Source organism: Pseudophryne corroboree, chromosome 5, assembly GCF_028390025.1.
Source record: "Pseudophryne corroboree isolate aPseCor3 chromosome 5, aPseCor3.hap2, whole genome shotgun sequence".
NCBI lineage: Eukaryota > Metazoa > Chordata > Amphibia > Anura > Myobatrachidae > Pseudophryne > Pseudophryne corroboree.
This window is the reverse complement of record NC_086448.1, coordinates 124593935-124703618: the sequence shown is the minus strand read 5'-3', so window position 1 is coordinate 124703618 and position 109684 is coordinate 124593935. Positions and strand designations below refer to the sequence as shown.

Here is a 109684-nt window from a genome sequence, read left to right as displayed (position 1 = left end):
AGCTGTGTGAGCTGAGCAGTCAGACAGATATATAATATATATAGATGATGCAGCACACTGGCCTGAGCCTGAGCAGTGCACACAGATATGGTATGTGACTGACTGAGTCACTGTGTGTATCGCTTTTTTCAGGCAGAGAACGGATATATTAAATAAACTGCACTGTGTGTCTGGTGGTCACTCACTATATAATATATTATGTACTCCTGGCTCCTGCTATAACCTATAACTGGCACTGCAGTAGTGCTCCCCAGTCTCCCCCACAATTATAAGCTGTGTGAGCTGAGCAGTCAGACAGATATATATAATATTATATATAGATAATAGATGATGCAGCACACTGGCCTGAGCCTGAGCAGTGCACACAGATATGGTATGTGACTGAGTCACTGTGTGCTGTGTATCGCTTTTTTCAGGCAGAGAACGGATTATAAATAAAAGTGGTGGTCACTGGTCACTATCAGCAAAACTCTGCACTGTACACTACTGAGTACTCCTAATGCTCCCCAAAATTAGTAAATCAAGTGTCTCTCTAATCTATTCTAATTCTAAACGGAGAGGACGCCAGCCACGTCCTCTCCCTATCAATCTCAATGCACGTGTGAAAATGGCGGCGACGCGCGGCTCCTTATATAGAATCCGAGTCTCGCGATAGAATCCGAGCCTCGCGAGAATCCGACAGCGTCATGATGACGTTCGGGCGCGCTCGGGTTAACCGAGCAAGGCGGGAAGATCCGAGTCGCTCGGACCCGTGAAAAAAAACATGAAGTTCTGGCGGGTTCGGATTCAGAGAAACCGAACCCGCTCATCTCTAGTTTTTAATAAAACTCAAAAACTAATTCATGATGCTCATCATTTATGAGAATTTTTAATTAGGAACTAAATAAAGGTTAAGTTTTATATTTTTACCCACACTGGGTAAGAAATTATACATTTTTCATTACATATTATTCATCATTTATAAAAGAGTGCTCCCAAAAAAGGTCATTTTATCTTTTCTCCTTTTTTCTCACGTTGGCCATCTAGGCAACTCTTTCATATTATGTCATTTGCATCGAGTTCATGAGATTTATTGTACAAGATTATAATGTAATTAACACTCTCATCCTCAACCTCCTCATTAGTAATCGGAGGTAGTCCTTTCATAAAATTGTTTTGTGGCAGACAAAACAAAGCAAACACTTCAGCCACAAAAGTGTCAGTCCCTGTCACTGAAGTGCTTGGTTTTTTAAACTGTGGTGGTCCTTTTTAATATCCAACATAAGGTTGAGAGACAATTCCATCTTGCACCACTTTTCATTTCTGCACTGCTGTGTGGCAGTGTTTCATCGTTGTGCTATAATCTTCTGTGTGTTTGTGCCACTGCTGTGTCGGTTAGTAACCAGCCAGCTCACTGCATCCTTTGGCGTAAAATGGATGAAAACAATATTGTGAGCTGTGAGTTGGTCAAAATTGACTGGAAATTACTGGAAATGAATGTTATTGAGATTAATAAACTGTACGAACAAAAACAGGCCCAAATTCTGTAATTTTAGGTGTTTTTAGGATTTTTTGACAAAAATACAGATCCAAAACCAAAATACACAAGGCCGTTTTTGGCAAAACCAAATACAGATCCAAAACACGAGGGAGATACAGATCCAAAACCAAAACAAGGGGGGCGGTTCCAATCTCTAGTTCAAACCCACTTAATTTTGGCTAGTTGATTAGGTAAAAACTGAATAGAAATATGCAGACCAGCGTCCTAACTGCTTTGGGAATTACTGTAGGTCCAAACAATTGGTGGTTTTTACTGTCTTGAAAGGAAGAAACAATTCCTAAAATTCTCCAACAGAATCCAAATGCAAACAATGTCCTTTCTGGTGCATGTTCCCCCAATTAAATAGTCAGTACGACTTCTTCAAAATAAATAGTTTATTGAAGATTCATAGTATGGCATCAATACAAATATATCTTGATAATCTGGAACAAAATGTGATAAACTGCTTAAACTCACTGCCGGAAGAGAACAAAGGTTAAGAATTTAAGATAGAACCTTGTTTCTCTATAAATGGTGTGAATGGGCTAGAGCTTGTCCTTTAAGTAATGTTAAATAAACACCACTTTTAAAGCATTATTAAGGTACTGTAAATTGTTCAACACATCTGAAAAAACAGATTACATTAGGCAATAAACTGACTATATAGTCCCCGACTCTCATCAAACTTTTCAGGTAACTGTATTATTGGTTCCATAGAACACCTGCAGGCTCAGTGCCAGATGCTGCCAGAACTTTGCATTTCTTTCTACCTGTTTTGTACAGCAGTCAATTGAATTTGTAAACTTGTACAGCCTGAATTAAAGCAGCCTCTATATGCTGATTCTGACCCTCTGAGGAATCCATTTCTATGGAGGTTAGGTGATTCTGTCACATGCATACTACAGTTGTACTCTAAAACTAACAAATTGAATTCCAGTAACAGAGTGTCACAGCAATATGCCAACTGGCAGGAATCAACCAAATGCAAATATATTTCTCACCTGATTTAGATGGCTTCTGGGTAATCATCCTTGAACTTATGATAATAAGCAGTTGTTATACAACATGGTTGATGTCACCAACAGTAGGAAGTTAGATACCATTCAAAACAGACAAGTAGGTATCCAGCACATTCAGAGTTTGGTCAGTAACAGGTCAAAGGCAATCTGGGTAAGGCATCAGGTAACCAGCAAATTAAATGATTAAGCAATAAACAGTTTAGACACAAATCTAGGTCAGGCAACAGGCACCCAACAACTAAATAGCACAGGAAATAACCAAGCTGGGACAAATAAGGGTCAGGAAACAGGTATACAACAAGTAGATGGCACAGGCAACAAGCAAGTCAGAGACAAATCTGTTTCAGAGAGCGGGTTTCCAACAAAAATGAGCACTTTATCTAAGGCATGGGAGTTAGGGACCAAGGTATCTGCAATTACGATTGATCATCTAACATATGTTGTAAGATGAAGCTTCCTTAAAAAAGATGAAGTGGGAGAACTATTTTAAATGGACTGGCTAGACAAACTTATGGCTCTTGTGTTTAAGTGAACAGATGTATCATCGCTTCTGCACAACTGAGGCCAGCCCTCCAGTCACTGCGTTCTCACTAGGGATGGCCATTGTCCATCATTTTACAACCATAAAGGGTGGTGCCCTGATGCTGACGCAAATCTGCTGGGGATGACCCAATGTTTTAGGTCTGCACATGCACAGAAGTCAGCCATCGATGAACCATTGTTGGTTTTCTATCAATGGTTTAAATCCATCGACCATCAATTGTAGAGCCATCGATGGCCAACACTAGTGCCCACTAATGGCAGTATTGACACTGCTGTAGGAGCCAGGGCAGAAGCCTGCTCATGGAAAGCAGGCTGCAAGGACTGACCTAGTTTTAGCCAGGAAAAGTGACCCTATTGATAGGGCAGCTAGTGTCTTGATTAGCGCCACTTATATTGCTCTAGGTAGAAAGCTGAGTAGCCCCTTGTGAACCACAAGTAAGCAAGTCACCTAATTGGAGGATCGCCGCATCTGTCCAATTATGTACTGCCTGCAGATGATAAGCTCAGGCTGGTCCTCTGTTAGTGTAATCCTTCATTAACAAAATATTTAGAGTTTGACATAAGTGCCTTTTGCGTTGTCACTTAGTTTTGCATGAAACATTTGTGCCCATATTTAAGTTGCACTCCCAGATCCCTATACTTTGAGAAGTGATTCAGGACAATCTCAGAGGTGGATTCAGGGAGGTGGACTCATCAGTGAGACTGCACCCCCTCCCACCCAAAAAAAATCAAACACTTCTTACGTGTGCTTTCGCTGGCCACAGTTTACCAGCACAGCCACAGCAGCATATCATGCAGGGGGATAGAAGAGACTGCTAGGCTGGGGAGGGTGGCTTCTCCACTCTTCTTTCTCCCCCTGCATGATGTACCACTGCAGCTGCGCTGCTATACAGCTACCAGTGGTAGCGGACAGTCAAGAAGTGTTATGTTGGGGGATACGGAAGGGTGATTTTCCTTATTGTCTCTCCCCTTTGGATCTGCCAAATGGCATTCATATGTAAGTGCAGTATATTATTATTGTCATTACATTTTATTTATAGGGTGGCCACAAGTGTTTTGCAGCACCGTATATACAGCAAACATTAGAACAATAAAGTAAAGGAGTACATGCAGCCCCTAAACAGGGTGGCAGTGAGCCCTGTACCTGATTTAGATGCGGTCGCAACTTTGATGGTTTCACAACTGAAACACCACAGCAGTGGCAGATGATACTCTTCATGAGTAATTGGATTGATAAGTAGGTTACATAGTAACATAGTATCTAAGGTTGAAAAAAAAATTGTCCATCGAGTTCAACCTATTTGTGTTCTCCGACCTACACTGTATTATTTTCAGGATTTTTATAACTATAGTGCGTGATCTGTATATCCTTCAGTAGCAGATCTTGCTACGGGCACACTGGATTTTTGCCCACGGCGCCGCCTTCCGGAAGGCGCTGTCGCCATCCGGAGGGCGCCGCGCCATGGCAAGATCTGCTACTGTTTGTCAGTGTTCCCCGGTGCTGTGCGGCGCTGTGAAGGAAACTAGACGAGTAGACACTACCCATCTAGTTTCCCTTCATATAGAGGACCTTTGCTGTGCGGTGCGCGATGACATCATTGTGCATTGCACAGCATTGTGGGACTGGCACATAGATGCTAGGGGTCAAAATTGACCTCTAATGTCTATGCTGTGCTGTGGGAGAGACGTCATGACGTCTCTCCCATAGATCCGAGGAGCGGCGCGGCGGAGGTCAGCAGCGGCCGGGAATCAGGAGCGGGGATAGTAAGTATTATTTTTCTCTTACGTCCTAGAGGATGCTGGGGACTCCGTAAGGACCATGGGGTATAGACGGGCTCCGCAGGAGATAGGGCACCTAAAAAGAACTTTGACTATGGGTGTGCACTGGCTCCTCCCTCTATGCCCCTCCTCCAGACCTCAGTTAGATCTTGTGCCCAGAGGAGAATGGGTGCACTGCAGAGAGTTCTCCAGAGTTTTCTGTGGAAAAAGAATTTTGTTAGGTTTTTTATTTTCAGGGAGTCCTGTTGGCAACAGGCTCCCTGCATCGTGGGACCGAGGAGAGAGAAGCAGAGCTGGCTTGTCAAGTTGGGCTCTGTTTCTAAGGCTACTGGACACCATTAGCTCCAGAGGGAGTCGGAACACAGGTCTCACCTGGGGTTCGTCCCGGAGCCACGCCGCCGTCCTCCTCACAGATGCCGAAGATAGAAGCCGGGTGAGTATGAGAAGGCAGAAGACATCATAGGCGGCAGAAGACATCAGATCTTCACGAGGTAAGGCTGCGCGCCATTGCTCCCATTCACACACACAGAGCAGCACTGAAGGGTGCAGGGCGCAGGGGGGGGGGGGGGGGCGCCCTGGGCAGCAATAAACCTCACATTTGGGCACTGACAAGGTAGATTAGGCTGCTGGGCAGTAATTCTACGATCCCCCGCCATTTTCTATAAAAAAATCACCGGGACCGAAGCCCGCCGTCGGGTGGGCGGAGCTTGATCCCCAGCACTAACCAGCGCCATTTTCTCCACAGAAGCTGCATGAGGAAAACGCTGGCTCCCTGGTCTCTCCCCTGCTGAACATTTAGGCTGGAAAAAAGAGGAGGGGGGCATTTTGAGCGCAGTGAGTGGGAATCTGGTCATTTTATATATATATAAAAGCGCTATCTGGTCATATTTTTCCAGTGTTATTAAGCGCTGGGTGTGTGCTGGCATACTCTCTCTCTGTCTCTCCTAAGGGCCTGGTTGGGGTTTTGTCCCCTTATAGGTTAATCCCTGTGTGTGTGGGGTGTCGGTACGTGGTGTCGACATGTCTGAAGTAGAGATGAGCGCCTGAAATTTTTCGGGTTTTGTGTTTTGGTTTTGGGTTCGGTTCCGCGGCCGTGTTTTGGGTTCGAACGCATTTTGGCAAAACCTCACCGAATTTTTTTTGTCGGATTCGGGTGTGTTTTGGATTCGGGTGTTTTTTTCTAAAAACACTAAAAAACAGCTTAAATCATAGAATTTGGGGGTCATTTTGATCCCAAAGTATTATTAACCTCAAAAACCATAATTTACACTCATTTTCAGTCTATTCTGAATACCTCACACCTCACAATATTATTTTTAGTCCTAAAATTTGCACCGAGGTCGCTGTGTGAGTAAGATAAGCGACCCTAGTGGCCGACACAAACACCGGGCCCATCTAGGAGTGGCACTGCAGTGTCACGCAGGATGTCCCTTCCAAAAAACCCTCCCCAAACAGCACATGACGCAAAGAAAAAAAGAGGCGCAATGAGGTAGCTGTGTGAGTAAGATTAGCGACCCTAGTGGCCGACACAAACACCGGGCCCATCTAGGAGTGGCACTGCAGTGTCACGCAGGATGTCCCTTCCAAAAAACCCTCCCCAAACAGCACATGACGCAAAGAAAAAAAGAGGCGCAATGAGGTAGCTGACTGTGTGAGTAAGATTAGCGACCCTAGTGGCCGACACAAACACCGGGCCCATCTAGGAGTGGCACTGCAGTGTCACGCAGGATGTCCCTTCCAAAAAACCCTCCCCAATCAGCACATGATGCAAAGAAAAAGAAAAGAAAAAAGAGGTGCAAGATGGAATTGTCCTTGGGCCCTCCCACCCACCCTTATGTTGTATAAACAAAACAGGACATGCACACTTTAACCAACCCATCATTTCAGTGACAGGGTCTGCCACACGACTGTGACTGATATGACGGGTTGGTTTGGACCCCCCCCAAAAAAGAAGCAATTAATCTCTCCTTGCACAAACTGGCTCTACAGAGGCAAGATGTCCACCTCATCTTCACCCTCCGATATATCACCGTGTACATCCCCCTCCTCACAGATTATCAATTCGTCCCCACTGGAATCCACCATCTCAGCTCCCTGTGTACTTTGTGGAGGCAATTGCTGCTGGTCAATGTCTCCGCGGAGGAATTGATTATAATTCATTTTAATGAACATCATCTTCTCCACATTTTCTGGATGTAACCTCGTACGCCGATTGCTGACAAGGTGAGCGGCGGCACTAAACACTCTTTCGGAGTACACACTTGTGGGAGGGCAACTTAGGTAGAATAAAGCCAGTTTGTGCAAGGGCCTCCAAATTGCCTCTTTTTCCTGCCAGTATAAGTACGGACTGTGTGACGTGCCTACTTGGATGCGGTCACTCATATAATCCTCCACCATTCTATCAATGTTGAGAGAATCATATGCAGTGACAGTAGACGACATGTCCGTAATCGTTGTCAGGTCCTTCAGTCCGGACCAGATGTCAGCATCAGCAGTCGCTCCAGACTGCCCTGCATCACCGCCAGCGGGTGGGCTCGGAATTCTGAGCCTTTTCCTCGCACCCCCAGTTGCGGGAGAATGTGAAGGAGGAGATGTTGACAGGTCGCGTTCCGCTTGACTTGACAATTTTGTCACCAGCAGGTCTTTCAACCCCAGCAGACCTGTGTCTGCCGGAAAGAGAGATCCAAGGTAGGCTTTAAATCTAGGATCGAGCACGGTGGCCAAAATGTAGTGCTCTGATTTCAACAGATTGACCACCCGTGAATCCTTGTTAAGCGAATTAAGGGCTGCATCCACAAGTCCCACATGCCTAGCGGAATCGCTCCCTTTTAGCTCCTTCTTCAATGCCTCCAGCTTCTTCTGCAAAAGCCTGATGAGGGGAATGACCTGACTCAGGCTGGCAGTGTCTGAACTGACTTCACGTGTGGCAAGTTCAAAGGGCATCAGAACCTTGCACAACGTTGAAATCATTCTCCACTGCACTTGAGACAGGTGCATTCCACCTACTATATCGTGCTCAATTGTATAGGCTTGAATGGCCTTTTGCTGCTCCTCCAACCTCTGAAGCATATAGAGGGTTGAATTCCACCTCGTTACCACTTCTTGCTTCAGATGATGGCAGGGCAGGTTCAGTAGTTTTTGGTGGTGCTCCAGTCTTCTGTACGTGGTGCCTGTACGCCGAAAGTGTCCCGCAATTTTTCTGGCCACCGACAGCATCTCTTGCACGCCCCTGTCGTTTTTTAAAAAATTCTGCACCACCAAATTCAAGGTATGTGCAAAACATGGGACGTGCTGGAATTTGCCCATATTTAATGCACACACAATATTGCTGGCGTTGTCCGATGCCACAAATCCACAGGAGAGTCCAATTGGGGTAAGCCATTCCGCGATGATCTTCCTCAGTTGCCGTAAGAGGTTTTCAGCTGTGTGCGTATTCTGGAAAGCGGTGATACAAAGCGTAGCCTGCCTAGGAAAGAGTTGGCGTTTGCGAGATGCTGCTACTGGTGCCGCCGCTGCTGTTCTTGCGGCGGGAGTCCATACATCTACCCAGTGGGCTGTCACAGTCATATAGTCCTGACCCTGCCCTGCTCCACTTGTCCACATGTCCGTGGTTAAGTGGACATTGGGTACAACTGCATTTTTTAGGACACTGGTGAGTCTTTTTCTGACGTCCGTGTACATTCTCGGTATCGCCTGCCTAGAGAAGTGGAACCTAGATGGTATTTGGTAACGGGGGCACACTGCCTCAATAAATTGTCTAGTTCCCTGTGAACTAACGGCGGATACCGGACGCACGTCTAACACCAACATAGTTGTCAAGGACTCAGTTATCCGCTTTGCAGTAGGATGACTGCTGTGATATTTCATCTTCCTCGCAAAGGACTGTTGAACAGTCAATTGCTTACTGGAAGTAGTACAAGTGGGCTTACGACTTCCCCTCTGGGATGACCATCGACTCCCAGCGGCAACAACAGCAGCGCCAGCAGCAGTAGGCGTTACACGCAAGGATGCATCGGAGGAATCCCAGGCAGGAGAGGACTCGTCAGAATTGCCAGTGACATGGCCTGCAGGACTATTGGCATTCCTGGGGAAGGAGGAAATTGACACTGAGGGAGTTGGTGGGGTGGTTTGCGTGAGCTTGGTTACAAGAGGAAGGGATTTACTGGTCAGTGGACTGCTTCCGCTGTCACCCAAAGTTTTTGAACTTGTCACTGACTTATTATGAATGCGCTGCAGGTGACGTATAAGGGAGGATGTTCCGAGGTGGTTAACGTCCTTACCCCTACTTATTACAGCTTGACAAAGGGAACACACGGCTTGACACCTGTTGTCCGCATTTCTGGTGAAATACCTCCACACCGAAGAGCTGATTTTTTTGGTATTTTCACCTGGCATGTCAACGGCCATATTCCTCCCACGGACAACAGGTGTCTCCCCGGGTGCCTGACTTAAACAAACCACCTCACCATCAGAATCCTCCTGGTCAATTTCCTCCCCAGCGCCAGCAACACCCATATCCTCCTCATCCTGGTGTACTTCAACACTGACATCTTCAATCTGACTATCAGGAACTGGACTGCGGGTGCTCCTTCCAGCACTTGCAGGGGGCGTGCAAATGGTGGAAGGCGCATGCTCTTCACGTCCAGTGTTGGGAAGGTCAGGCATCGCAACCGACACAATTGGACTCTCCTTGTGGATTTGGGATTTCGAAGAATGCACAGTTCTTTGCTGTGCTGCTTTTGCCAGCTTGAGTCTTTTCATTTTTCTAGCGAGAGGCTGAGTGCTTCCATCCTCATGTGAAGCTGAACCACTAGCCATGAACATAGGCCAGGGCCTCAGCCGTTCCTTGCCACTCCGTGTGGTAAATGGCATATTGGCAAGTTTACGCTTCTCCTCCGACAATTTTATTTTAGGTTTTGGAGTCCTTTTTTTACTGATATTTGGTGTTTTGGATTTGACATGCTCTGTACTATGCCATTGGGCATCGGCCTTGGCAGACGACGTTGCTGGCATTTCATCGTCTCGGCCATGACTAGTGGCAGCAGCTTCAGCACGAGGTGGAAGTGGATCTTGATCTTTCCCTAATTTTGGAACCTCAACATTTTTGTTCTCCATATTTTAATAGGCACAACTAAAAGGCACCTCAGGTAAACAATGGAGATGGATGGATTGGATACTAGTATACAATTATGGACGGGCTGCCGAGTGCCGACACAGAGGTAGCCACAGCCGTGAACTACCGCACTGTACTGTGTCTGCTGCTAATATATAGACTGGTTGATAAAGAGATAGTATACTCGTAACTAGTATGTATGTATAAAGAAAGAAAAAAAAACCACGGTTAGGTGGTATATACAATTATGGACGGGCTGCCGAGTGCCGACACAGAGGTAGCCACAGCCGTGAACTACCGCACTGTACTGTGTCTGCTGCTAATATATAGACTGGTTGATAAAGAGATAGTATACTCGTAACTAGTATGTATGTATAAAGAAAGAAAAAAAAACCACGGTTAGGTGGTATATACAATTATGGACGGGCTGCCGAGTGCCGACACAGAGGTAGCCACAGCCGTGAACTACCGCACTGTACTGTGTCTGCTGCTAATATATAGACTGGTTGATAAAGAGATAGTATACTCGTAACTAGTATGTATGTATAAAGAAAGAAAAAAAAACCACGGTTAGGTGGTATATACAATTATGGACGGGCTGCCGAGTGCCGACACAGAGGTAGCCACAGCCGTGAACTACCGCACTGTACTGTGTCTGCTGCTAATATATAGACTGGTTGATAAAGAGATAGTATACTCGTAACTAGTATGTATGTATAAAGAAAGAAAAAAAAACCACGGTTAGGTGGTATATACAATTATGGACGGGCTGCCGAGTGCCGACACAGAGGTAGCCACAGCCGTGAACTACCGCACTGTACTGTGTCTGCTGCTAATATATAGACTGGTTGATAAAGAGATAGTATACTCGTAACTAGTATGTATGTATAAAGAAAGAAAAAAAAACCACGGTTAGGTGGTATATACAATTATGGACGGGCTGCCGAGTGCCGACACAGAGGTAGCCACAGCCGTGAACTACCGCACTGTACTGTGTCTGCTGCTAATATATAGACTGGTTGATAAAGAGATAGTATACTCGTAACTAGTATGTATGTATAAAGAAAGAAAAAAAAACCACGGTTAGGTGGTATATACAATTATGGACGGGCTGCCGAGTGCCGACACAGAGGTAGCCACAGCCGTGAACTACCGCACTGTACTGTGTCTGCTGCTAATATATAGACTGGTTGATAAAGAGATAGTATACTCGTAACTAGTATGTATGTATAAAGAAAGAAAAAAAAACCACGGTTAGGTGGTATATACAATTATGGACGGGCTGCCGAGTGCCGACACAGAGGTAGCCACAGCCGTGAACTACCGCACTGTACTGTGTCTGCTGCTAATATAGACTGGTTGATAAAGAGATAGTATACTCGTAACTAGTATGTATGTATAAAGAAAGAAAAAAAAACCACGGTTAGGTGGTATATACAATTATGGACGGGCTGCCGAGTGCCGACACAGAGGTAGCCACAGCCGTGAACTACCGCACTGTACTGTGTCTGCTGCTAATATAGACTGGTTGATAAAGAGATAGTATACTACTAATATTATATATACTGGTCTGGTGGTCAGGTCACTGGTCACTAGTCACACTGGCAGTGGCACTCCTGCAGCAAAAGTGTGCACTGTTTAATTTTAATATAATATTATGTACTCCTGGCTCCTGCTATAACCTATAACTGGCACTGCAGTAGTGCTCCCCAGTCTCCCCCACAATTATAAGCTGTGTGAGCTGAGCAGTCAGACAGATATATAATATATATAGATGATGCAGCACACTGGCCTGAGCCTGAGCAGTGCACACAGATATGGTATGTGACTGACTGAGTCACTGTGTGTATCGCTTTTTTCAGGCAGAGAACGGATATATTAAATAAACTGCACTGTGTGTCTGGTGGTCACTCACTATATAATATATTATGTACTCCTGGCTCCTGCTATAACCTATAACTGGCACTGCAGTAGTGCTCCCCAGTCTCCCCCACAATTATAAGCTGTGTGAGCTGAGCAGTCAGACAGATATATATAATATTATATATAGATAATAGATGATGCAGCACACTGGCCTGAGCCTGAGCAGTGCACACAGATATGGTATGTGACTGAGTCACTGTGTGCTGTGTATCGCTTTTTTCAGGCAGAGAACGGATTATAAATAAAACTGGTGGTCACTATCAGCAAAACTCTGCACTGTACTGAGTACTCCTAATGCTCCCCAAAATTAGTAAATCAAGTGTCTCTCTAATCTATTCTAAACGGAGAGGACGCCAGCCACGTCCTCTCCCTATCAATCTCAATGCACGTGTGAAAATGGCGGCGACGCGCGGCTCCTTATATAGAATCCGAGTCTCGCGATAGAATCCGAGCCTCGCGAGAATCCGACAGCGTCATGATGACGTTCGGGCGCGCTCGGGTTAACCGAGCAAGGCGGGAAGATCCGAGTCGCTCGGACCCGTGAAAAAAAACATGAAGTTCTGGCGGGTTCGGATTCAGAGAAACCGAACCCGCTCATCTCTAGTCTGAAGCGGAAGGCTTTTCCAAGGAGGAGGTGGAGCAAATGAGTGGTGTGTACCCGTCGGTTGTGCCGACTCCAGATTGGGTGGACATGTGGCATATGTTGAATGCAAGTGTGGCATCTTTACATAAAAAGCTTGATAAGGCTGATTTAGGGGGGACATCAGGGGGTCAATCCTCAGATTGGACCGACTCACAGGGCCCGTCGGGGTCTCAAAAGCGTCCCTTAACACAAGACACTACTACCGACACGGATTCTGATTCCAGTGTCGACTATGACGAAATAAAATTGCACCCTAGGGTGACTAAAACCATTCAGTGTATGATTGTGGCAATAAGGGATGTGTTGCATATTGTGGATGAACCCTCTGTCCCCGACACAAGGGTACACATGTTTAAGGAAAAGAAACAGATTATTAACTTTCCCACATCTCATGAATTAAATGAATTATTTGGAATAGCTTGGGAGACTCCGGATAAGAGACCGCAGATCCCCAAAAGAATTTATATGGCATACCCCTTCCCTAAGCAGGACAGGGAGATTTGGGAATCACCCCCCACTGTGGACAAGGCCCTGACGCGCTTGTCCAAGAAAGTGGCGCTACCGTCTCCTGACACAGCAGCCCTTAAGGACCCTGCAGATCGCAGGCAAGAAACTACCTTAAAGTGTATTTATTATCATACGGGTGCTATGCTAAGACCGACAATTGCGTCGGCATGGGTGTGTAGCGCAATTGCAGCTTGGACAGATGAGCTGACAGATCAATTTGATAATATGGATAAGGATACTATGGGGGTAATTCCAAGTTGATCGCAGCAGGATTTTTGATAGCAACTGGGCAAAACCATGTGCACTGCAGGGGAGGCAGATATAACAAGTGCAGAAAGAGTTAGATTTGGGTGGGTTATTTTATTTCTGTGTAGGGTAAATACTGGCTGCTTTATTTTTACACACCACACCCAAATCTAACTCATGTTATATCGGCCTCCCCTGCAGTGCATATGGTTTTGCCCAGTTGCTATCAAAAATCCTGCTGCGATCAACTTGGAATTACCCCCTATATTCCTAACTCTAGCCCATATTAAAGACGCAATCTTATTTATGAGGGATACTCAAAGGGACATTAGATTGCTAGCTTCTAGGGCCAATGCCATGTCTGTCTCAGCGAGAAGATCCTTATGGACTCACCAATAGATTTTCCGGTAGGTTTAAAATCTTATTTTTTTTTTGTGTGTGTGTTTTTTTTTTTAAGCGTCGCTACTCTACAGGGGGCACAACTCTACAGGGGGCACAAATGGGGGCACAACTCTACAGGGGGCACAACTCTACGGGGTGTGTAACTGACCACGCCCCTGTATGAATCCATGCCCCTATTTTTGCCCAGGGCGCCAAAAGGTCTAGAACCGGCCCTGATTCCATTAGGAATTTATCTAGCCCATTCTTAAAAGTGTTAAACGAGTCCGCTATTACTACTATCTCACGCAGGGAATTCCAAACTCGTATTGTCCTTACTGTGAAAAAACCTTTTCGTCTCTGTATGCGGAATCTGCTCTCCTCTAACCTAAGTGGGTGTCCACGTGTCCTCTGTGTTGATCTTACCAAAAACAGATCCCCCACAAGCTCTCTGTATTGTCCCTTTTCTCTAACGTCCTAGTGGATGCTGGGGACTCCGTAAGGACCATGGGGAATAGACGGGCTCCGCAGGAGACATGGGCACCTCAAGAAAGAATTTAGATTCTGGTGTGTTCTATGGCTCCTCCCTCTATGTCCCTCCTCCAGACCTCAGTTTGAATCTGTGCCCGGACGAGCTGGGTGCTGTTCAGTGAGCTCTCCTGAGCTTGCTGTAAGAAAGTATTTTGTTAGGTTTTTTATTTTCAGGGAGCTCTGCTGGCAACAGACTCCCTGCATCGTGGGACAGAGGGGAGAGAAGCAGCCCTACTCTCTGAAGCTAGGTCCTGCTTCTTAGGCTACTGGACACCATTAGCTCCAGAGGGATCGTACACAGGATCTCACCCTCGTCGTCCGATCCCAGAGCCGCGCCGCCGTCCCCCTCGCAGAGCCGGAAGACAGAAGCCGGGTGAGTATGAGAAGCAAGAAGACTTCGAAATCGGCGGCAGAAGACTCCGTTCTTCACATGAGGTAACGCACAGCACTGCAGCTGTGCGCCATTGCTCCAAACACACCTCACATACTCCGGTCACTGTAAGGGTGCAGGGCGCAGGGGGGGTCGCCCTGGGCAGCAATTGGGACCTCTTTGGCAAAAGTTTAGCATATATACAGTTGGGCACTGTATATATGTATGAGCCCCCGCCAAAAATTGTACATTAAAGCGGGACAGAAGCCCGCCGCTGAGGGGGCGGGGCTTCTTCCTCAGCACTCACCAGCGCCATTTTTTCTCCACAGCTCCGCTGAGAGGAAGCTCCCCAGGCTCTCCCCTGCAGATACACGGTAGAAGAGGGTAAAAAGAGAGGGGGGGCACATAATTAGGCGCAAAAATCAATATAAATAGCGGCTACTGGGTTAACATTAAGTTACTGTGTTATTCCTGGGTTTATAGCGCTGGGGTGTGTGCTGGCATACTCTCTCTCTGTCTCTCCAAAGGGCCTTGTGGGGGGACTGTCTTCAAAAAGGGCATTCCCTGTGTGTGTGTGGTGTGTCGGTACGCTTGTGTCGACATGTTTGACGAGGAAGGCTATGTGGAAACAGAGCGGGAGCAAATGAATGTGGTGTCTCCGCCGACGGCGCCGACACCTGATTGGATGGATATGTGGAAGGTTTTAAATGATAATGTTAATTCCTTGCATAAAAGGTTGGATAAAGCTGAAGCCTTAGGACAGTCAGGGTCTCAGCACGTGCCTGATCCTATGTCGCAGAGGCCGTCAGGGTCTCAGAAGCGCCCACTATCCAAAATTGTTGACACAGATACCGACATGGATTCTGATTCCAGTGTCGATTACGATGATGCAAAGTTACAGCCAAAATTGGCTAAATCCATCCGTTATATGATTATAGCAATTAAGGATGTGTTGCACATCACAGAGGAAACCCCAGTCCCTGACAAGAGGGTTCATATGTATGGGGAAAAGAGGCAGGAGGTGACCTTTCCCCCTTCACTCGAGCTAAATGAGTTATGTGAAAAGGCTTGGGAATCTCCAGATAAAAAACTGCAGATTTCCAAACGGATTCTTATGCCATATCCTTTCCCGCCAATGGACAGGTTACGCTGGGAATCCTCCCCTAGGGTAGACAAAGCTTTAACATGCTTATCCAAGAGGGTAGCCCTGCCGTCACAGGATACGGCTACCCTCAAAGATGCTGCGGATAGAAAGCAAGAGGGTACCCTGAAGTCCATTTATACACATTCAGGTACCTTACTGAGGCCAGCGATCGCGTCGGCCTGGGTGTGTAGTGCTGTAACAGCATGGACGGACACCCTGTCTGAGGAACTTGATACCTTAGACAAGGATACTATATTGATGACCCTGGGGCGTATAAAATAGGCTGTCCTATATATGAGAGATGCTCAAAGAGACATTAGTCTACTGGGTTCTAGAATAAATGCTATGTCGATTTCTGCCAGAAGGGTCCTGTAGACTCGGCAATGGACAGGTGATGCCGACTCAAAAAGGCACAAGGAGGTTTTACCTTACAAGGGTGAGGAATTGTTTGGGGAGGGTCTCTCGGACCTGGTCTCCACAGCTACTGCTGGAAAGTCAAATTTTTTGCCATATGTTTCCTCACAACCTAAGAAAGCACCGTATTACCAAATGCAGTCCTTTCGATCACAGAAAAGCAAGAAAGTCCGAGGTGCGTCCTTTTTTGCCAGGGGCAGGGGCAGAGGAAAGAAGCTGCACAACACAGCTAGTTCCCAGGAACAGAAGTCCTCCCCGGCTTCCACAAAATCCACCGCATGACACTGGGGCTCCACAGGCGGAGCTAGGCCCGGTGTGGGCGCGTCTCCGAAATTTCAGCCACAAGTGGGTTCACTCCAAGTTGGATCCCTCAGGGATACAAGCTGGAATTCGAAGAGATGCCCCCTCACCGATACCTCAAATCGGCCCTGCCAGCTTCCCCCCTCGAGAAGGAAATAGTGTTAACTGCAATTCACAAATTGTATCTTCAACAGGTGGTGGTCAAGGTTCCCCTCCTTCAACAAGGATGGGGTTATTATTCGACCATGTTTGTAGTACCGAAACCGGACGGTTCGGTCAGACCCATATTGAATTTAAAATCCCTGAACATATACCTGAAAAGGTTCAAGTTCAAGATGGAATCGCTCAGAGCGGTCATCGCAAGCCTGGAAGGGGGGGATTTTATGGTGTCTCTGGACATAAAGGATGCATACCTTCATGTCCCCATTTATCCACCTCATCAGGCGTACCTCAGATTTGTGGTACAGGATTGTCATTACCAATTTCAGACGTTGCCGTTTGGCCTCTCCACGGCACCGAGAATATTTACCAAGGTAATGGCGGCAATGATGGTACTCCTGCGGAAGCAAGGGGTCACAATTATCCCATACTTGGACGATCTCCTCATAAAAGCGAGGTCAAGAGAGCAGTTGCTGATCAGCGTAGCACGTTCTCTGGAAGTGTTACGGCAACACGGCTGGATTCTAAATATTCCAAAGTCGCAGTTGATTCCTACGACTCGTCTGCCTTTCCTGGGCATGATTCTGGACACAGTCCAGAAAAGGGTTTATCTGCCGATAGAGAAAGCTCAGGAACTCATGACACTGGTCAGAAACCTGTTAAAACCAAAACAGGTGTCAGTGCATCACTGCACTCGAGTCCTGGGAAAGATGGTGGCATCATACGAGGCCATTCCCTTCGGCAGGTTCCATGCGAGGACCTTTCAATGGGACTTACTGGACAAATGGTCCGGATCACATCTTCAGATGCATCGGTTAATCACCCTATCCCCCAGGGCCAGGGTGTCTCTCCTGTGGTGGCTGCAGAGTGCTCACCTTCTCGAGGGCCACAGATTCGGCATTCAGGACTGGGTCCTGGTGACCACGGATGCAAGCCTCCGAGGGTGGGGGGCAGTCACACAGGGAAGAAATTTCCAAGGTCTGTGGTCAAGTCAGGAGACTTGCCTTCACATCAACATCCTGGAACTAAGGGCCATATACAACGCCCTACGTCAAGCGGAGACCCTGCTTCGCGACCAACCGGTTCTGATTCAGTCAGACAACATCACCGCTGTGGCTCATGTAAACCGACAAGGCGGCACACGGAGCAGGGTGGCGATGGTGGAAGCCACCAGAATTCTTCGCTGGGCGGAGAATCACGTAAGCGCACTGTCAGCAGTGTTCATCCCGGGAGTGGACAACTGGGAAGCAGACTTCCTCAGCAGGCACGACCTCCACCCGGGAGAGTGGGGACTTCATCAAGAAGTCTTCACGCAGATTGCAAGTCGGTGGGAACTGCCACAGGTGGACATGATGGCATCCCGCCTCAACAAAAAGCTACAGCGGTATTGCGCCAGGTCAAGAGACCCTCAGGCGATAGCTGTGGACGCACTGGTGACACCGTGGGTGTTTCAGTCGGTCTATGTATTTCCTCCTCTTCCTCTCATACCCAAGGTGCTGAGAATCATAAGAAAAAGAGGAGTGAGAACAATACTCCTTGTTCCGGATTGGCCAAGAAGGACTTGGTATCCAGATCTGCAAGAAATGCTCACAGAGGACCCGTGGCCTCTGCCTCTAAGACAGGACTTGTTGCAACAGGGGCTCTGTCTGTTCCAAGACTTACCGCGGCTGCGTTTGACGGCGTGGCGGTTGAACGCCGGATCCTAGCAGAAAAAGGCATTCCGGATTAGGTCATTCCTACGCTGATAAAGGCTAGGAAGGACGTGACGGCTCAACATTATCACCGTATATGGCGAAAATATGTTGCTTGGTGTGAGATCAGGAATGCCCCTACGGAGGAATTCCAGCTGGGCCGTTTCCTTCACTTCCTACAGTCGGGAGTGACTTTGGGCCTAAAATTGGGTTCCATTAAGGTCCAGATTTCGGCCCTATCCATTTTCTTTCAAAAACAACTGGCTTCTCTACCTGAAGTTCAGACGTTTGTAAAGGGAGTGCTGCATATTTAGCCCCCTTTTGTGCCTCCAGTGGCACCTTGGGATCTTAACGTGGTGTTGAGTTTCCTGAAATCGCACTGATTTGAACCACTCAAAACGGTGGAATTGAAATATCTCACGTGGAAGGTGGTCATGCTACTAGCCTTGGCTTCGGCTAGGCGTGTGTCAGAATTGGCGGCTTTGTCACATAAAAGTCCCTATCTGGTTTTCCATCCATGTGGATAGAGCAGAATTGCGGACCCGCCCACAATTTCTGCCGAAAGTGGTTTCATCCTTTCATATAAACCAACCTATTGTGGTGCCTGTGGCTACTACTGACTTGGAGGATTCCGAGTTACTTGATGTGGTCAGGGCTTTGAAGGTTTATGTAGCCAGAACGGCTAGGGTCAGGAAAACAGAATCTTTGTTTATCCTGTATGCTTCCAACAAGCTTGGGGCGCCTGCTTCAAAGCAAACTATTGCTCGCTGGATCTGTAACACGATTCAGCAGGCTCATTCTGCGGCTGGATTGCCGCTGCCAAAATCAGTTAAGGCCCATTCCACTAGGAAGGTGGTTCTTCTTGGGCGGCTGCCCGAGGGGTCTCGGCATTACAGCTGTGCCGAGCGGCTACTTGGTCAGGTTCAAACACTTTTGCAAAGTACTATAAGTTTGATACCCTGGCTGAGGAGGACCTTGTGTTTGCTCAATCGGTGCTGCAGAGTCATCCGCACTCTCCCGCCCGTTTGGGAGCTTTGGTATAATCCCCATGGTCCTTACGGAGTCCCCAGCATCCACTAGGACATTAGAGAAAATAAGATTTTACTTACCGGTAAATCTATTTCTCGTAGTCCGTAGTGGATGCTGGGCGCCCGTCCCAAGTGCGGACTTCTTCTGCGATGCTTGTATATAGTTATTGCTGCAACAAGGGTTATGTTATAGTTGCATCAGGGTTGTACTGATGCTCTGTTGTTGTTCATACTGTTGACTGGGTAAGTTTGACACAAGTTATACGGTGTGATTGGTGTGGCTGGTATGTATCTTGCCCTGGATTACCAAATTTGTACTGTCAGCTCTTCCGGGCACAGTTTCTCTAACTGAGGTCTGGAGGAGGGACATAGAGGGGGGAGGAGCCAGAGCACACCAGAATCTAAATTCTTTCTTGAGGTGCCCATGTCTCCTGCGGAGCCTGTCTATTCCCCATGGTCCTTACGGAGTCCCCAGCATCCACTACGGACTACGAGAAATAGATTTACCGGTAAGTAAAATCTTATTATATACTGTATATGTATAAATGTTGCTCATGTCCCCTTTTAGTCTCCTATAATAACTTCTGTTTTATTTCAGGTAAATAAAGTGTTTAAAAACAATTATGTTGTCATATTACTTAGCACAAAGTCACTGCAGAGGAACTTTTTGAACTCCGTGTACATGTTTAATTGCTGTTTAAAAAAAAAAGTGCAATATGTAACAGTGCTTTTCTTAGAAAAAATAGTAATGCTTCAAAGGTCAAAGCAAATTATAAGGTTCCAAGCCATAAAAATATCAACGTCCTAGATACTCATCTGTTTTACAGTGTGTAGGAAATGATGCCATTTCGTCATCCAAGCATATGCTTTCTATTCCTTATCTAAATATATATATGTTGTAGTCACATCTTATCCTTCAAACTAACAAGGTTGGCTTTATACTTACCTGTCTTCCTTCTCTGTGAGATAATAGGAAAGTGATAATGTCCCGGTGTAAGACAGACTGTATACAGAAACCTCTCTCGCGCGCATTCTGCGGGCTTGGAACGCTGGTGGCAAGGTATCCCTGGTGGTTCCTAGTCATTCCTCTTGTTGTATCTGCTGGGCTGGGAGCTGGCTTTTACTTTTTACCCCAGAGAGAAGCTAATGACATAGAAGACCACTTCACACCACTCGGAGGTCCAGCTAAATCTGAACGAGAATTTGTCAAGGTGCATTTTCCAACCAATGACTCAGGCCAGTTTTCTGCACAGCGACTGTATACAGAAGGATCATTTGTCTCGCTCATTGCTGTCAGTGTGTCCGATAATGTCCTGACTACAGACACATTCACAGAGCTGCTGAGGCTGGATGAGATGGTGCAGAACCTGAACATCACCATGACACAACCTGGTGCTGATGTCAGTCTCAATTTCCAGCAGCTGTGTGCAGAAATACCGGGGCAAAGATGTTTTGATGCCAATCCACTCCTATCCGCAGTGCAAGGTGACGCCAGTCTCATAGAGACAATGAATATAACTTACCCCATGTTTCAGGGTAGAACATTCCTTGGTACACACCTGGGTGGGGTGACACTGAACACAGACAACACTGTGCAGAAAGCCCAGGCAATCAGGTTAGTGTATTACCTGAGAGAGGACAATGAGCAGGACCACGACAACAGCCTGAAATGGATCCAGCACTTTCTCCAATCCGTCTCGCAGGATATAGACACATTACAACTCAGACATATAAAGGTAGGTTTTATATAATATATATATATATATTTTATTATTATTTTTATTTTATGTCCTCCCCACATTAATTTTATGCTGCAAAAGTGTTTTATACATTTTGTAAATATGTTTAAATGAGATAAAAATACCCTTTATTATTTCTTAACTGCATTTGTTAGTTTTAGAGATGCGCGGTTCAGTTTTTTGAGATCTGTGTCGATTAGAGTCCTGATTCAGAGCTTCCCTCGTGTCGGAACTCAGATATGGATTGCGAGTAATGCTGGGTACACACAAGACCAATAGATCAACCTACTTGATGATCGTCGGCCTGATGTGTTGTGCATAACTTCACAACTGGATGGGCATTTACAGGTGCCCACCCAGTTGTGATGTCAGTTACCGGCGGAGTCTGCAGCAAGTGTATGGGCGGTCTGTAGACCTTCAGTACACACAGCACAATGTGCCAATATATCTGCACATATATCGACCATCGGCTGTGCTGCGGGCCCGATGCAATATGTCTGTGAATGACATCTTTCACAGACATATCGGGGCTACACACCCACTGACACTCCCACAATATATCGGTCAGTGGCTACCCAGCTAAAATCCCTCCCTTGTGATTTTAGGTGCCATTTCACAAAGGAGAGAGTGGCCAAACTGACTTTTCAAATAATCCAAAACCAAACTTGAATATGAACCAAAATACTTGGGAGTGGTTTTGTCATAACTAAAAAACAAAAACAAAACATGAGGATCCGCATTCATCTCTAGTTAGCTTATTGCGCTTGGCATGCTGAAAGATGTTGGTGTACTATTTACTATATGTCATGGAAGCACAGGTTGGCCTGTCAATCCTGCTGCTTCAGGTAGGGACAGAAATAAGGCTCTACTCACTGGCGTATATATAATGGGTGCAGTGTGTGCGGTGCACATGGGCCTCCGCAGGGGCATAGCCAGAACTTTGTGGGCCCTATAGCAACATTTTGAAGGGGCCCTTGTCCAGATACTTTAAGAGCGACACCTCTCTGCAGCATTTGTTAATGTTAATCCCCATAATAGTGTTTTCATTTTCAGAACCATAGTAGTGCCCTAGTTTACATTATGTCACATTGTAGGGCTGCCAGTATACATTATGCAACACAGTACCCCCAAGTCACATTATGACTTATAGTGTCCCCAGTTCATATTACTGTATGTTACATTACATTGCCCCCAGTTCATATTATGCCACACTATAGTGCCTCCATTTCATATTGTACTACATTACAGTGCCCCAGTTCATATCATGGAACATTATAATACCCTGCAGTTCATTTTATACCAAATTACAATGAGCAGGTCCAGGAACATAATGAGATATGTTGTAGGCCACAAGGTGAAAGTTTGTAAGGTCCCCAATGGTGAAAAATATATATTACACATGTAACTGTGACTGGGAAGGTGGGCCCCTCTCAGCTTTGGGCCCCATAGTAGCTGCAATCCCTGCACCTATGGTGGCGACGCCTTTGGGCCTCCGGGGTCCAGGGGCGGCCCACACTGCACACCCATTATTTTTCCTATTTACCCTCCGAAGTCCCGCGGCACTGTAGCAGCGCTGCCAAAATTACTGGGAAAATGCTGCGGTCGATATATCTGCTGATCAACATCAGTTACTGTGTAATGTCAAATACAAAAAAACTGCTCTAAGGTGTGATTTGCTCAAATTAATGTTTTTCTATGATTCTTTCAGCGAAATACAAACCAGCAGATATATTAAAGGCAAAATCACAGGCAATTCTTCCAGAACATCATGATTTGCAAAAAAACATGCTGCAGCTCATCAATATAATTTTTCAGTGTTCTGAAAACAAATAGTCACGAACTGTAATAAGCTATGAGAGCACACATTGTTGGAAAACACACCAATAAAAATTACGGTTCCTCTGGCCGTCAAGATTGCATGCAGTTTAAGCTATCTGTTCGGCCAGAACACAATAAAGAGACACATTAAACAAATGTATTTAACTGTTACAAACTGACTCTTCATTAAGGGTCACAGGCAATTGATAAACATTGTGAAAAAGATACCAGTCGCTTATGAATGATTTCAAACCCAGTGGCGGGCTGGGCTGGTGGGCACGGTGCCATCTGTTCCCCAGTTTCAGTGTCACCATACATGTCTGGGGCTGGGAGATATGCAGAGATTGTTCACTGGCCACTCAGTTTGTGTTACACAAGGATAATCAGCATGGGCGCACTAATCAATGTAACTCATCTAACAAACTGAACGACTAGTGAACATCTTCTGCATGTCTCCCGGCTTCTAGACATGACTATGCTGGCACCTTGTATTTACCTAGCTCCTCTTGCTGCTGGAAACACCAGGGACATCATGTGAGACATTGCGGTGTTTGCTGCCTTGCGCAGAGGTGGATTTAGACCTCATGGGGCCCTAAGCAAGTCACCAATTTGTGCCCCTCCCCCCTCCTTCCACCTATTGGCTGCGATCAGAAGTTTCATACCTACAGTATGTAAAATAATACCCTAGAATGTGTTATATGTGCTTTTTTTTTAACCGTGGATTTATGTTATCCCTGTCACAATATATACTGTGACAGGTACAACATGAACATACAAGGCATGAATATAGAACAGCAGGGTTTTAGTTGGAAAGAATCCAGGCTAGGTGTTCCGTTTGGTAAAGATTAGGAAACAGCCAGGATGATTGCAGACACCGGTCTGCTTATTTTACAAATATATCAGACAGAAGGAACAGGGCTCCTGTCAGTGGACTAGTCACCAAGGTGATAGGCCAGGAAGTGGCTACTGTTAGGGGTTCTAGATCTCAGTGGTCTCTGGAGAAGCTACACCTCTGTTTACAAAGATCTTCTGTGAACTGTTTTATGACCTGTGACTTGCTTATAACTACGGGATGTGGTTACCATCCCGGCGGTTGGGATCCTGGCCATTCCAACTCGTGGGTGTCCACGACACCCATAGAGAGGGAATAGAACCTGTGGCGAGCCTGCAAGGGGCACCATTGCGCTAGCCCCCCCCCCCCCCCCCACACACTGGCATCCTGGCATCGGTATGTGGACCGCCAAGATCCCGTCCGCTGCTAACCCATACCCAACGCGTAACTACAGATGTGTCCTCATACATCTTGCCACAATACAGTGTATGAGTGAGCTGCAGTTACAGCTGCGGTCACACACAGAATATAGGCATGCATCATTTTAATCATCATAAGATGCTTGTGCGTCTTATTCACAACATTTTGTGAATAACGCGCATTTTAATGTAGATACGCTCTGCACTACCGAGTCACGGCATGGCATGGCATGACTAGAAGGGCTGTTTAATGTGCAGGAAGGCTAGATGTGGGTGGACACGTCTGTACTGACATTAAGCTGTGATCTGCCTGTCTGTGGAAAAGCAGTGGAAAAATAAACCTTTTGTTTGGAACTTTTGCCTAGTGATGTGATCCTTGTCACATTTGGTGCCCGAACAGGGACTTTTTTCCTGGACACTACTGTGTTGCAAAGAGTCCTGGAAAAGGTGACTGGATCTACCCACAGCGGCAGCCAGATGCACTGCAGGATGCTAATCCCTGCACTGTGACTTGGTGAGACTGAGCTGCAATGCTCAATGGGCAAGTGAGTCAGACAGGCTGGCCATTAAATGGCAGTTGGTCACAGTTAACATTATTGAAGTGGGTGTGTGTAGCTCAGAGACCAGGAAAAACTATTTTGTGTGTTTACTTATGGCAGCGTGGTCAGTAGAGGTGAAGCACACCCAAAGCTAGCTGCTATTTTTACTTTGGCTGCTAAAACTGGCATTGATTAAGCTTACTAAATTTATACACAAAGTGGAAACACTATACAATTGAGGATCTTTTGGAGATGTTTGTTGAGATTGCTACAGGCTAGCAAACCCAGATCCAGTTATTGCGTGAGGAATTAGTGGAAATAAGGAAAGGTGGATGGGCATAGGAGGTGTTACAGAAGCTAACACCATCAGATTATATAGAAGCATTTTTGTGCACTTTTGAACACACAGCGGCCTGGCTAAAGTGGCTAGAGGAGCAATGGGCTGAAAGATTACTGTAGCGCTCTGTCTCACAGGGGAAGCCCAGAGGGCCAACATGGATTAACCAGTGACAGAAGCAGACTCCTATCCTCACCTGAAAAAAACAATCCTCACCAGGACTGAGGTGAAGGGGCCCAGCAGAGCTCAAAAATGTCATGACTTGTGACTGAACCCCTCTCAAACCCCAAGGGTCCAACTGGCGGAACTATCCAGACTAAATAGAGCTTGGTTATAGCCAGACAAAAACAACCTTCAGCATATAGTGGAAGTTGTTGCTTTAGACCATGCTATATAGGTGTTAGTCTGCACTGTACAACAGTGCGCTCTTAAGGCTATCCCCCAAACATTTGAGGAGTTAGCAGTGGTGTTTGAATGGTATCTGACCCTTGGTAAATTGAATAATTGAATAAAACTAGGCAAGTGTCGTGACCAGTTCCTAAGCCCAGGACTCAGGTCCCGTTTGTCAAAATAGATAACTCATCCATGACTGTGTGTTTTGACTGCAGCGAGACTGGTCATGTACGCCAGGACTGCCCAAACTGGGATGAGCTGATAGACTATAGTACGGGTAAATCAGCTCAGCCTGTTGTTAGCATGTTTCCATGAAAACGGGAACCGCGATGATCCAGAGTACCATGAAACCCTCTTTCGCTTGTGAAAAGCAAGAAAAAAGTGATTTAGTGGCTAATTTGTCACCCATTGATAAAAATGTATCCTTACAGGACTTTGCTCAATATCAGCAGAATGATGACAATTTCATAAATGATTTTGAGAATGTTGTAATGATAAATAATAAAATAGGAACTGCCTTGCCACCTGTAGGTACACCATATTTTGTGTTAAAAAAAATAGTTATTGTGCCGGGTTGTTTATTTGCAGGGATAAAAATAGACCAGTTACTGGTCCCAAGAAAACATGAGCAGTTGGTGCTGAGGGCGGCTCATATGCATTTGTGGGGTGGTCCTTTGGGGGAGGAGAAAACTCTCCGACAAATTCAGCTAAATTTGTTTTGGCCAGGCATCCACGCTGCACTGAAAAAGTATTGCAAGAAAGGCTCAGTGTGCCAAAAGACAGCACCCCGGCCAGAGTTTAGGGTACCCTTGGTACCTTTACCTCTCATTTTTGTACCTTTTGAGCAAATTGGTATGGACCTGGTAGGTCCAGTGTAAAAATCTGCTTGTGGGCATCAATATATTTTAGTGGTAGTTGACTACATTACCAGGTATCCTGTGGCGATTACACTACGAAATATTAAGTGTAGCACTATCGCCTGGGAACTGTTAATGCTTTATATATGCTTGGGGATCCCAAAAGAGGTCTTGACTGACTAGAGTACACCTTTTATGTCTAAGTTAATGAAAGATATGTGCCATCTGTTGGGGGTTGAAAGTCTTAACACCTCGGTGTATTAGACCCTTAATTGCACCCTTAATGAGATGGTAAGACAAGACAAGAGAGACTGGGACCTGCTATTAACCCATTTAATGTTTGCAGTTCAGGAGGTACCGCAATCATCCACAGAGTTTAACACAAACACACAGAAAAGGCAAAAGCTCTATTCTGGGTGCACTGAGAACCTCACAATTAAATTTAAAACTTAACTTTTATTAGTATATACTCATGCAAAAATTATTGATCAGCCAATATGAAATATTAAAAGAGATAGTGTGATGATAGAAAAGAGTGTTTAAAACAAATCTATTATTATTTAAAAACAGAGACTGTTACGATTGATATCTGGGGATATCTCTATATAAAGGCTATATAGCCCACCGCTGTAGTATTATGTATTATCCTTTCTGTCCTCTAAGTGTTACTTTCTGTTGTTAAATCAATTCACATAAATTGAAGAACTAGATATTTTCAACTATTTTGCTTTTTAAATTGTGTTGATACAAATAGAAGAAAAAGGTTGTCACATTTTAATTATACTCATTTCATAATGTATCCTAGTGACAGTCTGTAATAAAGTATCCTATTTGTTGCTTCTGTTCTTCAGTTCGTTACATATTACAGAGGTCTGGTAATGTGTTATCAACATTCTATATTGTCATTCTAAATGCTACTATATTTAATACAGAATTTGACCAGAGTTCGCACCCATGTTCCTTGTATTTTAACTGATCCGTATAATCTCCAGCACCCCGTCTCTGACTCTTAGTGCTGATTAGTCTGGTGCTGACTGATTGCCTGTATTAGTTTTCAGTGTTTGTCTGTTACTATTGTGTCCCAAAAATAGGAGAGTCCTTTATAGATACAATTCATTATTTCCTTATAGCCTGCGTTTTAGTAGGTTAATGGCACCAGTAAGGAAAGATTTACAGATCCCTGAATTTCACTTGTGCCTATTGGCCTTTATTAGATTTTAATAATAGGCACACTCTTATTGTTTTAAATACGTTGCCTCTATACCTCCTACTGTGCCTTCTTGCCTCCTGTCTCTATTATAAATCACATACAACTCCCCTTTGACACAAATGTATCTAGACAAATGATATTGTACACTGTGTAACAAGCTTGGAAGCGGCTGTTAATTAGATCCTGCTGCATGTGAACCGCAGCCGTCTGTGTAAGCCGTTTACAAGGCGCTAACCGCCGCTTGTTGGTGATTGTAAGTAGCTGACCACGTGTGGCCGCCCCACTGCTGGGAGCAGTGTTCGTCTCGTTCTCCCTCCGGCGTTCGTACCGCCGTAGCCCACTCACTACTACACAGTAACACTGAGGTGGTCCACATCAAATTGGTGTAACACTATACTTGGAACAATCATGCACATTAATCTACAGCGGTTCTGATCTCGTAACAGCCTCTGTGAATGCCTACGCACTTTTCACAGAAAGCTGCTTCGTCAGGGCATCAACCCATTTGTCTTCATTAACGGGCCTATATACCACTCCCTCCTCTCTGATTGGACAACTGTCTGTTTTTGAAAATCATGACTCCTCTTATCTATAACCTTTACAGAATCGTCTCATGATGTTATTTACTATCCCACCTGTTTGTGCTTATTATATCAGTCAAAATTTATCCAGGGTATCGGAGCAATTCCCTTCTTTTCGTAACATAAATACACACATTAATTGCTTTTAGTCTATTTATCTTTTTAAGGCACCTCGTAATATAGGATTCCCAGACTTTATAATGGATCTTGCATTTTATCTATATTTTTTATTGCTAGTTGTATTTTTGGAATAACCTTTCTAATGAGGGGTTCTAAGCATTATATATTGTATATATATCGTATGCACAAAGCTCACACTTACCAGCCACAATCAAGGGCGTCCCCAAGGGAGAGTTCCTACGCACACACAGGAACTGCTCCAATGAAGAAAAATTTGAATTGAGGGCACGAGAGCTAAGAATAAGACTAGAACAAAGAGGCTACAGCAAAACGACGATCAAAAATGGTTATAAAGCTGCAGTTACCAGAGACAGAAGCTCTTTGATTTGCCCAAAGAATAAGAACAGAGATATTGATCCCACTATTAGGTTCATTGGGACCTTTTGTAATGAGTGGGAGGTAATTCAGAAAATTCTTCAAAAGCACTGGGATGTCCTGATCATTGACAAGACCATGGCGACAACATTAGGCAAAAAGGTGAACACAAGCTGGAGGAAATCCCCTAGCATAAGGGACAAACTTGTACACAGCCATTATGAGAACCAGAAAAGAAGTGAGAAGATCAAAGGCTGTTTTCAATGTGGCAACTGCAATACCTGCAAGTATGTTGAGCAATGTAGGAGTGTTGAAGATAGATATGGGAGAACACACCTCGTCAATGAATTTATAAACTGCAAACCAGTTGGGGTCATATACTGTTTAACATGCGGATGCGGTTTCAGAGACATAGGCCTAACCAGCAGGCAGATGAGAATGAGGCTGGTGGAACACATCAGGAATGTCAGAAATGCGGAACAGGATCAACTGAGGTTCAAAAACCTTACAAGTGTGGCAAGACACTTTTTGAAAAAACATGGAGGAAATCCTGAAAGTCTCAAGATCAAAGGATTGGAAAAAATACAATTAGGAATCCGAGGAGGTGACCTAATGAGAGAACTAATGAAAAAAGAAACTAAATGGATATTTTTGATGAACAGTTTATATCCAGAAGGATTAAATGAATATAATAAATTTTCTTCCTTTTCAGAATGACGTCCAGAAAGGTTATATTCAATCTGTGTGAATTGTTGTCAATAACTGGGATCGTGAAAAATAGACCTTATATCCTCAATAAAACAAACTACATATTGAGGACAGGTGTAGAGAATGGATACTGAAAATTAAATATATACAGAATCTTCTCACATAGCAAATTGGGGCAAATTTCGGACATGCATCTATCTATAAGGCACCAAGTAATCAATATACAATAATAATTATGAGTAATAAAGCCAACAGGATTATCCAGCAATCAGCAGAAGGATATAGAGTAACTTAGGACCTGATTTTTTGCATGATTATATTAAGGGGGTAGACTCTTGCCTCACTTTATGGATGTTCTAGATCAGGTACATCCAAGCGATGAGGGAAGATCTATTATATCTCTCTATATAAGTCTCTCTACCAAATTGTCCATTGCAATCGATAATTGATGTGGAGCTAAAAAGGATACGCTCACATCAATTGTGATAACTATTAGATACTTTTTGTAATAATGGACAGGGACAGAGGTAGTGTAAGGTGACTCTGACCATCAACAGATTACAAATAAATAAATCTGGGCAAGGTGTTAGGGTCTCCTGCCCTGTGCTGCCACGTCGTCATGGCAACCGGGAGACAAGTGCTAGTGGAGTAACCTGAGCGCAGCTGATACTCCGGTTCGGGTCTTTTACTGTGCAGTGGTTATAGGCTCTGTGCACGGCAGGGGATCCGGTGCTGGTTTTTGTGCTCACAGTCTGTGAGGTCTGAGTGGGGCGTGGACAGCACCTGCTTTATAAGGCCTCTTTTCAGGGTAAGCAGATGCTGCTGAATCTTTGTTGGTTAGTCAGTTCATGAAAGTTAGCCAGTACTGTGTAGCTTTGTATTTGTTTGTTGCTTACTGCAAATAGGCCTGGGGATTTGGTATTACACTCTGCCAATCCAGACCTAGCAGTAAGACTGGAGTCAGTCGTTTAGCTTGCTGGGGTTCTGTTACTACTCTGTGAACTTAGCAAGTTTGCGGCTGTATTCTAAGACTTGCCTGTCTAATCCTGTCTCACTGTGCTAGGTGTCAGGGGTCAGTTTAGTGGCAGTAAGCTAAAACCTGTGCACTGCAAGTGAGAATCAGGATTGTGGAGTCTCTCCTTGTGTCTATCATTCCATCTCTGACCAAGGAGTTTACTGCCACACCCGTTGGTAACCCTTTAGGGTTTTGCAGTTGCCCTTTGCAACAGCATTTCGGGTTCTCTACGTATTAAAACACAACATCTTGCTATTTCCATCTGAGCAGTTCTAATACAAGGGAGATACCCAGTTCCTTAGCCTCTGGGCTTCTCTGTTCACTTTGTGTGTATTTTGTTACCCTATCACCTTCTGTGTACGTTATGTCATATTCCCCAGTTTGTCTGTGAGTCCATTTGTTTTGCATAACAGTTCAAACACCAGTACATTCCTGCAGACACTGGAGTGCATAACAGTTCTGACACCAGTACTTTCCTGCAGGCACTGGTGTGCATAACATATTCAGCAGCCTAATACTCCTGTTGAAATTTTGTGGGAATATGGAGCATACCCCTCAAAATACGTTGCAACAGGTGGTCGATCAGGTGCAGGTCCTGACTCGACAATTTAATGATTTGTCCATTAAAATGCACACCTCCCAGGCTGCTGGCGGAGCTCCCGCAGCAGCAGCACCTGCAGGGGTTAAGGAGCCGAAAGTAAATCTCCCGGATCGTTTTTCTGGAGATCGCTCGCAGTTCTTTTGTTTCAAGGAGAGCTGCAAGCTATACTTCCGGCTTAGGCCTCAGTCTTCTGGGTCGGAGATTCAGCGGGTGGGCATAGTGATTTCCTTGCTACAAGGAGACCCACAGGTCTGGGCATATGGGTTGCAGCCTGACTGTCCGTCGCTTAAAAGTGTTGATGCTTTTTTTACGGCACTGGGCATGTTGTATGATGACCCTGACAAGACGGCCTCAGCCGAGGCTCAGATTTCGATCCTTAAGCAAGGGCGACGGCCAGTTGAGGTTTACTGTACGGAGTTTCGGAGGTTGGCCCATGATACCCAGTGGAATGACCCAGCCCTGAGACACCAGTACCGAAGAGGTCTTTCTAACCAGATAAAGGACCAACTGGTACAATATCCCTTGCCTGATAGCTTGGATCAGCTCATGCAGTTATCCATCCGGGTGGATAGACGGCTGAGAGAGCGTAGGCTTGAAAGGGAGACTGAGATTTCCTTCCTTCCCAAGGGAACCTCAGACTCTGAGGAATTTTCTGAGGAGCCTATGCAGATTGGGGCTACCCGCCTCTCCTCGCGTGAGAAGACGCGGAGGAGACAGCAGGGCTTGTGTTTGTACTGTGGGAATAAAGGTCATGTGGTAGTATCATGCCCAGAAAAGCCGGAAAACTTCAGGGCCTGAGGGTGATGGGAAATATCCTGTCAGGCCAGAAGTCAGAATTTCCCAAGAAGACTTTTATCATTCCGGTGACCTTGAAGATCCTCGGTCAAACTGTCAAGACTGAGGCCTTTGTGGACAGTGGGGCCGACGGGGTTTTTATGGACCGCCAATTCGCCCTGAAACAGTCTGTTCCCTTAGTACCCTTGGCATCGGAAATTGAGATTTGTGGGTTAAACGGGGAACCATTATCCCAAGGTAAAATTACCTCTTGCACTAGCCAGATTTCTTTGTTTATTGGAGCCTGTCTGTACTTTTGCCCCATTGGTGTTGGGGTTACCCTGGTTAAGGGCCCACAATCCTCAATTTGACTGGGTCTCTGGGGAGATTCTTAGTTGGGGTACTGATTGTTTCAGGAGTTGCTTGAGCCTTCCAGTCAGGCTCTCGCAGCTAAGTTTGCCAGGATTGCCAGGGTGTTATGCAGATTTTGCGGACGTGTTCTCCAAAAAAGTTGCAGAGGTACTACCTCCCCATCGCCCCTATGACTGTGCCATTGATTTGTTGCCAAATGCTAAGCTTCCCAAGAGCAGGTTGTACTCCCTGTCACGTCCTGAGACTCAGGCTATGGCAGAGTACATTCAGGAGAACTTGGCTAAGGGATTTATCAGACCTTCACAGTCTCCAGTTGGGTCGGGGTTCTTCTTCGTGGGTAAAAAGGACGGTTCGTTGCGACCCTGCATCGACTTCAGGGAATTGAACCGTATCACGATTAAAAACTCATACCCACTGCCTCTCATTTCGGTCTTGTTTGACCAGCTTCGTACTGCCACCATTTTTTCTAAGATTGACCTACGCGGTGCGTACAATCTAATCCGAATAAGAGAGGGGGATGAATGGAAGACTGCCTTTAATACCCACTCAGGGCATTATGAATATTTGGTGATGCCTTTTGGGCTCTGTAATGCCCCGGCAGTCTTCCAGGATTTCATGAATGATGTGCTCAGGGAATATTTGGATAGATTCTTAGTTGTATACTTAGATGACATCCTAATCTTCTCCCATTCCCTGGAGGAACATCGGAAGCATGTACGCTTAGTCCTCCAGAAACTCAGAGACCACCGGCTTGGGGCGAAGCTGGAGAAGTGCGAATTTGAAGTTCAGCAAATCGCATTTCTAGGATATATTATCTCCCCAGAAGGTTTCCAAATGGAGGGTTCCAAGGTACAGGCAGTCCTGGATTGGGTGCAGCCCACTAGTTTGATGGCGCTTCAGCGTTTCCTGGGCTTTGCGAATTTTTATAGACGATTTATCGCTGGATTTTCGTCTATAGTGGCGCCCTTGGTGGCACTCACTAAGAAAGGGGCAGATGTTGCTCACTGGTCTTGTGAGGCTAAAGCGGCTTTTGCCCGTCTCAAAAGGGCATTTGTTTCGGCCAAGGTGCTGCGACACCCAGATCCAGAGCGTCCTTTTGTGGTGGAGGTGGATGCCTCTGAGATGGGTATTGGGGCAGTGCTTTCTCAGATGGGAGTGTCTGATAATCGCCTTCATCCCTGTGCTTACTTTTCCCGTAAATTTTCGCCTGCCGAGATGAATTATGACGTGGGTAACCGGGAATTGTTGGCTATTAAGGATGCACTCGAGGAGTGGAGACACTGGCTTGAGGGGGCTAAGTTTGTGGTCTCAATTCTCACTGACCATAAGAATCTGGCATATTTAGAGTCAGCGAAGCGTCTCAATGCCAGGCAGGCACGATGGGCTTTGTTTTTTGCTCGCTTTAATTTTTTGATAACATATCGCCCTGGGTCAAAAAACATCAAGGCTGATGCGCTCTCGCGGAGTTTTGCTCCAATACAGGAGACCACCGAGGAGCCGTTGCCCATTGTTTCCCCATCATGTATTAAAGTGGGCATTACCCAGGACCTCTTATCATTAGTCCTTAGAGCACAGGAGCAGGCTCCTCCAGACCTTCCGGTAGGTCTTTTGTTTGTGCCTCCTAGGTTAAGACAGCGAGTGTTCCTGGAATTCCATGCCAAGAAGTCGGCAGGTCACCCGGGTATTGCCAGAACTCGGGAGTTGCTATCTAGGGCGGTGTGGTGGCCCTCGGTGGCTAAGGATGTGGATCAGTGGGTTCGGGCATGTGACATCTGTGCCCGAAATAAGACTCCTAGAGGGGTTCCTGTTGGCCCATTACATCCACTCTCTATCCCATCTAAGCCATGGACCCACATTTCAATGGATTTTGTGGTGGACTTGCCCAAATCCTCGGGGATGACAGCCATCTGGGTTGTCGTTGACAGGTTTTCGAAGATGGCGCACTTCGTTCCACTGGTTGGGCTGCCATCAGCCAGACGCCTGTCTGAATTATTTATGCTGCATGTTGTGCGTCTCCACGGGTTGCCACTTGATGTGGTCTCTGACCGCGGATCCCAGTTTGTGGCCAAATTCTGGAGGGCATTTTGTTCCGATCTCCAGATTTCTGTCAGCTTGTCGTCAGGCTACCATCCGCAGTCTAATGGGCAGACTGAAAGGGTGAACCAGTCCTTGGAGCAGTTCCTCAGGTGTTATGTCTCCAAGTGTCAGACTGACTGGGTTGCTCATCTGTCCATGGCGGAGTTTGCCTATAACAACGCGGCTCACTCTGCTACAGGGATCTCTCCCTTCCTTTGTGTGTATGGGCATCATCCTAAGGCCAATTCTTTTGACCCCCTGGACTCCACGCCTGGTGGTTCCTCTGTGGTTTCGGTCCTTAGAGGTATTTGGCGGAAAGTGAAGAAAGCCCTTGTGTCTGTGTCATTAGTGACCAAAAGGGTTTTTGATAAGCGGAAAAGACCCTGCAGCTTCAAATTAGGAGACTTCGTCTGGTTGTCAACCAAGAATTTGAAGTTGAGACAGCCATCTCATAAGTTAGGCCCCCGGTTCATCGGCCCTTATAAGATCACCAGGGTTATCAATCCGGTGGCATTTCAGTTAGATCTGCCCCGTTCTTTGGGTATCAATAAAACTTTTCATTGTTCCCTTTTAAAACGGGCGATTAGTAATCCTTCTTCCAGTGGAAGACCTTCCCCTCTTCTGATACGTGGCCAGAGGGAGTTTGTTGTTGAAAGGATTCTTGACTCCAAGGTGGTTCGGGGTCGGCTGTCATTTTTGGTGCACTGGAAGGGGTATGGCCCGGAGGAGCGGTCGTGGGTGCGCAGTTGTGATCTTCATGCCCCCAGACTGATACGCTCTTTCTTCTCGCAGTTCCCCGATAAACCCGGTGGTAGGGGTTCTTTGACCCCTCGTCAGAGGGGGGGTACTGTTAGGGTCTCCTGCCCTGTGCTGCCACGTCGTCATGGCAACCGGGAGACAAGTGCTAGTGGAGTAACCTGAGCGCAGCTGATACTCCGGTTCGGGTCTTTTGCTGTGCAGTGGTTATAGGCTCTGTGCACGGCAGGGGATCCGGTGCTGGTTTTTGTGCTCACAGTCTGTGAGGTCTGAGTGGGGCGTGGACAGCACCTGCTTTATAAGGCCTCTTTTCAGGGTAAGCAGATGCTGCTGAATCTTTGTTGGTTAGTCAGTTCATGAAAGTTAGCCAGTACTGTGTAGCTTTGTATTTGTTTGTTGCTTACTGCAAATAGGCCTGGGGATTTGGTATTACACTCTGCCAATCCAGACCTAGCAGTAAGACTGGAGTCAGTCGTTTAGCTTGCTGGGGTTCTGTTACTACTCTGTGAACTTAGCAAGTTTGCGGCTGTATTCTAAGACTTGCCTGTCTAATCCTGTCTCACTGTGCTAGGTGTCAGGGGTCAGTTTAGTGGCAGTAAGCTAAAACCTGTGCACTGCAAGTGAGAATCAGGATTGTGGAGTCTCTCCTTGTGTCTATCATTCCATCTCTGACCAAGGAGTTTACTGCCACACCCGTTGGTAACCCTTTAGGGTTTTGCTGTTGCCCTTAGCAACAGCATTTCGGGTTCTCTACGTATTAAAACACAACATCTTGCTATTTCCATCTGAGCAGTTCTAATACAAGGGAGATACCCAGTTCCTTAGCCTCTGGGCTTCTCTGTTCACTTTGTGTGTATTTTGTTACCCTATCACCTTCTGTGTACGTTATGTCATATTCCCCAGTTTGTCTGTGAGTCCATTTGTTTTGCATAACAGTTCAAACACCAGTACATTCCTGCAGACACTGGAGTGCATAACAGTTCTGACACCAGTACTTTCCTGCAGGCACTGGTGTGCATAACACAAGGTTACCAGTTATGCACTAGAGAAGGACCCTAAAAGGACATATGTAAAGGGAAGCCATAGATGAGAGAAAACAACCTATGAGAACATACTGACAATAATACTTACCATAAGACACCAATGAAAGCATCATCAGGGAGAATGGGGGGGGGGTTCAAGATATACTGAGGACCAGTAGAGCATGAATTATAGCTACAAGTAGACCTGAGACAAAGGTTTATGGTCCAGAACATCTTTAATGAATACTAACATCAAAAACAGGCATTACAGTCTTATACATATATTAATTCGATCAATACATTGAATCTAGAATTTTTCTTCTTTCTCTTTTTTCTTCTTTTTTTCTTCCTCACTTTTCACAGAGTGAATGGGGGTAATTCCAAGTAGATCGCAGCAGGATTTTTGTTAGCAATTGGGCAAATCCATATGCACTGCAGGGGAGGCAGATATAACATGTGTTGAGAGAGTTAGATTTGGGTGGGGTGTGTTCAATCTGCAATCTAATTTGCAGTGTAAAAATAAAGCAGCCAGTATTTACCCTGCACAGAAATAAAATAACCCACCCAAATCTAACTCTTTCTGCACATGTTATATCTGCCTCCCCTGCAGTGCACATGGTTTTGCCCAATTGCTATCAAAAATCCTGCTGCGATCAACTTGGAATTACCCCCTTTTCACAGAGTGAATGAGTGATTTGTAGTGTAGTCACACGAGTGGAGGTTTTTCCTCTTTCCTGTTTTCCTTTCTATTCACCATTTGCACCAATTGTCACGTACATGTATACACTACACAGATATTAAAATAGAACGAGATTATCTATAATTTATACTAGGATGCACATTTATTAATCAAGTCAACTATATATACATACCACTATCACAAAATAGATGTCACTTAAACATGCACTACAAATAGTTTTTTTATGGTCACTGGATTACTGTAAATAGTATTTATATAAATATCAATTAATTGATATGAATATTATATCACGTTATATAATTTAGATTACACGATTTACAGATGCACGATACAACTAATGAGAACTGGATTCTGTGTAACCCATAAAAAATATATGAACGGAGATTAAAATCAAAGAAATAATGTATTTATTTATTTTATTTAAAAAATAATTAAATATATGTACAAACACTTAGCTAAATTCCATCCTGATTTTCAAAAACAGACAGTTGTCCAATCAGAGAGGAGGGAGGGGTATATAGGCCCGTTAATGAAGACAAACGGGTTGATGCCCTGACGAAGCAGCCTTCTGTGAAACGTGCGTAGGCGTTCACAGAGGCTGTTACGAGATCAGAACCGATGCATGATTGTGCCAAGTATAGAGTTACACCAATTTGATGTGGACCACCTCAGTGTTACTGTGTAGTAGTGAGTGGGCTACGGCGGTATGAACGCCGGAGGGAGAACGAGCCGCACACTGCTCACAGCAGCGGGGCGGCCACACGTGGTCAGCTACTTACAATCACCAACAAGCGGCGGTTAGCGGCTTGTAAACGGCTTACACAGACGGCTGCGGTTCACATGCAGCAGGATCTAATTAACAGCCGCTTCCAAGCTTGTTACACAGTGTACAATATCATTTGTCTAGATACATTTGTGTCAAAGGGGAGTTGTATGTGATTTATAATAGAGGCAAGAAGGCACAGTAGGAGGTATAGAGGCAACGTATTTAAAACAATAAGAGTGCCCATTATTAAAATCTAATAAAGGCCAATAGGCACAAGTGAAATTCAGGGATCTGTAAATCTTTCCTTACTGGTGCCATTAACCTACTAAAACGCAGGCTATAAGGAAATAATGAATTGTATCTATAAAGGACTCTCCTATTTTTGGGACACAATAGTAACAGACAAACACTGAAAACTAATACAGGCAATCAGTCAGCACCAGACTAATCAGCACTAAGAGTCAGAGATGGTGTGCTGGAGATCATACGGAGCAGTTAAAATACAAAGAACATGGGTGCAAACTCTGGTCAAATTCTGTATTAAATATAGTAGCATTTAGAATGACAATATAGAATGTTGATAACACATTACCAGACCTCTCTAATATGTAACGAACTGAAAAACAGAAGCAACAAATAGGATACTTTATTACAGACTGTCACTAGGATACATTATGAAATGAGAATAATTAAAATGTGACAACCTTTTTCTTCTATTTGTATCAACACAATTTAAAAAGCAAAATAGTTGAAAATATCTAGTTCTTCAATTTATGTGAATCGTTTTAACAACAGAAAGTTACACTTAGAGGACAAAAAGGATAATACATAATACTACAGCGGTGGGCTATATAGCCTTTATATAGGGATATCCCTAGATATCAATCGTAACAGTCTCTGTTTTTAAATAATAATAGATTTGTTTTAAACACTCTTTTCTATCATCACACTATCTTTTTTAATATTTCATATTGGCTGATCAATAATTTTTGCATGAGTATATACTAATACAAGTTAAGTTTTAAATTTAATTGTGAGGTTCTCAGTGCACCCAGAATAGAGCTTTTGCCTTTTCTGTGTGTTTGTGTTATATTATCTAAGCTTTGGGTAGCACTCCCTAATTGGCTATATTGTTGCCTATTTGAGGCTATAGAATAGAGAATAAGGGAAAGGGAACAACTTGTACAGATAATGGTTACTGGTGCGGGATTACTTTTTGTTGTGGGTACATCTACGGAGTTTAGCCCCTTTGAACTACTAGAGGAATCTTAGATTAACTTGTTAAAACTCTGGAAGGGAAATACAGGTCAACCCTCTCTCTTGCCCACAAAAACTCCTGATTGTCAGGTGCCCAATGAAACCTCATTAAATTCCAGCCAAACGCAAGAAGTTATAGACCTTGTCAAAGTCGAAAAATATTGTTATACATATCCTTTGTTCTAACCCCTCATGCACATGCACGCTGCTCGTGCACCCGGTCCCCCGTGCATACACATATCCGCAAGTTGCGTAAGAGACGCTCCGGCGACTCGTGCGCATGATATGTGTATTTACGGCGGAGTTTGTGAGCGTGTAGCGTGCTATTAAAACATAGCATATTTAACCCAAATAGTGCATTTTGTAAATGTAGTTCCCCTAGACCTTGACAGCGAGTAATGTTAGTTTAAACAGTTCCTGGACGGAGAGATTCGTCTTTGCATGATAGGAAGGGTCAGATAAAGGTTGGTAGGTGATGTCTAGTATCCAGCTGTAGGGTATTTTAAGGGTAACATTCCAGTGTTAGTTAGGAAAGGATCGCTTGCTCCTGCGTATAGTTATGTACAGAAGTAGAATATGAACATTAACTGTGTTTACATTATATTAAGTATGCGGGGGGAATCCAGAGGAGGCCACCCACAAGAGCAGCTGAGAAAGACATAGCCCACCTTTTCGACACTGGAGTCAGATTCTGTGTCGACATCTGTGTCAACTATCTGGGATAGTGTGCGCTTTTGAGACCCTGACGGCCTCTGCGCTGTAGGATCAGGCATGGGTTGAGACCCTGACTGTCCCCCAGTTACAGTTTTATCCAATCTGTTATGCAAGGAGTTTACATTATCATTTAACACCTTCCACATATCCATCCAATCAGGTGTCGGCACCGTCGGCGGCGACACCACACTCAGCTGCAGTTGTTCTGCCTCCACGTATCCTTCCTCATCAAACATGTCGACACAGGCGTACCGACACACAGCACACACACAAGGAATGCTCTGACTGAAGACAGGACCCCACAAAGGCGTTTGGGGAGACAGAGAGAGAGTATGCCAGCACACACCCCAGCGCTGTATAACCCAGGGATTACACTGTACCTTATTGTTTACCCTGTAGCTGCTGATAATATATATACTGCGCCTAAATTTATGTGCCCCCCTCTCTTTTCTACCCTTCAATGCACCTGTATACTGCAGGGGAGAGCCTGGGGAGCGTCCTTCCAGCGGAGCTGTGAAGAGAAAATTGCGCTGGTGTGCTGAGGAAGAAGGCCCCGCCCCCTCAGCGGCGGGCTTCTGTCCCGCTTTAATGTGTAAAAAATGGCGGGGGCTCGGGCATATATACAGTCCCAGACTGTATATATGTCTCTTTTTGCCAAAAAGGTACTTAATTGCTGCCCAGGGCGCCCCCCCCTGCGCCCTGCACCCTACAGTGACCGGAGTGTGCGGTGTGCTGTGGGAGCAATGGCGCACAGCTGCAGTGCTGTGCGCTACCTTAAGTGAAGACAGGAGTCTTCAGCCGCCGATTTCGATGTCTTCATGCTTCTGCTGCTTCTGTTCTTCTGGCTCTGCGAGGGGGATGGCGGCGCTGCTCCGGGAACGGACGATCAAGGTTAGGGACCTGTGTTCAATCCCTCTGGAGCTAATGGTGTCCAGTAGCCTAAGAAGCGCTACCTAGCTGCCGTGAGTAGGTTTGCTTCTCTCCCCTCAGTCCCTCATAGCAGAGAGTCTGTTGCCAGCAGAAGCTCTCTGAAAACAAAAAACCTAACAAAATACTTTATTTTCTAGCAAGCTCAGGAGAGCCCACTAGGAGCACCCAGCTCGGCCGGGCTCAGATTCTAACTGAGGTCTGGAGGAGGGGCATAGAGGGAGGAGCCAGTGCACACCAGATAGTACTAAATCTTTCTTTAGAGTGCCCAGTCTCCTACGGAGCCCGCTATTCCCCATGGTCCTTACGGAGTCCCCAGCATCCACTAGGACGTTAGAGAAATTAGTGTGGTATATTAAGACATTCGGTTGAAGTTCACATGCAGGCCTCTGTAAGATTGTTATAAATTACATTTGACACGTCAAAGTTAATGCTACCTTGGTAGTACATCAGCTGAGAGGTAAAAAAGAGTCCTAGGTGTGTGGAAACAGATTCCCTTTCTACTGTTGTCCCATGTGCCACAATATGCAGTGAATGGATATAATGAGAGCGAGGAAGAGCCGTCCACCTAAGGACTGAAGGGAAAGAGCAGTGCGAGCTGCTTCTGCTGTCCACGTTGTACATCCCCCCTTCCCTGTTGCATGGGAGCATTGCAGGGGGGGGGGGGGTGCAGATGTCAAACAGTGGATGAGAGGGCAGCTCTGAATACCTTATTGATGTCACACCTGGTGTGCCTGTGAGAGAGCAAGGTAAGTTCTCCGTCAGTTATAAAGAACCGCTGCTGGGGCCGGACGCCGGGTCGGGTATGATTCCCGCACCTCCGTACACTTTGTGCGCCCACGTCCAGAGCAGAGTTAGGTCTCCATCATTTGCAGGGAGCCGTAACGGGAGCCGGACGCCGGGTCGGGTGTAATTCCCGCACCTCCGTAAACAGTACACGCCCACATCCCGCTGATTGATGACGTACGTTTCACATCTAGCTTGTTCACATCAGTGACGCTATAGGGGCGGAAGCCGTATTTAAAGCCGGCGCTGTAAGCACATTAATTGAGTAACCTTTCGGATCATCTTATTAAGACAATTACTGCCTTGATGATTAATGTGGACCGGAAACCAATTATTATGTATCTGTCAAAGGTATGGCCAGTATTTATTCTGGTATCGGACATAATCCTTACCTGTCTGTCTAATTTCTAACCTATTTCATTTTATGGTTAAACATAGAAAATGGGTCTAAGTGAGATCATTAGATTGGGAGTAAACTTAAACCTTGGCCCTTTTGATATTGCTGATAATTAATAACGAGATTAGACACTTGGGTACTAGGAAGATAACTGATATATACACATAGAGAAATTTATTATATATATATATGAGAAATTATTGTAAGTATAACAAGATTACTAAATTAAAAATCATGAAGCAATATAGCATTAATCTTATTGATAAGATAGGATTTCGTATATATATATATATATATCTATATATCTGTACCAAAGATGGAATTTAATGACACTTTGCAGTGGTAATCCTCACATGGAGGAAACAATATAGAATGCTGAGGCAGATATTTTAATCTCATATGCGAAACCTCATTATGAGATGTCAAAAAATGAATCATATTCCAGATAAAACACTGCGACCTTATGTACATATGCAGTGATTCAGCTAATGTCAGGTGTGTAGTAAAGCGGCTGGTGATGGCTAAGAAAAACCTGAAAGGTGATGTTATATCAAGTAGTACAATCTATAAATGAATAATGTGAACATCAAGTATCAAATAGTGCAACTTTTGTAATGTGAATACTCTGTAAAGGAAGAATATCTTGATAATAAGGGTGTGAAGCTAGAGTGATGAGAGCGGTGTATTTGATATTATGTCTGTGCTCTGATAACGAAAAGTATTAATTTATTGCCCATTAAAGCTAAATATGACAGTGTAAGGTGTGGTGAATCATAGTGAAATGATGTGAAAAAGAAAAATATATATGGTGTAATATGATATCTAATTAAATTAAACTGATTATTACGTGTAATATTAGTTATCTGACATTATGTTAAGTATATGTGCTAGAATTCTAGTTATGCAATTATATGTCATAAGAAATGAAACAGTGTCAGAAAGAGGGGAGGAATGCATCTGGAAGCTATAGCATATATTGCCCGGTATTAAGTACGGAAAAAAAAATTGGACTTAATGCATCTTATTCTAATGATAGTAGTCACTAGCTAATACCCCTTTCACACCAGAAATGCAGGGGCAAAACCCGGGAATACTGCCACGGGCTCATGCAGGGACATTCCCGGGTTGGCACCTTTCACACCAGCATTTGGAGCCGAGACATCCCAGGTCTGTACCTTTCATACAGAACCCGGGATGGCCGTTAATTTTAGGAAGAATGCCATTAGAAATGCCCTTTTTAAGGGGCATAAAGATGAGTGGCAAACAGTGAAAACATTTGTACCCAGCATAAAGAAATATTACGGGATTCCTAATATAAATAATTGTACATAAACAAAAGTTTAGCCAAGCTTTTGACTTTGTTTTAATGGTGCAAAAGTAACCTGTTAAATGCACAGGCATATATAGGTTTCAACTTGGCATAAAATGCCAACATGTGCGGAGCACAATGCAAACTTAAAATAATAAAATTAACTTTCCAACACAGCCCCCCCCCCCTCCCCCACACACACCCCCCCAAACATGAAAATTGTGGCCTATAACAGCACAAAAGTATATACGAAAAAGACAAATATACATTCCACAGACTGACTATGGCAGTTGCCTATAGATTTTGTATTCTGGAGATGAAATATTAGTGGTCGGGTTAGGGGTGGGGTTGGGGTTATGGTTAGGGGGGTCATAGTAGTGACCTCGAGAATATGATGGATAACTGTGCTCTGGGACAGGGGGGGCCTGGTTGGGGTGGTTATGTGGGTACATATTGTGGCCCTGATTGTGTGGCAAGAAGCGTTCCATGAACTGAAACTGCTGCTCTTGATATTGGTTCAAGATGCGTTCTTGGTGTCCCATTATCTGTGTAATGAAGGATTGCTGCAGCTCTCTTTCTGCCTCTATAAAACGGAGTTGGCGGGCATCCTCCTGGTGCTGCATGTTGGTATCCATGTCGCGCAGTTCTGCAACTAGTACAGAGGTCATTGCCCATGCAGCAAGCTCCACTTTGGTGGCTCTGCGTCTCCTCTTGGGAACTGTATATACTGCAAGGGGAATAAAAGGGCATATAAGAACAAGCAGTGTTGTTTTTTTACGTGTTTGGGGCCTCCTACCACCTTCACTAGATACACTGTAAGCTCTACAGAATAAACTTAATTGTTGGCAGTTACGGTGTCATAAGCAAGCACATATACTTACTATTGGTGCGCATCACAGGGGGATTTGGCTGGAGTGTCGCATCCACATTTGTTGCCTGCCCAATCGCAGCTTCCGCACTGATGTCGGGTATATTGTCATCAGTTTGGTTGACAGATGAGTCCAGATCGGGGTGGCCAGGGTCATCTGGGAATAGTATGGGCGATGATGATGGTGGGCCACATTGGGTACTTTCCATGCTGGTCTCACTCTCATCATCCACCGCAAAGGGTGAGGGAGTAGCAGTGCTGGAGGATGACAGGCTGATGGGGTCAGTGAGTGCAGTGCTGCCAAAAATAGATGCACATTGATCATAAAACATCCAGTTGCGCCTTGCAACACCATTTTTGTTCCTGTTGTGGTCATGGATGCGATTAAACTGCTTTTTCAGCGATTTCAGTTAATTTACCACTTGTTGGGTACGGATTATGCCCCGCGAGACCAGCATCTTCGCTATGTTGTGGTATATCTGGGCATCCTTCACAGTGCCTGTGACTTGGCGCCGGATCTCCTCCTCCCCTCTGATACTTAAAAGCTCCCTCACCTCAGCATTTGTCCAAGACATTGCAGGGCAGCAGTGGTATAAATGCGCAGCAGGGGTGTGATGTGCCACAGAGCTGACAGTACCTGCCTCCGCGCTGCTGTGCATCCCCTGCGCACCACAGAGAAAAAAAACAAGACCAGGAAGTGCTTTGAAGAGCCAATCAGCATCAGTATAGGCAACCCGGGAAGGCGGGACATGTCCCTGCACCATTCACACTGTCCAGGGATCATCCCGGGACCAACCCTGGTCGATTGCAGGGTTGAAATGCGGGGACAGAAATCCCGGGTTTTTGTCCCTGTACCCTTTCACACCGAGAAATTTCCCGGGTTGATGCGCGTTCATGTGTTTTAACTAGAGATGAGCGCCTGAAATTTTTCGGGTTTTGTGTTTTGGTTTTGGGTTCGGTTCCGCGGCCGTGTTTTGGGTTCGAACGCGTTTTGGCAAAACCTCACCGAATTTTTTTTGTCGGATTCGGGTGTGTTTTGGATTCGGGTGTTTTTTTCAAAAAACACTAAAAAACAGCTTAAATCATAGAATTTGGGGGTCATTTTGATCCCAAAGTATTATTAACCTCAAAAACCATAATTTACACTCATTTTCAGTCTATTCTGAATACCTCACACCTCACAATATTATTTTTAGTCCTAAAATTTGCACCGAGGTCGCTGTGTGAGTAAGATAAGCGACCCTAGTGGCCGACACAAACACCGGGCCCATCTAGGAGTGGCACTGCAGTGTCACGCAGGATGTCCCTTCCAAAAAACCCTCCCCAAACAGCACATGACGCAAAGAAAAAAAGAGGCGCAATGAGGTAGCTGTGTGAGTAAGATTAGCGACCCTAGTGGCCGACACAAACACCGGGCCCATCTAGGAGTGGCACTGCAGTGTCACGCAGGATGTCCCTTCCAAAAAACCCTCCCCAAACAGCACATGACGCAAAGAAAAAAAGGCGCAATGAGGTAGCTGTGTGAGTAAGATTAGCGACCCTAGTGGCCGACACAAACACCGGGCCCATCTAGGAGTGGCACTGCAGTGTCACGCAGGATGTCCCTTCCAAAAAACCCTCCCCAAACAGCACATGACGCAAAGAAAAAAAGAGGCGCAATGAGGTAGCTGACTGTGTGAGTAAGATTAGCGACCCTAGTGGCCGACACAAACACCGGGCCCATCTAGGAGTGGCACTGCAGTGTCACGCAGGATGTCCCTTCCAAAAAACCCTCCCCAATCAGCACATGATGCAAAGAAAAAGAAAAGAAAAAAGAGGTGCAAGATGGAATTGTCCTTGGGCCCTCCCACCCACCCTTATGTTTTATAAACAAAACAGGACATGCACACTTTAACCAACCCATCATTTCAGTGACAGGGTCTGCCACACGACTGTGACTGATATGACGGGTTGGTTTGGACCCCCCCCAAAAAAGAAGCAATTAATCTCTCCTTGCACAAACTGGCTCTACAGAGGCAAGATGTCCACCTCATCTTCACCCTCCGATATATCACCGTGTACATCCCCCTCCTCACAGATTATCAATTCGTCCCCACTGGAATCCACCATCTCAGCTCCCTGTGTACTTTGTGGAGGCAATTGCTGCTGGTCAATGTCTCCGCGGAGGAATTGATTATAATTCATTTTAATGAACATCATCTTCTCCACATTTTCTGGATGTAACCTCGTACGCCGATTGCTGACAAGGTGAGCGGCGGCACTAAACACTCTTTCGGAGTACACACTTGTGGGAGGGCAACTTAGGTAGAATAAAGCCAGTTTGTGCAAGGGCCTCCAAATTGCCTCTTTTTCCTGCCAGTATAAGTACGGACTGTGTGACGTGCCTACTTGGATGCGGTCACTCATATAATCCTCCACCATTCTATCAATGTTGAGAGAATCATATGCAGTGACAGTAGACGACATGTCCGTAATCGTTGTCAGGTCCTTCAGTCCGGACCAGATGTCAGCATCAGCAGTCGCTCCAGACTGCCCTGCATCACCGCCAGCGGGTGGGCTCGGAATTCTGAGCCTTTTCCTCGCACCCCCAGTTGCGGGAGAATGTGAAGGAGGAGATGTTGACAGGTCGCGTTCCGCTTGACTTGACAATTTTGTCACCAGCAGGTCTTTCAACCCCAGCAGACCTGTGTCTGCCGGAAAGAGAGATCCAAGGTAGGCTTTAAATCTAGGATCGAGCACGGTGGCCAAAATGTAGTGCTCTGATTTCAACAGATTGACCACCCGTGAATCCTTGTTAAGTGAATTAAGGGCTGCATCCACAAGTCCCACATGCCTAGCGGAATCGCTCCCTTTTAGCTCCTTCTTCAATGCCTCCAGCTTCTTCTGCAAAAGCCTGATGAGGGGAATGACCTGACTCAGGCTGGCAGTGTCTGAACTGACTTCACGTGTGGCAAGTTCAAAGGGCATCAGAACCTTGCACAACGTTGAAATCATTCTCCACTGCACTTGAGACAGGTGCATTCCACCTACTATATCGTGCTCAATTGTATAGGCTTGAATGGCCTTTTGCTGCTCCTCCAACCTCTGAAGCATATAGAGGGTTGAATTCCACCTCGTTACCACTTCTTGCTTCAGATGATGGCAGGGCAGGTTCAGTAGTTTTTGGTGGTGCTCCAGTCTTCTGTACGTGGTGCCTGTACGCCGAAAGTGTCCCGCAATTCTTCTGGCCACCGACAGCATCTCTTGCACGCCCCTGTCGTTTTTTAAAAAATTCTGCACCACCAAATTCAAGGTATGTGCAAAACATGGGACGTGCTGGAATTTGCCCATATTTAATGCACACACAATATTGCTGGCGTTGTCCGATGCCACAAATCCACAGGAGAGTCCAATTGGGGTAAGCCATTCCGCGATGATCTTCCTCAGTTGCCGTAAGAGGTTTTCAGCTGTGTGCGTATTCTGGAAAGCGGTGATACAAAGCGTAGCCTGCCTAGGAAAGAGTTGGCGTTTGCGAGATGCTGCTACTGGTGCCGCCGCTGCTGTTCTTGCGGCGGGAGTCCATACATCTACCCAGTGGGCTGTCACAGTCATATAGTCCTGACCCTGCCCTGCTCCACTTGTCCACATGTCCGTGGTTAAGTGGACATTGGGTACAACTGCATTTTTTAGGACACTGGTGAGTCTTTTTCTGACGTCCGTGTACATTCTCGGTATCGCCTGCCTAGAGAAGTGGAACCTAGATGGTATTTGGTAACGGGGGCACACTGCCTCAATAAATTGTCTAGTTCCCTGTGAACTAACGGCGGATACCGGACGCACGTCTAACACCAACATAGTTGTCAAGGACTCAGTTATCCGCTTTGCAGTAGGATGACTGCTGTGATATTTCATCTTCCTCGCAAAGGACTGTTGAACAGTCAATTGCTTACTGGAAGTAGTACAAGTGGGCTTACGACTTCCCCTCTGGGATGACCATCGACTCCCAGCGGCAACAACAGCAGCGCCAGCAGCAGTAGGCGTTACACGCAAGGATGCATCGGAGGAATCCCAGGCAGGAGAGGACTCGTCAGAATTGCCAGTGACATGGCCTGCAGGACTATTGGCATTCCTGGGGAAGGAGGAAATTGACACTGAGGGAGTTGGTGGGGTGGTTTGCGTGAGCTTGGTTACAAGAGGAAGGGATTTACTGGTCAGTGGACTGCTTCCGCTGTCACCCAAAGTTTTTGAACTTGTCACTGACTTATTATGAATGCGCTGCAGGTGACGTATAAGGGAGGATGTTCCGAGGTGGTTAACGTCCTTGCCCCTACTTATTACAGCTTGACAAAGGGAACACACGGCTTGACACCTGTTGTCCGCATTTCTGGTGAAATACCTCCACACCGAAGAGCTGATTTTTTTGGTATTTTCACCTGGCATGTCAACGGCCATATTCCTCCCACGGACAACAGGTGTCTCCCCGGGTGCCTGACTTAAACAAACCACCTCACCATCAGAATCCTCCTGGTCAATTTCCTCCCCAGCGCCAGCAACACCCATATCCTCCTCATCCTGGTGTACTTCAACACTGACATCTTCAATCTGACTATCAGGAACTGGACTGCGGGTGCTCCTTCCAGCACTTGCAGGGGGCGTGCAAATGGTGGAAGGCGCATGCTCTTCACGTCCAGTGTTGGGAAGGTCAGGCATCGCAACCGACACAATTGGACTCTCCTTGTGGATTTGGGATTTCAAAGAACGCACAGTTCTTTGCGGTGCTTTTGCCAGCTTGAGTCTTTTCAGTTTTCTAGCGAGAGGCTGAGTGCTTCCATCCTCATGTGAAGCTGAACCACTAGCCATGAACATAGGCCAGGGCCTCAGCCGTTCCTTGCCACTCCGTGTGGTAAATGGCATATTGGCAAGTTTACGCTTCTCCGACGACAATTTTATTTTAGGTTTTGGAGTCCTTTTTTTACTGATATTTGGTGTTTTGGTTTTGACATGCTCTGTACTATGCCATTGGGCATCGGCCTTGGCAGACGACGTTGCTGGCATTTCATCGTCTCGGCCATGACTAGTGGCAGCAGCTTCAGCACGAGGTGGAAGTGGATCTTGATCTTTCCCTAATTTTGGAACCTCAACATTTTTGTTCTCCATATTTTAATAGGCACAACTAAAAGGCACCTCAGGTAAACAATGGAGATGGATGGATTGGATACTAGTATACAATTATGGACGGGCTGCCGAGTGCCGACACAGAGGTAGCCACAGCCGTGAACTACCGCACTGTACTGTGTCTGCTGCTAATATATAGACTGGTTGATAAAGAGATAGTATACTCGTAACTAGTATGTATGTATAAAGAAAGAAAAAAAAACCACGGTTAGGTGGTATATACAATTATGGACGGGCTGCCGAGTGCCGACACAGAGGTAGCCACAGCCGTGAACTACCGCACTGTACTGTGTCTGCTGCTAATATATAGACTGGTTGATAAAGAGATAGTATACTCGTAACTAGTATGTATGTATAAAGAAAGAAAAAAAAACCACGGTTAGGTGGTATATACAATTATGGACGGGCTGCCGAGTGCCGACACAGAGGTAGCCACAGCCGTGAACTACCGCACTGTACTGTGTCTGCTGCTAATATATAGACTGGTTGATAAAGAGATAGTATACTCGTAACTAGTATGTATGTATAAAGAAAGAAAAAAAAACCACGGTTAGGTGGTATATACAATTATGGACGGGCTGCCGAGTGCCGACACAGAGGTAGCCACAGCCGTGAACTACCGCACTGTACTGTGTCTGCTGCTAATATATAGACTGGTTGATAAAGAGATAGTATACTCGTAACTAGTATGTATGTATAAAGAAAGAAAAAAAAATCACGGTTAGGTGGTATATACAATTATGGACGGGCTGCCGAGTGCCGACACAGAGGTAGCCACAGCCGTGAACTACCGCACTGTACTGTGTCTGCTGCTAATATATAGACTGGTTGATAAAGAGATAGTATACTCGTAACTAGTATGTATGTATAAAGAAAGAAAAAAAAACCACGGTTAGGTGGTATATACAATTATGGACGGGCTGCCGAGTGCCGACACAGAGGTAGCCACAGCCGTGAACTACCGCACTGTACTGTGTCTGCTGCTAATATATAGACTGGTTGATAAAGAGATAGTATACTCGTAACTAGTATGTATGTATAAAGAAAGAAAAAAAAACCACGGTTAGGTGGTATATACAATTATGGACGGGCTGCCGAGTGCCGACACAGAGGTAGCCACAGCCGTGAACTACCGCACTGTACTGTGTCTGCTGCTAATATATAGACTGGTTGATAAAGAGATAGTATACTCGTAACTAGTATGTATGTATAAAGAAAGAAAAAAAAACCACGGTTAGGTGGTATATACAATTATGGACGGGCTGCCGAGTGCCGACACAGAGGTAGCCACAGCCGTGAACTACCGCACTGTACTGTGTCTGCTGCTAATATATAGACTGGTTGATAAAGAGATAGTATACTCGTAACTAGTATGTATGTATAAAGAAAGAAAAAAAAACCACGGTTAGGTGGTATATACAATTATGGACGGGCTGCCGAGTGCCGACACAGAGGTAGCCACAGCCGTGAACTACCGCACTGTACTGTGTCTGCTGCTAATATATAGACTGGTTGATAAAGAGATAGTATACTCGTAACTAGTATGTATGTATAAAGAAAGAAAAAAAAACCACGGTTAGGTGGTATATACAATTATGGACGGGCTGCCGAGTGCCGACACAGAGGTAGCCACAGCCGTGAACTACCGCACTGTACTGTGTCTGCTGCTAATATATAGACTGGTTGATAAAGAGATAGTATACTCGTAACTAGTATGTATGTATAAAGAAAGAAAAAAAAACCACGGTTAGGTGGTATATACAATTATGGACGGGCTGCCGAGTGCCGACACAGAGGTAGCCACAGCCGTGAACTACCGCACTGTACTGTGTCTGCTGCTAATATAGACTGGTTGATAAAGAGATAGTATACTACTAATATTATATATACTGGTGGTCAGGTCACTGGTCACTAGTCACACTGGCAGTGGCACTCCTGCAGCAAAAGTGTGCACTGTTTTAATATAATATTATGTACTCCTGGCTCCTGCTATAACCTATAACTGGCACTGCAGTAGTGCTCCCCAGTCTCCCCCACAATTATAAGCTGTGTGAGCTGAGCAGTCAGACAGATATATAATATATATTATATAGATGATGCAGCACACTGGCCTGAGCCTGAGCAGTGCACACAGATATGGTATGTGACTGACTGAGTCACTGTGTGTATCGCTTTTTTCAGGCAGAGAACGGATATATTAAATAAACTGCACTGTGTGTCTGGTGGTCACTCACTATATAATATATTATGTACTCCTGGCTCCTGCTATAACCTATAACTGGCACTGCAGTAGTGCTCCCCAGTCTCCCCCACAATTATAAGCTGTGTGAGCTGAGCAGTCAGACAGATATATATAATATTATATATAGATAATAGATGATGCAGCACACTGGCCTGAGCCTGAGCAGTGCACACAGATATGGTATGTGACTGAGTCACTGTGTGCTGTGTATCGCTTTTTTCAGGCAGAGAACGGATTATAAATAAAACTGGTGGTCACTATCAGCAAAACTCTGCACTGTACTGAGTACTCCTAATGCTCCCCAAAATTAGTAAATCAAGTGTCTCTCTAATCTATTCTAAACGGAGAGGACGCCAGCCACGTCCTCTCCCTATCAATCTCAATGCACGTGTGAAAATGGCGGCGACGCGCGGCTCCTTATATAGAATCCGAGTCTCGCGATAGAATCCGAGCCTCGCGAGAATCCGACAGCGTCATGATGACGTTCGGGCGCGCTCGGGTTAACCGAGCAAGGCGGGAAGATCCGAGTCGCTCGGACCCGTGAAAAAAAACATGAAGTTCTGGCGGGTTCGGATTCAGAGAAACCGAACCCGCTCATCTCTAGTTTTAACCCGGGAAATTTATGGCTGTGTGAAAGGGGTATTAGTGATCTGCTAATATATGTTTGACAAGGATTCTATAAGGTGTACATATAACACAAACGAATTATAGATATAGGTAAGAAAGGTGTCAATGAAAATTAAACAATGCATATTACTGTAAAATAATAAAAAATAATGCAACATTGAAGGGAATTTTTCTAAAGGATTTTGCAAGTGAGCATAATAGTAGCCAATCAGCACTAAGAAATTCTAGCAATATATCACTTAGCTTAATCTATTTTTTCCTTTTTTCAGTAATTACTTTTTTTTGCCCCTAATTTGAAGGATTTAGACATTATTTTAACGTTCTAATCCCATGGGCAATCATTTTATGATTTTGCACTCTCAGGCTATCAGATGAATTACTATGCCTGATTATAGAGATTCATTTTAAATATGGAATAAAAGTTAAGTTTTAATACTGTATAATCATTTCAAAAGAGTGCGCCACACACTAAGCCTTTCTTTTAGTGATAAGCCCACTAGTGGTGAACTGTTTTGTGACCTGTGACATGCTTGCAACTACTAATGTTCTGCTGTGAACAATAAACCTTTTGTATGGAACTTTTATCCGGTGTATGTGATCCTTGTTATAATACTTACACCCTTATCATTCCTTTTTCCAAGAAAATATGTATCTATATGCCTACAAAAGTTGGTATTCTCAACATTGGTGAGATTTGGCTTTATTAACACTAATCTGCAACCAACTACTCATGTCCTACTTTGTCCTACATTGGGCCCCATTTATCATTTTTTGCATATTCAGTGCTACCTGGGCATGATATTAATGCCTAGGATCTCATTGCAATATGTACTTACTTCAGGTAAATGTATTAACATGCACCCGCAAGGAGCACATCCCTGCGATGTGCTGTAATGGCTGCTGGGGTCCCACTTCAGTCCCACTGACCGCACATGCACAGCGGCCATTTTCTGGCAGAGGGTTCCGGGAGACTCTCCGGACCTACATCCACGGTGTATAGCACATAGGCTACAACAGGCTGTTGTGGGGGCCAATATCCGGAATGCTTTGCATCCCAGAAATTGGTAAATCTGGCAGCATCACAACCCCCATAGAAATCTATGGGGGCTGCAGCTGCCGGCGGGAATGGAGGGATGCAACCCCCAGAGAACGAGTGTTTTCAGGGATAAATCCGTCCCCTTATATAGACATGGTCCCCTTATAGTCATATCCTATCCTATCAAATCCTATAAGATTGTGTGCATTTGCGTATTTTTCTTCTTTCCTTTGATAAATATACACCCCCATCTACTGCACCTCCCTGATTGCCCTGAGGGAACTGGAGGGAAATTTGTGAATATTCACCCACCTGACATAAGTTAACATAACGTACTGTGTAGAGAAATTCTATATGGTTGATTCCTTTTTATCCATGTTTAATAAATCATATTATTATTTTTCTTTTCCTTTCGATCATTTTTTTTAAGGGATAGATTAAAAATTGTATAGGAGCGTTGTTGATTCCAATCCCTTGTTTTACTAATACACCTTGTCAATATTTTGACACACCGTATGATTTATACCCCTTTTACACCGCCAGCATCTAACACAGGTTATTGCACATGAGCGTGCATAACCTGTGTTGCTGTGCGGTGTAAATGGGCCCAGTTGGACTAATCCGGATCGAGTGACCCAGTATTCCAACTCTTATAGCTTGCAGGGTTGAACACAGTTTAAACCCGGCAAGCTGTGTTGTGTAAACGGGAAGCCGGGTCGCATCGACCCAGCTCCCGTTCATAGTGTATGTACAGGCGGCACTTGGAGTTCATGTGATTATGGTGCTGCCCCCGCCGCATCACCGCTGACGTCACCAACCCAGACATTCAACAACCCCCCTTCAGACCTGCTGCCACACAAACCACAACCTCCCTCTCTTGAACTGCCACTACACAGACCTCAACTCCCCCCCTCCCAACTTGCCATCGTAAACACCATAATCCCCCCTCTGAACTGCTGCCGCATAAACCACAACCCCCTCACTGGGCCTGCTAGCTCACTAACCACACCTCTGCCCCCCCACTGGACCTGTTGCCGCACAAACCACAAAGCCTTTGGACTTGCCACCATACAACCCACAACCTTCCCACCGGATCTGCCACCGCATACACCATAAAGCCCCCCACCCCAGACATGCCACCGCTAAGACATCTCCCCTCCTCCCAGACCTGCCTCTGCCGCTAAAACATTTCTTTCCCCCCGGACTTGCCACTTCTAAGACATCCTCCTGCCTGCGGACCTACCACCACAAAGACAGCTCCCCCCGCCAAACCTGTTAAACCATTTCCCCTTTCCTTGGATCTATGGCCGCTAGAACTCACTTATCCCACAGGAACTGCTGCCTATGCTAACTTGCCTCATCACTTAACACCACATCCGACCTCCCCCCACAGCCCCTCACCTTCAATTCTTGTTTCTTGTATACATTAATATATCCTGTGGAATATCCTCACCTCGCCTGCATCCTTGCCTTCTTGTCAGCTCCTCTCCCATTGCACTGTGTAGGACAGGAGACACAGTAGTGTGCGTCACCAGCTGAAGTAATGACCGCCATTAAATATTCCTGTCGGCGGGCCCCCTGAGGCCTGCCAGACCCTAAGCGGCCACTTGTGTTGCTTTGTGGTATATCCGTTACTGCTCCTCAGGGTCTTATCTGTGCAAAGTTCTGCAGCCCCATCCTCACTCACTGTCTGCTCTATAAATTATTCTGCTTTCCTCTCTGTGCCCCCTCCTTAGTGCATGCTTACCCAGTGAACTTGTGAATCATTTTATATGGCAAAACCAAAATGAAATGGTTATATTTGTATTAGCGTCTGCTCTGTGCAATGTTCTGCTCTCTCCTCTGTCCCCCCCCTACATTGTCAGGCTGGGGCATGAATGGCCCACTGGGGGAATGTAGTAGTATGGGCCCATGTTTAGGGGTGTGGCCAGTCTCAAGAAGAGGTGTGACCAGCTACCGCAGAGGCTTGTCTAACCATAAGAAAGTGCATAGTCAGGACCCCTTGATAAATATATAAACTTAATACTGTTAATGCATGCATGATAATTTACCAGATTAATGACAGCAAGGCATTGTAGAGAATACACCATATCATATGCAGTATATGTCCACAATATTGGTGGGACAGTCCCATTTTTATGGGACTGTTCCACTGTCCCACCCGCATACATAGTGCTCCGCAATGGGGAAGTAGTTGGGAGACCCTCTATCACTTGCTGGTCTGCTTAGCAAAGCAGCAGTGAATAGATGCTGTGCAGATGTGCGCAGCGTCTATTCACTTTGAGAGAGGGGCTTGGGGCATGGCCAGCTGCTCAAAGAGCGCTGGGCATGCCCCCATAGTGACAAAAGTGGGGTCATGGCTTGGACCGCAACATTCCAATGAAGCCTCACACCGTTTAACAGAGGCCACCCCCCTTTTTGGGCACGCACACTTTTGGCATGCAGAAGAGTCCCACCTGTTGGGAGGTATAATAAGATAACATATGCATACCTCAACTGCACAGTTTGGAACCTTATACCTAGAGCAGGCAGTGGGCCCATCGGGGATTATCTCTGTTCCCTCATGCGCCAGTCCAACTCTTCCCCCTCCGCAGTGTTTTGCTCCTCACCCCTTCCCCTCTCCCAGCATCTTTTTATCTTTCACTATTATCCTGAGCAACTTTTCCTCCAGTTCTTTTTTTTACTATGTATTGCTGTATGTGCCACTACTTCGACAGCCTTCAGACCTCTTACCTGTGGTCTCCTCCCATATATAAGTGCCATATGTTTATTTACCCTGTACTTGTCCTATATTGTTTTCAAATGTAAGTTGCTGTTTTCCTGTTTTGATTATTTGTTTATGTACTCTGTAATTGGGCACTGCGGAACCCTTGTGGTGCCATATAAATAAAGGCTAATAATAATAATAATAATAATAATAAAATAATAATAATAGTTCTCAGGGCTGTGTATGGTCAGCCTCAGTGCAATGTGGAGCAGTTGAAAGTAGGAAGAAGTAGAAGGATGGCCTGACAGTAGGAGTGCGGTCTTGTATGTTTGTCTTGCTGCCTGTGTACACCTAGTCGGGAACAGTTATTTCCACCCTGCTATATCTCACTGCATGATGCCTTGTGGGGCTTCATCACGGCAATGGGAATTCAGATAACCTTTATAGCCTCAACTGTAGTGTAGAGTCTCAGCTGCTGGGCAGGTTCAGCACCCATTTTTTATCAGGTGATATATGGCAGTGGCTGTGCTGGGGAAGCAGATGCTATGCTTTGTGGTGGACATTAGTTGCACACTGTCTCCTACTCAGCACTGGCTCAGAGGGTGTATCCCCCAGGTTGAAGAAATGTGAGTTTAGTGAGGATTATTATTACATATATACCCTTCATTTCAGTTTTCTTGCCCACCACACCACCTCAGTTAGCCTCAACGGCCCTGTCCTCTAAAGCACCATGAAGGATTAAAATGCAATCCTTAACAAAGACCATAGGGGGGCCACCTCGTCTGCATTTATGGGCATGGAGAAATGTATGCTAATTTAAGGAGGTCACCTCGGACATTATAAAATTGAACCAAGAGTGCCATTCCACATGTCTATAATATGTGTGTGTATATATATATATATATATATATATATAGAATAAGAGATCCTTTTTGCACTCTAAAATTGGACCTATACCTTTGATTGTACTCAATAATTTTATTAAGGGGCAAGCTTCTACACAGAGATGGTCCCCTGTCGAACAAGACCAAAAATAGAAATCAAGAAATAGTATATCTCTGTGGAGCGCACTTAATGACTGAAATAAATATATTTATGTATAATACAATTTAATATGGTTATATTGGTTTCTGACAAAAAGAGGATGACATCACACAAACACCCTTTAAACTTTAAAACATCTATTGCTTTTTATTGCTAAAATAATTAAATTTCAATACTGATAAAAAATTATGTACACTTTTACAATGTGTTATTGTTCATTACAGCCAAAAAATTGAATAACAACTTTTCCAAACAATAAAAGATTTTTTCACTCAACGCGTTTCGTCGTATGTCGACTTCTTCAGGAGTGTTTTTTATGAAAAGGTAATTAATTAATTTGAAACAGCTGTATTTTCACAAAATTATAATCCATATTTTACTAAGAATTATTATGTATAATTAACTTCCATAGTTTTGTAGTATTTAATGAATCTCTGTGTATGAGGACACACAAGGAGAGCTGCTGGGAAATAAAAGAAGCTTAATATTATTTATCCCATTGCCGGATCCTCATACATATTTTTTGGACATATGAAAGTATTGTAGGTAAATTAAATAAAAATTTGGACAAATTAATTACAAGCCTTTGGAAGATTAATATTAACCATCAGATGGTCGCAAATAGGAAGATTCATTAAATACTACAAAACTATGGAAGTTAATTATACATAATAATTCTTAGTAAAATATGGATTATAATTTTGTGAAAATACAGCTGTTTCAAATTAATTAATTACCTTTTCATAAAAAACACTCCTGAAGAAGTCGACATACGACGAAACGCGTTGAGTGAAAAAATCTTTTATTGTTTGGAAAAGTTGTTATTCAATTTTTTGACTGTAATGAACAATAACACATTGTAAAAGTGTACATAATTTTTTATCAGTATTGAAATTTAATTATTTTAGCAATAAAAAGCAATAGATGTTTTAAAGTTTAAAGGGTGTTTGTGTGATGTCATCCTCTTTTTGTCAGAAACCAATATAACCATATTAAATTGTATTATACATAAATATATTTATTTCAGTCATTAAGTGCGCTCCACAGAGATATACTATTTCTTGATAGATATATATATATATATATATACTTTTTGCTGTGTCCTGAAGAAGGGAGCACGTCTCCCGAAACGTTGACCCATATCAAAGCATGTTTTGCATTTGTGAAAGTCTCCGAGTGCCGCCTTTCATCGCCTATACAGTAAGCCATTGTTGCTTAAGGAGGGCACCGGAGCAGATACCCAGGAGGGACGAGGAGTGCCAGACCAAGTATTGGAGTATATATATATATATATATATATATTGTAACAGGAGTCTTGCTAGAATGTGTTCTGCGACACAAAATTCCACCAGCGACCGACTCCAGGCTTGTGCAAAAACAACAAATACCTTTTATTCAGGTTGCTCAAAAACAAAGATACACATAAAACAAATATCACTGTCTTTAGTATAAACTACCAGGGAGGTTAGGCCCTGCCTCACTCCCTCTTACTTAATAAGGAACCCTTCAGGTCCTGGCATCCTGACACTAGTTCCCCAGTTTTCCAGATCCACTGTCCCTAGCAGGCCTATCACCTGGACACTAACTGCCTTCAGGAGCCCTGACTCATGGGAGAGACTCTGCTTTGAACCCAGCACCCAGGTGCTGGCTGATGAAGCAGTTTCTTGGGCTAAGAAGCCTATAAGACCTAGTCTGGGCCCAATGGATGGGAACCCGGTCCATCCACACTTCCCACCTACCCCCAGGACCCTGTGTGTAGCTTACAGGTGGCAAAGTACCTCTCCTGACACTATATATATATATATATATATAGTTGTCTAAAAGGAGGTACTTCAATAGATTGGTCTCCAATAAAGGTTAGATAAAATTGAAAAAGAAGGCCTAAGCTTACATAATGAGTCTTACTAGATATTATCCTTAATGTACGTAATTCCTATATATTATTATTATTATTATTATTATTAGAAATAGTTTGACACCCGTTTACAGTTTGATTTTAAAAATAATATCAATCACAATTTATAAAAATGCTAAATTTACACAGCATCATATAAATAAAATACATTCAGACATTTTGTTATACAGTACATTACTTTGGTTAATATAGATTTCACCCTTTTTGGACGGGTAGCATTTTCTCCAGTCACAAGTTCTCTGAATAAATCCTTTAATTTTTAACCCTACACGTTTCATCTCTAAGAGACTTCTTCAGGGGTAATTTTATAAGGATGCATAAATGTTATGCTTCTTGGACTTGATGAGTGCGTGGTCTCTTGGACATAACGTGTGAACTCTTGGACTTGATGCATGTGTAGACACTAGGAATTGCCCAATATTGTGGAACTCCAGCACTATTGGTATGAGGCCCCTAGAGCCCTCGAGATAGTCTTCAACAATAGCAAGCCCCTGCTATTCCCTTAGTGCTAGAAGTGCACACCGAGTTTAGGGGGCCTCCTGGACGTCTAACCTCCAGCAGTAGGGGCTCACCGAATAGGCTGGAGACCATGTAGTGAGATTCAGGAAGTAGCTGAGAGTGCAGACTCCCTTTATCCCGAGGATTGAGATCCGAGTTGGGAACTGCAGAATTGCAGGAGGTGAACTGGAACACAGAAATGGCAGGCAAAGGGTTACCCAGTGGGTTAGCTGGAGTAGGCAAGGCAGTTCTCAGAGTATAAAAAGACAAGGAAACCAGCAGAGTATCCACAGGAATACTAGGACAGGTGTCCATGACCAGCGGCTTACACGGGTGGCATAAGCTATAGCCAGCACTGAGGGAGAAGCCAGGAGAGGATATAAAGGGTAGCTGCACCAATTAGCTACCAGAAGCCAAAGGGAGACATGATTAACTTAAAGATGTGCAGCTGCTCTGCTGCACGTTTCTCATAGAGAGAGCCTCCCTGCCTCCCGGTTGCCCAACAACCAGGAACGCCTTCTGCGTTCAGTGTCCTGGTTGCCCAGCAGCCAGTGCAGCCGGTGCGTCTAGGTTGCTAGGTGCCAGGCGGGGACCAGCAGCCCTAACGGCCGGAAGAGATGCAGCTTCCTGGTTGTCTGGCAACAACCAGGACCTGTGTTCAGCACATGCTGCACGGAATACCATGACAATAAAAATGGGTATCAACAAAAACATATATTAAATACATTTCCATAAATTCAAATATATGGCCAACAAATATAATGGAGTGGAATAATTCACATACATGGGCAACAAATTGTGTTGGGTAAACATTTTGCAGTTTATACCTGTCACAACTGTGGGCTGGTGTCGGTAGCTGGAGGCCTCAGTTGCAGGGGCTGACGGGTACGTGAACTTAGGAGGTAGGAGAGGACTCCTAGACATGTGCTGTGATTGTAGTACCAATTGCCCGAAGGCATGACCATGACAACGGGAGGTATCTTTGAGGGTTTTTATTAAATCATAAAAGTCAAGAATGTGCAGCCAAACAATAAATGTCACAAGTGAGTCTCTGAGTCACAGCTGGTAACGACCAGTAATCTGGAGTTGAAATGGGAGTGCTTTATGTCACGTAGGAACACAAGTGAGACATAGAGTGAAGCTAGAGATCACATGTGAAACTTTAAGTGGCGCTGGGGATTGCAGGTAAAGCTGGAGTGATGCTAGGGATCGCAGGTAAAACTGGAATGATACTAGGGATCGCAGGTAAAGCTGGAGTGATGCTCCACTACTATGGTGAATGGTGGAAACAGAGGACTGCCAGAGAGTGGCTGCTGGAAGCCGGAGTTGAACACTCTGCTAGCGCTGGGTGCGGGAACTAAAGAGTCAGGTTGCACCACAGAGCATCAGCACAGGAGAACTGGAGCTGCACCGCAGAGAGGAACCACCAGGGAGTCAGGCTATACTGCAGGGAGTGTTCACAGGAGAGTCCTTAGATAAGCTGCACACTGGAACGCTGGAGAGACCATGGAAGCACTGACAACCTTCTGGGTGCTGAGACAGGATATTTATAACTGATGGATAGCAGGGATTGGCTGACAATTAAGCTCAGGCACCGGCAGCCCTGCGGATAGGTGAGAAGAGCATCATGTTAGTAAATCCAAAATGGCTGCACCCAGTGAAGGGGAAAGGAGCACTCAGAAACCATGTGTCAAATGGTAATGGCGGCGGAGGCCGCAACAGCAGAAACTCCACGCGCCCGGACGCGCACAGCGGCCACGGGGATGACAGCAGTGGGCGCGGCACACAGGGTACGCGCATCCAGCGGAAGACCACAGACGCGGCAGTGACAGCCGCGATGGGACCGAGAGCGCCACACCACCGTAAGTGTACACACTAAGGGAGCAGCTGAACCAGCGCTGCAGGCAATATCCATGAAATATAAGCTAAGACATAGCTATAGCCCGGTCCTGGCTCGCTGAGCCAACATCAGGAGACACCTAACAGGCAGGAAATATTGTTAGTTTTAAATTTGTTGAAAGTGATTGAATGGTCACGTGTGAGATTAATCCAGGGAGAAATAGGTTAAATACCCAGAAACAGAAGTATGGGGGATCGTGACAAAGGAGAGCGTCGTCTCTGAAATGCGTTGATCAGTCCCATCCAGCGCCGGTGGACCATAGAGAGGAGAAGCGGGAATAGGAGTTTCATCTACCGCTGGCACCCGCTGACTGCAGAGGCGGATACTGCGGCCACCGCTGATCCTTGCTACACACACAGTCCGATCCAGTCTGGCTCAGCACTTGTTTGTGAACTTTTATTACTTTTTTGTGGATTACATTTTTATTATCCTGGTGGATGTATTAAAAAACGTTTTTATTGGAAAAAAACGGGAGTTGAAAGATGCTGTACCTTTATGTGCATGCGAGGAAGAAATACAATGTAAGTCTCATGACCCATAGTTATATGAAAGTCTTCACCGCCTGCATGCCCTTGAGCTCCGGATTTGACGGGCTCCCGTCTGGTACCGCCGTCAAGGGGAGCGATCACAGAGTGAGCGTCCACTAGGACACAGAGCCCGGGCAGGATCTGGTCGTTATCTGGGGATGGGGACTAGCAAGGTTGGGTTTTGTCAGCCTTTCCCTGCAGTTCCTCTCCACTACGGAGACTTACCATCGCCATCTCACAGGGAATGTCTGTCCTTCTTTCGGTCAGCGCTGCCACTTGCTTGTTCTCAGTCTGTCAGTGTACGGATCTTCCTTGCTTGCGGTAATGATGCCTCCAACGTGTTTCAACCAGCGATTGGTCTTCTTCTGGGAATTGTGGGTAGTGTAGTCTTTCTTGCTGGGTATTTCTAGCATCCGGAGCCCTTTGATTGGTCAGATATGCGTTTGGTTGGTTTTGCTGTCCGTCATCTCTGTTCCATTTTTTGAGTTTGATCTTGATAATGTATATATTTCATAAAATGAAAAGGATATACTTGAGTGATATTAGGAAGAGATTGATTGTTAGAGGAAATGAGAAAGAAAAAGAAGAAAAACGAAAAATGAAAAAAGTGAGAAAAAGTTAGAGTTAAAATTATTAAGAAATTATATGAGGATGATGTTAGAAATCTGCATGTTTTTTTATTTTTATATATCTGTGGGATGTATATGTGCTTATGTATTTAGTGTATTCGTAGGATATACTGTTATCAATTATTAAAATTATTAACTGGTTATGGTAGAAGAATAGAATGTCTTAATCCCATAGTGTCAGTTATTGTAACGTTGAATGATGTCTCACTTGGATTCTACTACTATCTATCAATATTATAACTATGTTGTTCTTTGCTATGTGTTTTGCAACTGTGTAACTGTTTAGTGAGAATCTAAAATTAATTGTGTGAATATGATTATAATGGTAATGTATTACCATATTGTTCAGAATATATCTATTTTATTTGTTTGTTTTTATTATTCTAGTCGTATGCGAAATTCCTACACTTATATTTTAGCTATATATTGTTATTTGGTATTTAATTAAAGTGCTTATTAGTGATTCTTTTATAGTTGCTCCAGGTAATCATTTGTGTGGAAGTATTCTCCAGGGTCCTTATTCCTTTATGTGACTTTATTTTTTGGATACAATGGATTTAATCTCATTGTCCAACTTGAGTCCTTTTGTTGCAAATGTTTTTAGTTCGTGCATCCATTTTAATTCAAGTTTATTTTCTGTATGAAGTCAACTACGTGTGGTATGATCAAGAGACAAACGTGAGGCAAGATGGCGCCACTTATCACTTCTAGAGACACATATCAGAATAAGCTTACACAATAAGAGTTTCCACAATAGGGCAGACTGCAAGTGAATCACAGTGCACCTTCCATAAAATGGATACTAAAAAGATAGTGAAAGAACACAGAACATAGTATAATCCAATTAAATCAATTGATATATCTTTATTGCTTCCTGGTCTCACTCACATAGCATGAATGTTATATTCGCATGTAGAAATCATAATCTCTGCATAAAGATGATTCCACTTCGTAAATATGCACAAGGCATAAACTCCAATAGGCACTTAAAACAAGAGATAGAAATAGTGCAATACTGTCTGTGTATAGATAATAAATAATTTTTTTATAAAAGCACTCACAAACACAGAATTAATGACAGCATAAAACAAAGAGATATTGCATGGACATCAGGAAAAACAGGAAACAGCCGCCAGCAGCATGGGATTATAATCACCACAGGTCCCGGTTTACGCAAGGTGTCCCCACGCTGTTAGATCCGTCCTCCAAATCCCCAGTCAGTCCAGCATTAAAAGTCCCCAGCTTAAGCGCTTTCGGATAGTGTATCCTTCTTCAGAAGCGTAGATGGATTAGAATGGGAAGAGAATTATGCTCTTGTAAATTCCGATGTGTCCACTCTCTATACAATTATAGAAGAAGATAAAGGTATTGAGGCTGTGTCTTACTTTCATGAATTATCCGATTATTCATCTGATCTAAAGATTTTTATTTTAGAGGGTATTAGGTTCATATTAAGGAATAATTATTTCGTATTTAACGGTAATTATTACCTTCAACGTGTGGGGACTGCAATGGGCACCAGGTTCGCCCCGAGCTATGCCAACTTCTTCATGGCCTATTGGGAGGAAAAGGCAGTATGGCATGGAGAGCAGCTCGGGGCGGGCCTGGTTCTATGGCATCGCTACATTGAAGATTTATTGTTCGAATGGAATAAGGATCTGAAGGAGTTGGGCTTGTTTATTGAAGAACTTAACAATAATCAATTTAATATTAAGTTAACTACCACTGTGAGCCAGGAGGAAATAATGTATCTAGACCTTTGTATGTATATATATATATATATATATATATATATAGCAAATGGTTCACTTAATACGAAACTATATCGGAAACCTACCGATTCAAATAGTTTTATCAAAAGGACCAGCCAACATCATGATCACTGGCTAGATGGGATTCCATATAGCCAACTTTTAAGAGTAAAATGCAACTGTACTGATCCCAGTACTTGTGAGATACAAATGGGTGAACTATGCGAACGGTTCATTGAGAAAGGTTATAGTGAGGATAGTTTAACCAAAGCTCAGGAGAGAATAAAAACTGTGGATAGGAGAGATCTAGTACAAGGCACCAACCGAAAGGGACCAAAAGAGAATGATTTCCAGTGGTCTTTTATTTCTAATTTTAATTCACAACATAGAGAAATTTAATTTATTATAAAAAGACACAGGATGGTGCTTACTAAGGATCCTGTTTTAGGCCCAATATTACCATCTAAGCCTGGTTTTATTTATAGAAGATCAAAATCCATTAAGGATAATTTAGTGCGCAGTTCAATTGAGGTTCCCAAGAGGACCAGTGTTAGAAGTATAGGGTTTTATAGATGCGGCCTTTGCGCCATGTGTAAATGCACAAAGGGTGCAAGTAAAATAAAGGAATTTACAGTAGGGGGGGATACTTATCCAATTAGAGACTTCATTATGTGTAGTTCGAGAAATGTTATCTATGCGTTAGAGTGTGACTGTGGCCTAATATATGTCGGAAAGACAAGTAGGAATCTAAAGACAAGATTATCCGAACATATCTACAATGTGAAAAAAGGATTAGACACACATACGGTCTCTAAGCATTTTAAATTGAAACATGCTTGCAAACCCTGTCACTTCAAATCCTTTTGGGGTATTCAAACCATCAGTCCCACCCCCCGTAATAAAGAAATTGAAATTTTATTATCTAAAATGGAGATGAAGTGGATCTACAAACTAAAAACCCTAGTCCCTTTGGGACTTAATAGTGATTTCGAATTGAAATGGTTTTTATGATAACTCCTTTTTATCTAATCTCTTCTCTTGCTTTAAGTGAACATTATTTGTTTTGTATGATTATCATTATATTTTAATCTCTGTCATTAGTGTTTTTATTCTTATTTTATATATCTAATACTATGTGTTATTCCTGCTATGTTTTTTATGTTTTGGGTGATCTATGGACTTTGTGTGGAGCTACGGACTGTTAACAAGCCGTGGATGGTAAACGGGGCGGAATGGAACGCATATTACACTAGCCGGGTTCCGCATACGTCACTTCCGGCGATGCGACTTCCGCGCTATGGAACGCACATGTCACTCCTTGCGTTACGGACTCGCTCGTTGGGAGGGCTTTCATCCACAGCTGTCGCTTGTTCTGGGATTAAGACACTATTTAAAGTGGTTCAGCGTGTTTGTCCCCTATGCTTCTGAAGAAGGATACACTATCCGAAAGCGCTTAAGCTGGGGACTTTTTATGCTGGACTGACTGGGGATTCGGAGGACGGATCTAACAGCGTGGGGACACCTTGAGTAAACCGGAACTTGCGGTGATTATAATCCCATGCTGCTGGCGGCTGTTTCCTGTTTTTCCTGATGTCCATGCAATATCTCTTTGTTTTATGCTGTCATTAATTCTGTGTTTGTGAGTGCTTTTATTAAAAAATTATTTATTATCTATACACAGACAGTATTGCACTATTTATATCTCTTGTTTTAAGTGCCTATTGGAGTTTATGCTTTGTGAATATTTACAAAGTGGAATAATCTTTATGCAGAGATTATGATTTCTACATGCGAATATAACATTCATGCTATGTGAGTGAAACCAGGAAGCAATAAAGATATATCAATTGATTAAATTGGATTATACTATGTTCTGTGTTCTTTCACTATCTTTTTAGTATCCAGTTTATGGAAGGTGCACTGTGATTCACTTGCAGTCTGCCCTATTGTAGAAATTCTTATTGTGTAAGCTTATTCTAATATGTGTCTCTAGAAGTGATAAGTGGCGCCATCTTGCCTCACGTTTGTCTCTTGGTTTATGTTCTTAATTGAAACCACGGTGAAGGTTTTTTGTGTGGGACGAGGGGCCGCCACTTGGCATAAGCGCAAGAAAGGTCTCTTTTCTTTCTTGTTACGTGTGGTATGATGACAAGTTCTTCCTACAATCCACTGGCACAGCAATGGGTACAAGATTTGCCCCAAGCTGCGCCAACTTATTTATGAGTTGGTGGGAGGACCAATACATATGGTCCAATAAGTTTGGGGCAAATCTTATACTCTGTACCCGCTATATTGACGATGTCTTCTGCATATGGCATGGAGAAGAAAAAAGCCTGCAAGAATTTGTGAGAACATTAAACAAGAACAACAACAACTTGACATTTACTGCGAACTACAGCAAAGAGGAAGTTGAATTCCTAGACCTCAAGATTTTTGTAGAAGAAGGAAAAATCCATATGAATACGTTTAGAAAAACAGTAGTTGTAAATAGTTTTATCTTGTCATCAAGTTGGCACCACCCCAAATTGGTTGAAGGCAGTACCCAGAGGAAAATTTGTCAGACTAAGAAGAAATTGTATGAAAATAGAAGACAACAGATTACAAGGACAAGATCTAGCATTAAAATTTGAAGAGAAAGAATACAACAAATAACCAATCAAACAAGCCTACAAAGAAGTTGAACAACTAGATAGAACAGACCTCCTGACATATACAAAGAAGAAAGACAAAACAGAGAACAAGGAAGTTTTATTCATCACAGACTATTCAGAACAAGCAAAACAACTCCAGAAAAGCTTAAAGAAAAACTGGTCCATACTAATGGAGGATGACATATTAGTGGACCATCTATCTGAGATGCCCAAGGTGATATTCAGAAAAGTTCCAGACCCCTGATAAAAGTTGATCAAGAACCACATCAGACCCACTGGATACATACAAAGAACTCTAGACAGCATTCCAGCGCCCAAAGGGTTCTATTTCTGTGGTTCATGCCAAGGCTACAAAAACCAGCGGATCAAAAGTACAAAACCATTGACTCAATTCCATTCCACAATAACCAAGAAGGAATACAAGATTAAAGATAACATCACATGTAACAGTAAAGGAATCATCTACCTCCTAGAATGTGGATGTCACCAACAATACATTGGGAGAACGACCAGGAAACTAAAGATATGCATTAACGAACATATAAGGAACATAAAAAAGAGCTTGGAAGAACATAATTTATCAAGACACTTCAAGGAAAACCATAACAGCGATCCAAGCACACAATTTCTAGGAATACAGGAAGCAAAATCCAATTGGAGAGGAGGAGATCATCGATCATAGCTACCTTAGTGCACCTATACAATTGTTGTCTTTTTCATTTTTCTCATTTCAACACCTCTCTTCAATACCTACCATTTCCTTCCTTTTTCTTTTTCCTTTTTCTTTTTTCACTCTCTTCTATCTTTTCTCTTCTGTTGGATAAAATTCCTTTATTCATTTAATCATATGAACAATACAGTGTATGCAATTTAAGACATACAATTCGTTTAAAATATATTTGTCCATTTGTTTACTCGAAGTAAAATAAATTTTATATTAATTCAGACTGATTATTCACTCCTAAAGACTACTATCATAAGAGCACCACAACATTGGGTAATGTTATCACCCGTGGCTAACCTATTAGCCCTGATAAGCCGGCACAAGCTGTGGCTTATCAGGATTTTTCGGTTACTGCACCTGGTGCCAGCTCCTGACAGCTTCGGCACCCCAGTCACATGACCGCTCCTCCTTCATGTGATCGCCACGGGGGAGGGGGATGCAGGTCACAGCGCTGCACTGGCTTCCCTGCCGGGGGTCACAGCACCAAGTGCCGGCTGCCGGGCCACGGCACCCTCCCTTCAGTCCCAGCTTGCTGCTGCTGCAGCAGGCATGGGGCATCGCAGGTCGCCGCTGCTTATCAAGGATTTTGTTTCACCTGCCACCTGCTGTGCTAGCTGTACACACACTGATAGTGTGATGCTTCTGAACTGTTAAGCACTGGTGATACTGAGTGAGCCAAGGACAGGAACAGCAGCAACTGGGCTCAGAGCAGAGATCCATGTGCCGGTCAGAGTAGAGAGTACTGTTCTGCAGTCATCACTGGAGTTCTAAAAGTGTAATGCATTCTGGGAATACTTCTATTTTGTGTTTGTCCCCTGAAAACATTCTTTTCCCAAAAGTCTTCCTGCAAAATGTTTAATAAATAAACAGTACTCCATATCAATTTACAATATCACGCAATGACAGAGTACATATATAGTAGTAAACAAAGCAACATCATTTTTCAGCTTAATGAAATTTATGATAAATAATTGGCTGTACTATTGTTATCTTCTCAGCTAAATCATACAATCACCAGCCACATTTTCTCTTTTACACCAGATATCCTATTTCACATCAGTATCTCGCGACCAGGAATTTGATGGCACAACAACAGATGTGATTCCGCTTTTTTCTATCACATACATTGTTACCATAGTCTTCTCTATCATTTCATGTGTAAGGTAAGGTTATTTTTCTTCATAAGTGTGATTGCTATTATATTATCATACTGTCAAAAACAAAATAATAATATTCATCTCCAGATATGTATTTATGCATAATCACAGAACATTTTGATAGTTTTGATATAGCCAGTTTAAAGTAGATTAAAACTTTTTTACATTAAGTAAAACAGATTTATACAGATGGAGCCACACTAGTCGTGAATATGTCTGTGCATAGGCGCACCGTGCGCGCCGTCTGGGGCCGCGCGCGTCTGTGATGCACCCCATTCAGTACAGTGGGAGCGTCTCTGTGCACTCCCATGGCGGGGCTAGGCGCCGGATCGCCTAGTCCCACCGGGAGTGCACGTATGCGATGAAGTTGCACTAGATGAGTGCAGCTCCATCTGTACTTGCATTTGCTATTTCTTTTAAACAATAACTAGCGTAAACCCATAGAAATTGATGGAATACTTTTCATTCTGTCTTGTCTGAGCCATATAGCTGCAACCCACTGAACAAAAATTAAACGTCAAAACTAGAGATGTGCGCTGGACCATTTTTGCTGGTTTTGGTTCTAATTCATCATCCGGTTTTGGCTTCAGTTTTGGATTTTGGCTGTAAAATCACATAATTTGGACCTTTTTTTGGTAATAGAGTATTATTAACCTCAGTAACATTAATATCCACTCATTTCCAGTCAATTTTGACCACCTCATGATATTGTTTTCATCCGCTTTAGGCCAAAGGCTGCAGCGAGCTGGCTGGTTACTAAGCAACAGAGCAGCAACATAAACACACGGCAGTTTATAGCACACCTAAGAAAGATTGCCACACAACAGTGGCAGAAATGAAAAGTGGACATTAAAAGTGCATATTAGAAAGGACACGAACAGTCTAACAGACCAAGACTTCTTCAGCTTCAGCGACAGGGACTGCCACTTTTGTGGCTGAAGTGCTTGGTTTGTTTGGATCCCCACAAAACAATTTTTTGGATGGACTAGCTCCAATCACTAATGAGGAGGTTGATAATGAGTGTTTGTATTACATTATAATCTGGTAAAATAAATTTCATTAAATTTACCACAAATAACATAACATGGAGGAGGTGCCTAGATGGCTAACTTCCCTACCTCTACTAATTTTGGCCTCTCAAATGGAGCTGGTGCCGTCACAAACATTGTCAGGATTTGGGTAAAAATAACTTCACACCCAAGAGGTGGCTTTTTGGTCTTATGCCCAAGCATCACAATGGCTTTCTTTTTATCACGGGCAAGAACTGCAGCAATTGGTGGCTGACTTACACAAACAACATCATCAACATTCTCATCCTCAGTGTGAGATAGTAGTAGTACACACATATCAACTATCAACTCATCTTGTTACACTTCCACACAAGCATCCTTAATTTCTATTTTAACCTAATCACCGTCTTTACTTGTACTGCTCCCCACATGTGCAGAAGGTGCAGAAATGGAAGGAGGTGAAATAACTTCTCTATGAGTACAGTGTCAGACTCACACATAGCTAACATGGACACCCCTAGACTCACCTCAGGGATGTGTGATAGTTCTGAACACACAGTTTGTTCTACTGCGTTAGTGATTTTAATTTTTTTGATGTCTCTTCTAGACTCTGAGTGAAAAGTTCTTGCATCATCATGAGAGGCAGAAGATGCCTCACTGACAGTTGCAGAACCATGACTCCTAAATAAAGGCCAATGCCTGAGTTTTTCCTTGCCACTTTGTGTGGTGAATGGTACGTTGGCAATTTTATGTTTTTCTGCATCAGACAACCTTTATTAGAGGTTTTTTCTTTACCTAATAACACTTCAATCTGTCATTTATCTGAATTCAGGGAATGTTAGTTCTAAAATATTGCAATAGTTTGTTAAGCTGACCAGCCCCTTCACGGGCATTTCCTACTGGTCAGTCCCTACACTGACTTACAAAAATATGAGCTTTGCTGTCAGGCATCTGTTGAATTTTAAATACACAGTATGTTTCTATCATGGATTTAGGTCCTGTCCTACTCATTTAAAGAGACAGAACCACACCCAAACTTATCAATTAATGAACACCTGGGGAATTTCTTAACATTTGACTCACATATGGAAAATAGGTAGGGTTACCACCTTATCCCTTTAAGTCTGGACACATATTAATTACACAGGTTCTGTGGCTGATTAAAACCAGGTGAAATTGAGTCTTGAAGTCAGCCAGCCACAGAACCTGTGTAATTAATATGTGACCAGAATTAAAGGAATGCGGTTGTAACCCTAAAAATAGGGATGCAAAAGAAAGTGTGACCACAAAAATTTTATATAAACAACCATAGGCTTTAATCCACAGCACTCATACATCTGCGGTGACAGTGGTATTGTGACACCATTTAAATTAACAAATCATACAAATTCAGCACTCACCTAAAAATACTTGAAACTATAATTCATCTGAATTTAGGGAATTGCAATTGTTTGTTAAGCTGACCATCCCCTTCACCCTTCACGGGCATTCCCTATTGGTCAGTCGCCTACACTGACTTTCAAAATTATGAGCATTGTTCTCAGGCATCTTTTGGATTTTAAATACACAGTATGCTTCAATCATGGGTTCAGGTCCCGCCCCACTCTTTTAAAGAGACAGAACTACACCCAAGCATATCAGTTAATGAATACCTTAGTAATTTCTTAACATTTGACTTACTGTACATATGAAAGTTAGGGGTGCAAGAGAAAGTGTGACCACAAAAAAATTATAAAACAATAGGCTTTAATCCACAGCACTCATACAATATATATATATATATATATATATATATATATATATATATAATTTGAACTCGTAACTCAGTTTACACTGTGTGGAGTCACAGGGCTTTGAACAAAGTGTGCTAAGGTAAAGTGCACCAGTGTCAAACTGGGGAATGAAGGGCCCACTGGGAGAATGTAGTGGTTTGGGGCCCATGCTTAGGAATGTGGCTAACCCCCATAGAGACTTGGCAAACCATTAGAGTGTGCATGGTCTGGTCCCCTTGATAAATACTGTATATATAGGGCTATAGTTAATATTTCAAGTCCATGCATGATAATATATCACATTAATAACATGAATGCTCTGTAGAAAATACACTATAGTCCTGTGCAGTATAATGTAATATGCAGTGGTGCAAATAGAATTTTTTTCTTAGTGGTACTGATAGTAAAAATGGACGTGGTCACACAAAACTAGGGGAGTACCTACATGACAATAGGGGCATGGCCACATTATGCCACACACAGTAATGCCCCATACACATTATGTCAAACACCGTAATGCCCATTACACATTATGCCACACACCGTAATGCCCATTACACATTATGCCACACACCATAATGCCCATTACACATTATGCCAGACACCGTAATGCCTTACATATTATACCACACACCATAATGCCTATTACATATTATGCCACTGACACCATTTTATGTCCCACACACAAAAAAGCCCCTTATAAATTATGCCCTAGCAGTGTGCTGGTGGTACTGAGTACCACCACTATATTTCTTAATGGTACTCCGTACCACCCCATATCACCCTACTTTCAGCACTGGTAATATGTATAATTCAAGTGCACAGTCTGAACATTATCCCTAGAGTAAAGGTGGGCCCTTAAGCAGTGGGCCAGTCTGACCCTGAGCTCACCAAACAGTACAAGCAATAGAAGAATATATTTATTTTTCACTTCCCAGCTCAACTCTATTTTATTATGTACTTGATTAATAAATGCACAGGGGTACAGCACACACAGGTTGTGCAAACTTAAAATAATCACATTGTTTTTAAACTTTTTACATTTATTTTTTACTTTTTTTTATTGCAACGGACAATGGGCCTAATTCAGACCTGATCGCAGCAGCAAATTTTTTCTCTAATGGGCAAAACTATGGGCACTGCAGGTGGGGCAGATATAACGTGCAGAGAGAGTTAGATTTGGGTGGGTTATTTTGTTTCTGTGCAGGGTAAATAATGGCTGCTTTATTTTTACACTGCAGTATAGATTTCAGTTTGAACACACCCCATTCAAATCTAAATCTCTCTGTACAATGTGCACATGTTATATCTGCCCCACATGCAATGCACATAATTTTGCCCATTAGAGAAACATTTTGCTGCTGTGATCAGGTCTGAATTCGGCCCAATAGCAATACACACTGTAGTGATGCATGTGAACAACATTAGATGGACACAGCACAGCCAATTTAACCAGCAGAGTACAGTGCAGCACATGGCAGCATGACCCTTGTATACAATGACTATACACACAGCTCAGCCAATTTACAGCAGAGTACAGTGCAGCACACAGCAGTGTGCCCCTTGTATACACTGACTATACACACAGCTCAGGCAATTTACAGCAGAGTACAGCACAGCAAATAGCAGTGCTACTGAGCAAAGTGAAATGGTGCAGAGTCCTGGCCGTGGAACCTTAAATATATAGAATACAAAACCCACAAGAATCCGACGCCAGCAGGATGATGTTTTGCCTCGATGTGGAATCCGAGCCTAGTTACTGTATGTTAATGTGTTGTTGGTTGTCTGTAAGTTCATTTGTTTATTTGCTTGTTTTTAAATAAACAGTATTGGAGAATTAAGGTCCATATACACTAGAAGATTTTTTCCATCGATTTGAGCGATAACGATGGTTTTGAACGATCTATCGTTTAAATCATCTAGTGTGTACACAGCGAACGATGACCGATGCATGCACTTGTGCTGATTTGAAGAAGGTTGTCAGTCTTCCAATCATGCAGCTCAATACCTTCAATCCCAGCAGAGCAGGTCGTTCGTCGTTCAGATGTTTGTAAAATCGCTCAATATCGTTTGTCAGGGAGTTCAAGGGAAATCGCTCATCTTCCTAATTGTTCATCTTTCAAGTCTTCTAGTGTGTATGGGCCTTAAGAAAGAAATAAAGAGAAATTCTTTAATTTGATGATGTTTTTACTTTTTACAATTTCTTGATGTATGATTTTTTTACAGACTTGATTGTGTGAGAAATAAATTCTGGGTTGCTGGTTTCGGAGTCCTTTCTTCCGGATTAGCCGTTCTCTCTAGTTTTGGGCTGTTGTTAATGTGCGGAGTGCCCTTTGTTATTACAGTAGCAACTGCTCCATTTCTTATTCTGGGTAAGTTTACAGATACTGTATACAGTATAGTATGGATGATCAACACTCCAGGATTAATCTTGTTAATGTTTATTTCTTTAAACTGTGTTTATTAACTTGTTCTCAACTCAACTTTGAACAATTATTTATATTTCTGAAATACTGCATATTTTTAGCTTATGATTTATAGTTTTTCTTGATTTATTATTTGTATATAATTCCATATTTGTAATTGTCCTGTCTATTGTTTAGTTAAGTGCTTATCGACTGAAAGCCATAAGCCATTTTTCAGATGCCATGAACACTCAATTTTCATTAGGCGTTACATACACTGATGTGTATATTTCCAATGTACTGTATACCATATGCAATGTTTGTTTGTTTTTTAAATTCTTTGTTTTGTATGGTCAAATAAACTGGATAAGCAATACAATAAGAAAAAGGACAAACGGTCAAGAAACCACCGTCCAACACAAACCATATGATTTTTGGAAAAGAAACAACAATAATCGAGAGAAGAAACATCGTCAATAAAGTGCAGATGTAAAGGGAAGGGGGAGGAGGGGGGGAAGGGTAGAAAGGGGGGGACCACAGTGCAGTCACATACTAATAGCTACTTCAAGAACTTTCAAATAAGAATAGAAAAAAAAAGAAGAAAGAGGAGGGGAAAGAGAAGAAGTAATAGCCGTCGCCCATGGGTCTGCGGAGGGAGCTAGCAACAAGAGGGGGGGAGATAGTCTGCACTCTGCAAGGAGCCATGGAGCCCAGACTTGCTCAAAAGCGTGACCTCGGTCATGAAGGTAATATGTGATCTTCTCCATTGTTGCAATGTGCCAGATTTTGGCTTTAAGAGCAGAGAGAGAAGGGGGAGAAGCGTTTTTCCAATTAAGAGCAATCAGCGATTTTGCTGCAGTTAAAATGTGTGTAGCCAATTTTTGGGGGAATTTGTCAAGATTCGGGGGAGGGTAACACAGTAAAAAAATCCAGGGATCCTTCGACATAGGAGACTCCAGAAGGGAATTCAGGAGGGAATGGACTAAGCTCCAGTAGGGAACAATGGGGGTCATTCCGAGTTGTTTGCTCATTGCCGATTTTCGCAACGGAGCGATTAAGGCAAAAATGCGCATGCGCATGGTTCGCAGTGCGCATGCGGTTAGTATTTTAGCTCAAAACTTAGTAGATTTACTCACGTCCTAACGAAGACTTTTCATCGTTGAAGTGATCGGAGTGTAAATGACAGGAAGTGGGTGTTTGTGGGCGGAAACTGGCCATTTTCTGGGAGTGTGCGGAAAAACGCAGGCGTGTCAGGGAAAAATGCGTGAGTGTCTGGAGAAACGGGGGAGTGGCTGGCCGAACGCTGGGCGTGTGTGTGAAGTCAAACCAGGAACGAAACTGACTGAACTGATCACTATTTGTGAGTAAGTCTCGAGCTACTCAGAAACTGCTAAGAAATTTCTATTCGCAATTCTGCTAATCTTTCGTTCGCACTTCTGCAAAGCTAAGATACACTCCCAGAGGGCGGCGGCTTAGCGTGTGCAATGCTGCTAAAAGCAGCTAGCGAGCGAACAACTCGGAATCACCCCCAATGATTGGACAGGTCCACCATACATGAAGCATAGTGCCCCTGCAACCGCACTCCCTCCAACAGTTCGGGGAGGTAGACGGGAAGAGTCTATTGAGTCTATCAGGGGTATAGTACCTCTTTGAATGAGATTGCAATAGAACTCCTAGCTATCCCCAGTCTCATGTCGTCCCAGTCCCCATCCTCCGGAGGAGACCCAAGATCTCATTCCCAAGCTATTTCATGGGACCTGGAAGGGGGAAGGGTAGAATCTAGGAGAAGGGAATAAAGCTGGGATATTAAGCCTTTGGAGAAGTGGGAGTTTTTACATAAATTTTCAAAGGGGGTAAGGTCCCGGAGTAGAGCAGAGGGGGGCAAGGAACCCAAAAAGTGGCAAATTTGTAGGAATTGGAAGGGGTTAAGTGTCCGTGAAGGGGTCTTCTGTTGAAGATCAGATAGGGATAACCATTGGCCCCGATTGGCAAAATCAGCTGGGAATTTAAAACCAAGCTGTGTCCACATACGGAATCTCGTAATCGAGGATCCAGGAGGAAAAAAAAGGTTCTGACAAATAGGGGTCAAGGGCGAGGGGAAGGAGGAAAGATTCATCCTCACAGAGTGATAGTCCCAAATTTTAAGATTAAATTTGACAGTGGGGAGTAATTTGGATGTTTGGAGTCGGGAAGTGGAAGATAGGCCCCACAAGGGGGTCAGGTCTGGGAGGTTAGTATAAGCTGATTCAATATCTAGCCAGGAAACAGAACCAGAAGGAGCTAAGAGGTGACAATGTGAGAGAAGTGAGAGGCCAGATAGTAAAGTTTAGTATCAGGGAGGCCCCTACCGCCGGCGGTGACCAGTCTTTTCAGAGTGGTGGCAGCAATGCGGGGGGGCCTGTGATTCCAATGAAATGAACAAGGGCTTTCTGGATGTTACGAAGGAAGGCAGCAGGGACAGCCACAGGGAGGGTCTGAAAGAGATAGAGCCATTTGGGGAGTATATTAATTTTAACCGCTATAATCCTACCCAGCCACGAAATGATAAGACTATTTCAAGACGACAAATCAGCTTGTGTTTTGGAGAGAAGAGGTGGGAAGTTAGCATGAAAGAGAGAGTCATAGCGGGAGGTTAAATAAATCCCCAGATATTTGATCTTTGCAGGCTGCCATTTAAAGTTGAAGTTAGATCGAAGGGTTTCGGCCTCGTGGGGGGGGGGGGGGGGGGGGCATGAAGCAGCATAGCCTCTTACTTGGAGTAGTTAATCTTGTAGCCCGAGACAAGACTATAAGATTGAAGGACCGAGAATAGATTTGGGAGAGATATAACTGGTTGAGTCAGGGAAAGGAGAATGTCGTCTGCGAAAAGAGAGATTTTGTAGTCAGTAAGGCCCACTTGTACTCCATATATATCCTGATGGGACCTAATTTGGGAGGCGAGTGGTTCAATTATAAGGGCAAATATCAGTGGGGATAGAGGGCAACCTTGACGTGTACCATTAGAAATGTGGACTGGAGCCGACGGGACGCCGTTGATAAACACCGTTGCGGAGTGGATGGAGTATAGTGCCAGGACACCAGTGAGGAAAACACCAGATTAGCCATAGGCCTCAAGTGCGGCTTTCAGGAAACTCCAGGAGATCCGATCAAAAGCCTTTTCAGCATCTAAAGAAAGCATGATAGTGGGGGACACCCTGGAGTTTGAGATATGGATAAGATCGATTGCACGTCTGGTGTTGTCTCTTGCCTGGCGACCCGGAATAAACCCCACTTGGTCATAGTGGACGAGAGATGGGAGGTATGGGTTTAGGCGGTTAGCCAGAATTTTAGCAAATATTTTTAGGTCCAGGTTCAGGAGGGAGATCGGTTGATAGATAGCACAATTAAGAGTATCCTTGCCTTCTTTAGGGATCACTACAATTCTAGCTTCTAACATTTCAGGAGGAAAAGAGTCGCCATGGATAATCCTGTTAAACAGGGACTGGAGGTGAGGGGTGAGTAGGTCAGAAATTTTTTTATAGTACAAAGCTGTGAAACCATCTGGGCCAGGAGACTTGCCAATTTTTTGTGCGTGTATAGTCTGGACAATTTCTTCTACCGAGATCTCACTATTAAGATGGTCCATATCTGTCTGAGGTAGTTTGGGCAGGTTAGAAGCAGATAGAAAGTGAGAGATCAAGTCAGAGTGGGACGGAGAGGATGAGGCAATCGAGGGGGGTGGGAGATTGTATAAATCATTATAGTAGGATTGGAAGGCAGCCCTTATGGCAACAGGGTCATGAACTAAGTGACTTTGGGGATCTCTAATTGAAATTATATTTGTTTTGGCCCTAGAGGATCGGAGTCGTGATGCCAGGATTTTGTCTGCCTTGTCCCCCTTCTCATAAAAAGACTGGCAAAGCCATTTAAGACGTTTGGCCACCTGTCTGGAGAGAAGGAGATCAAGTTCCGCCTTAACTGTACGGAGTTCAGACAAAATAGCCTGGTCAGAAGATGCCTTATACTGAGCTTCAGGAGTGTGGAGTTTAATAGAAAGCTTGTTAATCTGGGTAAGGGACTGCTTTTTGGTCTTGGAGGCCATGCTGATCAGATGCCCCCGAAGAACTGCCTTGTGTGCCAACTAAAGAGTGGATCTAGAAAAATCTGGGGAATAATTCAAGGCAAAGTAGTCGGATATCTGGTCTCGAAGATGGGACAGAATCGCCGGGCTGTGAAGCAGAGAATCATTAAGGCGCCATGTCATAGGACGAGGGCGTGAGAGTAGGCCTGAGATATCACAAGAGATAGGGCATGATCAGACCAGATAAGTGGATAAATATGGGCAGATTGGAGATTCAGAGCAAATTCGTGGCTGAGCAGGATCATGTCAATGCGAGAGTAGGAATTATGAGGTGAGGAATAAAATGTGTAGTCACGCACAGATGAGTCCTTCAACCTCCAGGAGTCAAAGAGGAGCTGGGACTTCATGAGACGGAGGAGGGATCTAGAGCGGAGAGAGTCTGATGAGGAGGCCGAGGGGAGAGAAGGAGAGTGGTCCAAGGTGGGGTTTAAAACAGAGTTAAAATCCCCTGCGAGTATAAGTTCTCCCTGTCGAAATTGAGTAAGAAGGGTATCCAGTTTGGCGGAAAAACATCTCTTGATGGTGATTAGGGGCATATATGTTAGCTAAGGTACATAATTTGTTATTAAGTTTCCCCACTAATATAAGAAAATGGCCCTCCTTGTCGACGTGTGAATCAATAAGGTCAAAAGTGAGGTGACAGGCAATCAGGATCGCGACCCCTCGCTTTTTGGCCGTATGGTCCCATGCATAAAAGGAGTCAGAGTATGGCTTACAACGTAATGTAGGATGGGAATTATGTAGAAAATGAGTCTCTTGGAGAAAGGCCAGGTCACCCTTATGAAGTTTGAGAGAAGCAAAAAGCTTTCCCCGTTTTTGGGGGCTATTTAGCCCTTTTACATTAAAAGAAAGGACCCGAAGACCCATGGGCAGACGACTGAGGAACAAGCAAAATAGAAAAAGTGTGCAACCGTAGAGATAGCATAAGGATACGAAGAAGCAGATAAGAAAGATAGGAGGCAAAAGACAGCGTGGTCAGGAGGATGGGAGGCGGGGAGGGAAACCGGGAGGAAGGGAGGGGCAGTTGGTCATCCGGCAATGGAGGCCAGGACCTGTGGCGCTGATAAGGGGAAGGGATACTGGGTGCCGGAAGGACACCCAGGTCAGCTAGAGGGCTAAAAGCCCGAAGGGGGCGCAGCGAGGCATCCAGGTGATGCATCACAGAGCGCGTGGCCAAAGGTGGGAGACAGGCCTCCCATGGAGAACCTGAGGGAAAAGGCTAGTAAAGAAGACAAGACTGGAGAGCAGATGGAGCGCGAGTAAAAAAGGGGGTAAGGAGGCAGAGAAAAAAGAAACAGAAAAAACAGAATATCACATATTCAATAAAAGTGAGTAATAGAACAGTTGAGAACTGACTAAGGATTCGTAAAACCAGAACACGATAAATCTAAAGTTAAACAGATCCCCAGCTAGGGGGTACGACCATTACAGGTCCCCAGAAACGAAAATACAAGGTAACAAATTTGAAAAATCAGGGTTAAATCAGGTTACTGGAGGTGGAGCCAATGAAGCCGAGGTGCCTCCCGCTGCGTTCGAGGGGGCAGACGTGTACCAGGAGAGTCTTTTCCATCGGTGGGAATGCCTAGTTTGGACAGCAATGATTGGGCCTCAGATGGGTTCCTAGCCGTGAGTAGTTTTCCTTGATGCCAGACCAAAATACGGAAGGGAAAACCCCAGCGGTACCTGACATTGTGCTGAGAGAGCAAAGAAGTGATGGGTTTAAAGTCTCTATGTTTGGCCAGGGTGAGTGGGGATAGATCTTGGAAAATCTGTAGGGAGACATTTTGAAAGGAAACAGATCCCAGCCGACGAACCTCTTTCATGATGGCCTCCTTCGCGGTGAAGTAATGCATTCTGAGAATGACGTCCCTGGGATGGGAGGAATCTTGCGAGCGAGGTCGAAGGGCACGATGAGCACGGTCCGCTCTTCTGGGGTGCCAGGGGATAACTGGGTAAAGAGATGTTTGAGGTAGAGTTCAAGGTGGGTTGTTTCAATCTCTTCAGGGATACCCCGAATCCTCAAATTATTTCTCCTTGCCCTATTGTCCTGGTCTTCATGTTCCTCCCGCAATTGGGCAACATCTTGACGGATCTGGTGGAAATCGGTCTCGACTGTTTGTTGGAACGTCACCACCTCCTCCACCCGTCTTTCAAGTTGATCGGTTCTGGAGCCAATTTCCGCAATATCGGACTTCAGGGAGTGGAGAGCCTGGACAGAGGTCTTAACATCTCTAACCTCCTTGAGGAGGGAGAGAAAGTCCCGCCGGGTGAGGGGCGTGAGATCGTCGTCTTCAGGGTTGGAGTCGGAGAGACCGTGAGAGTGTTCAGAAGTGTCGGGCCTGCTCTTGTCCGGGGTGCTTTTTTTTAGTAAGGAAGAGTGTGAGGTCAGACCCCTGGGATTTTTTTTACCACCTATAGGCATCTTAGTAGGGTGGAAATGGGGGTAGTCGGCAAGACAGAATGTAGGAGGAGTGCTCCAGCAAGTAGGCTCAGGACCAGGGGGGTGGGGTAGCAGGTTTAGGGGAGAATCATGACTCAACAGAGAGCCGTGGGCGAGTATGAGCCGGAGAACTGCGGCTCAATGGGGGGCCTACGCAGGATGAGGAGGCCGGCAGGATTGAGAGAGAGCAACTTGTGGAGTATACACAATCCAGTGCAGTGCGGGCTATTCACCACTGGAGGGAGCCAGGCAGTCAGGGATAGTGACTGCAGGGGATGCAATGGTGCTACTTGTTTATTCACTTCCCTCTAGAGCCAATATAGAGAGAGCAGCCCCCCCCAGGAAATACCCAGCCACGGACCGGCCAGTGACAGGGGCACCCCTAGGGATGGACAGCAGTGGAGCCACAGAGGAGTGATGGCCGCCAGAGCGCAGGCCGCAGCAGCAGTGGGGCTTCCCACAGACCCTAGGTCAAGTAGATGCAGGTGAGGGGGTAGCAGCGGGCAGCGGGGCCAGAAGGAGAACAGCGGGGGCCAATGCGGGCATCCGGGCCCCCGGGCACCGCAAAGTATGCGCTCCGGAAGTCTGCGGCGGGGTGCCACCAGCTCGAAGTCCCGGTCTCCGACCGCCAGAAAGCTGAGAGTTCAGTGCGGCGTGGGGGCAGCGGCAAGCAGGGCCCCAGGAGGCACAGAGAGTGAGGTGGAGGGAGCAGGGAGGGCTGCGAGAGGGGGGGGGGTGAAGTGCGCTGGCCGCCGGGAGACACCGGTACGGCTGCGCAGCAGTCCCGGAGCTCACCTCTGGGCCACCGCAAGACGTCAGGTCCCGGATTCCGGGTTGAAGGCGGGCCGCAGTCGTCGGAGGCGTAGCACAGCAGCGGCGTCCCACGGTGCAGCTCACAGTCCCACAAGGCAGCCAAGTTCAGAGCAGCACGGGGGAAGGGGGCAAAGGAGCTGGAGGCGATCAGACGGGGAGAAGAAGCCCAGCCGGGGATGTCGGTCATCAGGAGCCGCCGCCCCGAGTGTAAATAGAGGTCCCGGCCTCGTGTGGACCAGGAGGTCGCAACCCGCACAGTCGCAGGAGGCATCTGTTAACTCCGCGGACCTCACAGGTTGGTGCAGGGGGGCCCCGGTGAACAAGGATATGGTTTGTAGGTCTCCAGGGGGCAATAGAATGGGCTAAAACATATGCCCAGGCAGGAGCTCCAGCTTAGCACGTCTGCCTGGGTCTGCAGTCAGGCCACGCCCCCGATTGCAATGTTTTTAACACTATAACAAACATTTTTGCTAGCCCTAAATTTCAGCTATAAATATAATGCATTTCCTTCAAAAGGGATTATCAGTTCATGTTCATATTTGCTGGTGGGAAGTACAGTTCCGGCATCCTCATTGAATCAATAAGAACATTGTTCAGTAATAATCCAAGGTTTAATCCATAATCTATTGTAAATGACATGGGGGCATGTTCATCATCCTTTAATTGTCACAATTTCTACACTCCCCAGGGAATGTAGAAATTGTGACATTCATCAAATTCCGAAAAAGCCTTTTTTGGGAGTTTGAGGGGCAGATGTATTAACCTGGAGAAGGCATAAGGAAGTGATAAACCAGTGATAAGTGCAAGGTGATAACGCACCAGCCAATCAGCTCCAATATGCAAATTGACAGTTAGGAGCTGACTGGCTGGTGCGTTTATCACCTTGCACTTATCACTGAGTTTATCACTTCCTTATGCCTTCTACAGGTTAATACATCTGCCCCTGAGGGGTTAGTCAATTGACGTCGAAAGCTGCCGTCTGTCGAATAGACGGCAGTTTTCGACTTTTTTAGGTCGGAAGGGGTTCCGACCTACTCAATATAACCCCCTAATATTCGACAAGTTGAGGAATTTGACTTTTCGAAAAGCACGTGGATCGGCGGAATACAGTAGCTGCCGATCCGCATGCTTCTGTCAAAAATGGGGCCAAAACCGACAGGCTTTGGCCCCCTTTTCGACTATCTCAATCCGACTTTAAAAACAGTCGTATTGAGATGTGGAAGCTGAGAGGAGGAGGGGGGGGGGGGGGGTAGAGACCAGTGGGGAGAGCAGCACTACAGCAGCATAGCCGGAGGATGTGTCACAGCCGCCGCTCACAGCAGCGTCCACCCGGCTCCAGCACGCGAGACTTGCTGGAGCCGGGTGGCCGCTGCTGTGAGCGGCGGCAGTGACACATCCTCCGGCTACACTGCTATAGTGCTGCTGTCCCCCGTCTGCCCGTTGCTCTCCCCCGTCTCAGTTCTCGCATCTCAAATCGATTTTTTTAAAAGTTGAATTGAGATGGCATTGAATAGTCCTTGTCGGTTCCATTCCGACAAATTAATGTCGGAATGGATCCGACTTCAATTGAATATACCCCTATATGAGAATCTGTTCGCCATCCTGAAATGGTATTCAGTTTCCTGAGTGGGCACAAGCTGCTGGCAATGGGCAGTTTGTGTGTGTGTAGCGCAGCGGGATCTGTGCTGTGTCCCGCTGCAGGGCTGCAGTTTCTCCTCATACCTGTCAGCTGCAAAGTCCTCCCCAGCAATGGCGCGGCGCCGGGAAAGGCGGACCAGACGAGTCCACCTCCGGCTTCCAGTATGGCACTCCAGCCAGCAGGGACTCAGGGGCAGATTTATTAAGCCTGGTGAAGTGATAAAGTGGAAGGTGATAAAGAACCAGCCAGTCAGCTCCTAACTGTCATTTTTCAAACCCAGCTTGTGACATGGCAGTAAGGATCTGATTGGCTGGTCCTTTATCACCTTCCACTTTATCACTTCACCGAGCTTAATAAATCTGCCCCTCAGTCTCTTTCTCCTTTCAGCAACGACTCGTCCTCTTCATTGTACAGCTTCTGCAGTCGGACAGAGCAGGCAGTGTCGGCAGAGGGGAGCTGCAGATAGGTGCAGTGGGCCACGGAGGTGAGGGGCGGTAGTCCGAGCCTCTACAGAAGAGTGCCACGGGCTGCAGCTAGGCAGTGTGAGGAAGTCCTAATGGACGCCTCAGCTGCAAGGGGAAAAATATCACTTTTCCAGAAAACTACTTCTCAAAAATAGAAGTTTGTCGGAAGTGATATTTTTATTATTATTTATTTATTATTAAATACTGGAAAAAATGTGAAATGAAAGGGTGAACATTGAAAACTAAAAACTCAAATTTCACAATTTTTTCATGATGAACATGCCTGTAAGTACAAATACAAGCATGAAATAACAGTATTAGCACATTATTTTTCATATATATATATATATATATATATAATCAAAGTTAAATACAGTAATAATGAAATGCATGCATACTATATAAACACATCTCACATTAATAGCTATAGCCTGTAATCTTGAGGCATGTATTTAATGCCTGTATCTCCTTTGACCAATGTTTATCCTCCACGCTAGGTGCTTCCTCTCCCTCTCACCTCCAAGACTATACTAGATATTCTCCCTTCCTATGGAACTCATTCCCTCGCTCTGTCAGACTTTCTACCAACCTCCAAAGTTTTAAAAGTACCCTCAAAACTTACCTTTTTACTAAAGCATACCAGCAATTGATACTTCTCCAACCCTATACCATTTATCTTTTTCAGTTCACCCTCCAGCTATCCTTTCCTTACTTTTAGTATATAAGCTCTCACAGAAAGGGCTCGCCTCACTCTTTTTCTTCCCTAGCACATTCCATGTCACCAGTGCTCTGCTCAGTAAATGTCAACATTTATAATATTGATATTCATAATGTTGGCATCACAATGTCGAGTTATAATGTTGACATTGGACATGTCAGTTTATGCAGAATGTCGACACGTTCACAATGTTGACATTGGGAATATTAATAAAATATACTGTACCACACCCCTGTGCTCCCTTCCCTCTCCATTTCAGCAACTCTTATTCTGTCTGCTTGGCCATACTTTGGTTACAGGGTCACTTAATACTGAATTGATTCCCACCCTTGACTCCCTGCTAACTTTAGTGAGTTGCTGTTCCCATGCCGCAGCTACCTGTCCTTCTCAATCTGGTATGATAGTAATTTTTTTATACTTATGGAATTCTTTTGTGTGTTTATTTAAGATCTCATATCCTGTTTAATGTGAAATGTTTTGTATGTTTACTCTGAATGGCACTGCAATCATTGCGTAGTGCTTTATAAATAAATGATAGTATTAATAATAGTATGCAGTGCTGCAGCACATTGCTAAGAAATAAGCAGCCAATGGGGCTCAGGAGGTGAGTGTCCATCTATTGACAGTGCAACTACTGTAGGTACAGGTGGAGGGCGGCCTGGGCACTTTAGCAGCAGCACCCCCTACACCTACTGTAGCTACACTCTTGGTTATACCCTGTAGGAAAATATATTGCACTTTACATAATTTACCCCAGACATTTACAATCATTAGTAATGTGCCTTGGTATGATTGCAGTTTCAAAGTAGCTCACTTTCAATTTTCCACCTAATTATATCTACATATACAGAGTAGTTGGGTATAAGCCCCGGTACAAATGTACAGTAATGCAGTTTAGGCTGAGGAGTTAAGGGCTATAAATGATGCCAAATATAGTATTTATTAAAGTGGTTACTATTACACCCTATTTAAAAGAATTATTGCACACTATTTGAATTGCAACAATAGAAATTTAAGTAAGACAATCTGAAACATAAATTATTTATTTTGATTGAGAAGCATCCCAGATAAAATATTTTCATAGCATGCTTATAGGCAGGAGTGAAGCACTCCCATTCCTTCTCCCCCTGTACATGGCAGTCATCTTGGACCAGATTGGATTCAGCTGTCACCATTATAAATACTGAAATGTATGTAGGGTGAGGGGGGGAAACTAATTTTTACAGTGTTGTTCTGTTACAAATATTGCATTTATTCTGTGGTTCTGGGGTATATATATACTTTTCAATGGAGTATGTGTTATAGCCTGAGGTAAGTACATGGGCAAACTGGCATGGAGACCTGGGTTACTGACGATGATAAGGAGGATGAACTTGGAAAGATGATGATCTTCTGGACAATAACTCTGGATCTTCTAGATAATAACCCCAGACACATGGGTGTAAGACTCGTAGAGTGCACCAGCGGGTCTTCTTGCCTATGGGCCTAATTCTGAGTTGATCGCAGCTGCAAATTTGTTAGCAGTTGGGCAAAACCATGTGCAGTGCAGGGGAGGCAGATATAACATGTGCAGAGAAAGTTAGATTTGGGTGGGGTGTATTCAAACTGAAATCTAAATTGCAGTGTAAAAATAAAGCAGAAAGTGTTTACCCTGCACAGAAACAAAATAACCCACGAATATCTAACTCTCTCTGCAAATGTTATATCTGCCCCCCCTGCAGTGCACATGGTTATGCCCAATTGCTAACAAACTTGCTGCTGCGATCAACTCAGAATTACCCCCTATAAGAGCCGCTTTTCCAATAAGGCTAGACACACCTACCGGTACTAGGATACCCACCAGGACTTACACCACTGGCAACAGTACAAGCTTAACCCCGAGATGACCAGCGTTATCTGTCGGTAGATAAGAAAAGGACAGAAAGAGAAAGACTGAGACCAGGCATTGGTCTGAGGACAGACTAACAGAGCTGAGACATCGTTCAAGGATGAAAGAGGTCAGGAAAAGATACTGTAGTGTAATGGGACTGTGGTGATAGAGGCAAATGTGGTGGTTATGTATGAAGCAGCTGTATGCAAATAACAATGATAAAGGATAGCAAGCAGAAAGACCAAAGCTAAAGACAAGAAAAAGAACAAATTGTGTGGAAGAATCCACATTACACCTGATGCTAAGGTAGACAGGATACAGACAGGACTGGGTCTAGCAAAGATTCTCTAGCACAAGATGCTGATGGTTTCTCACAAGAAGCAGGAACTATAACTAGCGTTTGAGGAGTGCACAGGAAAGGAATAACTAAGATGTAATAATGAAATAACCTTGTGCAGCTGCCCTACTGCACGTACATACACTAAATACTTAGTAATGGGGAACACTACCTCTGGCGTACCCGTTGCTAGGCGCTTGGCTGCTCCCAGATGCCCCAGTGACAGCTACGTAAGATACTGGGCGAGACCAGGCCACCCCGGGTTGCTGGAAGAGGTTCAGCTTCCCGTTACCCTGGCAACGACCGGGACCTATGTCCCCTGCAAGCCGCGCCGCAGCTATTAGCAGTATGCAGGCTGAAATGTCTCAAAACTCAATGGCTAAGTGTTGCTGTCTGTGCTACACTACCTCATCCATCACAGAGAATTACAGTGACTGTCATACCATACTGAGAGCATCACAATACTACAGTATACTGAGAGCATCACAATACCATACTGAGAGCATCACAATACCATACTGAGAGCATCACAATACTATACTGAGAGCATCACAATACTATACTGAGAGCATCACAATACCATACTGAGAGCATCACAATACCATAGAGAGCATCACAATACCATACTGAGAGCATCACAATACTATACTGAGAGCATCACAATACCATACTGAGAGCATCACAATACTATACTGAGAGCATCAAAATACCATACTGAGAGCATCACAATATTATACTGAGAGCATCACAATACCATACTGAGAGCATCACAATACTACAGTATACTGAGAGCATCACAATGATTACCATACACTGCAGAGAGCATCAGTGAGTGTTACATAATGCAGAAAATATTAAGCAATATTATTATTGCTTTTATAACAAGGCGATGTGTAATGCTTATATCTAATTTAAAGGCAATTTAAATCTGATTGTAATTTTCTTCAAAACATTTTTATTGAAGCATCAAGTGTCAAATTCACACATATTATGACAAGCTGTAATGCAGTTGTCGGAAATCAAACTTTACAACGTTCCATAATAGCAAATATCATCCATATTGAGATTACAGAGCAGTATAGTGTCACATTGGTAAGGTACTGCATATACTGTATAAAATACAATCAATAACAATAACGATGAGGTTTAAAATATCCAAAATAAAAAGTTGCTGTGCCGCCAGTGTACCGCCCCCCTCCCCACACACACTCTCCCCCCAATTCATAAGAGGTATATACTAATCATCCGACCTATAACGTTCATTTGCTCAAACGTATTTTTACAATTGAACTGGAGGGTCTTTAGCTGCCATTTGCAGCATATACCAGGACAAATTTTTCAAACTGTTATGAATTTGTGTTTTAAGTGAAGTCAATAGAGTGGCTGTGTACGATTCCCACATTAGAAAGAATTTCTCAATCTTGACTTCTTTATCCAAAATAACTTCAACCCACTGCATTCTAAACAAATAATGTAATTTAGCTTTGAAAAGTGAAAGTGATGTTGAAGAGGGTTGTAACCAAGTCTGTAAGATAAGTCTTACAAGCTGCTGCACTAATAGCCAACAAAAGACGTCTACCTCCTGGCGTGATACGAGTGTTAGGAGCAAGCATACCAAATAGAGCCCATTCGGGAATTATAGGATTATAATTAACCAAGTTGGCTATAGAATAATTCCTAACCTGTAGCCAAAAGTCCGGATTATTGGGCACGCCCAAACACAGTGGAATAAATCCGCTGAAGGAGAGCAGCATTTGTAGCAATTCAAGTTTTGCGAGTCACCTATCAGGAATCTTCTGTTTGGAGATAAGTAAGCTTTGTGAAGTATATTTAAAAACATGGCTATATATGAAGAATAGGGCAACAATGCACATGCCTTGGTATGAGAACGAAGTAAATCAGATGAAGACACATTGGAAAGTTGGGATAACGATGGAGTAAGATTCTTAGGGGAATTATCTGGTATAAATGCCTGACGTATACAAGTATAAACTGTTGAAATGACTCTTTTCGTCAAACATTGGTTTTATAATAGGGTGTCCATTGGATTAGTCCAGTCTGAGTTTGAAAAAGTTCTTATAACCGAACTAGCATAGTGTTGGGCCTGCAAAAATGAAATAGGGTAGGCTGCTAGTTGGGGATATTGCTCCTTGGTCTCCATGAACATTGAAGGCCTCCTTGCCGACCTACAAACCAACCCACTCACAGTAGTCACTCCATGAGTTTGCCAAATGTTAAAGGGATAAGAGGCCTACCTGTTCTAAAATTCGGGGTTGTCTGTAAAGGTAAGAAATAGGGATTTGTGTGCGTTCAATACGAAATTATGTCTCAGTATATGCCAAGTTTTCCTGATGTGCCAGAGTAATGGATTATCCCTTAATATAGGTGAAATCTCCTGGTCATGCATATGAAGAAAACTGATAAGATTGGTTTCTCCCAAAAATTCTCTCTCTAGAGATGTGTTAGCATATAGATCGCGACCACATAGCCAATCTTTGATGTATCTCGTCTGGGCCGCATAGGAGTAGAGCTGAATATTAGGAAAATTAATTCCCCTGTTAGTTTTAGTTTGCTGTAACTTGTTCAAGCCAATTCTTGGATGTTTAACGTTCCAAATACATTTTCTAAAAGTACAGTTGATCAGCATTGCATCTTGTTGGAAATTAAAAAAGGAAGGGCTTGTATTGGGAACATTAGTTTTGGAAATGAGATCATTTTGACAAGATTAGCTCTGCCAAGATAAGATAATAATCGATTTTTCCATCCTTCAAGTTCTGTTGCTATAGAGTGTATTACTGAGGAAAAATTAAGATCATAAAGAAGAAATGGATTATTTGAGATTTTCACCCCTAGATAAGTAAACTGTTGTCGAGCACACGTTATTGGGATATTGGCAGTAAAAGAAATACAGGATGAGGGGTTTCCCAAACGGAGAGCTACAGATTTTGATGTGTTATCTTCAAAACCAGATACTGACCCAAAGTCAGCGAAAAGACTAAATATTCCGTCAAGAGAGTTTGAGGGGTCAGCTACATACAGTAATATGTCATCCGCAAAGCGGTCAATTTAAATTCCTTACTGCCGATTGTTATGCCTCTGTAACAATTGCCATTTTGTAAGATGCGGAGCAGTGGGTCGATAGCGAAATTGAACAAAATTGGGGAAAGGGGGCAACTCTGCCGTGTTCCCCTATGCACGGTGATGGGATTGCTTTGACACCCATTTATCAATAGGGAAGTGGAAGGGTTAGTATACAAATATTTTATGAAATTAATTAAAGGCACGGTCAAATTGATGCATATGAAGTACAGCAAATAAATGTGGCCACAAAACCGTGTCAAATGCTTTGGTTAGGTCTAAATTGAGGAGAATATTCTGCGTATGAGTTTCTCAGTGAGATTCCATTACCGCTGCTATTGCCGTTCTGATTGCTTTAACCAAATGTTTATGATGAACGAACCCTAATTGGTGGTCTGTGAGGAGTTGTGGTAACAATAGTTGAAGCCTGTCTGCCATAATTTTTGCAAGTATTTTTACATCTGTGTTGAGCAGTGTAATTGGCCTGTAAGAATCCATTTGTTGAGAATCTCTTTGCGGCTTGGGAATCAGAACTGTGTAGGCATTATTGAAATGTGGGAAAACAGTATTGTTTCTGAGAATATCATTGAATAAATCCACTAAAATAGTGGCTATCTGTCCCTGCAATATTTAGTAATATACGTTGGATAGCCCATCCGGGCCTGGCGATTTATGTAACGTCAGGTTAGAAATTGTGTGCGTCAGTTCGTCTAGTGTTATTTCTTGTTAAATAATTTCATTTTGAGAATTGGATAAAGGGGGAAGGTTCACCTCTGACATCATGCGGGCATGTATAGGCTGATCAAATGGGCGTGACCCATATAGATTAGAAAAATACGTTTTGAAGTATTGAAGAATACGTGGGGTCATTGTATCAATTGATGGTGAGTGTGGCTCTTTAATTGCCGTGATCAAATTCTTAGGGGCATTTGATTTTGACATGGTAGCTAACAGGCGGCCAGTTTTATTCCCCCACTTGAAGTATTTACATTTTGAGACTGTCAAGTCGCCTTGCGCCTGTGATAATAAGAAGTCATCTAGTAAGTGTCGTGCTTGGGTGTACATTAATTGAGTATATGGGGAGGGAGAGTCTATATAAGCACATAGTGCTACCGTCAAGGAGGCATGGAGGGATTGATATTGTGCAAAGACCTTCTTTTTTTCTTGAGAGACATAATCCATTATACAGCCCCTCATGGTAGCCTTGGATGCACCCCAAAAAATAGTTGGTTGTTCCCAATAGTCAATGTTGTAATCTATGTAAGTCATCCAACTATTAGTGAGAAAAAGGTGGAAGTCTTCAGAGTTATATAAATGAGCTGGAAAGCTCCATGGCCTAAATTTCCCAGTAATGTTTGACCTAGCGAGGCTAAGCGAGATTGGGGCATGATCCGAAACCAAAATATTGTGTATGTCTGCTTTAAGTACTTATGAGACCAAAGGGTCTTCTACAAGAAAAGAGTCTATTCTAGACCAGGAGCCGTGTACAGCTGAATGATAAGTGAAGGAATGATCAGTTGGATTGAAAAGTCTCCAAATGTCGCTAAGCCGTAATGTTGTTTTAAGAAATTGTATCTGTCTACATGAGGACAGTGTGGGGTTTTGTGGGGTAGGTTGTCTATCTATTGTTGGGTCGTCAACTGAATTGAAGTCTCCCCCTATAATCAAAAAACTATTTTGGTGTTGTGGCAGGGTTTGTGTTAAAGTTTGTAAAAACTCAGAAGGTGACACATTGGGCGCATATATATTAACTACAGTATAGTTTTTGCCCCAGATAGTTGTATCCAAAATCAAGAAACGTCCTTCAGGGTCAGATATGGAGGCATTAATAGAGTATTGGACATATTTTTGGAATAAGATCGATACTCCCCTAGTTTTCCTATTAAATTTTGAGGAAATACATTCGTCCAACCATGTAGCCCGCAGTGTTGAATCACCTCCCGCTTCTCACTGTGTCTCTTGTAAAAATATGATATCTGGGCGGAATTTGCGTAGACGAGCCACCACTCTTTTTCTCATAATGGGGGAGTTGAGGCCTCCCACGTTCCAGGACACAAGCTTAAGAGGAGCAGAGGGAATTGAGGGGGAGGGAGATTGAAAATTAGAATGCATTACCCATCACCCAATTTAGGAAACCGACATGTCAAATGATATGCACATATATGAAGAACCTTCCTGTCCCAGCCATCAGGAAGGGTCATTCGCATAGGGGCATGGGGAGAGAATGCGGGCGCCAGCAGCACAGACACTGTAAACTTTTAATGCTTTTAATGCTTCAAAACACCTTTTCTAATTTTTCCAAAGCCAATCAACATGAGGGTGGTCAATGTGCTTATTACACTGACACCAAAGAACGTGGGTTTTTGCCAATATCGGGTCAGAAAAGAAGGTGTCCCGACCATTTTCCTGGACAAGCAATTTAGCAGGGTACAGAAGCTGGAAGCATTTATTATTTTCGTGAAGTAATTTGCACACCTCTGCAAATTCTTTTCTTTTTTGGGAGACTGAGGCCGAAAAATCTTGAAAGATTAAAATTTTCGAACCATCCACCTCTAATTGTGGGACCTTACGGTAAGCCCCTAGGACCGCCTCTTTCATGCGGTAGTCTATAAATTTTGAAATAACCGGCCTTAGTCTTGTGAGTGAATTGGGTTTGTCTGGTCCAAGCCGGTGAGCTCACTCAATATGCGGCAAGGGCGGGGATTCTAGAACTTTCAATTCCCTGGGAAGGGCAATTGTAAGGAATTAAAGAAGCTTACTGCCTTTAATTGCTTCAGGAATGCCAAAAAAAATGAAGGTTATTACGCTTGACGAATCTCCAAATCGTCAACCTTAGCCTGTAGCGTCTGAAGAGAGGTGGCCTGGGTCTCAACTAATTGTTGAAGGGAATTTGTGCGATCCTCTGAATCCCTTGTCCTCTGTTCCAAAGAGGTGATTTGGGTAGGATTGGTGTAAATTTTAGCTAGAGCTGCATCAAATGCATTTTGTAGGGTTTCCAGTTTTTTGTTAATCAATGGCATGAGGATTTGGAAATTTCCTGGGCCGTTTCAGCAGCCGAGGGGATTTTTGGAATATTTAAAGGAGAAGAGGGTGCACTCAACGAGCCCTCGTCTTCTGAATTGTGAACTGGAGAAGAGGGGGCAGTGGAGCGCTCCTGGTTGTTTTTGGTTTTCCCCATTCTCGTAGTAGTAGAAGAGGTCTGGGACTTATGAGCATTTGTTCTGTGATAATTTTTATCCATAATGTATGACAATTCACAGTGATAAAAAGGTTTCTTATTTTGAGACCCCTTTGCTATTTTTGTCTAACCAGTACAACTGTTTTTATCTTATTGCAGGAAAAGTGTTCAGATCTAGAAAGGCTACTCAAAAAAATAGGTTAAATTCACATATAGTATAATACGCTAGCCCAAGTGTTGCAGCCAACGCTGTCCTATGTTAACAGTCGAAGTCACATAATATCAGATCATAACATGCTAATGTGGTAGAAATAAACGGGCCTGATAGTAGGTACATGAGAACACAAGCCGTACAACGAAAGCTCAGGGCATGTAAGTGGTACAAAATAAAATATGCGAATTCCAGGATATTGTCTAGTTCCTACGCAAGTTGTATAGATATCCAGTAAGTGGTATATCAATAATTCACAACAATGAGATCATCAACCAATGTGATTGCACCTATTTGAATAGTTGAGATTAGGATACAATATGGGTTTCAAGTGAGTTTGAGAGATATAAATGCAACTGGTAATGAACAGTGTTGTACTATACCCAAGTAAAATTACACATCAACAAGTGCAGTCCTAAATAAGCAATAGTATGTCTTCTGTCCAGTTACAAGGCACCGGTAAATGTGAGAGCCACCGGTTAGAGCTTCTACCAGTAGACAATTTGTCAAAAGATATTTATATATGTATCACTGTAAATATATCCATGAAATTAGTCTATATATGATCCATTTGCAGCAGCAAGTAGAAAATGACTCGTGGATATACAATTTGCAGTTAACACCAAATTCTTGGTAAATGATGCTATTTGTTAATTTGTCTAATTTATAAAACAAAAGATACCAAAATTTAGGCTTTAAGTTGTGTTACGACTACACATGTAAAGTAGAAATAAAAAATAGAAATAAAACACCAAGCACACATGAAGGTCTTCAGGTAGGCACTGGTTTCTCAGTGTTTTCACAGCAATGATAATAACAGCCACTAAGTGGCACTACTGCAGTAGTTATGGCTTTGCGAACAATTCCCCAATCCTCTAGGTTGAGCCCTATTGTAAATAGAGCTTGCAAATGTAAAATGACTGGGTAAATAGAGATTAAAATTACTTACAGCCAGGAAAACTGAAACTGCCTCCGGGATTAATCTCTCAATGAGTAAACTCCATTGCCAGCATTGAAAACTGTTGTAAATGAACGTTCCTCTAATAATAATAACCAAAGCCACTAGATGGCACTGCTGTATTAACTATGACAGTGAACAATACCTGTGGCCCTTATGCACATACTGTATATCATATATAGATAAAATTTATGGACAAGAGTCACTATAGAACATAAAAGTACAGTTGTTCTTCTGGTACTGGCTATGAATGGACTTTGAAAATTGTTTCAGTGTGGAAAACAATAGACCCAGATCTGTAGTTATATATTAAAGTACATTGAATTGGAGGACAGTCACTAGTGCATAAACATTGAAACTTCAATCCCTTTTTTTCTTTTTTTTTGAATATTAGACTGATAAGGGAGAAAAAGAGTCAGTCAATACATGCTTGTGAGTCTCTCGATCAAGTGCAGTTACTGGAGCCACCTGTTGTAAGGGAATGATAAGATAGGGGTACCAGGGAGGAGAGGATAGAAAGGGTAGGAAGAATTTGGGGGGGGGGGGGGGGGGGGCAGAACATGAGGTAGGGAGGAGAGAGGTATTAGTAGGGGTAAGAACAAACACCGGGTAAGTAGGAGACGATTCCCAGGGATCTGCCAGGACACAGTCTCCATCGAAGGACCATTCAATCTGGGCAGACGCTGAGCTTTAGCCAAATTGAGGGGCCTGGATCTCCTCACCCCGGAGTATCTAGCGTCCGCCAGTCCAGAGCACTTGTCAGCAGCTACCAATGTAGTTTGGACACGGCTACCGGGACTCTGCCACCTCCGCCTTGTCACCACTCCCGGACCAGCGTCTACCCGTCGCACTCACGGAACACTTGCAGCCTCAGATGAATCCTGGTGCAGGGTCCAATCCGGCGTCCAGTGTCTGTAGGCCTGCCACAGTTCAGTTCCCAGCAGATGTCCGCCAGCCAGGGACAGATCAAGGCAGCATGTCCCGCGTGGTAACGCGTCCCCAGTCAGGAGCACGGCAGCTTTCACCGTCTCTGTCTTGGTGCAACAGCCTCTCTGTCGCTGGAAGGTGAGTAATGCAGAGTCTTGGTAACTCCGGGGGGGGGGGGGGGGGTTGGGGAACAGCAGCCTTGTTAAGTAATGGTGCCTCGGCACACCACCAAAGCACGAGGAGGCCTGAAACCCTACAGGCAGGACTCCGGCGGTAATGTGGCTCCAATCTTCTTCAAAGTCAGCTTGTTAAGTAAAGCAGGTTTTCCGCAGCTCCGATAAGTTAAAAAATCCTACTATGTAGAGGGATTCAGTTATGGATTGAGCTGGATTTAGCTGAGAGGCGACGGAGCCTAGTTAAAATGTGGCCACCATGATGCACCGCCCACCGGAAGTCTGATTGTAATTTTCTTATGTAATGCAGTAAAATATGAGGGATCTAATAAGGAAAACCAAGTGCAATGTTGGTAAAAAAAAATTAAATAAAAAAAAGAACAATAATATGACATATATAAGTATCATGGAAAAACATTCTTATTCAAGAATTCCTAATAATAATCTTAAGCGTAAAGAACAAGGAGTCCTGGAAGTGATGATATGGCCCCCACAGAGCCCCGATCTCAACATCATAGAGGCTGTCTGGGATGAAGAGACAGAAGGATTTCAGCAAGCCTACATCCACAGAAGATCTGTGGTTAGTAATTCAAGATGTTTGCAACAGCCTTTGTGCCGAGGTCCATCAAAAAGTGTGCAAGTGTACCTAGAAGAATTGATGCTGTTTTGAAGGCAAAGGGTGGACACACCAAATATTTATTTGATTTAGATTTCTCTTCTGTGCCTTCACTTTGCATTTTGTTAATTGATAAAAATAAACTATTAACACTTCTATTTTTTAAAGCATTCTGACTTTGCACCATTTTTTCCACACCTGCCTAAAACTTTTGCACAATACTGTATATCCCATAGTTTTCAATTAATGTTGTGCTGAAATATAGAATTATAGTGCTGAAATATGTTTGGAGTAATTAAATATATTAATGCTCTATCTTCCAGGCATTGGAGTGGATGACATGTTCATTATGATTTCCAGCTGGCAACAAACTAAAGTAAAGAGTAAAGTGGAAGAAAGAATGGCTGAGACATACACTGAAGCCGCTGTCTCGATAACAATTACAACACTCACAGATGTTCTAGCCCTCTACATTGGAATTATGACGCCTTTTCAATCAGTGAAGTCATTTTGCATTTATGCTGGAACTTCTCTATTATTCTGTTTCCTGTATAACATCACTTTCTTTGGGGCATTTTTAGCCCTTAATGGTAGAAGGGAAGAGAGTAATAGGCATTGGCTGATTTGTAGAACGGTAAAGGACCAAACAGATGATCATCGTTCTTGTTCATATAACCTGTGTTGTGTTGGGGGGAAATACAGCCAGATCACTGGTAAAGAGGGTAACCATCCAGTTGTTGAATTTTTCCATGAGCAATATGGTCCATTCATCACAAACAAGTGGGTCAAGTGCTTGGTGCTAGGTCTGTATGGTGGATATCTGGCCAGCAGTATATATGGCTGTTTCCAAGTGCAGGAAGGAATCGACCTACGGAATTTGGCTACTGACAACTCATATATTCGTTCCTTCTATGACAATCAAGAATTATATTTTTCACAGTATGGTCCCAGAGTTATGGTTGTTGTTAGAGAAGAGATTTCATACTGGGATTCAGATGTATATCTTAAAATTGACAGGTGTATAGAGTCACTTAAAGATGGCTCCTCTGTTAGTGAGTCCCTCTCAGAGTCATGGTTGGATGTATACATAGGCATTGCTAATCTACTTAAACTTGACATTAATGATAAAAATTATTTTATTGGAAACTTGTCACAACTATTTACATTAGCTCCTGATTATGGACAAGATGTGGACATTTACTCAGGGTCTATACGAGCCTCTCGTTTCTTCATCCAGACTGTGAATGTTACTTCTGCAGTGGCTGAGAAAGACATGCTAAACCATGTCCGGAGCACAGTGATCAGCTGTGACATCCCAGTCCTTGTATACCATCCAGCCTTTATATACTTTGACCAATATGCTGTAATAACCCAGAACACCATTCAGAATGTTGTGGTTGCAGCAGCTGCCATGTTTGTGGTCTCAATACTGCTAATTCCAAATCCTCTATGTTCCCTGTGGGTGACTTTCACCATAGCTTCTATTATAGTTGGTGTCACCGGCTTTATGGCTTTCTGGAATGTTAACTTAGATTCAATCTCTATGATCAACCTTGTTATCTGCATTGGGTTCTCTGTTGACTTCTCAGCGCACATTTCATATGCCTATGTGTCTAGCCAGAAGTCCACAGTCAATGAGAGGATGACCAATGCTTTACACTCTCTTGGTTATCCTATAGTGCAGGGTGCTCTGTCCACCATCCTTGGGGTCATCGCTCTTTCCACATCAGCGAGTTACATCTTTAGAACTTTTTTTAAGATCATATTCCTTGTTATTACATTTGGAATCCTGCATGGACTGGTTTTTCTTCCAGTTTTTCTAACCTTGTTTGGAAACTGTGGCAGAAATCGCAATGATGCCACTTCTAGAGGCAAGATGTCTTCTGGTATCGGAGAAAATCCAAACAGTGATGGTAATTTAGAAGGTGACATGGAAGAACAATACTATAATAAACATGGCAAAGTAGTGGAAACTTTTTCAAATAAAATGTTTTCTCCAGATGCTATCTGTCCATAAATTCTGCTCATATAAAGTAGAACATTTGCACCTTTAAGTTTTAACTAGCATTTTCAATCACAAGATTGTATCAACCTTTTCTATATGACATAACAGCACTATCTGTAAATATATTTTATTTACTCTTGATCATGTTAGGACATATTCAGAGTGTTTGCTTACTAGGATTAATACTACATAAATAATCTGGGAAATGAAAGTAGTTTTCCATACTGTAGATAATAAATTTTAATAGAACTAAATTGCACTTAACATGCTTATTATGTGTACACAGTGATGGCACATGTACAAATAATTACTGTATATATCCATCTTCTTTGTAAGATGCACACAAAAATAAATAGATATTTAAACAGACTTTCAGTTGTCAAGAAGTTTATAGTGATTTTTTTTTTTAATAGAGTAATTTTTATTTCGTCGGAGAACGGTTTGATTCCAGAAAATACATAACATTGACAAAACATGTACATTAAGGCAAGATAACACTGGTAAGACATCATTCGCTTTCAACATAATAACAAACCATGTTATTACAGGAACGTGTATGTACATGCATTTATTTTTTATCAAATAAACTTGCATAATCTGGAATTTAATGTTGAAAACCGCATTAAACTTTTTTATTCTTATACCATAGTAACACTTACGAACAACAAAACAAAAGGTAAGGAAGGAGAAAAAAACAAAAAACAAAAGGGGAAACGAGAAAAAAGAAACAAAAAAAGGGGGAAAAAGAGACACAGAAGAAATCCAATCTAGCTCAAACCCTAACTACCAGGGCCCACAGCTAGATTTCCATTCAAGGCGCATCGATTAAGAGTAAAGCATACAAGACAAAATAGCAATTCAGGGACCTAGCAGCATCCCAGCAACCTTTAAATCGTAGGGTCAGGGAAGGAGTATGGGGATTCTATCCATGGGGACCAAATTCTGTCAAATTTAGCAGAGGCATTATACTTCATATATATGTAGCGTTCCTTAAAAATAGTGTCATTGATCAGGACCTTAAGAGCAGGTATCGAGGGGCCACTGGGGGCCAACCACAACCTCGCGATACACACCTTTGCCAAGGCACATATATTGCGAGCATAGAGGCCCTCCGGGCTGGAAACAAAAACAGAACATCCCATCCCCAGAATACAAAACTGTGGGGTGAGCATAGCACCAGCTATTCCTGTATTCTCCAGAACCGACCTGACTCCCGACCAAAACGCCCGCAGCAACGGGCAATCCCAAATAAGATGCCAAAAAGTACCCATAGCCACCCCACATTTAGGGCAGTCACCCGAGCGACCTGTCCCAAAACTAGCCATTCTAACCGGGGTCATATATGTTCTATGCAGTAAGAAGAATTGTATTTGTTGATACCTAATGGATTTGGTAACCGTGCTCGGATATTCCAAAGCAAGGGTCCAGTCCTCTTCAGTTATGGGGTCCAGATCCTCCTCCCATTTTCCACGGAGATATGTCAAAGGGTCTGTATGGATTTTAGCAAGAAGATAACCATAAGCAAGGGAAATCATCTTATCTCGACCCAGCGTACTTACAAAGGTCTTAATGGGAAATGGAAGGATCTCGGGGGGAGAACTAGCAAATTGGGACTGTAGAGCATGTCGAAGTTGAAGGTATCTGAAAAAATATGAGTTGGGTAAGTCAAATTCATCCTTCAATTGTTGGAAGGATTTAAATATATTATCTGTATATAGGTGAGAAATGGAAACCACTGATCTAGGAGCCCAAATCGCCCTCCCTTCAAGCGTATGCAGCTCGGGGAGCCATCTAGAGTACCAGAGGGGGGTGTCCGGGTCCAGACTGTCAAACCGTAAAAGGTCCCTCAGGGCCTGCCAAATCCGCAAGGCCTGAAATATAATTGGGGGAAGGAATCGAGCTATGCTCCCACTCAACAACACCTGCAGAGGAGATAGATCAGGGAAATAGCATTGAATGAACACCCAGTGTAGAGAAGTGACGCCAGTATCCTGCACCCATGCACTAATATGAGTCAACTGAGCGGCATAATAATACATCTGAAAGTTAGGCAAGGCCAGACCACCATCACAACGCTGCCTGGTGAGAGTGTTCAGCTGAACTCTAGGCCGCTTGTTAGCCCATATTAAAGAAGACAAAATGCTATTCAGTTTTCTAAAAAAGGAAGGATAAATGTATACAGGGGATTGAAGAATAATATACAGAATTTTAGGCAATATTATCATTTTGATAAGGCTGACCCTGCCAGATACAGTCAGTGGAAGCTTACACCAAGTCTTAGATTTGCGAGCAACCTGTTACATGATCGGATCGAGATTCAAAAGTGCAAAGTCGGAGATATTTAAATTGTGCTGTCCAACATATCGGCAGGGGGATTTTAGGAGCAGTAGGAGGGGGGCCTATCACTGGCATAATGTAGGATTTAGACCAGTTGATACGAAGGCCTGAATATGTACCGAACTCCTCGATCAATTGCAACACAATAGGCATAGACTTGGTGTAATCCTGCAAAAACAACATCATATCGTCAGCGTAAAGAGCAATCCTATCCTCTCGGGGGCCGGTATGGATTCCCACAATACCCGGGTGCGACCTTATCAGACAGGCTAGGGGCTCAATGGCAAGAGCAAATAATGTGGGGGACAGAGGGCAGCCCTGTCTAGTGCCGCAAGATAGTCGGAATGAGGGAGATACATAGCCGTTCACCGAGATCCTGGCACTCGGGTGTTGGTACAGTAGTTTAGACCATTTTATGAAATTAGGCCCGAAGCCCATACAAGTCATGACCTCCCATAGATAAGCCCATTCAACACTGTCAAATGCCTTGGCTGCATCCAGCGAGACCACTGCCGAGTCAGAGGGAAGGTCATATGGGATTTGTAAAATGGTATATAATCTACGCAGGTTAATTGAAGTGGACATTCCCAACATAAAGCCGGTCTGGTCAGGGTGAATAATGGAGGTAATTGCTGTGTTAAGCCGAACTGTCAAACTTTTTGCCAGGATCTTAGCATCAGTGGGAATCAGAGAGATCGGTCTATAGGATTCCGGGAACCTAGGGTCCTTTCCGGGTTTCGGGATCACTATAATAACCGCCTCCGACATAGAAGGGGGAAGCTCATTATTAACAAATATATCTGAGTACAAGGCGTGAAGCCTGGGCCCGAAGAAATCAATATGGGTTTTATATACTTCAGAGGGAATGCCGTCACATCCCGGTGCCTTGCCATTAGGAGATAGACCAATGGCCGCAGTCACTTCCTCCAGCGTCAAAGGTGCCTCCAGCACCGCATAGGCCCCAGAGGAGAGTGTGGGTAAGGGAATATTTTCCAAATAATTGCAGATATCTAAAGCAGAGCACCCTAACTGCGAACTATAAACATCAGCATAGTAAGAATGCAGAGCTGGCCTTAGGCATAGGCAAACTAGGCAAATGCCTAGGGCATTTGGTATGCTTAGGGGCACCAGCAGCTTCTGCTGATTAAAATGATATGCGACAAGCCTATATTCTGTGTGTGACTGCAGCTGTATCTGCATACGAAATGCTACATTGCAGTGTATTCCTAGAAATCACTGTAATGTAGCATTTTCGGATGCAGATACAGCCGCAGTCACACACAGAATATAGGCATGCCGCATATCATTTTAATCAGCAGAAGCTGCTTGCGCATTCTAGCCACATAGTAATGCAAATAAGCATTTTCATAAACAAAAGGCGCCCAACGTTAGCAGAGCTGCCAGCTGACTCATGCCAGGGATCTCCTGCAGAACTAGCGGCGGTGCTAGGGGGCACCAGCCAAAATCTTGCCTAAGGCATCATATTGGTTAGGGCCGGCTCTGTAAGAATGAAATAATCGCGCAATGTCCGGGGTGGTGTCTACAAGGGAGCCATCACCGTCGGACATTAGGGTAATCGTAGAGCCAGGTCGGTCGTGGTGGATCAGTCGAGCCAACAGACTACCAGGCCTGTCCGCCTGCATATAAATATTAGTAGCCCGAAACAGAAGCGAACGCGAGTTTTTATCAGACAGATGATCCAACCAAGCCGACTGAGCCGCTAACCAGCGTGTTTCCATTGCCGGGGTACCATCTACCAAGTAGAGGGATTCCAGATCTCTGGCGTCACTCTCAAGGGCCCTTTCCCTCTCTCTGCAGGATAATTTGTGAGCAGATATACGTCTGATATACGTTCCCCTTAAAAAAGCCTTGAATGAATCCCAGACCACTGTTCCCGGGGCCGACCCTACATTATCATTAAAATATCCCTCCCACTGAGTCACCAGGTCACAGCAGTCGCCCAGTTGTGCCAGCCAAGAAGGATGCAGTTTCCAGTAAGAGTGTCCCCTCTGGCTCTCCATAGCAAGAGTCAACATCAGAGGGGAGTGGTCGGAAATACCCCGGGCTTCGTAATGGACATCAATTACCATGGGGAGAAGAACGGGAGACAGTAGGATCAGGTCGATTCTGGAAAACGAGCCATGCGTGCTGGAGAAACATGAGAACTGGCGAGTAGTAGGGTGCCGAGATCTCCATACATCCACCCACTGCAAGTTATTCAAAAAATCAGCAAATTTAGTAGAACCAGCTCCCACCCCAGCAGCCCTCGGAGAGCGCCACCTGTCTGGAGATAAATCCAGAATGTTATTGAAGTCACCCAAGCAGATCACCGGGGTACAAGGAGAGGAGGCTATGAACGAAGCGGCCTGCTGTAGCACATCGTATGAGAAAGGGGGGGGGACATATACCGCCAGAATGTAGTAGGGCCAGGAACACAGCTTACAGTCAATAAAGACAAACCTACCATACGGGTCAGTCCTGACTGACAGCAACTCAAATTGTACCGACTTTTTTATCAGGACCGACACCCCTCTGGAAAAGGAGGAGTGAGAAGCATGGTAGGCCCACCCCACCCAGGGTCTTCTAAGTGACAACAACCTATTCCCTTCCAGATGAGTCTCACAAAGACATGCAATGTCCGGGTCATATTTCTTAAGTGTATTCAGAACTAAGGAGCGTTTTATCTTGTTATTCAAACCTCGGACATTCCATGTCAAGAACTTCAAATTAGCCATATTCCCGGTAGGGTTCTATGTGTCACCGCGGATATACCTGTTACGATCCTGATGCTCAGGACAGGGGAGATCTTATGTAGTGAGTCCTGAGCACCAAGACGGAATGCTGGGATTGGGAAATGGGAAGGAAATAGCCCCTAGCACCCTACCTCCGTTGTCTTACCAGTGTTATCAATGCACGCCTGAACGACTATGGTTTCTTGGGCCCATGGCAGCCGCGTTTGAAGGGCGGATTAGGTCTGCCCAACTCCGATGCCCCCTCAGGTCTTAAAGAGAGACAAGGCGTGAACTGAGACAGGGTAATAACAAGGGGACCTCTAACTGAAACAACCACGCTAGGGGCTATAAACTACCTAAAAACTAAACGTATGTGCGGCACGCCGCCAAAGGAAAAGAACTACAAAGAAATCACTGTCAACTCCCCTACACGGCACCGCCGAGTTCCGGGGAGGACAGTGAAAGCGGAAACCTCCGCAAATGCACCAATTCACAGTAAAGTAAACACTAAGCGGCATAGGCCGCAACACGCGGCAGAAGCCGCTACTCACGATACCGGGCGAGAACCCCAGATGACAAACAGGTTCGCAAGGACTAGAAGGATTCCCAGGACCGGCTTTGGACCTCCAAAGTACCAAAGGGCAGGGAGCAAGATCCACTAAACACGGCTGACAGGAACAGAGTTCTGCAAGGCAGGAACAGCATACAAGAAGCTATCACCGGCGGGGCTGCAGTGTGCTGGCTCACATAAAAAGGCCCTGCTGGCCAATAACAGGAGGGCCAGCAGGACCAGCACCCAGACCCTAATTACTAGTTGCCGTGCAGCTGCCCTGCTGCACGAGCAACCTAATTAACTATTCTTAGCAACGGGGAACGCGGTCCACCTGTGGCATCCCCGTTGCTATGCACCCGGTGTCCCTGCACGCACGGCATCCTGCATTGCCAGGGACCCGGTGGCTATCGTGCGCATGGCGTCCTGGCGTTGCTAGGCGCCGTGCGGGGGACAGGGAAGGAGAGAGGCGCGGCGGCCATTACCGCTGCTCAGTCAGGGCACGGCCGAAGACCGCCGCGCCTAACAGTACCCCCCCCTTGAGGAGGGGTTAAAGAACCCCTAGAGCCAGGTTTCTGAGGAAACTCCTGAAAGAAAATCCTCTTCAGCTTGGGAGCATGTAAATCTTTATCCAACACCCAAGATCTTTCTTCAGGGCCATAACCTTTCCAGTGGACCAAAAAATAGAGCCGACCCCGAGAAAGCTTAGAATCTAAAACCTTCTCCACCAAGAACTCTTGTTGCCCCTGAACATCCACCAGAGATCTACCCTGGGAAGTCCTCCGAGGAAATCTCCTGGAAGAAAAATACTGTTTCAAAAGAGAACAGTGAAAAGTATTGCCAATTTTGAGAGATCTCGGCAAGCGTAGCCGAAAAGCAACTGGGTTGACCTTCTTAATGATAAGGAATGGTCCAATAAATTTGGGTCCCAAACTAGCCGAAGGTTGTCGGAGCTTGATGTTGCGAGTTGACAACCATACCTTATCCCCCACCTTAAAAGTGCAAGGACGTCGGAGCCTATCAGAAAATTTCTTTTCTCGGAAGGCAGCTTTTCTCAAGGCAAGGTGCACCTTTCTCCAAATTGTTCTGAGATGGGAGGTTAAGGTCAACGAGGAGACTGGAGAATGAGGAAAAAAAGAGTTGGCTCTAGGATGAAAGCCAAAGACTGAAAAGAATGGGGACTCCTTGGTGGAAGAATGACAAGAGTTATTATAAGCAAATTCGGCTAACGGAAGAAATTCAGACCAATCATTCTGGAGTTTGGCCGAATATAACCGTAAATACTGTTTTAATGACTGGTCAACTCGTTCGGTTTGTCCGTTAGATTGTGGATGGTACCCAGATGTTAAAGAGAGTTTCATATTTAATGAGGCACAAAAACGTTTCCAGAAACGAGCAATGAATTGCGGACCCCGATCAGAGACAATATCCCTGGGCAACCCATGGAGCCTGAACACATGACGGAGAAACAAGACTGCCAACCCTTGAGCAGAGGGTAATCAGGGAAGAGCAATGAAATGAGCCATCTTACTAAAACGATCTACCACCACCCAAATGACTCGAAATCCGTCTGAAAGAGGAAGGTCCACCACGAAATCCATGGATATATGTGACCATGGCCTGAGAGGAACGGCTAAAGGTACGAGTTGCCTGCTCGGCAATGAACGAGGAACCTTATGCCGTGCACAAACTTGACAGGAATGGACAAATTCCCTTACATCTTTAGAAAGACTAGGCCACCACACTGAGCGAGAGACTAACTCCAAGGTCTTAGTGATACCTGGATGACCAGAGACTTTGTTGTCATGAAACTCAGCTAAAACAGTGCCTCTCAGAAATTCAGGGACAAAGAGACGATCAGCAGGAGTCGGTTTAGGAGCCTGCTGTTGAAGCTGGACTAACTGAGTAAATAAATCCTGTGTGAGGCCTGCCCGGATGACAGATGATGGAACTATGGGGGTAGTAGCAGGATGGTTATTGTGAACCGGAAGAAAACAACGTGACAGGGCATCAGCTTTAGCATTTTTGGAACCGGGCCTGAAGGTGATAATAAACCTGAAACGAGTAAAAAAACAATGCCCAACGTGCCTGCCGAGCATTAAGCCGTTTAGCTGACTCAATATACTGCAGGTTCTTATGGTCAGTAAACACTGTAATAGTATGCCTAGCTCCCTCCAGCCAATGCCTCCACTCCTCGAAAGCCCATTTAACTGCCAGCAATTCTCGATTACCAACGTCATAGTTGGATTCTGCGGAGGAGAATTTCCTGGACATGAAGGCACAAGGGTGTAATTCCTGAGACTCCGGATCTTCCTGAGATAGGATAGCCCCCACTCCAACCTCTGAGGCATCTACCTCGACTATAAAGGGGAGCTCCGGGTTAGAGTGCCTGAGAACAGGAGCCGAGACAAAGGCCTGCTTTAAGGCCCGAAAGGCAGACTCGGCTGCAGGCGACCAGTTGGAAGGGTCCGCTCCTTTTTTAGTCAATGCTACTATAGGAGCGACCAAATCAGAAAAGGTATGAATGAACCGCCTATAATAGTTTGCAAACCCTAAAAAGCACTGAATTGCTTTTAAATTTGTGGGTTGCGCCCAATTAAGGATGGCCTGGAGTTTTTTCGGTTCCATGAAAAATCCCTGGGGAGAAATAATATACCCCAAGAAGGACACTTCCGTGATGTGAAAATCACATTTCTCTAGTTTTGCGTATAAATGATACTCCCGTAGTTTTTGAAGAACCAGACGCACATGGGTAATATGTTGTTCCATAGACTCAGAATAAATCAAAATGTCGTCTAAATAAACGACAACGAACTTTCCAAGAAAGTCACGAAGAACATCATTGATGAGGTCTTGAAATACCGCAGGAGCATTTGACAGCCCAAAGGGCATCACCAGGTATTCATAATGACCCGACTGTGTGCTGAAAGCCGTCTTCCACTCATCCCCAGATCTTATTCGGATGAGATTGTAAGCTCCTCTAAGATCGATTTTTGAGAAGATATTGGCAGAGCGTAACTGATCAAAAAGTACTGAAATCAAAGGCAAAGGGTAGGTGTTTTTAACAGAAATTTTATTCAGAGCCCGAAAATCAATACATGGTCTGAGCGACCCATCTTTTTTCTCAACAAAAAAGAATCCTGCACTCAAAGGAGATTTCGAAGGCCTAATGAAGCCTTTTTTCAGGCTTTCCTGGATATAATTATCCATAGCCGTGGTTTCTGGCCCGGAGAGGGCATATAATCTCCCCTTAGGTAAAGTGGCCCCGGGAACTAAATCTATAGCGCAGTCATAGGACTGATGGGGAGGCAGAACGTCCGCATTTCCTTGGAGAACACATCAGCAAAATCCTGATATTCCAGAGGAATAAGTTCTGGGGTAACTGCCGCAACCCGGACAGGATGGGAAATACACTCCTTAACACAAAAAGGAACCCATTGGGAAATCTCCCCAGACCGCCAATCTATGGTGGGATTATGAAAGGCAAGCCAGGGGTGACCCAAAACTACTGGAACTGCCGGACAATGTGTAAGGTAAAATTCTATTTCTTCTGAATGTAGGGCCCCCACTGTCAGCAATACTGGAGGTGTGCGGTGAGTAATAACCCCATTGGAAAGCGGACCCCCAACCAAGCCGTGCATGGTGATACGTCTATCTAAGGGTATCAGTGGAACGCCTAAAGCCTTAGCCCAAGCTAAATCCATAAAATTTCCTGCAGCTTCACTGTCGACGAAGGCCGACACCAACGAACTGAGGCTGCCAAAGGAAATCTTTACCGGAACTAATAGAGAATTATTAGAGGAGATTAACTGCAGACCCAAGTGAACCCCCTCACAATTCACTTGGTCAGAGCGTTTCCCGGCTTGTTCGGGCAGTTACGTGCGATATTTCCCTTACCACCACAATACAAACAAAGACCAGAACTTAACCTTCTGGTTCTTTCCTCTGGGGACAGCCGTGAGAGACCCATTTGCATGGGCTCCTCGACGTCCTCAGGAAAAGTATATACACATGGATTAGGCCTAAAAGTTGTTCCTCTTTCAGCCCTCCGCTCTCGGAGACGACGATCAATTTTAATAGCGAGCCCCGTGAGTTTGTCTAGAGTCTCAGGAGCGTGGTACTGAAGGAGACTGTCTTTAATCACTTCCGACAGACCGAGGCGAAACTGACTGCGCAGGGCCGGGTCATTCCAGCCACAGTCGTTCGACCAACGGCGAAATTCGGTACAATACACCTCTGCTGGATTTTTGCCTTGCTTAAGGGCACGCAGGTGACTCTCAGCTGATGCTTCTCTATCTGGGTTGTCATATAAGAGGCCTAAGGATTTAAAAAAGGCGTCTACTGATAACAAAGCAGCATCATCCGCTCTTAGCCCAAACGCCCAGGTCTGTGGATCACCCTGAAGTAGAGACATCACAATCCCGACCCGCTGAGACTCAGTACCAGAGGAACGGGGCCTTAAACGAAAATAAAGCTTACAAGCTTCCTTAAAATTAAAAAAATCCTTTTGGTTACCCGAAAAACGGTCAGGTAAATGCATCTTTGGTTCTGGAACCATACTCGGGGAGGCTCGCAAAAGATCTTCCTGCGATCTCACCTGAAGAGTAAGGTCCTGAACCATCTGAGTTAATTCCTGTATTTGGTTAACCAAAAGCTGACTGGGGTTTGGCCCTAAACCTGCCCGATTCATGAGGCCAAATTTCTAGGCCCACCAATACAACGAAAAAATTAACCCCCTTTTTTTTTTTTGTGGGCCGGTGATAATGTTAGGATCCTGATGCTCAGGACAGGGGAGATCTTATGTAGTGAGTCCTGAGCACCAAGACGGAATGCTGGGATTGGGAAATGGGAAGGAAATAGCCCCTAGCACCCTACCTCCGTTGTCTTACCCGTGTTATCAATTCACGCCTGAACGACTATGGTTTCTTGGGCCCATGGCAGCCGCGTTTGAAGGGCGGATTAGGTCTGCCCAACTCCGATGCCCCCTCAGGTCTTAAAGAGAGACAAGGCGTGAACTGAGACAGGGTAATAACAAGGGGACCTCTAACTGAAACAACCACGCTAGGGGCTATAAACTACCTAAAAACTAAACGTATGTGCGGCACGCCGCCAAAGGAAAAGAACTACAAAGAAATCACTGTCCACTCCTCTACACGGCACCGCCGAGTTCCGGGGAGGACAGTGAAAGCGGAAACCTCCGCAAATGCACCAATTCACAGTAAAGTAAACACTAAGCGGCATAGGCCGCAACACGCGGCAGAAGCCGCTACTCACGAAACCGGGCGAGAACCCCAGATGACAAACAGGTTCGCAAGGACTAGAAGGATTCCCAGGACCGGCTTCGGACCTCCAAAGTACCAAAGGGCAGGGAGCAAGATCCACTAAACACGGCTGACAGGAACAGAGTTCTGCAAGGCAGGAACAGCATACAAGAAGCTATCACCAGCGGGGCTGCAGTGTGCTGGCTCACATAAAAAGGCCCTGCTGGCCAATAACAGGAGGGCCAGCAGGACCAGCCCCCAGACCCTAATTACTAGTTGCCGTGCAGCTGCCCTGCTGCACGAGCAACCTAATTAACTATTCTTAGCAACGGGGAACGCGGTCCACCTGTGGCGTCCCCGTTGCTATGTACCCGGCGGCCCTGCACGCACGGCGTCCTGCGTTGCCAGGGACCCGGTGGCTATCGTGCGCACGGCGTCCTGGCGTTGCTAGGCGCCGTGCGGGGGACAGGGATCCTTCCCCTGTCCCCCGCACGGCGCCTAGCAACTCCTGAGAGGCGCGGCGGCCGTGACCGCTGCTCAGTCAGGGCACGGCCGAAGACCGCCGCGCCTAACAATACCTTCCAACCACCACTCCTGGAAATTATTAGCAAAGGCAGTAACAACACTTATCATATATAATCCCTGATTTGAAAACCACAGTATCCGATGCATCCTACATACTTCCCACATCAAAAAAATTAAATATAGATACCAACATAAGAAAAACAGCAAACTGTAAAAAAAAAAAAAAAACAGGCATAGGGAACAGCAACTGACTGTTCCACAACTTTTCCCCCCTACCCCGTACACCACCACTAACTTCGGCATACTTATATCCCAAACAACCAACCCTAACTACCAAGAACTAATTTCTCAGTACAACCCTTAATCAAATCGCTAGAAAGAGAAAGGTCCTGAGCCACCAAAACAAAGGGGGGGCTCCCCGGACAATAAGTGGACTCCTCTGGTGAGCAAATTCACAGCATATGGAATGCAGGACATCAGTCTGGAGCCATCTGACGAGCACCCAGTGCATATCTGTCCAGCCATTGGGCCGCCTCTCTAGGGGAATTAAAGAACTTGGTTTCCCCATCCGCCACCACCCTGAGCCGAGACGGGAACAACATGGAGTAGGAGAGATTTAGGTCTCTGAGGCGCCTTTTAATAGGCATAAACTGGGCTCGGTCTTTCTGGACGTCTGCAGCAAAGTCAGGGAAAGCCGACACCGTAACCCCATTCCTGACAAGGGGGCCTTTTGTGCGGCCCAAGCGGAGGACCGAGTCACGGTCTTTATAATGCAGAAATTTGGCAATGAAGGTGCGCGGAGGGGCACCAGGAGGAAGAGGACGGGATGGTATCCGGTGTGCATGCTCCACCATAAACTGAGCCGTAAAGGATTCAGCGCCGTACAGCTCCTTAAGCCATGACTCAAGGAAATCCTCAGGGTGAGAGCCCTCCTCCCTCTCCGGCAGGCCCACAAACCTTACATTATTTCTACGTAGCCGACCCTCCATGTCTAGCAGCTTGGACTGAAGGGAAGAAACTTGCTGGGTCACTGTGGAGACAGACTGTTGTAAAGGGCCACACATATCCTCCAAATTTGAGACGCGAGTCTCCGCTTCACCCACTCTCTCTCGGATGCGCTGGACATCCTGCCGAAGTAAGGAAAGGTCACATTGCACTTTTTCCATCTTATCCGAAAGACGCTGTTCAGATCCTGCAATGGCCTCAAGCACTTGTTGAATAGACGGAGCTGAGGGTGTCGTAGGGGAGTCGGCAGCTGTCGCAGATGGGGAGCAGGAGTGAGTCGGAGAGGCCCCCTGAGGAGGAGCCAACGAGTCCCGGGGGTTAGGTTGCCTCACAAATCTCTCCAGCCTAGCCGCAGTTGTGCGCTGGCCATCCTTAACCATGATGAATAGAAGGAAGTAGACTC

At 44.4% G+C, this 109684-nt stretch overlaps 1 protein-coding gene across 1 annotated transcript; it reads left to right on the top strand.

Moving 5' to 3' along the window:
* The first annotated feature begins 20290 nt into the window (after positions 1-20290).
* On the top strand, positions 20291-97368 carry LOC134927355 (patched domain-containing protein 3-like). Its single transcript, XM_063921688.1, has 4 exons — positions 20291-21043; positions 68022-68143; positions 73146-73291; positions 95190-97368. Exons 1-4 carry the CDS (start codon positions 20291-20293, stop codon positions 96881-96883), a joined length of 2715 nt encoding a protein of 904 aa, XP_063777758.1. The 3' UTR covers positions 96884-97368.
* Positions 97369-109684: the final 12316 nt, after the last annotated feature.

Excerpts from the sequence above, each read along its gene's own strand:
- LOC134927355 (XM_063921688.1), top strand. The coding sequence starts at position 20,291 with ATGTCCCGGTGTAAGACAGACTGTATACAGAAACCTCTCTCGCGCGCA. Across the intron at positions 21,044-68,021 it reads TACAACTCAGACATATAAAG|ATATCCTATTTCACATCAGT; the intron begins GTAGGTTTTATA and ends CTTTTACACCAG. Across the intron at positions 68,144-73,145 it reads TCTATCATTTCATGTGTAAG|ACTTGATTGTGTGAGAAATA; the intron begins GTAAGGTTATTT and ends ATTTTTTTACAG.